The sequence below is a fragment of the Mustela putorius genome, unplaced genomic scaffold (assembly GCF_011764305.1).
Source record: "Mustela putorius furo isolate JIRA1106 unplaced genomic scaffold, ASM1176430v1.1 tig00000040_pilon_pilon_pilon, whole genome shotgun sequence".
In the NCBI taxonomy this organism is placed as follows: domain Eukaryota; kingdom Metazoa; phylum Chordata; class Mammalia; order Carnivora; family Mustelidae; genus Mustela; species Mustela putorius.
Window position 1 is genome coordinate 198,411 of NW_025421261.1, and position 144,179 is coordinate 342,589.

General features: G+C 39.4%; 1 protein-coding gene and 1 pseudogene across 6 annotated transcripts; both read left to right on the forward strand.

Moving 5' to 3' along the window:
* Positions 1–838: 838 nt before the first annotated feature.
* MRPL1 (mitochondrial ribosomal protein L1) lies at positions 839–111,625 on the forward strand. 6 transcript variants are annotated; one of them, XM_004776288.3, is made up of 9 exons: positions 840–984; positions 24,955–25,066; positions 36,256–36,514; positions 39,826–39,909; positions 41,253–41,324; positions 45,100–45,211; positions 61,985–62,091; positions 95,795–95,876; positions 111,434–111,625. In XM_004776288.3, the coding sequence occupies exons 1-9, from the start codon at positions 945–947 to the stop codon at positions 111,565–111,567; spliced, it is 1,002 nt and encodes a 333-aa protein (XP_004776345.1). In that variant the 5' UTR covers positions 840–944; the 3' UTR covers positions 111,568–111,625. The 6 variants fall into 6 exon arrangements, with proteins under 6 accessions (XP_044918749.1, XP_004776345.1, XP_044920174.1 ...); XM_045062814.1 differs by lacking the exons at positions 95,795–95,876; positions 111,434–111,625 and adding an exon at positions 86,279–86,560 and having other exon boundaries at positions 839–984; XM_045064239.1 differs by lacking the exon at positions 95,795–95,876.
* On the forward strand, positions 36,529–39,819 carry LOC106004088 (annotated as a pseudogene).
* Positions 111,626–144,179: the final 32,554 nt, after the last annotated feature.

Genomic DNA, 144,179 nt, shown 5'->3' on the forward strand with positions numbered 1-144,179 from the left:
CCGTGTGTCTCTCTGTGTGTTTGTCTGGAGCGCGCGGCCGCGGGCTGACAGGAGGAGTGTGTGGAGCGCGGCCGCGGGCCGACAGGAGGCGTGTGTGGAGCGCGGCCGCGGGCCGACAGGAGGCGTGTGTGTGGAGCGCGGCCGCGGGCCGACAGGAGGCGTGTGTGGAGCGCGGCCGCGGGCCGACAGGAGGCGTGTGTGGAGCGCGGCCGCGGGCCGACAGGAGGCGTGTGTGGAGCGCGGCCGCGGGCCGACAGGAGGCGTGTGTGGAGCGCGCGGCCGCGGGCCGACAGGAGGCGTGTGTGGAGCGCGGCCGCGGGCCGACAGGAGGACGTGTGTGGAGCGCGGCCGCGGGCCGACAGGAGACGTGTGTGGAGCGCGGCCGCGGGCCGACAGGAGACGTGTGTGGAACGCGGCCGCGGGCCGACAGGAGGCGTGTGTGGAGCGCGGCCGCGGGCTGACAGGAGGCGTGTGTGGAGCGCGGCGCCTCGCGCGGTCCCGCAAACTCCGGCGACTCACGAGGCTGGGAACCGGACGACTGAAGTCGGTGATGCTCTCCGGCTTTGGTTTCTCGCGCCTCCCCGGGCTCTCTCGGTGCCGTAACCGCACCGGCCTGAGCGCGGCCGAGGGCGCGGGAAAGAAGTAAACGGCACCGCCCGGGACCGCATCTCCCCGAAGCGCGGGTTCCTCCGAGGCTGCGTTGAGCGAGCCGGCCCGGAACCGCGGAGCGCAGGTCCCAGCACGGAAGACGGACGGGAGCACCGCCACGGGGCCCCGGCGTCCGCCGCCGCGCGGTTCCGGGCCGGCTCGCACGCCCGCCTCTGTCCCCGCCCCTTTTCCTCTTGCTCTTTCTAATCCTTCCCCCTCGGCCAATTCCGGGGAGGAACCCTTTTTAGATCCTTCCACGTGGAAGCGTAGGACGAATTTCGTCCACACCATCCGGAATGGCCAACATGGCGGCCGCCGTGAGAGGCCTCGGTAGAGGTAAAGCGGGGCGTCGTCCGGGCTTAGGCGGGACCGCAGCTCCGGTACGGGGGCCGCGGCGGTCAGCCGACGCTCCGAGCACGGTCTGCACTGGGGGCTCGAAACGCTTCTCAGGGCTCTGGGTTCTCCAGACAGTTGTTACTTAAAAGCGGTCCCACGGATCCTTCACTTCTTCTGGCGCTGCCCTTCGGGGGAGTCGGGGAGGCGTGAGCCCGGCCAGCCCCGGCCACGCTCGGGGACGCGGCGAGGACGCGGCTGGGTCCCCAGCGGGGCGGGGACCGCGCTCCGTGCGCAGGAGGAGCTGCGCTCGGCGATCCGCGTCCGTCAGTCCAGCCTGTTCCAGGGGGTTCGCGCCGTGGGAGCACGTCGGGGCCGCACTCGGGTTCTTTTTTCCTTTTAAATAGTAGTTCTCATGAACACAGAACGTATTGTCAGCCCGGGGCGCGGGTCTGTGCATCGCCGGGTTTGCACACTCACCGTCGCACACGACCCCCACGTCCGTGTCCACGACCCCCGCCCCCGGCCTCCCTCCGTCGGTTTTGTGACGTGAGGAGCCGCTTACGGTCGTCCCCTCCCGCTCCCCGGTGTTTCCTTCCAAGCCATTCGGATTCTCAGAAGGCGCGGCCGTGGTCGGCTTCGCCGCCGCATTGACGGTGCGGGGACGCGGTGCGGGGACACGGTGCGGGGGCGCGGTGCGGGGACACGGTGCGGGGACACGATGCGGGCTTAGGCGGGACCGCAGCTCCGGTACGGGGACGCGGTGCGGGGACACGATGCGGGGGCGCGGTTCGGGGACGCGGTGCGGGGACACGATGCGGGGGCGCGGTTCGGGGACGCGGTGCGGGGACACGATGCGGGGGCGCGGTGCGGGGACACGATGCGGGGGCGCGGTTCGGGGACGCGGTGCGGGGGCGCTTTCCCGGCGTGGCCGACCCGGCGGGCAGGACGGCGGCGCTGCCGCGGTTGCGGGCAGTTTTCCCCGCGCCCCCTGAGCCGCTGGTCGTATTTGGGAGACGGGACCCGTACGGCGGCTTCGCTGGGCGGCCCGTCGGGCGGGGGCGCAGCCGGCGTCACGCCTGTTGGCGCAGGAACGAGTGACCCGCGGAGACCGCAGGAGCCTCGGGGCCGGTCAGGGCGGGCCGCACGCAAGCCGCGCTCCAGGCCAGGGACGGATCGATCGATCGAGTGATGTTTATTTTCTCTCTGCGCTTCTCGCGGGAGCGCCTGCTGCGAAGACGGAGTTCTCCGTGTGGCGAGTCGTTTACGACCCGGTGACACCGGCACGTGGGCCTTTACCCGAGAGACCCGGGCGGCGCTCTCTCTCCCTGGGCGAGAAGGCGCGTCTGTAGTCGGAGAAACCGGACGCGACCGCAGACGAGCGTTCTCTCCGTGCCCCGTTTCCTCGTGCTTTCCGGGATTCCTCTCGCTCCCGATGCCGCGGTCGCTCCCGATCCCGCCGCGTCGCTCCCGATCCCGCCGCGTCGCTCCCGATCCCGCGATCCCGGCGCGTCGCTCCCGATCCCGCGTCGCTCCCGATCCCGCGTCGCTCCCGATGCCGGCGCGTCTCCCCACTTTGCCGGTTCCCCCTCCTCCGCCAGCCCCGCACCTCGCTGTGCCTCTGGGGCCGGGTCCTGTCTCGCGTCGCTGTGTCCCTGCTGTAGAAATCCGCTCCGCTGACGTCGCCCTGGTCTTCGGGCTCGGCTGTCTGCGTCTCCGATTTACTGTTAGAGTTCCGACCTCTTTTGAACTCTGGACTCTTGGGCTCGTGTGCGGATTCTCGATCCGCACTTCGCACGGGTCTAAACTCGCACTCCCGCAGCGTGCTCGTCCCCCGCGCATTGCATGGGAACTTCTTCCTTGGTCTGGGCCCAAACCTCCAACACCCTCCACTCCCCTCCTTTCCCCACACTTCCCATTAGTTAGTTGACAGATCCCATTGGTTTTACCCTTGGAATAAATCCAGACTCTAACTTCTCGCCACACTACAGCAGCTGCCTTGTATGCCGTTACTCTTACCTGGATTTCAGTCTCTGCTCCACAAGTAAAGTCGGTCCTTCAGGAACCCAAGTCATGTTACTCTTACGCTTGAAGCTCTGCGAGGCCTCCCCATGTTGCTTAGTCCTTAAAAATGGCCCATGGTTGTGCTGTCTTTATTGCTACCTACTGTTGAGCGCTTCAGATGTGGTTGGTCTGAACAGAATGTGTGAAAGACACATTAGATTTTTAAGGACTTAGTACCCAAAAAAGTAAAATACCTGAATTTTTTATATTGGTAACATGTTGAAATGATAATATTTTGGGATATTAGCTGTAATATGTGTTAATTTTAATTAATTTCACTGGTTTCTTTTTTACCTTTTTTAAATGTGGCTCTTAGAAAATTTAAAATTATATATGTGGTTTATGTTCTACTTCCATTGGACAGCACTGGCCTAGGGTCTTCATATCATCTTGTGCCTGCCTTGGCCCCTGCCCGCCCTTACCCAGTTGACCTCCCTGACCTCGTTTCTGGCTACCCTCCCCGCGCTCTGTGCGCTCTAGCCGCACTGCTTCCTTGTTCCCTGATCAACACCAGGAACATGTCTGCCTTGGGAAGACTTTCGCCAGATGGGATGAGCATTCAAGACCCTTTTTCTAGGTCTTTGTGTGACTGATTTTCTCATTTCTTTCAAGTCTTTGCTCAGGTGTCACTTTTTGATGAAGCCTACCTTAACAATCTTACTTAAAAGTGCAGCCCACTTTCCCCTTGACTCTCCATTTTAACCACTGGGTCCCCCCCATCACTACCATTTTGTGTTTATTAGTGTTGTCTCCCTTCACTGGGACGTAAGCTCCACAGGGACAGGGATTTTTGTCTGTTTGTTCACTAAATGTTTAAAGTGGTGCTAGCACGTTTCGTTGGCATATTGTGCAGAAGAATGAATAAATCCGGGGATCCACATCGCAATGCCACCCCTCTGCCGTGTGTTGTAACTAAGAATACTTAAAGTAATTCGAATGCAGTTTTTGCTTTCATTTGTTCAAACTTCCTTCCTCCATTCAGTGATGGCGAGTAAGCTGTACATGTCCCCTCCCCGTGATGCTTATCTTTTATGAGGCGCAGGCATGAACTGGTTAATTATTTTCTTTAATTACAATTGTTCGAAGTGATGTGAGGGACAAGGACAGGGCGCTGTAGGAGTGTTTGTGAGAGACCTAGTCTGTCCTGAGTCTTCAGGGAAAACTTCTGAAGAAGTAGTTTAACAGAGTCCCTGAAAGATCATTGGCTAATTAGGAATCAGCTACGGAAGGGGGAGTAGAAGGTGACGGCGAGAATGTTACAGATGGAGGCAAGATTATATCCGAAATACCAAAGTGGTCAAAAATTACAGCGTGTCGGGGCGCCTGGGGGGCTCAGTGGGTTAGAGCCGCTGCCTTCGGCTCAGGTCATGATCTCAGGGTCCTGGGATCGAGCCCCGCATCGGGCTCTCTGCTTGGCAGGGAGCCTGCTTCCCCCTCTCTCTCTCTGCCTGCCTCTCTGCCTACTTGTGATCTCTGTCTGTCAAATAAATAAATACAGTCTTAAAAACAAATTACAGTGTGTTTCAGAAACTGAAAGGATGGGGCGCCTGGGTGACCCACTCAGTTAAGTGTCTCCCTTTGGCTCAGGTGATGATCCCAGAGTCCTGGAATTGAGCCCCGCCTGGGCTCCCTGCTCAGCCCAGAGCCTGCCTCTCCCTCTGCCCACCCCCCCCCCCGTCACGTGTCTGTGCGTGCACGCTCGCGCGTGTGCTCATGCACACACACGTTCTCTCTTTGTCTCGGTGTCTGAAATAAAATCTTAGGGGAAAAAAAAAAGCTGAAGGGTGGCCAGTGTATTTGAAGTACAGCAAGCCTGAGAAAGAGTCGTGTTAGATCCAGTTCACTATACGTTAGAAGTACCTCATGGAGGACCTTGTTAGGAAGTTCTTCAAAGAACACGGGGAAGCCATCCAGGTGTTTTAAGGATGTGATGGTATTTTCATTTTTAAATGACCCCTCTTACTAGTAGGTAGAAAAGAAGTGGAGTAGACCAAGAGTGGAATATCGAAGGGTCTGGAATCTGTTGCCGTAATCCTTGTGGTAGGTGAGGATGGCCTGGACTGTGACGGGTGTATGGGAAGGAAAGGACTAGATGGTAAGACCTCCGAGGGAAACTGAGGATTGTGGAGCTCTAATCTTTCAGTATCAGATACAGGAAACAGCGAGGAAAGGAGATGGAGTCATGCCCATCTCACTGCCAAGCGGTTGGGGTGGGGCTGGGAGTGACTTTTGAGAACCAGTACAGATGCGGGAAGGTTCCTTAGTCGTTGAGATAATTCTCTTCTCTCTGACGTAGCGAGTGAGGTTGTCTGCAAAAAGTGAAGGGAGAAGTGTGTTAAAGGAGTGTGATAATGCAGGTAGACAAAGTGACTGCAGAGGGATTGAAATACAGATACGGTCTGTCTGTGCTATTTGAATATAGTTGACCCATGAACAGTGTAGGGATTAGGGGTGCGCCCCCCAACCCCAGGCAGTTGAAAATCTGCATAATAATTTTTTTTTGTTTCTTTCTTTATTGAGTCTAACCCCCAGCCAGGGAACAAGGACAGACCATGATGACTGTCACACACCCTCCCTCCCCACTCTCTGCCTTAATTTTGACTCCTCCAAAACAGAACTACCAATAGCCTAATGTTGATGGAGGCCTTGCTGATAACAGTTGATAAACACTTATTTTGTATGTTCTGTGTATTATATACTGTATTCTTACAATAAAGTAAGATAGAGAAAAATGTTATTAAGAAAATCATAAGGCAGAGAAAATACATTTACAATACTGAACTTTTATTGAAAAAAATCTCTGTATAACTGGACCCACACAGTTCAAACCCATGTTGTGCAAGGGTCAGCTATATTGGTATTTTTGTAATTTGGTTTTTATTAGTGTGTCACAGTTTCATAGCTTTCTCTTGAAAAGTATAATTTCTGGTTGTCATGATTTGGGATTTTAAATAATAGTGGTTGATTGTTGGGACGCTTGGATGGCTCAGTGAGTTAAAACCTCTGCCTTCGGCTCGGGTCCTGGGATCGAGTCCCAGGTTGGGCTCTCTGCTCAGCAGGGAGCCTGTTTCCTTCTCTCTCTCTGCCTGCCTCTCTGCCTAGTTGTGATCTCTGTCTGTCAAATAAATAAATAAATAAATAAATAATCTAAAAAAAAAAGTGGTTGATTGTTTTATAATAGTTTGCAGTTGATGTATTCAATAAAATTATTATTTGAGGATCTTACCAAGGTTGTAGGGTTCTTGTTTAGTACAACTAGAACTATTGTTTATTGTTTGGAAGTGTTTGCCAAATCTTGAAACGTTAATTGCTGTTTCTTCATTTACTGTGTGTGATTTTTTTGAAGGTAGCTGGCTTCTTTGAAAACATGGAGGGTGTCCTCTTAAATTTTTGCATACAAGCACAGCCCACTGGATTTGAGGTTTTTGAGGGCGCCCTCTTCTTCATTAGCTGTTAAAGCCCCGTGTGGTTATTGTACCATAAAGAATTCCCGACATTAAACACGTCTCTTACACTGCCCCAAATGTTATTCCTGAATTCATAGAATTCAGTTGTGATGTTTATCTTGTGCTTCAACTTTCTCTTGGTATATGAAGGATGAAGTTACGTTGTTAGGCATGTGGCTTTGATGGTGTTTGAACTGATGGTAAGTAGGAGTAGCTAAGGGAAGATACGGAGATGGTGCATCCCAGTCAAATGTAACTTTAAATGCAGTGGCACAGAGGCAGGGGTTAACTTGAGGGATTCAAGGGTCAGAAAGTAGGATCCTAGTGAACAAGTAGGAAAGTGTTGTTGAGTGATAGGCAGGGCCCCCCGCAGAGAAACCTGGTGGACCTCAGTAAGGAATTTGTACCATTCTGCATGCACAGTGCTATGCATTTGGAAACTTCACTAATGAAATGGATTCACTTGATGTGTAGACGAGTATTAGAATTCCCATATTATGGGTTGTTGCATGGTTTTATACAATGAATGGATTTTAAGATTAGATTTTAAGTCATTTTATGTGAAATTCTAGTTGTAGAGTACTAAAAAAATTGAGTTGAAGTCTGTTCAACAGAAAAGACAATATAGAGGGCCAAAAATGTGGACACTTACTCTAATGTATAAGAAAAATGCAAAATAAGACAGTTCTCCATACTGTCTTTCATTTACTAGATTGGCAAAGACCAAAATGTTTGGTAACTTACTGTGTTGGCATAAATGTGTGGAAATAAGCTACCTTTTCATTGCCAGTTGAAATGTGTATGGCACTGTCATAGAAAGCAGTATTTATCAAAATTACAAATGTTCATGTCTTTTGACTCAGCAAGTTTACTTGAAATTTATTTTGTAAATACATTTGTACATGTACAAAATGAGGTTTACACCAGGTTATTTAACACAGCACTGTTTATAATAGCAAAATATAAGTGACCTAATGGTTGGTCAGTGATTAGGTAAATTAAATAACCACACAGTGGAATACTTTGCAGCTGTAAGAAGGTAAATCTTTATGAACTGGTAGGAAATTATCACTGTAATATATATATATATACAAACTTATGAATGAAAGGCCTACATGAAATTATGTATGTACATCTCATGTAAATATGTGTATTTATATCTGTGTGTGTGTGTGAGAAAATGGACCCAACTACCTTTAAGTGAGAAAGCAAGGTGTATAGAATAGTGAGTAGAATGTTCTACCATTTTATTAAAGAGGAGGGAAAAAATATATCTACAAAGATGCACAAGAAATTGCTAACATGGGTTGGGGGCTGTGGGGGGCTAGTGGTGGGAGGAAGACTTTATTTTTGAAGATTTTATTTATCTATTTGTCAGAGAGAGAGAGAGAGAGCGCGCGCACACGCAGGGGAGCGGCAGGCAGAGGGAGAAGCAGGCTTCCTGCTGAGCAAGGAGCCAGATGCTCCATCAGGACCTGAGATGAAGGCCGACGCGCAGCTGGCTGAGCCACCCAGGCATCCCAAAGGCTTTATTTTAGTGTTTTCTTTTGCGATTCTTTAAATAAAGACACATTCTTTGTATTTCTGCATGCAAAAGAATATAATATATAGAAATTGTGAAATTCTGAATACTCACTATTCATCTTAAAGAAATAGAACATTATCAATTCTTCAGATGCCCAAGTGCCTTTTTCTCTGTGTGCTTCTTCCCCAGTCGTAAGCTCCCTGAATTTGTTTTATCCCTCCCTTGTTTTCTAAATAGTTGTAAAGTACACACATGCATACAAATATATATATATCCATAAATACAAAATTGATTAGTTGTGCATGTTTTTGAACTTTAAATAATACCAAATGAATTCTTCTGCCACTTACTTTTTTTTGATCAAAATTATGTTTGTGAAATTCATTCATATAACACATAGTTGAGTCATTTTTTTACACTTCTCTAGTTTTCCATTATAGGAATTACCACAGTTTATCCATTCTACTGTAGGTAACTGCTTGGGTTCTTTTCTGCAGTTTTGCCATTACAAAGATGTTATGGTGGTGGTGATGATGATGATTTATTTTAATTCCAGTACAGGTGACATATAGTGTTATGTTACTGTTTCAGGTGTATAATGTAGTAATCCAGCAATTCTGTATATTACTCAGTGGTTGTGGTGATAAGTGTACTCCTAATCCCCATCACCTATTTTAGCCAGCTCGCCACCTACGTCCCCTCTGGTAACCATCTGTTTGTTCTCTATAGTTAAGAGTCTGGTTTTGTTTTGTTTTTTTTTAATCTCTTTTTTCCTTTGTTCATTTGTTTTGTTTCTTAAGTTCTATATGGGTGACAACCTATGGTATTTGTCTTTCTCTGGCTGACTTATTTCACTTGTCATTACAATTTTTAGATCCATCCATGTTGTTGCAAATGTCAAGATTTCATTCTTTTTTATAGCTGAATAATATTTCATTGTATGTACACACACACATCCCAGATCTTTTTTATCCATTGATTGTTTGATGGACACTTGGGCTACTTCCAGAATTTGGCTCTTGTAAATAATGCTGCAGTAAAGATAGCGATGCATGTATCTTTTTGAATTAGTGTTTTCATACTCTATGTGAAAATACCCAGTAGTAAAATTAGTGGATTATATGATAATTCTATTTTTAAGTTTGTTTCTATTTTTAATGTTTTGAGGCACCTCCACATGGTCTTCCACAGCGCTGCACCAGTTTACAATCACTAGTAGCGCTTGAGGTTTCCTTTGTCTTTATATCCTTGCCAACACTTCTTTCTTGTGTTACGGATTTTAGCTATTCCGACAGGTGTGAGGTGTTATTTCATTATCGTTTCAGTTTGCTTTTTGCTGATGATGAGTGACATTGAGCATCTCTTCTTGTGTCTGTTGGACATTTGTATGTCTTTTTTGGAGAAATGTCTGTTCATGTCTTCTACCAATTTTTTTTTTCCATTTTATTTTATTTCTTTCCAGTGTTCCAAAATTCAATGTTTATGCACCTCACCCAGTGCTCATAATACCCACCATCAAGCTCACCCAACTCCCCATCCCACACCCTCCAAAACCATCAGTTTGTTTCTCAGAGTCCACAGTCTCTCATGGTTCGTCTCCCCCTCCGATTTCTCCCAACTCACTTTTCCTCTCTATCCCCCGGTGTCCTCCATGTTATTCCTTGTGCTCCACAAGTAAGTGAAACCATATGATACTTGACTCTATCTGCTTGACTGATTTCACTCAGCATCATCTCTTCCAGTCCCGTCCATGTTGCTACAAAAGATGGGTATTCATCCTTTCTGATGGAGGCATCATACTCCATAGTGTGTATGGACCACATCTTCCTTATCCATCCGTCCATTGAAGGGCATCTGGGTTCTTTCCAGTTTGGTGACCGTGGCCATTGCTGCTGTGAACATTAGTTCTACCCATTTTTTAATTGATGTATTATTATTATGTTTGTGTGTGTGTGTGTGTGTGTGTTGTTGTGTAAGTTCTTTATATATTTTGGATACTAACTCTTTACTGGATATGTCATTTGAAAATATCTGCTCCCATTCAGTAGGTCATCTTTTAGTTTTGTTGTTTCCTTCGCTGTGCAGAAGGGTTTTATTTTGATGTAGTCTCTATCTCTATAGTTTATTTTTGCTTTTGTGTCCCTTGCCTAAGGCAATATATCTCAAAAAGTATTGCTACAGCTGATGTCAAAGAAACTACTGCCTGTTCTCTCTGCTAAGATTTTTATAGTTTCTGGTCTCACATTTAGTGGGTTTGTTTTTGTGTTTTTTTTTTTTTTAAGATGTATTTATTTATTTTGGAGAGAGAATGCAAGCAGGGAGAGAGGCAGTGGGAGCAGGAGAGGAGAGAGACTCTCAGGGGGACTGCCCTCTCAGTGTGGAGCCTGACTTGGGGCTTAATCCCATGACCGTGAGATCATGACCTGAGCTGAAACCCAGAGTTGGATGCTCAACCAATTGAGCCACCCAGATACTCCTCACATTGAGGTTTTTACTCATTTTGAATTTATTTTTGTGTAGGGTGTAAGGTAGTGGTCCAGTTTCATTCTTTTGCATGTAGCTGTCCAGTTTTCCCAGCATCATAATTTTGAAGAGATTGTCTTTTTCCCATTGCATATTCTTACCTCCTTTGTCAAAGATTAATTGACCATATAATTATGGGTTTATTTCTGGGCTTTCTGTTCTGTTCCATAGAGCTATGTGTCTGTTTTTGTGCCAGTATCGTATTATTTTGATTGCCGCAGATTTATAGTAGATCTTGAAATGTGACATTGTGATACTGCCAGTTTTGTTTTTCTTTTTCAAGATTGCTTTGGCTATTCAGGGCCTTCTGTGGTTCCAAACAAATTTCAGGATTATCTGTTCTAATTATGTGAAAAATGCTGTTGATATTTTGATAGGGATTGCATTAAATCTGTTGATTGCTTTGGGTAGTATGGACATTTTAACAATATTTGTTCTTCCAACACATGAGTATAGAGTATCTTTCCATTTGTTTGTGTCATCCTCAACTTCTTTCTTTAGATTTTTATAGTTTTCAGAGTACATGTCTTTCACCTCCTAGGTCAAGTTTATTCCTTCATATTTTATTATTTTTGGTGCAATTGTAAATGGGATTTTTAAAAATTTTCTCTTTCTGCTATGTCATTATTAATATGAAGAAATGCAGTGGATTCCTGTGTATTGATTTTGTGTCCTGCAACCTTACTGAATTCATTTATCTATTATAGTAGTTTTTTATTGGAGCCTTTCCTGATTTTTTTTTAATATAGTATCATGTTATTTGCAAATAATGAAAGTATGACTTCTTCCTTACAGATGTGGATCCTTTTATTTCTTTTCGCTGTCTGATTGCTGTGACCAGGACTTCTAGGACTATGTTGCATAGAAATCATGAGAGTGAACATCCTTGTCTTTTTCCTGACCTTAGGGGAAAAGCTCTATTTTTCCTCATTGAGGATGATGTTCGCTGTGTGTTTTTCATATATGGCATTTATTATGTTGAGGTATGTTCTCTCTGAATCTACTTTGTTGAGGGTTTTTATCTTGAAGGGATGTTATACTTTGTCAAATCTTTTTTTTGCATCTTTTGCAATGATACTGTGTTTTTCATTCTTTCTTATTGATGTGATTATCACATTGATTGATTTGAGAATATTGAACCACCTTGCATCACAGGAATAAATCCCTCTTGATCATGGTAAATGAGTTTTTAAATTTATTATTGAATTGATTTTACTAATATTTTGTTGAGGATTTTTGCATCTGTGTTCAGAGATACTGACCTTTAGTTCTTTTCTTTGTAGTGTCTTTATCTTGGCCTCATAAAATGAATTTAGAAGCTTTCCTTCTTTCTCTCTCTCTTTTTCTTTGGAATAGTTTGAGAAGAATACATAACTTATTTATTTATTTATTTTTGTTCTAAAGATCTTATTTATTTATTTAATTGACAGAGAGACAGCAAGAGAGGGAACACAAGCAGGGGAAGTGGGAGAGGGAAAACCAGACTTTCCGCCAACAGGGAGCCTGACGTGGGGTTTCATTCAAGGACCTGGGGATCAAGACCTGAGCCAAAGGCAGATACTTAACGACTGAGCCTCCCAGGTGCCCTGGTAACTCTTCTTTAAATGTTTGGTAGAATTTATCTGTGAAGCCATCTGGTCCTGGACTTTTGTTTGTTGGTTAGACTTTTGATTACTGATTCATTTTCATTGCAGGTGATTGATTCGTTCGTTTTCTATTTCTTTCTTTTGTTTTATATTTCTTTCTGCAGTTTTAGTAGATTATATGTTTCTAGGAATTTACCCATTTCTTCAGGTTGTCCAATTTGTTGGCATAATTTTTCATAATATTCTCTTATAATGCTTTGTATTTCTGGGCTATCAGTTGTTTTCTCCTCTTCCATTTCTGATTTTTTTTAAATTTGAGTCCTTTCTCTGTCTTTCTCTGCCTCTCTGTCTTGTCTCTCTGTCTTTATATGAGTCTGGCTCATGGTTTATTAATTTCATCGATCTCTTCAAAGAACCGGTTCTTGGTTTCATTGATCTGTTCTACAGTTTGTTTGTCTTTAGTTTCATTTATTTCTGCCTTAGTTTTTATTATTTCCTTCCTTCTACTGGTTTGGGGTTTTGTTTGTTCTCTTTCTAGCTCCTTTAGGTGTAAGGTTAGGTTGTTCATTTGAGGTTTTCCTTGCTGGTTTGAGGTAGGTCTGTATTGCTGGAACTTTCCTCTTAGAACAGCTTTTGCTGCCTCCCAAAGATTTTGACCACTGTGTTTTCATTTTCATTTGTCTGCATGTATTCTTTGATTCCGAACTCTTTGATTTCTTGGTGACCCATTCACTGTTTAGTAGCATGTTATTTAACCTTCATGTGTTTGTGTTTTTTCCAGATTTTTTCTTGTCGTTGATTTCTTCTAGTTTTGTAGTGTCGTGGTCAGAAAAGATGCATGGGATGACTTTGATCTTCTTGAATTTGTTGAGACTTGTTTTGTGACGTAATATGTGATTTATTCTGAAGGATGTTTCCTATGCAGTTGAGAAGAACGTGTATTCTTCTGTTTGGGGATGGAATGTTCAGAATACATCTATTAGGTAGATCTTGCCCAGTGTGTCATTCGAAACTACTGTTTCCCTGTTGATTTTCTGTTTGTATGATCTATCCATTAATTGAAGTGGGGTGCTAAAGTCTCTTACTATTATTGTATTACTATTGATTACTTCCTTTGTTATCAGCTGCTTTATGTATTGGGTCCCCCATTTTGGGTGCATAAATATCTATAATTATTATATCTTCTTGTTTTGTTTTTCCTTTTATGATTATATAGTGTCCTTCTTTTTCTCTTGTTACAGTCTTTGTTTTAAAGTCTATTTTGTCCATTATAAATATTGCTTCCGTGGCTTTCTTTTCACTTCCAGTTGCATGATAAATGCTTGTCCATCCCTTCACTTTCAATCTGCATATGTCTTTTTTTTTTTTTTTTAAAGTAAACTCTATCCCAGTGTGGGGTTTGAGATCAACCCTGAGATCAAGAGTCTCATACTTTACTGACTGAGCCAGGCAGGCATCTCAGTCTGCATGTGTCTTTTGGTCTGAAATGAGTCTTTTACAGGCAGCATATAGATGGATGTTGCTTTTTTTTTTTTTTAAAGTTTTTATCTATTTACCTGACAGAGATCACAAGTAGGCCGAGAGACCCACAGAGAGAGAGGAAGGGAAGCAGGCTCCCTGCTGAGCAGAGAGCCCGATGTGGGGCTCGATCCCAAGACCCTGAGATCATGACGTGAGCTGAAAGCAGAGGCTTTAACCCACGGAGCCACCCAGGTGCCCCTGGATGTTGCTTTTCTGTCCATTTCTTTTGCTCTTTTTTTTTAAATTTTTTATTTTTTATAAACATATATTTTTATCCCCAGGGGTACAGGTCTGTGAATCACCAGGTTTACACACTTCACAGCACTCACCAAAGCACATACCGTCCCCAATGTCCATAACCCCACCCCCTTCTCCCAACCCCCCTCCCCCCAGCAACCCTCAGTTTGTTTTGTGAGATTAAGAGTCACTTATGGTTTGTCTCCCTCCCAATTCCATCTTGTTTCATTGATTCTTCTACCCACTTAAGCCCCCATGTTGCATCACCACTTCCTCATATCAGGGAGATCATATGATAGTTGTCTTTCTCTGCTTGACGTATTTCGCTAAGCATGATACGCTCTAGTTCCATCCACGTTGTCGCAAATAGCAAGATTTCATTTCTTTTGATGGCTGCATAGTATTCCATTGTGTATATATACCACATCTTCTTGATCCATTCATCTGTTGATGGACATCTAGGTTCTTTCCATAGTTTGGCTATTGTGGACATTGCTGCTATAAACATTCGGGTGCACGTGCCCCTTTGGATCACTACGTTTGTATCTTTAGGGTAAATACCCAGTAGTGCAATCGCTGGGTCATAGGGCAGTTCTATTTTCAACATTTTGAGGAACCTCCATGCTGTTTTCCAGAGTGGCTGCACCAGCTTGCATTCCCACCAACAGTGTAGGAGGGTTCCCCTTTCTCCGCATCCTCGCCAGCATCTGTCATTTCCTGACTTGTTTGTTTTAGCCATTCTGACTGGTGTGAGGTGATATCTCATTGTGGTTTTGATTTGTATTTCCCTGATGCCGAGTGATATGGAGCACTTTTTCATGTGTCTGTTGGCCATCTGGATGTCTTCTTTGCAGAAATGTCTGTTCATGTCCTCTGCCCATTTCTTGATTGGATTATTTGTTCTTTGGGTGTTGAGTTTGCTAAGTTCTTTATAGATTCTGGACACTAGTCCTTTATCTGATATGTCGTTTGCAAATATCTTCTCCCATTCTGTCAGTTGTCTTTTGATTTTGTGAACTGTTTCCTTTGCTGTGCAAAAGCTTTTGATCTTGATGAAATCCCAATAGTTCATTTTTGCCCTTGCTTCCCTTGCCTTTTGCGTTGTTCCTAGGAAGATGTTGCTGCGGCTGAGGTCAAAGAGGTTGCTGCCTGCGTTCTCCTCAAGGATTTTAATGGATTCCTTTCGCACATTGAGGACCTTCATCCATTTTGAATCTATTTTCGTGTGTGGTGTAAGGAAATGGTCCAGTTTCATTTTTCTGCATGTGGCTGTCCAATTTTCCCAGCACCATTTATTGAAGAGGCTGTCTTTTTTCCATTGGACATTCTTTCCTACTTTATGATTAGTTGACCATAGAGTTGAGGGTCTATTTCTGGGCTCTCTATTCTGTTCCATTGATCCATGTGTCTGTTTTTGTGCCAGTACCATGCTGTCTTGATGATGACAGCTTTGTAATAGAGCTTGAAGTCCGGGATTGTGATGCCAACAACGTTGGCTTTCTTTTTCAATATCCCTTTGGCTATTCGAGGTCTTTTCTGGTTCCATATAAATTTTAGAATTATTTGTTCCATTTCTTTGTAAAAGGTGGATGGTACTTTGATAGGAATTGAATTAAATGTGTAGATTGCTTTAGGTAGCATAGACATTTTCACAATATTTATTCTTCCAATCCAGGAGCATGGAATGTTTTCCCATTTCTTTGTGTCTTCCTCAATTTCTTTCATGAGTACTTTATAGTTTTCTGAGTATAGATTCTGTGCCTCTTTGGTTAGGTTTATTCCTAGGTATCTTACGGTTTTGGGTGCAATTGTAAATGGGATGGACTCCTTAATTTCTATGTCTTCTGTCTTGTTGTTGGTGTATAGAAATGCAACTGATTTCTGTGCATTGATTTTATATCCTGACACTTTACTGAATTCCTGTACAAGCTCTGGCTGTTTTGGAGTGGAGTCTTTTGGGTTTTCCACATATGGTATCATATCATCTGCGAAGAGTGATAATTTGACTTCTTCTTTGCCGATTTGGATGCCTTTAATTTCCTTTTGTTGTCTGATTGCTTTGGCTAGGACCTCTAGTACTATGTTGAATAGCAGTGGTGATAATGGACATCCCTGCCATGTTCCTGACCTTAGCGGAAAAGCTTTCCGTTTTTCTGCTTTGAGTTGATATTTGCGGTGGGTTTTTCATAGATGTCTTTGATAATATTGAGGTATGTGCCCTCTATTCCTACACTTTGAAGAGTTTTGATCAGGAAGGGATGCTGTACTTTGTCAAATGCTTTTTCAGCATCTATTGAGAGTATCATATGGTTCTTGTTCTTTCTTTTATTGATGTGTTGTATCACATTGACTGATTTGCGGATGTTGAGCCAACCTTGCAGCCCTTCAATAAATCCCACTTGGTCGTGGTGAATAATCCTTTTAATGTAATGTTGAATCCTATTGGCTAGTATTTTGGTGAGAATTTTCGCATCTGTGTTCATCAAAGATATTGGTCTATAGCTCTCTTTTTTGATGGGATCCTTGTCTGGTTTTGGGATCAGGTGATGCTGGCCTCATAAAATGAGTTTGGAAGTTTTCCTCCCATTCTATTTTTTGGAACGGTTTCAGGAGAATAGGAATTAGTTCTTTAAATGTTTGGTAGAATCCTCCTGGGAAGCCGTCTGGCCCTGGGCTTTTGTTTGTTTGGAGATTTTTAATGACTGTTTCAATCTCCTTACTGGTTATGGATCTGTTCAGGCTTTCTATATCTTCCGGTTCAGTTGTGGTAGTTTATATGTTTCTAGGAATGCATCCATTTCTTCCAGATTGTCAAATTTGTTGGCGTAGAGTTGCTCATAGTATGTTCTTATAATAGTTTGTATTTCTTTGGTGTTAGTTGTGATCTCTACGCTTTCATTCATGATTTTATTTACTTGGGTCCTTTCTCTTTTCTTTTTGATAAGTCGGGCCAGGGGTTTATCAATTTTATTAATTCTTTCAAAGAACCAGCTCCTAATTTCGTTGATTTGTTCTATTGTTTTTTTGGTTTCTATTTCATTGATTTCTGCTCTGATCTTTATGATTTCTCTTCTCCTGCTGGGCTTAGAGTTTCTTTCTTGTTCTTTCTCCAGCTCCTTTAGGTGTAGGGTTAGGTTGTGTACCTGAGACCTTTCTTGTTTCTTGAGAAAGGCTTGTGCCGCTATATATTTTCCTCTCAGGACTGCCTTTGTTGTGTCCCACAGATTTTGAACCGTTGTATTTTCATTATCATTGTTTCCATGAATTTTTTCAATTCTTCTTTAATTTCCCGGTTGACCCATTCATTCTTTAGAAGGATGTTGTTTAGTCTCCATGTATTTGGGTTCTTTCCAAACTTCCTTTTGTGGTTGAGTTCTAGCTTTAGAGCACTGTGTCTGAAAATATGCAGGGAATGATCCCAATCTTTTGATACCGGTTGAGTCCTGATTTAGGACCGAGGGTGTGATCTATTCTGGAGAATGTTCCATGTGCACTAGAGAAGAATGTGTATTCGGCTGCTTTGGGATGAAATGTTCTGAATATATCTGTGATGTCCATCTGGTCCAGTGTATCGTTTAGGGCCTTTATTTCCTTGCTGATCTTTTGCTTGGATGATCTGTCCATTTCAGTGAGGGGAGTGTTAAAGTCCCCTACTATTATTGTATTATTGTTGATGTGTTTCTTTGATTTTGTTATTAATTGGTTTATATAGTTGGCTGCTCCCACGTTGAGGGCATAGATATTTAAAATTGTTAGATCTTCTTGTTGGACAGACCCTTTGAGTATGATATAGTGTCCTTCCTCATCTGTTATTATAGTCTTTGGCTTAAAATCTAATTGTTCTGATATAAGGATTGTGACTCCTGCTTTCTTCTGATGTCCATTAGCATGGTAAATTCTTTTCCACCCCCTCACTTTAAATCTGGAGGTGTCTTCAGGCTTAAAATGAGTTTCTTGGAGGCAACATATAGATGGGGTTTTTTTTTTATCCATTCTGATACCCTATGTCTTTTGATTGGGGCATTTAGCCCATTAACATTCAGGGTAACTATTGAGAGATATGAATTTAGTGCCATTGTATTGCCTGTAAGGTTACTGTTACTGTATATGATATCTGTTCCTTTCTGATCTACTACTTTGAGGCTCTCTCTTTGCTTAGAGGACCTCTTTCAATATTTCCTGTAGAGCTGGTTTGGTGTTTTCAAATTCTTTCAGTTTTTGTTTGCCCTGGAAGCTTTTAATCTCTCCTTGTATTTTCAATGATAGCCTAGCTGGATATAGTATTCTTAGCTGCATGTTCTTCTCGTTTAGTGCTCTGAAAATATCATGCCAGCTCTTTCTGGCCTGCCAGGTCTCTGTGGATAAGTCAGCTGCCAATCTAATATTTTTACCATTGTATGTTACAGACTTCTTTTCCCGGGCTGCTTTCAGGATTTTCTCTTTGTCACTGAGACTTGTAAATTTTACTATTCGTTGACGGGGTGTGGGCCTATTCTTATTGATTTTGAGGGTCGTTCTCTGAACCTCCTGAATTTTGATGCTCGTTCCCTTTGCCATATTGGGGAAATTCTCCCCAATAATTCTCTCCAGTATACCTTCTGCTCCCCTCTCTCTTTCTTCTTCTTCTGGAATCCCAATTATTCTAATGTTGTTTCGTCTTATGGTGTCACTTATCTCTCGAATTCTCCCCTCGTGGTCCAGTAGCTGTTTGTCCCTCTTTTGCTCAGCTTCTTTATTCTCTGTCATTTGGTCTTCTATATCACTAATTCTTTCTTCTGCCTCATTTATCCTAGCAGTGAGAGCCTCCATTTTTGATTGCACCTCATTAATAGCTTTTTTGATTTCAACTTGGTTAGATTTTAGTTCTTTTATTTCTCCAGAAAGGGCTTTTATCTCTCCAGAGAGCACTTCTCTAATATCTTCTATGCCTTTTTCAAGCCTGGCTAGAACCTTGAGAATCATCATTCTGAACTCTACATCTGTCATATTACCAATGTCTGTATTGATTAGGTCCCTAGCCTTCGGTACTGTCTCTTGTTCTTTTTTTTGTGGTGAATTTTTCCTTCTTGTCATTTTGTCCAGATAAGAGTATATGAAGGAGCAAGTAATATACTAAAAGGGTGGCAACAACCCCAGGAAATTATGCTTTAACCACATCAGAAGAGATTCCCAAATCGTGAGCGGGGAGAAAGGGGATAAAAAGAGGTTCAAAAAGGAAGAAAGAAAAAAAAAAGAAGAAAAAGAAAAGAAAAGAATTAAAAAGAAAATGAATAAAGAAAAATATAAAAAAGAAAAAATATATATATTAGATAAACTAGTTAAACGTTAAAAAAGGGTAAAAGTTTAAAAATTTACCAGAATGCGAGAAAAAAAAATGAAAAAGAAAAAAATTAAATTAACTGCAAGACTAAAAAAATCACAGGGAGAAAGCCATGAGTTCCGTGTTTTGCTTTCTCCTCCTCTGGAGTTCTGCTGCTCTCCTTGGTATTGAAACCGCACTCCTTGGTAGGTGAACTTGGTCTTGGTTGGATTTCTTGTTGATCTTATGGGGGAGGGGCCTGGTGTAGTGATTCTCAAGTGTCTTTGCCCCAGGCGGAATTGCTCCGCCCTTACCGGGGTCTGGGCTGAGTAATCCGCGGGGGTTTGCTTTCAGGAGCTTTTGTTCCCTGAGCGCTTTCCGTAGAGTTCCGGAGGACGGGAATACAAATGGCGGCCTCCTGGTCTCCGGCCGGAGGAGCCGAGAGCCCGGGGCCCCACTCCTCAGTGCGCCCTCAGAGAACAGCGCCCAGTCACTCCCGTCTGCCTGACCTCCGGCCGCGCTCCGAGCTCACCGAGCCTGCGACCGGTTCAAGGTCACCCCGAGCTGCAAGCTTACTGTCGGCTCTGTCTCTGTAGCCGGCTTTCCCGTTCCAATACCCGCAAGCTCTGCGACACTCAGACACCCCGATCCTTCTGTGACCCTGCGGGACCTGAGGCCACGCTGACCCCGCATGGGCTTCTCCCTGGTTTAGCCTCTGGAGCGATGTCCCTCAGAGGAACAGACTTTTAAAAGTCCCGATTTTGTGCGCGATTGCTCTGCCGCTTGCCGGGAGCCGGCCCCTCCCCCCGGGGTCTATCTTCCGGTCGCTTTGGATTCACTTCTCCGCTGGTCCTACCTTTCAGAAAGTGGTTGTTTTTATGTTTCTAGCGTTGCTGTTCTTCTTCTCTTCGATCTGCTGATGGATTTTCAGGTGTTTGCAATCTTTAGATAAGCTATCTAGCTGATCTCCTGCTAGCTGAAGTAGTCTCAGCCTGCTACTTCTCCGCTGTCTTGACTCCTCTCCCACTCTTTGTCTTTTGACTAGAGTATGTAGTACATTTATTCAAAGTAATTATTGATAGGTTTATACTTATTGCCATTCGTCACTTGTTGTATGGCTGTTTTGGGGATTTTCTGTTTCTTCTCTTCCTCTTACGGTTTGTTGGTTTTCTTTAGTGATATACTTGGATTCCTTTTTCTTTTTCCTTTTGCATAGCTGTAACCGGTTTTTGATTTGTGGTTACATTGGGTTTGTATATGACATCTTTGCATATAACAGCCCAAATTAAGTTGATGGTTGCTTAACTTTGAATTCGTTCTTTGCCCTTCTCCTCCCATGTTATAGGTGTGCATTGTCACACTTCACATATTTTGTGAATCCCTTGACTGATTTTTATAGATTATTTATTTTCGCAGCTTTTGTGCTTCCTACTTTTATGGTCTTTTGCTTTCACACAGAGTCCCCATTAACATTCCTGTTGGGCTGGTTTAGTGGTCATGACTTCGTTTAACTTTTGTTTGCCTGGAAAACTGTCTCTCCCTCTATTTTGAATGATTGCTTTGCTGGATATAGTCTTCTTGGCTGCAGGTTTTTTCTTTCAGCTCTTTGAGTATATTCTGACCTGCAAAGTTTGTGCAGAAAAATCTGCTGAAAGCCTCACCTTATGTGTAACTTTTCTGTTGCTTCTTTTAAAACTTTTTCTTAATAACTACTTTTTGGTTGGCGTGTGTTTTGGTGTGACCTCCCTTAGTTTGATTTTGTTGGAGAATCTGTGTACATCCTGGATCTGGGTTTCTGTGGGGTTTTTTTGGTTTTTGTTTTTTTCCCCCTAGATTTAGAAATTTTGGGCTCTTATTTTTTCAAGTAAATTTTCTAACCCCTTTTCTTTCTCTTTTTCTTCTGGGATCTCTGTAATGTGAATGTTATTATGCTTGATGGTATTTTGAGTTCCCTAAGTCTATATTCATATTTATTATTTTTTTTTCTTTCTCTTATTTAGCTTGATTGGTTTCCATTATTCTTTCCTGCAGGTCACGACTATGTATTCCATCTAGTGTGTTTTCTATTTCAGTTTGAGTTCTTCATCTTTGATTGGCTTTATTTTATGCTTTCCATCCTTTCGTTAAGAGCCTTACTCAGATTTTCTAGTCTTTTCTTAAGTCCAGTGAGTTATCTTTATGACCATTACTTTACATTTTCTACCAGTTTTATTTATCTACCAGTATTTCTGCCAGTATTAGTTATCTCCATTTTATTTAGTTCTTTTGCTATGATTTTGTCCTTTTCTTTCATTTGGGACATATTTATCTCTTTGCTCATTTTGTCTCTCTGTGTCTGTTTTCTTCTGTTAGACAAGTCAACTATGTCTTTTGATATGAAAGTGGTGGCCTTAATGAAGAGCCAGTCCTGTCGTGTGCTGCAGTGCTATGTCCCCTGTTCATCAGAACTTGGCACTTCAGGCGTGTCTCCTCTGAGTGTTGCATGTGCCCTGCTTTTGTGGCTGAGCCACGTTTGCCTTCATTCCAGTCATCTGCAATGGCTCTCTTTGCCTGTTGTGGGCAGGGTTGGGTCTCTTTGTTGTTATTGGGCCAGTCTGGGGACACTTTGGGCTTAAGTTGAGCCAGACCAGATATTTGCTAGAGATGCAGTAGCACCTAACTGTAGCTGAGTGTGGGGGCAGGGTGCTTGGTGCCAGCAAGGTCCAAGTTGAGAGGACTGGACCTCCAGCACCAGAGACTGAGGAAGGTTGTGTTGGAAGGGTCAGATCTGCAGAAGTGCTCTGGGTCGGGATGCGTAGTGTTAGCCAGATTTGTGTGGGTCTGTAGCGGGAGGAGACCTGGATCAGAGGCGTGGATGGAGGGGGCGTGTCAGCAGGAGAACAGGGGCGGGGTGCACGGTTAGCCGGTTAGGTAGCAAGAGTTGGTGCTGCTTGGGTTCCCAAAGGTGTTGGTGTGTTTATACTGCGGGTGAGGCATGCAAATGGTGCCTGCCAATAATTTTGTTCCTGGAGAAGTCTCCCAAAGATCCCCACCTCTCCAGCATATGGTCTGAGATTTATTTATTCAAACAAACCACCCTCTCGTACACCCCAGGCATTTTTCAAACTGCTGCTTCTGTGCTGTATCTGCATGGAGGCTGTTTGTTTTGCTGTCTCTTTAATCAGGAGGATTCAGTTTCTCTTGCCCTTCTGATTCTCTCCTATCTCTCCCTCCTGTCTCTCCCATGAGCCTGCTAATTTTATTTATTTATTTGACAGAGAGAGATCACAAGTAGGCAGAGAAGGCAGGCAGAGAGAGAGAGAGAGAGAGGAGGAAGCAGGCTCCTTGCTGAGCAGAGAGCCCGATGCGGGACTCGATTCCAGGACCCCGAGATCATGACCTGAGCTGAAGGCAGAGGCTTAACCCACTGAGCCACCCAGGTGCCCTGAGCCTGCTGATTTTTAAAGTTCCAGGTGCTAAGGCTTGCTGATTGTAAGAACTCCTGAAATTCAGCTCCCCTGGTTTTCTTTTCTTTTCTTTCTTTTTTTTTTTTAAGATTTTATTTATTTATTTGACAGAGATTACTAGTAGGCAGAGAGGCAAGCAGAGAGAGAGAGGGGGAAGCAGGCTCCCTGCTGAGCAGAGAGCCCGATGTGGGGCTCGATCCCAGGACCCTGGGATCATGACCTGAGCTGAAGGCAGAGGCTTTAACCCACTGAGCCACCCAGGCGCCCCTCTCCTGGTTTTCAAAGCCGAATGTTATGGGGATTGGTCTTCCCTGTGTGGGCTCCCTGGTGTGAGGGTCTGTTTCTCTCCACTTTCTGTGCCCATGGTGCCCGTCCCTTCTCTGGACAGTCCTGCAGATCCATTTAGCTCCCAGTCCTTCGTACCGTAAGTGGCTTTTTCTCTACATTTGGTTGTGGAGTCTGTTCTGCCAGACTTTGGGTCATTTTCTGGTTTATTTATATTGAATTGGCTGTTACCTAGTTGTGTTTCTGGGATGAGGTGAGCTTATGGTCCTCTTACTTTGCCATCTTCCCCAGAATTCTCCTGATGCTATGATGTTGTTATTTTTGTGCATGTCTCTTAGTACACATGTGCAGGAGTTTCTCTAGGGCATATTCCCAGAAGTGGAATTACTGCATCATTGATATGTTTATGCCCAGCTCATTGAATTATGCCATATTTTTTTTCCAAAGTGGTATTCCAATTCATACTCTTATTTACTATGTATAAAATTTACCCTTAAATTTTCAGCAATCCCAGACTTTTTCTAAAAAGTTGCCAATCCAATGTGTATAAAACATTGCTACTTAAATGATTGGATCTAGAAACTGTTACCTTCCACAATTTAATCAAAGCACTGCTTGCTTTACTGAAGAAGTCTTGTGAAAAAATATTGTCAGCTGTAGTGAATAATATACTTAGTGATGTGGTTGATTTACATACTGGGGTAATTTTAATTTACAGGCCAACAGACTACTCTTTAAATAGCACTGTGGAATGATACTTTATTGTGGTTTAATATTTACCTGATTACTAATAAGATTGTGCATTTTCCCATACATTCATGTATCATTTGTATTTTCTTTTAAATTAGAAGCTTGTTCATCTCTTTTGTTTATTTTTTGGATTTATCTTTCATACTCTGGATAATCATCCTTTGTTATATAGGTTGCTATTCTGTTCTCCCAGTTTTTTGCTTGTCTTTCACTTTCTTTAATAGATGTTCTTCACACTAATAAGTTACTTTTTGGCTAATGCTTTTGGGTTTTGTTTGTGAAATTGTTCCCTCCTAAACAGTCATTTTCTGTTCTGAAAGCCTTTAGTTTTGCCATTCAAATGTAAATTTTTAGTCCACCTAGATTTGAGTGTGTGGTGGGAGAGGGATCTAAACATGCTCTTTTCCCTATGGATAATCCCTTTCCTTAACACCACTTAATTGAATTATTTGCACAGTGATTTGTAATAACATTTGTCACATTTCAGATATCCACATGTGTATGGGTTTGTTGCTGGGCTGCTTCTGTTTTATTACTTTGTCTTTCCATACTTGTGCCAATAGTCAAGTGTCTTAATTACCATAGCTTCAAAACAAGTTGCTATCTGGTAAAGCAGTTCCCTCCACTTTGCTGTTCTTCAGGAGTACCTGAGGCTGCTCTTGAATAAAATGTAAATTATTAAAAAGGAATTCAGGTTACATATATGTATTTCATAATAGTAGAGCTAACATAACTCTGTTGAACCTGAACCTGGATTAAGGTAAAAATAAGTGAGAACACGGGTGCCTGATAGACTCATTTGGTAGAGCATGTGACTTTCGACCTTGGGGTTGTAAATTTAAGCCCCACTTTGGGTGTAGAGATTACTTAAAAATAAAATCTAAAAGAAAATAAATGAAGACAGGATTTTTCAGTTAGTTGTTTAATTGGCTTTAGTTTCAAGAATTGCACTTTCTACTCTTACACTTTTTTGTTTTTAAGATTTATTTATTTATTTGAGAGAGAGGGAACATAAGTGGGAGGGGCAGAGCATGAGGGAGAGTGTCCCTAGCCGACCCCACACTGAGCGCGGAGACGGATGCTGCACTTGATCCCCTGACCTGAGATCATGGTCTGAGCTGAAACCAAGAGTTGGATGCTTAACTGACGGGGCCACCCAGGCACCGCTGCTGTTATTCGTTTTAAAGAATGGTTGAGAGTGACTGTTTTTGTTTTGGAAAACATTCATTAAGGATGTAAAATTATGGATGTAATGGTTAATATTAATATTTTACTTTTTTTTTCTTTCAAGTCTTGATACATCATCAAAAGCATAGTCTTTTCAAGATGGCTTATCAGACAGCTCTTTATCCTTGTTCTGTATGTGTTCATGGGCCCACCAGACATTTTGCTGCTGCTACAAAGTAAGTATTTTTTTTTAATTAATTTTCTTTGCTTTCATTTAAAGTTTTGATGAAAAAACATTATGCTTTGTCTCTTAAAGATGTACATGGACATACAGTTGTACAAGTTTATTATCTCTGCTTTTTGGACACTTTGCAGTTGGTAAGGAAAATATGACTTACTATAGTAATACTTAACATTTATTGAACACTGACATTCAATGACTAGTTTAGTCTCTCCACGGATATTTTATGTGGAAGCTGTTGTTTTGATGTTCTTTATTTGAGTTGAAAAGCATGACATTGAAACATTAACTTGCCTAGGTACACAGGATAGTAAGTGTTGTAGCGAGGGCTTTGTGACATAATAAGAAGTATTTGTACTGGTCTCTGCTTCCAGTTCCTAATAGAGAGCTCCTAAAACTCCTATAATCTTCTGAGGATAGGGATGCTAGGAGCATCGGTTATTCTAATATTTGGTCTTTGACCCAGTTCCTGATACAGAGTTCCTAAAACGCTTGTAATTTTCTGGGTAACAGGACCATCTTTTGTTTTAATAAGAAACTCTTGGTGGGCTTCTAGAGGGAGGCTGGTCACCAGAAAGACCAAGCCATGATTAGGAGCTTTCAGCCCCACCCGTCATCCAGAGAAGAGAGAGGAGCTAGAGATTGAGTTCACAGTTGATCATGCCTTCATAACATTCCCTGTCCTGTGAGGTTCTAAAAATTTCTGGATTGGTGAACATATATGTGTGCCCAAAGTATGGTACACCCAGACCCAACGGGGACAGAAACTCTTGTACTCCAGACTCTTCTGGACCTTGCCCTATGTACCTATTCATCTGTATCCTTTATCGTATCTTTTATTATATAGTGAACTGGTAAATGTTAAGTAGGTGTTTCTCTGAGTTCTGAGTTATGCTGGCAAGTTACGAAGTCTGTGGAGGGGGTCACAGGACCCCTTGATTTGCAGCTACTGGGCCAGAAATACCAGAGGCCTTGAATTGCAGTTGGCATCCAAAGTGGGGGCAGTCTTAGGAACTCAGTCCTTGATTTGTGGGATCTGATGCTACATCCAGGTAGAGAGTATCAGAACTGTCTTCATTTGTTGGATACTCAGCTTAAATCAGGTAATTGGTTGGTATGGGAAAAAAACCCACACATTTAATGTCAGAACTGTTGTTTCTTATTTAACTCTCTATGTTGTTCTACATCTTGCTTCCTTGCTTTTTACTTAATATATCTTGGGAGATTGTTTCAGAGGGAGCTCTCTAGTTGTTTTTCTTTAATTGAGATATAATTGATATATATTAGTGTCAGATGTACAATCTAAAAATTCAGTATTTTTATGTTTTGGAAATGCTTACTATGGTAAGTCTGGTTAATATCTATCACTGTATAGAGCTACAGTTTGTTTTCTTGTGATGAGAACTTTTGAATACTTAACTTTTCAGTAATTTTCAGAGAGGCAATACAGTAATATTAATTGTAGTCACTATGCTGTACATCACGTCCCAGGGTTAGTTTCATAACTGGAATTTTGTGCTTTTGACCACTTTCACCCATTTCACCCATCCCCACCTCTGCCTCTGGTAACCACCAGTCTGTCCCTCTATCTGAATTCTCTCTCTTTCTTTTTTTTTTTTTTTAAATATTTCATGTATTAGTGAGATTGTACGGCATTTGTTATTCTCTGACTTATTTCACTGAGCATAGTGCCTTTAAGGTCCATCCATGCTGTCTCAAATGGCAAGATTTTGTTCTTTTTTTATGACTGAATACTGTTTCATTGTATAAATGTACCATATTTTCTTTATCCATTGATTTGTTGATGGACACTTAGGTTTTTTCCATGTTTCGGTATTGTAAATAATGCTCCAACGAGCACGCACATAATATTTCATTGTGCGGCTGTACCGTCACTCATTAAACCGCTTCCCTGTTTCCTCCCACGGCCCATGTTCATCTTTTCAGTCTTTTGCTATAACATATGAAGAGTCATGTACATAGATCTTGTCAAATATTAGAATGTATTTGCAGTATAAACTCTTAGAAATAGAATTTTTGAATCAAAAGATGTGTGCATTTGTAGTTTTGATTGGTAATAGGTAATAGTAAATTACCTTTATAGAGACCTTGCCAATTTATGTCCTTATCAGTGAATTGTATTAGAATCTATACTTTTCCATGTACAGTATAGTTAAAGTTTTTGAACTTTGCCAGTTTGACAGGTAATAAATGGTATCGTCAAGTTTTAGTTTATATTTTTTGTTATTATTGAGGTTGTATATCTCTTCATGTATTTAAGAGCCATGTAATTTTGTTAACTGCCAGTTTTTCTCTCTATATTATTTCAGCTTTAGTATATGTATTGCTGAAGTGAGCACTGTTTATTGTGAATTTTTGTTCATGTACTATTCCAGTTCTTTGTTGTTGATTAGTAAGAGTGCTTTATATATAGTAAATAAGCATATATCTGCATTATAACTTTATATTTTAACTGTTATGGTGGAGAAATGGGCCAAGTTCTGTGGGATCACAGATGAAATGTAAATTAATTCTGCCTGAAAGAGGATATGATAAGAAGTATTTGAGCTGGGTCCTAAAAGATGGAATTTTTCAGGGGGATTGAGCGAAAAGTATTTGAGTAATACAGAAGCATGAGAGTGAATGATACGGACGAAATACAGTCCGCTGTGGCTTGAATCTAGAAGGAAGAGGGAGGTGCAGAAATGTAAATAGAAAGGAACCTTCCTTTGAGTGTTGTAGTATCTGGATTCTTTTTATTGATTGATTGATTGATTTTTTAAGATTATATTTGTTTGTTTGTTAGAGATCACAAGTAGGCAGAGAGGCAGGCACAGAGAGAGGAGGAACCAGGCTCCCTGCTGAGCAGAGAGCCCGACGTGGGGCTTGATCCCAGGACCCTGAGATCGTGACCTGGAGAGGCTTAACCCACTGAGCCATCCAGGTGTCCCTGGATTTTTTTTGTTTTTGAGAAGTTGGAGGAGTATTGGTTGTACCAGTTTACATTCCCATTCCCATCCAACAATGAAACTTTGGATATCATCAGTCTTTATTTGTTTCTTCATCCTATTTCTAATTTATATCTTTTGCCTATTTTTCTGTTGGAATATTTATCTTTTTTCCTAACTTTGTTTTTTAAAGATTTTATTTATTCATTTGACAGACAGAGATCACAGGCAGGCAGAGAGGCAGGCAGAGAGAGAGGAGGAAGCAGGCTCCCTGCTGAGCAGAGAGCCCAGTGCGGGGCTCTATCCCGGGACCCTGGGATCATGACCTGAGCTGAAGGCAGAGGCTTTAACCCACTGAGCCACCCAGGCGCCCCTTTTTTCCTTATTTTTGTAAATATTTTTAGGGATATTCATTACTTTGAGAACATTTTATCTTTAAATGTTTCTTTTATTGAATAGAAATTTTTCACTTTATGTCTTACCCATGTTCTGTTCCAGTGCAACTTTAAAAGCAACTTCAGGGACGCCTGGGTAGCTCAGCTGGTTGAGCAGCTGCCTTCGGCTCAGGCCATGATCCCAGCGTCCTGGGATCGAGTCCCACATGGGGCTCCTTGCTCAGCAGGGAGCCTGCTTCTCCCTCTGCCTCTGCCTGCTGTTCTGTCTGCCTGTGATTGCTCTCTTCCCTCTCTCTCTCTGATAAATAAATAAAATCTTTTAAAAAAAATAATAAAAAAAAAAAAAAAAAAGCAACTTCACTTACCTAAAAAGGATAGTATAAGAAATTTGCATACTTAAAAAAACCTGAAAAGTCATTTTACAATTTTTTTTTCATGTCTGACAATGAGAGTTATTCAGTAGCTTGATGAGAATGATAGTATTCATAATTTTAGTTGTGGTTTCAAAGATTATTTATTTATTTATTAGCAAGAGACAGTGTCCAAGCGTGCATGCATGCTGGGGGAAGGGACAGAGGGACAGGGGAGAGAGAATCCCAAGCAGACTCTGCTGAGTGTAGAGCCTAGATCAAGTAGGGACTTGATCTCGTGATTCAGAGATCACAACAGGACCTGAAACCAAGAGTCGGATGCTTAACCAACTGTGCCACCCAGGTGCCCCTGTAGTTTTAATTTTTTAATGTACTGACTTTATAATATACTAAAAAATACTTTTTATATGGCAATTTTTTTTTTTAATCAGGATCTGAGACAGGGTAGAGAGGCTTGTTCTTTTTTTCTTTCTTTTTTTTTTTTCTTTAAAGATTTCATTTGACACAGAGAGAGAGAGAGAGAGAGACAGTGAGAGCAGGAACTCAAGCAGGAGGAGTGGGAGAGGGAGAAGCAGGCTTCTTGCTGAGCAGAGAGCCCAATGTGGGGCCTGATCCCAGGACCCCGGGATCACAACCTGAGCCAAAGGCAGACACTTACTGACTGAGCCACCCAGGCGCCCTGAGAGAGGCTTGTTCCTGCTTCTCTCTTCTCTCTGTCCATGTGTGTGCACATACTCATGGTTTGCCAGTGGCTGATACGGATTAAAAAAAGTCCACGTTAGTCATCTCTGACTTTGGTTCTGTTTCTCTGTTAATAACAGGTTGACGTATCTCAGAATTTTGTATTGACTGCCAGACGTTTTGTGTAGAACAGTTGAGACCAAAGTACCTAGTATTTATGCCCGGGAATGCACATGCCTATTGTCACAGTGTTGAATCAGTGCAGTCAGAAGTTGAACTGGGTTTTGTTGTTGCTATGGTTACCACCAGCTTCAAATTTCTGCACTTTACCTTGTGCGTAGGATGGGGGCTGGGTTGGCTGGAAGGTTTTTCTCAGCGTTCCTGTTTTATGTTGTTTTCTGCCTTGCCCTTGCAGCTGTGCCTCGGGGCTGTGTGTGTGTGTGTGTGTGTGTCTATACTCTTTCTCCTTCCCTAGTGTGGATTGTTGTTGCTTATTAGTGCTTGCTAGTCTGGAGATGGGTGCAGGAGAGATTCTCTGTTTTCCAAACCAGCTTTATCTTAAGTGGGCCCAGTGTGGCTGGGCCTTTGGGATGGGGTTTTCTCAGTCTTTCTGGCCCTTCGCCCTGGGGTGTTTGTCTGCTGCTGGTCTGTGCCAGGCCCTTCCCCAGCTTTACTGTCCTGGTGGAGGACTGGTCTGTTTCCTGACCTGCCCTAAGGGTAGAAGTTTTGGTGTTTTTTCCTTCTTTCTTTTCCCTGTACCTGTGGGTGTTTACTTGTGCCCTACATGGTTTCAGGATTGCACGCCTTTTGGCAGCAGTGGCTGATCTCTGTGCCTGGACTCTTGAGGGAGGCTTTCCAGTCTCTTGGCTGCTCCAGTTTTTCCCAGGAGCATTGTGGGAGGTCTGTGGAAAGGGCCTGCAAACTGCGTGTGAACTCCTGTTGTGTGCCGATGTCCCAGGACTTTCTGGTAGCTCCAACATTCTTACCTCCTTCCTCTTACGCTCTGCTACAGGTGAGAGTGTGCTGAGTGTGCACGTGGAGTGGGAGGAGGGAGTGCGGGCTGATTCTTCTTGGATTTAATGCTACTTGGTTGCCCTGTGATCTCAGCTTTGTGATGCAGTCAAGAAAAGTTGTGATTTTACTGACTCTCTAGCTGTTAATACTCTTTCCAGTTTTTATTTTTTTTTAAATTTTCATTTATTTGTATTATTGACTGGGTTTTACTCTTTTTGGCTTTCACATTGTAAGCATAAGCAGAACTTACGCATTTAGTTTCATGAATAAACCAGGGTCAGAGATATTAGTGACTTTATTTATAGGATTATATTGAGAAGTGAGATGTCCAGATGTTTGTATTCTATCAATGATTGCATGCCCTAGGCATTTTCTCTTTAGTTCTCTTTGGTTCAGTTTAGTTTGACAGAAGTTGTGAATCACCATGCCCCTTCCACTTCTATCCCCCAGTTCCTCAATGTAAAGGGTTTTTCAGCCTTGAAGGGGCTTGGATCTCTGGGGTCACAAATCTTCAAAGGTTTTGAAGTGAACTGTATTATAGCACTGATTTGTTTGTTTGTTTGTTTTATTTGAGTATGACATGGAATTATTTTTCCTTTCATGCTTTTGGGGTTAAGGGATAGATGAGACAGGGGAACATCTGCGAACAAACAGGGAAGATTATTACCTGGATATAATCTCTTATCACTCATTTAATCTATGTGGTCTGGGCACCCAGGTAACTGCAGCTAAATTCTCTTTGATTCAGACTGCCAGCTATTTTCCCCTCACCTTGGCAAAAACCTTTTTAGTATGATTTATTTTTATTCCCCAAGAATCATACTATTTAAGCGCTCCTGATAAGGCCTTACATAATTGCATGAAAAACCGACATCTTCTGGGTATGATTCTAATGAATAAAGATAGACATTTTTGGGGGGGCGCCTGGGTGGCTCAGTGGGTTAAGCCTCTGCCTTCGGCTCAGGTCATGATCCCAGGGTCGTGGGATCGAGCCCCACATCTGGCTCTCTGCTCCGCGGGGAGCCTGCTTCCTCCTCTCTCTCTGCCTATTTGTGATCTCTGTCAAATAAATAAATAAAATACTATTTAAAAAAAGAAAAGATAGACATTTTTTGAGAGTCATGGAAAACTGCTAGTGGGTCTATATAATTAATTATTGACAGATTTTGTTCAATTGTGTGGTTTTAAAAAAAATATTTATTTATTTACCTGACAGAGATCACAAGTAGGCAGAGAGGCAGGCAGAGAGAGAGGGGGGGGGAAGCAGGCTCCCCGCTGAGCAGGGAGCCCCATGTGGGGCTCGATCCCAGGACCCCGAGATCATGACCTGAGCTAAAGGCAGAGGCTTAACCCACTGAGCCACCCACGTGCTCCAGAAAGTGTTTTAAGAGTCCTATTTGATCTCTGTTATAATGATATTATGCTTTTTTCCCCTTTAACTAAAACAGTGTTTTTTTGTAACTTAAAAATATTTTTACTAAATCACTTCAGATACTTGACAAAACAAGGACCAAAGTATAAATAAATAAATTGCTGTATACTCAACTCACTCTATGTATTACACTTCTGTTGGGTGTTTCATATACGAATTAATTTAAAAAACATATTTTAGTTCCTGAGAATTTGATATTAATTGCAATTTAAATGAACAGGTTTGGCCAAGATTAAAAATTTTGTGGTAAAATCAGCATTTATGGAAAGTAAGTCTGTAGGTTATAGCTAGGACACTTACTTGTTTTGTTTATGTTACATGGAAGTATTTTCCCAAGACATGCCCTTTAGACTCCTTCTTTTATTGGCCTCCCCATTCTTTCACTAAATATAAAATAACACTGTGATTTCTCCAGTCTGAAAGATGCAGAGTTTTGTGGAGTACTTCCAAAGTAGTTATTGAGGCATGTTGCATCCATCCACTTGGACACCTGCTTAGACTTGTCATCAGTCCAGAAGGACACCTGCGCCCCATTAAAAATGAGCATTGTCATTATGTGCTGTTCTGTTGAACTGCTTATTAGCTGGAAGGATGCTGGTAGTTGTGGGAATAAGGATTCAGTGAGGACTGAAAAGTGAGAATGGAATTATACATTGGGTTGGATTTAGAGTTTCTTTTTTAAAGATTTATTTTACTGTCATCTATTTTTTTTTAAGATTTTTAAAATTTATTTATTTGACAGAGATCACAAGTAGGCAGAGAGGCAGGCAGAGGTGTGGGGAAGGCGGGCTCCCTGCCGAGTGGAGAGCCCAATGCGGGGCTGGATCCCAGGACCCTGACTGAGATCATGACCTGAGCCGAAGGCAGAGACTTAATCCACTGAGCCGCCTAGGTGCCCCACTGTCATCTATTTCTTTCATATAAATTTTATAGGACCTTTATTAGTTTTCTGTTAACGTATTACCACAAACTTTGTGCTTTAAAACATCAAACATTTTTTATCCTGTAGTTCTGTAGGTCAAATCTCTCATGGATCTCACTGGGGTAAAATCAAGGTGTCAGCAGGGCTTCCTTCCTCTCTAGAAGCTCCAGGGGAAAATCTGTTTCTTCTCCATTCCTACTTTTGAGAGGCTACCCACCTTCCTGGGCTTGTGGCCCCCTTCCTCCATCTTCAAAGCTAGGAATGGCAGATTCCGTTTCACACTCAAATTTCTTCTGTCTTTTCCCATCTCTTTCAGATGGAGGTGGGAAGTAGTCTGCTTTCAAGGACTTGTGTGATTAGATGGGCCGCCTGGATTCTGCATCTCAAAGTCTTTGGCCCTAAGCACATCTGCAAAGCCTTTTTGCCAAGTAGATATAACATCCTTGGAAAGCCATTATTTTATGTACAGCAGGATTCAAACCTTTTTCTAGAAATACTACTTAACTGATTTAAAACTCTCTGGATAAAAGATTATAGGTGTGATTTGAAATAGTGTTGAGAAAATATATCATCTCTAGCTCTTTTTTTTTCCGGTCTTCTTAGGTTGAAATTCTTATCTGCTCTTTTATCTTACCTGTTGAATGGATTTCCTAGATATTTAGTAAACACCTTGTTAGCCTTTGATATATATGGACCACTCAAGAACTCTTATCAAGAACTCTTATCTTTGCCAGCATCTGTGGGTCCGCTGATCTAAGCTCGGTTAGGGTGGGTGTCTAGTAGGACTTGGGCTGGGCTTGCTGCACATCTCTGAGTCTGGAATCACTTGTGAATTGTCCTGTCTAGCCTGGGGCTCTGTGGGGGCAACTCTGTTTCAGTATCTGTTTTTCTCCTGCCTAGGGGTGGCACAAGCATGTTCTTTTGGAAATGGCAGAAATACAAGCATGCAAGTGGAAGCATGAAGCTTCTTATCTGCCTAAGCTTAGGGCAGGGGAACTGTCACTTTTGCTTTATTATATTGGCCAAACTAGTCACATGGCCAGTGTGCTAAAAATACGCTCTACCCCTTTAAATGGGAGGAGCTGCAAAGTCACTCAGCAGAGGCCTTGAATGAAGAGAGGGGGTAAAGATTGGCCCCACACTCCTATGCCCCTCACTGAACTCATCTCTGAACACCTCCCTCACAAGAAACCCGTTTTTGCTTCTTTATTTTTGGTCTCAATGATACTACGCTATATCTGGTCACCCAAGCCAGAAACACAGGATGTGTAGTATAAAAATAGTCTTTTTTCATCTTCATTTTTCTGCACTATTTATGAATATCTAATGCCTCATCTTCTCCAGCCTGTTACCATCACTGTTCTGGAGAATGTCCTGTCTCCTGGAGAAGAAAGGGCGGGGTTGGTCTTCACTCGTCTCCAGTCCAGCTTCCCTCTCCTCTGTCCCTTAACTGTGGCTGGAATACTCTCCGGGAAATACAGGTGTCACCCCTGTTTCGTGGCTTCTCACTGCCTCTAGGGGAAGGCCTTTTATGATGTAGGTTCTCCAGCCCCATCTTCTGATGTTTCTTGCCCTCTGTTTTGCCCTGTAGTTCAGGAGTCAGCAAAGTACGTCCAGTGGGCCAGAAAATCTGTTCTACCATTTATTTTTGTATAGTTCATGAACATGGTTCTTATATTTTTAAGTGATTGGACAAAAAGAGAAAAAACAATATTTTGTGACATGAAAATTATGAAACTTAAGCCATTTGTTCATAAATACAGTTTTTTATGATGAAAAAACTATTGTAAATAAAGTTTTATTGGAACATGGCTGCACTCATTCATTTTCTAATGTCTGGCTGCTTTCACATTACAGTGGCATAATTGAAATACTAAGAGACTATAAAATATTTGCTGACTGGTCCCTTAGAGAAAAGTTTGCTCCTGTCAGCTCTCATCAGTTAGCGTTTATAATAGCTCTCCTTATCTACTTATATTCTGTTTCATGACTCAGTACTTTTTTTTTTTAAGATTATTATTTATTTATTTGACAGAGATCACAAGTAGGCAGAGAGGCAGGCAGAGAGAGAGGGGGAAGCAGGCTCCCTGCTGAGCAGAGAGCCCGATGCGGGACTCTATCCCAGGACCCTGAGATCATGACCTGAGCCGAAGGCAGAGCCTTAACCCACTGAGCCACCCAGGCGCCCCATGACTCAGTACTTTTATTATGTTGTTTCTTTGCCTGGCTAGCTCTCCTTTTTAAGATAATAGCTTTGTTGAGATACACTATACATACCATACAACTCACCCATTTAAAGTGTACAATTCAGTGGTTTTTAGTATATTCACACTTTTGCCACCATCACGGTGTCATTTTTAGAATATTTTTGTTAACTTCCCCTAAAACCTCATGCCCATTGGTAGTTATACCCCGTTTTTCTACCTTCCTCTTCCAGCCTTAGACAGTCACTAAATCTACTTTCAGTTTCTGCGGGTTTGCCCATTCTTGATGTCTCATACAAATGGAAGCATACAATATGTGGTCTTTTGTGACTGGCTTCTTTCACTGGCATAATGTTTTCAAGCTTTACACTTATTGTAGCTTATATCAGTGCTTCATTCCTTTTCACTGCTGATTAGGATTTAAGGTGTGGATATATCACATTTTTGTATCTGTTCATCTGGGTTATTGGACATTTGGTTGTTTTCAGTTTTTGACTATTATGAGTAATGCTGCACAATGAACATTTGTGTACATGTTTTCACTGGTCATATGTTTTTGTCTCGCTTGGGTATGTACTTGGGCTAACTATTCCTTATCCTTCAAAAATTGATATTAGAAGGTCATCTCCTCCAGAATACTTCCCTAACTTCCTAGACTGGATTTTTCTACAGCTCCGATGACATTCTGTCAAAGTACTTACCCATTGTATTGAAATCTGTTTGCATCTCTGTCTCCTCTGTTTCTCTAAATTTTTGGAAAGCAGCATCAATGTGTTATGCAACTTTGCATCAACTGCAAACAGTATAAAAGTTCACTTAATAGTTGTTCAACTAGAAACATTGTAAAGCAGTCTGTGGTTTTGAATTAAAATAAACTTAAAAAAATAAACCTTATCTTTTATTTTTTCTGCTTTATATACAGTGTCTCTTTATTTTTTATTTTTGTAAAGATTTTATTTATTTATTTGAGAGAGACCAAGATAGCGACAGAGATAGCCAGAGAGAGCATGAGTGGGGAGGAGAGGGAGAAGCAGGCCCCCAGCTGAGCAGGGAACCTGGTGCAGGGCCTGATCCCAGGACCCTGAGATCATGACCTGAGCCGAAAGGAGATGCCTAACTGACTGAGTCACCCAGGCACCCCTATATTGTCTTTAAAAAAATTTTTTTCTTAGAATATGTATTGAGATAACTGATCTTGAATTTGTCTTTTCTTTAAGGCCTGCAAAGAAAACGAAAAAAGGTGTGAAAGGCAAGGCATCAGATGAGAAAAAAGATGAGATTGAAAAAATAAAGTCATACTCCTTTATGGAAGGTGAACCTGAGGATGATGTCTACTTAAAGCGCTTGTATCCAAGGCAGATATATGAGGTGGAGAAAGCTATTCAGTTACTTAAGAAATTTCAAATTCTGGACTTTACTAATCCAAAACAAGGTGTTTATCTTGATTTGACACTGGATATGGCACTGGAGAAGAAGGTATGTAGAATCAACTAAAATAAATTTATTTGTGAGGAGGGGCTGTATGAATTGCTGTTTCCTAATTTTTTAAAGTTTCTTGTTTCCTATAATAATTTTTGGGAAATCTTACACTCTTTCTAGACTATGGGATGAAAAATTTTGTTTTTATTTTCCAAATATAAAATTATGTTCAACATATTCTGCAGTCAATGAACACTTATCTCCTACTCACCTGAAAATCACTGGTATAAATTCAGCAAAAGTCGTGTTAAAATTATTTGAGGTATTACTGTAACTTTGAAAAATGACTTAAGGTGCCTGGGTGTCTTGTTCCTTTTCTGTAAATGAGGGTTTGAAATCAAGAGTATGTTCCTTAGAGTCCTGCGTTGAGACTAAGTTTGCATGAGGAGGGTACCAAGCCCCTCACTCTTGCTTCCACCAAAATTTTTCTGCTTTATTTGTTTATATGCAGTTCCTTGGATGACTTTTGTTTATAAAACTGTAAAAGTAGTAAAAATACTGAATTAGAGTTGAGGTCTATTACAACTCTAAATTTTGTCTCATTTAAGAGATCTCATTTTCGTGGAAATGGTATTTCAGTTTTTATTCTGAGGATGTCTTTTTTTGGTCAAACTAGATGGTAGAGATTTTTGAATACAATTTAACAGCCTCAGCAGCAACACTAGTTGGACATTTGGGAGGAGGTGGTGTAGTGTAGTGCTTACGAGTGTGGCCTCTGGAGTCAGATTACAGTACAGGCCAGAATCCCGGTGTCACTACTTCCTTGTTCTTTGACTTTGGGTTTCTGGTTTAACCTTTTCAGATCTGTTTTTTCCACCTCTTTATAAAGGGAGATAAAATGCTTAGTTCAGTTTTGAGGCTCTCCCGATGGGGACGCTACCAGAACAGAAAGACCTTCCACTGTGGGTGGAAACTCCCAAAGACTTGAAAGATTCTGAGGTGTTGCAGGTCCAGACGCAGCTCTCAGAAGCTCTGTTTGGCCCACGTGGATTGAATCCCGTACATCAAGCAAGTGAGCAAAGTTGTGCTCGAGCTACAGATTCTGGAACCCTCGTACCTCATGGAGGTCGTGGTTTATGACTCTTACCCGTGCAAGTTTAGGGCCAGGTGCATGCTCCAGTCCATGGCCGCATGGCGCCGTCAGCAGCAGGAACGAGGGATGCTCAAACTTGAGGATGCTGTGAAAGCCCTAGAGCTGGGTCCTTGGATGAAGTGAGGCCAGGTTGTAACCAGCTCACCTGCAATCAGGTTTAAAGAGAAAACTGTGTCTACAGCGGGACACAGCTGGCGTGGATGAGATCTGGTTGGGCTTCGTCCCAGCCTGGCAAGGAAAAGCCAGCTGATGTTTGGGTCTCTGCCTTTGTCTCCGAGTCCTGATGTGGTTTTCCCTGCCAGCTTTGCTAATTAGAGAATAACATTATTAAAAAATGCTCAGTTCATTTCGTTTTTAAGAGGATTAAATGAGATAGTGCATGTAAAGGACTCGGTAAGTGTTTAATAATCACAACCAGCATTTACAGGAAACTTTCTGTGTACCAGCCACAATGCTAAGTGCTTTGCATGCATTTTCTCATTTAATCCTATAATAACCTCAAAAGAGGAAGCTGAGACAGAGAAACTGAAGTAACTTGTTCAAGATCACAAAATAAGAGGTGGAGTTAGGTTTTGAATCAAGGTCTATCTTATTTCTTAAGTTCTTAGTTCTTAGAAGCAGTTTATACAATTCATGCTGTAATTTTATTTTGTAGCACAGTGTTACTGTTAGTTCTTTTATTTTAAAAATGTTGTAAGTACCCAAGATGATCACTTTCTCAGTTAACCATTGATATACTGTTGACCCCTGAATAACAGGTTTGAACTGTGAGGATCCACTTACATTTTGATAAAGACAGTACACTACTGTAAATATGTTTTCCTTATTTTCTTCATAACATTTTCTTTTCTCTAGCCTTTGTTAAAAGAATATAGTATCTAATACATAAAGCATACTAACTATGTGTTGGTTGACTGTTTATGTTATCCATAAATAAGGCTTTTGGTCAGTAATAGACTATTAGTAGTTAAGTTTTGGGGGAGTCAAAAGTTATATGCAGCTTTTCCACTGTGCTGGGGGTAGTGCCCCAACACCTGAGTTCTTTGGCTGTTAACTGTGGCTCATAATGAAGAGTTGTAGGACCACAAGCTTCATTTCATAAGTGAAAGCCGCTTGTAAACTATTAACATTGAAAGGATACTGTTGTCTTCCTAAGACATTTTTTGTTTTTGTTAGAGTGCTTATACAGCAAGCCAGTATTCCCCCAGGGGATGCTTTAATTGTGATTGCTTGCTAGTGAAAAATTTGCTGAAACTAGTTGTGACATGTTAATGGCAAAGGAATGCCAGTCAATAAAATTGAGTTGCATGTCTGATGTCAAGTGTGCTTAAGAGTTTGTTCCTTTTTGTCTGAAAATAAATCCTCAGGAGGTTATCTCTACTCAAAATAAAGTTTTGCTAAAAATATAACCTTTCAATCTGTTTAATTAGGGAACAACCCTGCTTCCTCTTTTTCTAGACCTTAAAATTTGCACCGAAACTGTGGGCCTAGACTTCCCATGTGAAGTCTCTCTAAGTGAATGAACCACAGTGCTCGACAGTTCCTTGACTAGAAAACTGAACAAAGACGTTCTCAGGCCCTGTAGCATCTCCGCCAATATTTGGGTGTCTAAATGCATGCCATATATATTTTGGATTTTCCAACTGACTTCCTCGGTATCTCTGAAAGTGGTGGGCAATCCATGTTGTTTCAAAATAGACCCACTCAGAAGAGCCTTTCAGGCTTGGCGTTCTGTCTTGGGTTCAGGGTTAATAGAGACCTACTGAGCATACTAGCTGGATATTTTCTGTCATCCATCATGCACAGCTGTACTCATATCCTCCTTGATGGTCTCCAAAAAAATGACATGTTCTTTTGAATTTAATTCAAGGTAGTGAATATTGATTGATGTCTACCATGTAGAAAGCATTATCCTGGGTGCTGGGGAAGATACGGGTGTGCGAACACATCACTTACTGTATGACAGATTGTGTTGAATGGTGTAGACATAGAAGCCAAGTGCTGTGGCACTGTGGAGGTGGGGAGAGAGATGCAGATTTTCAATATACAAAAGAAATATAGTCTCTTAGCTTTAAATTGTAATCAGTGAATAGTTCTAGACTAGAGGACATATGGTAGAATTAAAACATTGAAAACAAAGCATATCAGTTTTGTTTTTTATAGAGGTGAGGTATATAGAAAAGATGAATGAATTCTTCCATTGTTGTGTATTTAGAAAAAAGTGGAGCCGTTTGCCAGTGTTCTTCGTTTTCCATACCCATTCATTTCAGAAATCAATAAAGTTGCTGTATTTACAGGGGTGAGTAACCTTTGTCAACTTTTCGTATCATTTTTTTTTTTACATATCGTGTAGACTATTCATGTAGTCTTACTTTTTCCATTTGAAGCAGTTAGATGACTTACTTGAGTTATGTCATTTGAGAAAGTGTTAAACCAGAATATTAATTTCATCATTATTAGTCTGCTACATTATGTTTCTCATAAGAAACTGAAAAAAAAAAAAAAAGAATTTGTCCTGCTGGCTTTTGCTTCCTACTGAAAATATTCTCAAACAAAAACAATGAAATTTTATTTTTTAAGATTTTTATTTATTTATTTGACAGAGAGAGGAAGAGCGTGCATGTACCCACGCAGACACACAAGCAGGGGGAGCGGTGGCAGCCGGAGAGGGAGAAGCAGGCTCCCCACTGAGCAGGGAACCCCCATGTGGGGCTTGATCCCAGGACCCTGAGATCATGACCTGAGTTGAAGATAGAGGCTTAAACCACTGAGCCACTCAGGTGCCCAGTAAAATTATTTTAAAGCAATGGGCCCAGTTAGTGCTGTGAAGACCTAGAGACCACACTTAAAAACACCTGGTCTGGAAACCAGAAAAGTTGAGGCTGTAACAAATAGAGTCATATGGCTCTTTATTAGTCTTTTTGTATTACACACATTTGTAATGTATTTCTGAATTTGTTTTGTAGAACATTTTGAATTTTCTGTATCTGCTTCGCTTTCAAGGAAGAGATGATTTACTTTTTTTCCCCCAGACAAATGGAGAATATAGCTGTGGGAAACCTACAAAACTTGAGTGACTTAAGGGAGTGATAACATTTTCACAGTAAAACCAAATGGCATAAAAGGAACATGGAAAATAACTAATACTGTATATTTTTCTTTCGAATTTTCAGACAACTGGCTAAATTTTTTTAAAGTTTTTAATTTTAGTTAGTTACCATACAGTATTATATTAGTTTCAGGTGTACAATATAGTTTTGATTCTATAATTTCTTAAGTAACTTTCCTCTTTGGTTTGATAAGATGTCTTCATTTAAGGTAGCAAAACTAAATAATCTTTAATCGTTTACTTTTGGAAGATGATGTATTGAAGGCATTGAAGAGTTTGATTGAGCCATGTCTTAGGTTCCTAATATGTCATTTCACACGTATTTCCTCATGTGTTATTCAAGAAATGCCTTAGTCACCTACAAGTAAACTTGTTCAGGAGACAGTATCTCTGAGAATGAGAAATGATGACTTTTCACTTAAAAGTAAAAACCACAATTTTTACTTTGAACTGTGATATTATTTCTTACAAAATACTTGAAATCAGACTGAATTTGTTTAAAGATTGATGTTCAAACTATTGTATTTTTGTAGAATGCATCTGAGATTAAAATAGCAGAAGAACATGGAGCTGCATTTGCAGGAGGAGTTAATCTGATTCAGAAGGTACGGTGTTGTCTTCATGTTCAGTAGTTACAGAAAGTGCTGTCTTTGCCATCCATTGATTTAGTTCATGTGGAACCTAACTGCTATGCCTATATTTTTTGACAGATGGTTGTAAAGTTCTGGAAAACAGGGAAAAAATTTCCTACTCTTTTGAGTCTCAAAATCAAGCTAAGAAAAAAACTAACCAGTCTGATATTAATTATGCTTGATTTATTTCATGTTTTTTTTTAACCCCTTGCTTCTTATGTTTGTGAGAGTCTTTGTGGGTAGACTGGAAGGGGCAATATGACTCTTTATGGTTTTGAATACGAGATTTAAGATGAAGTTTAAAAGGTCGAACTCATGAATGTCACTGTTCATGTTTTGAAGATCAAATATTTGTTTTGCTTTGGAGTGAAAAACGTGATTAACTTTACAGATCACAAAGGATAGTATCTGACCTCTGTAGTAATACAATACTTCTGATTACTCTTAACTTTTACTCACCAGCGACTTCAGAGTTGCATAGGCTTAGCACGAGGCAGTGAGTGGTTATGGAAATTGTGTTGAGAAAGTAACAAAGCATTTGTGGAGCTGGTTTGCAACCAGAATGATGTTTTTTTGTTTTGTTTTGTTTTTTAAGCGGTGAGAAGAAGAGGCATGGCTGTTGAGTTTTGAACATTATTTTTAAAAATACAAGAGATTTTCCTTAATAGTGTCTAAAATCTTCTAAATTTAATTGAAGGTTATAGAAAATGGGGCACCTGGGTGGCTCAGCCAGTTAAGCGTCTCGGCTCAGGTCATGATCTCAGGGTCCTGGGATGGAGTCCTGGATCAAGCTCCCTGCTCAGCAGGGAGTGTGCTTGGGGTCCCCCCCACCCCCCGCCATGCTCTCTGTCTTTCTCTTTCTCTCTCTGTTTTCAAATACATAGATAAACTCTTAAAGGAAAAAAAAAAAGAAAAAAGTTATAGAAAACCTTTTTGTTTTTAGAACAGGAGAAAGTGATTTGAAAATTTCTCTTTGTTTTGTATCCAGATTTTGATTTGGGGAAAGTTTGAACTAGGCTCTTTCTTTGGGATGGACAAGAGTGCTTGTGGTTTGTTTTTTCCCACCCCAGTACTCCTCTAAATGTGGTGGGGATTCTGGATTTTAAAGGAGAGTCTCCAAAATGGCTCTTGGGAGTAGCACTAATGGAAAATACAAAGAGATTATGCTTTCACTGAGACTGGGTCAAAGTCAGAGGGTGGTACCATGTATCATAAACTTTAATAAAATTATTAAAATTCATTTAATTTTTAAAAAATAAGCAATACCACAGATTCTTTGGAATTAGAGAAAATAGAGCTTAGTTTCCGGAGCCCAGAGAACTACCTCGTCTGAACTAAGTTAGTGTACCGCCTTCCGTCTGTTTTTTTTTTTTTTCCTGAAAGCATAAGAGTGTCTTGTAGAACTGTCAAAACAACAATAGAGTTTAAATGAAGTTAAATGTGAAGCAAGAAATTACTTCTCAAGAAAAAAATGATAAGGGAGCAGGATGTGTTCTGTAGAATTAAGTTTATTAAATAAAACACATTTGAAAAAGTAACCCAAATAAGAAAACCAAGCACATTTTGAAGTTATTTGGTAAATAGAATGTTACAGGTACAGAATATCTCTTTAAGGGTACCAGTGGTGATTGATTACTAGAGAGAAAATGCCAGCTGTATAAGGCATCACTAGCATAATCTTTCAAAAGAGCTCATCCATGTTATTTTTTTATTTTTATTTTTTAGAGGTTTTTTTTTTTTTTAACTGGATAGAGAGAGACAGAGAGTGTTCATGTGAACAGGGGGAGGGACAGAGGGAGAGGGAGAATCCTCAAACAGAGTCTGCCCTGAGCTCAAGACCTGAGCCAGAACCAAGAGTCAGCTGCCCAACTGACTGAGCCATCCAGTGCCCTTCAACCATGTTATTTTTAGAAGCTATTCAGATTATGAGATAAATTCAAGACAGTTTTGGTAAATAGCATCATGGCTGTAATTTTTTTTTAACATATTTCTGTATTTTTTAGTTAAGTTAAATGCTGTTTTACTTAACACTTACAAAATGTAAATGTAGGATAAATTTACTGAACTAATAGTCATTTCCTAAGAAAGGTCTTTAATAAATTCATTTTGTTTCATAACTTCATTTTTACTTGTCTCTAAAGCATGGTTTTCATTTATATCATTTTATATTCTTCCAAGAGGTGATCTTAAGGTTAACTGTAACATAACTTTTTTTTTTTTAAGATTTATTTATTTATTTACTTGACAGACAGAGATCACGAGGAGGCAGAGAGGCAGGCAGAGAGAGAGGGGGAAGCAGGCTCCCTGCCAAGCAGAGAGCCCGATGCGGGGCTCGATCCCAGGATCCTGAGATCATGACCTGAGCCAAAGGCAGAGGCTTAACCCACAGAGCCACCCAGGCGCCCCAACTATAACATAACTTTTAAACATAATTTTAAATTTAAAGGAGCATGTCATAAAATCCGTATTGAAAGGTCTTAGAGTAGACATTTCACATGTAATTCTTTGATGTTTCAAAATTGCCTCTGTTTTCATATTTCTATGAATAAGACCCCTGGGTTCTGGAACCACATTGCATGTGTTTGAAATTTGTGTCTGCTCTTTATTAGTGCACAGACTGACTAATCTGCCCTCAGCCCTCAGTTTCCTATATGGTCAATATTGGTACTGGCCTCATAGCGTTATTGTAAGAACTGGCTCATTTGACATGTTAGCAGATGCTTTGTACATGTGGTAAGTGCTCATCTAATGCAAGTTGTTATTGTTAAGGGGACCATAGTAAGTTATTCAGGGAGTAAAGAATTTGGAAAAATAAGAATAATAACAGGAAGGTAAAATTCCAGAATCAGTGCTTAATTTTGCCATGGTACAAGATTTTAGGGTTCACTGTGTAAGGCCAAACCACGTCTTTGAATGACATATTATGATAATACTGTGTGCAAAAAGAAACACTGGTGAAATACTTGTTGTCCAGGCAGTGTTTTTCTAAAAACTTGCTTTTTTGTAATCAACTAAATGTTTTTGTAATCATTTTGTGAGCAACTACATGTTTAAAAGGAATATACTATAGTAGTCTAATAATTATTTCGGATGTTTGCCTTACTTAATTAAAACTGTCTTTTAAAAATTGAATATTATTCCTTTTGCTATTAAAGTGGAATTAGAGTGTGGATAAATAAATTATAAAAGAATTTGTCTTTGACCATCCCACGCCTCTTTTATTTTTAGTTATTGGAGGCAAATAGAATTTTAGTTTCAGTTCTTTGTGAAAATAATTATAGATTAGTTCTCTTGATGCTCTGAATTTAGGAAAGCAGTGCAGTTGCTAGTGATTTGAGTGTTATTAATTTTACATATGATATATTGCAAAATTTTCAGCCTTGTCTCTTCAGTTTTAATAGACAGATAAATTCAACTTCGTAGGAGTATATGGGCCATGTGCACATCAGTGCTGTCTTCTAGTTTATTACGCTTTTGCCTAACATAACCCCACAGAAGAATTAAACCCAGTAACTGGTTTTGTTTTGTTTAAAAGGATGTGGCTATTTTTAAAAGAGAACATCAGAAAATGTTTTGGTTCTAATGGTTTTCATAATTGGTAAATGTGTTTGTAGGATGTTTGAAGGAAAGAATTGTGCTTAATGTCTCTTTTCTAAATTATAAGGGAAATTACTACATTATACTTAATTTTCAGAAGGATAAACCTTTTCATATAATCTAAGGTTTAATCTTTTCTCCCAATTTTCAGATTTTGGATGATGAAATTCAATCAGACTTTTATGTAGCTGTTCCAGAAATAATGCCCGAGCTTAACCCATTAAAGAAAAAGCTGAAAAAAAGATTTCCAAAACTAACTCGAAGTAAGGGAGAATTCTTTTTATTATTTTAATATGCTGTCAACAACTTTCTGATATGTATGTTTAGTTTTAAAACAAAACTGCTAATGTAAAGGTAGAGTAAATATATTCTGGTATTTGAATTTTGTGTTCTGTGAAGAACGTGTGGATTTGATTTTTTTTCCCCTTTGGCATAAATATTGGTAATCTAATCATTTGAAGACCTAGTTACTTTATAATACCAGTTCTTTAAATTTAGGCCATACTTAGGTTTGAAATTAATGATACTTACTACTCCTTAGGTATGTTACCATACTATTTTATACTTCTTTATTAATATGATGCTTATTTATGCCAGCATTCAACATATGTATATTTATATATTATAATACACATGTATATGCATATATATACATACATATATAAATGCTTACTGTGTACATGGCTCTGTAGATACTTCCCTTAAAGAACTTTCCCATTATGGATATTTCCCCCTTACAAAATCTGGTAGGAAGTAATGTTGCTACATAAATAGCCGTAGTGTAAAGTAGTATATGATAAATTCACAGGATGCCAAGGGTGTTTGGTAGAGGAGGAATTTACACATTGTTGGGGAAATCAGAGAAGGCATGCTGAAGGAGAAAACATTTAAACTATAACTTGAGGGGCACCTGGCTGGCTCAGTTGGTGGAGGATATGACTCTTGACCTCAGTCTTGTGAGTTCAAGCCCTATGATGGGTATAGAGATTACGTAAAAATAAAAATAAAATCTTTGAAATAAGTCAAGCAGAGAGAGTCAGTTAGCATATGGTTTCACTTACTTGTGGAGCATAAGGAATAACACGGAGGACATGGGGAGAAGGAGAGGAGAAGGGAATTGGGGGAAATTGGAGGGGGAGATGAACCATGAGAGACTGTGGACTCTGGGAATCAAACTGAGGGTTTTGAAGGGGCAGGGGGTGGGAGGTTGAGTGAGCCAGTGGTGGGTATTAGAGAGGGCATGGATTGCATGGAGCACTGGGTGTGGTGCATAAATGATGAATTCTGGTATGCTGAAAAGAAATTAAAAAAATAAAAAATTAAAAAATTAAATAAAATCTTAAAAAACGAAATTAAGCTGTAACTTAAAAAGGGCAACTGCCTGGCTCAGTTGGTAGAGCATGTGACTCTCGATCTCAGAGTTCTGAATTGAAACCCCACGTTGGTGTGGAGACTCCTTAAAAAATAAATAAACATAAAAACTGTACCTTGAATAATTGGATGGGTGGATTAAGGGTGATATTATTTTAAATAGAAGGAATTTATTAATGGTATACATTGAAATAAGTCAGATATTATAGGCTATATACAAAAAATTAACAGTTACTTCTCTTTGGCTTGTAATGAATGGTTACTCCTATGCTGAATCAAAGCAAATAATGGTAATCACATTGGAAGATTGATACCATATTGAGAAGGATCTTTTTTTTTTTTTGAAGATTTTATTTATTTATTTGACAGAGAGCTAGAGATCACAAGTAGGCAGAGAGGCAGGCAGAGGGAGACAGAGAGGCAGGCTCCCCGCTCAGTGGGAAGCCTGATGTGGGGCTCGATCCCAAGACCTTGGGATCATGACCTGAGCCGAAGGCAGCCACTTAACTGACTGAGCCACCCAGGCACCCCGAGAAGGATCTTGAATAAGATCCTAAGAAGCTTGGACTTCTATTCCCCTTTTAAAAACTCTTAGAAGTTTTAAAAATGGGGAGTTCCTGGGGCGCCTGGGTGGCTCAGTGGGTTAAGCCTCTGCCTTCAGCTCAGGTCATGATCTCAGAGTCCTGAGATCAAGTCCCACATTGGGCTCTCTGCTCAGCGGGGAGCCTGCTTCCCCCTCTCTCTCTGCCTGCCTGTCTGCCTGCTTCTGATCTCCCTCTTTCTCTCTGTCAAATAAATAAATAAAATCTTAAAAAAAAAAAAAATGGGGCGTTCCTTAGAGCTTTAATCCAGAGAGAATTTGTAAGATGTATTGGCCTGAATCAAAACTTGAAGTTGGAAGAACAGTTTAAGTGCAATTGCCAGGACTAGTAAAGGTAATATTTAAACTGAAGTCCTCATAATGAGACTGTAGTAAGGAGATATATGTCAAAGACACTGGATCTTTGTGCTCGCAATTGGGAATGGAGAGGCTGTGGGGAGGAGAGGGGGAGTCATAGGATGCTGAGATTTTGAAGCCTAGGGATCTCCTAAAAAGTTGATATTAATGGAAATGGAATAGATTTGGAAGGAAAGAGAAGTTCATTTGCTGACATAGTTTGTTTTGGGCATGCTGGATTTGGGGGAAATTTTATAGTATAAACAGAGCAAGTATTTCAAAAATGTTTTAGTAGATTCATGTTTACATTTTAATTCAAGTTGAACTAATTCATCATATTTTATGGCCATATTACTTAACCTGAATTATAGATTGTGTTCTGTACTTTAAGCAAATTCAAAGGTCCTCTCCGATTCTTTTATTGTTGTAGAATTTTGTTTGTTTATATTTGGTAACCTGCATTAAAGAACACATCCTTGTAGGTGTCTGACTGTGGTTTGGTGCTTTCTATTAGGGATATCCATTATGAGGGTATTTGTTTTCGTGGAATCAAACTTACATTCTTTCCCAAGTAAAACCTGAAACTGAACATTATTTTAAAATTTAAACCAGAATTACAGTTGAGTTTGATGAAAGTATTTCTCATAATTTTTTTGTTTCCAGTTAAATTCAAGTTCACCAAAACCAGATAATACTAAATATAGTCAATTAAAAGTGAAACTGAATACCAGGTATCAGTATCCAGTCATCTTCTTGGTTTGCATGGTGATGTGATTTTTCACAGAAGTTAACTTTGTCACCTTTGCTACTTTTTCATTCTCTAAGTAATCCTTTTGGTCTCTATTTTCTTTGTTCGTTAACCTTGAATTTTTAAATTACCATTTTCATCATAGAACTTGAGACTATTGTTTTTTCACTGGGAAGGTTTTCAAATTATTTATTTCAAATAAGAAAAGTGACCCTTTAAAATGTTTATTTTTTTAAATTGACTTTATTTTGTACTTTCATAACGAGTCGTAGCTTCTGTATACCATGGTCAAGTTTCTTAGGTATGTAGTGTCTGCACACCCACCCCCGCCACCCCGAATCCATTCGCTTTAACAAAGCATCTTGAAGAGGTAGACCTTTCTCCACCTCGAACATGGTCTTTTCACCATCACCCCTTTCCTGCCCCAGGATCTGTTTAACAGTATCCGCAAAACATTTGTGTTCTTTAAACACGAAGACAAACGATTAACCTGTCAAAAATGTTAAAACAGAACACACCAGATGTGCGTTAGAACAAATGAGGCTTGTATTACGCATTTTCAGAGCTTATTCCGAGTTTTGTTCAGGAACATTTGATTCCCCTTATATCCAACAAAAGACTTTAGGGTAAAATAGAAACTACGTTTTGAGCAAATGGATGAAATTAAAAAACAAACAAACGGGCCCCTGCAGCTGAGCTCATTAGTTTCCCATTTTGTCTTATATTTTGTTTTACTAATGGGAGTGGGTGTAACTGTCTTGGCTGGATTGAGTGTGCACATTTTGCAGCATGTTTAATGCTGCATATTTATTCACTTTATTTTAATTGCTTACGTAACTGTAGGCAAGTTCCCTATTTTTCAAATGCACATTTGGCTGCTTTTCCTAGTATTATTTCTTTTTTATTTATTAAAAAAAAAAAAGGCATTTCTTAGAAGAAAATGGGCTTCATTTTGCTTGTCAACTAGCTTTTTTTCTTCCAATGTAAGTGCCCCCTGAAATTCCTTCATCTCTAATATAGATATGTTTTATTGATAAATTAGATTTTAAGTTGCTAATCTGTCTTTTAGCACTTATTAAACAAAAAAATATGAGTATGAAGAATATCTTGACTTAAGGGAATTCATTTTATATTACACATATTAACCCGTGGGTGGGTATTATGGCATATACGGAGAAAGTTAAATTCTTTTAAACCATGCTAAGTTATTGGCAGGTTGATAGAAAAGGGACGTGATTAGGAAATTAGACTCTAACGTGTATTCCCTTTTTTTTTTTAAAGATTTTATTTATTTATTTGACAGAGATCACAAGATCACAAGTAGACAGAGAGGCAGGCAGAGAGAGAGAGGGAAGCAGGCTCCCTGCTGAGCAGAGAGCCCGATGCGGGACTCGATCCCAGGACCCTGAGATCATGACCTGAGCCGAAGGCAGCGGCTTAACCCACTGAGCCACCCAGGCGCCCCACTAACGTGTATTCCTTTTAACGTGTAGAATTGAGCATCAGTGCTGCAGTTGGAGTATTGTCGAAAGGGTGTGGTCGCGGCCTGAGTATTCCTATCTGCTGAGTAGGACACCCTTTCCGTGTGGAAGTTGGTGTTGTATCATATTTGAGACTAGTGGATGTGAACTTATTGAAACCTAATGTGAAACAGCTTTAATTCATAGATTGACGTGGCGTATGTAAGAGGATTGCTTGCATTATTGAGATAATTAGAACTCTTTGGTTATATGAAGAAAAATACTAAGACATAGGGAATTTTTACACAGTAATGAATTTGAAATTTTCCCAAGTCTCCTCCCTCATGTATTAGTTTTCAAGCTGTGTATGAAAGATTCCAATGATTATTATGAATATTTCTAGTTACTAAAGATGAGTTATTGATGTATTACAGCTGGTTCTGTTACTCTTCCCTCATTTCCTTCACTCCGGCTACGGCGGCCTCCGTGCTCTTCCGCACACACACTAGGTGTTCTCCCTTCTCGCATCTTCGGACTCATTGTCCCGTCTGTCTGTGATGCTCTTTGATTGTTGGCTTGGTTCACTTCCTCATTCAGACATCACCCAAATAGAGAGGCTTCCATATCAGCTGTTACTCCCCATGCCCCTTATCACTGTATTTTTCATTATTGTGGTTTTTAATATTTTTTAGGACTTAACACTCTTAACATCTTACTCTGGCTACCACCATGTTGTTCTCAGTATTTATAGGTCATTTTTGCCTTTTTGTTTGTTCATTTGTTTTGTTTTTTAGATTACATATGTAAGTGAAATCATATAGTATTTTCCTCTCTCTACCTGACTTACTTCACTTCGCATAGTACCCCCAGGTCCATCCATGTTGTCACAATGGTGAGGTCTCATACTTGTTTATGGCTGAGGAGCATTCCATTTACTACACACACCACACCTTTTTCTATCCATTCATCTATTGATGGACACTTGGGTTGCTTCTGTATCTTGGTGTTGCAGATAATGCTGCAGTAAACATAGGGGTGCCTGTATATATATTTTTGAATAGTGTGTTCATTTTCTTTGGGTAGATACCCAGCTGGGGAATTACTGGATTGTATGTATTTCTGTCTTTAAGGTTTTGAGGAACCTCCATACTGTCGTACACACTGGCTGCACCATTCATGTTCCTGCCGACAGTGCACAAGGGTTCCTTTCTCACCACATCCTCACCTGTGCTGCTTACTTCCCGTGTTTTTCGTACTAGCCGTTCTGGCCAGGTGTGAAGTGATGTCTCTTTGTGGTTTTGATCTTCATTTTCCTATGATTAGTGATGTTGAACATCTTTTCATGTGTCTTTCGGCCCTCTGCATGTCTTTTTTGTAAAAATGTCTCAGATCCTCTGCCCATTTTTAATTGGATTGTTTTTCTGGTGTTGAGTTGTGTAAGGTCTTTATATAGTTACATAGCTGTTAACCTGCTATCTGATCTATCAGGTATGTTGCGTGTGTGTGTGTGTGTGTGTGTGTGTGTGTGTGATATATTGACATACCTTCTCCCACTCAGTAGGTTGCCTTTTCGTTTTGTTACTGATTTCCTTCACTATGCAAAAGCTTTTTATTTATTTTTGTGTGTGTGTAGTCCCGTTAGATTAATTGTGCTTTTGTTTCCCTTGCCTGAGGAGACATATCTAGAAAAATGTTGCTGAGATTGATGTCAGACATTATTGCCTTTGTTTTTTCTAGGAGTTTTATGGTTTTAGGTCCCACATTTAGGTCTTTAACACATTTTGAGTTTATTTTTGTGTATGGTGTAAGAGTGGTCCAGTTTCATTCCTTTGCATGTAGCTGTCCCACTTTTCCCAGTACTATTTATTGAAGACACTGTCTTTTCGCCCATTGTATACCTTGCCCCTTTGTCGAAGATTAATTTACCATGTAAATGTAGGTTTATTTCTGGGCTCTCTGTCCTGTTCCATTGGCCCATGTATCTGTTTTTGTGCCAGTACCGTACTTTTCTGATTACTACAACTTGGTAGTGGATCTTGAAATCTGGGATTGTGGTATCTCCAGTTGTGTTCCTTTTTTTCAAGATTGCTTTGGGTATTCAGGGTCTTTTGTGGTTCCATACAGATTTTAGGATTATTTGTTCTAGTTCTGTGAAAAATGTTGTTGGTATTGATAGGTATTCTATTGAATCTGTAAATTGCTTTGGGTAGTATGGACATTTTAACATACTGCTTAATTTTAACATAATATTCCTTCAGTTCGTGAGCATGGAATATCTTTCCATTTGTTTCTGTCATCTTCAGTTTCTTTCATCCATGTTCTGTAGTTTTCAGTCTTTCACCTCCTTGGTCAAATTTATTCCTAGGTATTTTATTCTCTTTTAGTGCAATTGTAAATGGGATTATTAATTTCTCTTTTTGCTATTCATTTTTAGTGTATAGAAATGCAGATTTCTGTATATTAATTTTGTATTCTGTAAGCCTACTGAATTGTTTTTTTTTTTTTTTTTTAGATTTTATTTATTTGGGGCACCTGGGTGGCTCAGTGGTTTAAGGCTCTGCCTTCAGCTCAGGTCGTGATCCTCAGGGTCCTGGGATCAAGCCCTGCATTGAGCTCTTTGCTTAGCAGGAAGCCTGCTTCCCCCCCCCCAACCCCCCACCACCTCTCTCTGCCTGCCTCTCTGCCTACTTGTGATCTCTATCAAATAAATGAATAAAATCTTTTAAAAATAAATAAATAAATAAGGTCTGTCTTTAAAAAAAAAAGATTTTATTTATTTATTAGAGAGAGAGCTAGCATGAGCAGGGGCAAAGGGAGAGGGAGAAGCAGACTTTTTTTTTAAAGATTTTATTTATTTATTTGACAGACAGAGATCAAAGTAGGCAGAGAGGCAGGCAGAGAGAGAGGGGGGGAAGCAGGCTCCCCGCTGAGCAGAGCACCTGATGTGGGGCTCAGTCGCAAGACCCCGAGATCATGAACTGAGCCGAAGGCAGAAGCTTTAACCCACTGAGCCACCCAGGCACCCCGAGAAGCAGACTTCTCACTGAGTGTAGAGCCAATGTGGGGCTTGATCCCAGGACTCTGAAATCATGACCTGAGCCAAAGACAGACAATCAACTGAGGCACCCAGACAACCCTTATTACTTTTAATATTTCTTAGTGGTTTTTAGGGTTTTCTTTCTTTTTTTTTTTTTTAAGATTTTATTTATTTATTTGATAGACAGAGATTGCAAGTGGGCAGAGAGGCAGGAAGAGACAGAGGAGGAAGCAGGATCCCTGCCGAGCAGAGAGCCCGATATGGGGCTCGATCCCAGGACCCTGAGATCACTACCCGAGCCGAAGGCAGAGGCCTTAACCCACTGAGCCACTCAGGCGCCCCTAGGGTTTTCTTTATAGCATTATATTATCAGCATATAGTAACAGTTTTCTTTTTTCTTACCAGTTTGGATGCCTTTTATTTATTTTTTTCTTGTCTAATTGCTGTGGCTAAGACTTCTAGTAGGTGTTGAATGAAAGTGGCAAGAGTGGACATCTTTATCTTACTCCTGATTTTTGAGGAAAAACTTCAGTTTGTTAACCTTTGAGTATAGTGTTAACTGTAGATTTGTCACATTCTGCCTTTATTAGATTGAGGTATGTTCCTTCTATATCGATGTTGAGAGTTTTTATCATGAGTGGATGTTGAAATTTGTCACTGTTTTTTCTGTATCTACTGAGATAAAGCGATGATTTTTGTCTTTCATTTTATATCTTTTTTGTTGTGAATGTGTACTTGGTTCTTCTCACTGAAGTATGAGCATTTTTTATTTTTGTTCACTACTCTGTAGAGTAATAATGTGGCACACAGTGGGACTCAACAAATACTTTTCAATGGCTCCTAACTGCATAAAGGAAAACAAAAAAACAAAAAAATATTTTGTACTATGAATGCACATTTAATGCGACATTCAGTTGATAAAAGATACAGCATTGAATTAATCAACTGAGGAACGAATTACCTATAATTTATAGATTTTTCTGGATTAGAGTAATTGTATGTACAGTTATTGAGTAACTACTACATCCCAAGCCTTGAGTGTGCTGAGTATGAACAAGACAGACAAGGTCCTGTGACAGAACTATCACTTTTGTTTTTTGCAACAGGAAAACTGGTTTAATTTAATATTTAATCATGCTTAGATTCTCTAGTTAAACAAAACAACAAAAAACAAAACACATACCCCCAAAACCTTTCTTTGACTTAGCTATCCTTTCTAGCTACGATCTTATCTTTTCTGTTGTTTCATACGAAGTTTTTTTAAACAGGTGGTCTTCCCGGGTTGGGTGTCCCCACTGCCTTACCAAGTGTTAGTCTGTCGTCCATCCTTCCCTCTCACAATTCCGCTGAACTTGCGCTCAGTAGTAATCATCAGTTCTCTTTTGCCACATTCAAAGATCTCTTCTTAGAAGGTTTTTTTTGTTTCTTGAGACTTCTTTTATACTATACAATCTTTATTCACCTCCTTCCTACTGTTCCTACTTTGCATCCCTGTCTTGTTTTATTCTACTTGCTTCTTTCCTATAATGTTTTTGGGTAAAGAAGAAAAGAGAATGTTAGGGCGAATTGCCTGGTCATACAGTTTAGTACTGCTTATGTTCATTGTGGAAACTGGTAGAATTGGAGGGAAAGAAAGGGAAAGGAAGAAGGAACAAGGAGAGAAGTTACAAAGTACAGAGTACTGAGAGAAGCACAGAGAAGAGAGAAGGCGAAGAATGGAGCAATTACCTGGCAGGACGGGCTCGCAGAGGCCTAGAAATAGCAATGAGGATTTAACATTGGGCTATATTGAAAAGCAGAATAGAACAGTAGTTAATATAAACCTCTCTCAGTCTTGGATTTATCACTTACTATGACCTTGAACCAGCTTTTTAACATTTTTATGCCTCTGTTTATTCATCTACAAAATGGGTCTCATGATAACATCTCTGTCTAGTGTTTTTGTTATAGTGTATGTAAGAGCTTAGCGTGGGCTGGGTGATAAGAACAGATCAGAGATGCACTGCGCTGTTACTGACTCCCTGCAGTTCCTGAGGAAGCCGCTTGTTCTCTGCAGTTGGTTTAGGAGGAGGCATTCTTTTTCACGCCTTCATAGATCGTTTCTACTTTCACCAGTCATTTACTGAATAAGCACATAGGTAACAGCTGAGTACCTGTTGTGTGCCAGGTAGTGCACGTAGTATTGAGGATTGAAAGAGAAAAAGGTAGTTCCCGTCTTTTAGGAGATAAACTTTGAGAGGCCAGAGAGGCAAGAATAAACTGCTGCACTAAAACGCGGAAAGTGTACTCGTGTACAGCGTACAACGTGCCGAGAGGAATGGAGGACTACTTTGTAGAATCTGATTATAGGAAAGAAATAGCAGTGAAGAGGTTAAGCATGAGTAGGTATTTTCTTCTGACATGCATGGGGAGAACATTCCAGATAGAGGAAATGGCCTATACTATGAACAAAAGTATGAGAAACCCAGTTGTATTCAGGAAATTATAAATACCTTTCTGTCATTTGGCACGTAACGTTTTATCAGATAGCGGTGGTCAGCGGGGTTAGACAGTGATAGGCAGTGGGCCAGATCACCGAGGGCTTTGTGTGACGTACTGTGGAGATTAGATTTGATCCTTTATGCAGTTAGGAGCCATTGAAAAATGGTGCTCAGAAGAATGATGTAAGATTTGCATATTAGAATGACTGTGTGGGAGCTGTGTAAGTGACAGTGTGCTGATAGGGAAATGATGAGACTCTAATAGAGACCAGTAGGAGGCTAATGTGGTAGTCTAAGTATAAGATGAATAAGGACAGAATTTGAGCAGTGGCAGTAAAAGCGGAGAGGAGGAGAGCTGTTGTGGCATAGCGAGGAGGCTGAAGGAGCAGGAGTTAGGGATTAGATGTGGGGTTAAGGGCGAGGGAGGAATCTAGAATGAGTCCTTGATTTCTGTTGTTAATAACCCGGTGTATACGATGAATATATGGGAAGTGAAATAGGTTTGGGCAGGATCGTAATATCGGGTGGTGGAGGGAAGATGGACTTAGGCTGGCACAAATTTATCCTGTTTTCCGGGAAGTCAGTGTGAAGATGAAGTAGGTTGCGATAAGTAAGCACGCGCACGGTGATCTCCGGAGTGAGTGAGAAACCTACACGAAGAGGCGCAGGTTAAAACTAAGTAGAGGAATAAAAAATGAAAAAGATAAACTAAAATATTTTTTTCTGAAAGAAAAGAAGGCAGTAGAGGAGAACAGAGCATAGGAGATCAGCAAATGGAAGACACATCAAGTGAAGACCTAAATCCAGCCATATCATTAGTCTTGTTAATTGGAAATGGAATGAATAAACATTCCACCCAAAAGGCAGGGATTATAAAACAAAGGAAAAAACAATTCAGTTATATGGTGTTTACAGGAGACACTTTATATGCAAGTACACGAATAGGTTGAAAGTTAAATGATAGCTAAAGATACACCAACAAGGTGCTCCTGGGTGGCTCAATTGGTTAAGCATCTGCCTTCAGCTGAGATCATGATCCCAGGTCCTGGGATCCAGCTCCACATCGGCCTTTCTGCTCAGCAGGGAGCCTGCTTCTCCCTCTCCCTCTGCCTGCTGTTTCTCCTACTTGTACTCTTTCTGTCTCTCTCTGTCAGATAAATAAATAAATAAAGTCTTAAAAAAAATATACAGTAAGGATTAGTGACTTGGATTGACTATATTAATACCAGACAAAATAGACTTTTGAGACAAGGACTGTTATGCCAATGAAATGGGCAAATTCCTTGTAAGACACAGATCACCGCAGTGTCTAGGAGAGTAGAAAATCTCCATGGATCTATATCAGCTGAAGAAATTGAATTAGTAATTTACAGCTTCCCACAGTGAAAAGTTCAGGGCCACATGATTTCTTACTGGTGAATTCTATCCGACATTTAAGGCAAAAAAAATACCAATCTATCGCAACCTCTTTTAGAAAATAATGGTGAAGAAACACTTACCAATTCATTTTATGAGCTCAGCATATCATAGGTAGATATCAGAGGTAGACAGGGATATCCTAAGCAAAGAAAACAACAGATCAATATCCCTCATGAACATAGAAGCACAAATTCCTTTTTTTTAATATTTTTAAAATTTATTTATTTGACAGACAGAGATCACAAATAGGCAGAGAGGCAGGCACAGAGAGGAGGAAGCAGGGCCACTGAGCAGAGAACCCCATGTGGGGCTCGATCCCAGGACCCTGGGACCATGACCTGAGCCGAAGGCAGAGGCTTCAACCCACTGAGCCACCCTGGCGCCCCAGAAGCACAAATTCTTAACAAAATATTAGCAAATTGAATCTGGCAGTATGTTTTTATGTATATATGTAGGAATGTATATAAAGATTAGTAAACATTAACGCAGGAGGTTTATTCTAGGATTGCAAAGTTAGTTTAACATCTGAACATCAATATCATATATCATGTTAGTAGAATAAAGGAAAAAGATCTTAAGATCATCTCCCTAGATCCAGGGAGAACATTTAACAAAATCTCACAGCCATGCTAAGAACTCAGAATACTAGAAACAGAAGTGAACTTCTTCACCTTGACAAAGCACATCTATGAAAAATAAATAGCTCATATCATTCTTAGTGATGAGACCATTAAGACTGAATGCTTTCGGGGGCACCTGGGTTGCTCAGTAGGTTAAAGCCTCTGCCTTTGGCTCAGGTCATGATTCCAGGATCCTGGGATGGAGCCCCACATCCGGCTCCCTGCTTGGTGAGGAGCCTGCTTTCTCCTCTCTCTCTGCCTGCCTCTCTGCCTACTTGGGATCTCTGTCAGTCAAATAAATTAAAAAAATCTTAAAAAAAAAAAAAAAAAGACTGAATGCTTTCTACCTAAAATCAGGAACAAGGTAAAGGTTTGTGCTCTCCCCACTTATGTTCAACATTGTACCGAAGGCCAGTGAAAGAAAGGGCGTACATATGGGAAAGGAAGAAATAAAACTGTCTTTATGCCCAGAAGTTAGGATTCTAAATGAGTGAATTCTAATAAGTGAATTTAGTGAGGTTACAGTATTTAAGATCAATACACAAAATCAACTGTTTTTCTATACCAGCAATAGCCAATCAAAATGAAACTTATAAAACAGTTCCATTAATAAGAGAATAAAAAAGTCAAAGGAATAGTGAGTCAAAATAAGGAATAAATTTTAACAAAATATGCAGGACCTACTTACAGAAAACTGCTAAATATTGCTGAAAGTATCAGGAATACCTAAATCATACTGAAGTAAATCAAGGGACATGGCATTGCTGTGGATTTGAAGGCGATATTGTTGAGCGGGATTTTTTCCTACATTTTATAGTAGATTTAGTGCATTTCTAGATTTAGTGTAGTCCCAGTCAAGCTCCCAGAAAGCTTAAAAAAAAATTTTTTTTTGGAAATTGACAAACTTATTCTAGTATGTAGTGGAAATATAAAGGCCCTGGAATAAAAAATGTTTTTAAAAAGGAAGAACAGAATTGGAGGTCCTGCACGACCTGACTTCTGGGCCGTAGTAATCAGGGCGGTGTGGTGTGGTGTAAAGATGGATGTGTATAGATCAAACATTGAAAGTTAACGAACAGACCCACGCCTAAGGAACAAACGATTTTTGACAAAGCTGCCAAGGTTGTATGGGGAAAGAATAGTTTTCAGTGACTGTTTCTTAAATAACTCGATATCCCTTTCCTCACATCAAACACAGAAATTAATTAAAAATGGATCACAGATCTAATTATAAGGGCTAAAGCCATGAAATTCTAGAAGAAAATTACAGCTCTGGATTAGGCAAAGATTTCTTAGGACACAAAAGCGTGAGCCATAGAAGAAAAAATTGCTACAATGGACTATCAAAATTAAGAACATGGCTCATGGGAAGACGCCATTAAGAAGATGAAAAGACAGTCCACCGTTTGTGGGAAAATATTTGCTGCATATTTATCTGACAAAGGACTATTTCTAGAATGTACAAAGAACTTTTAAGACTCAGTAAGAAGACTGCTTTTAAAAAGGGGCAAAAGAACTGAATAGGCAGTTTACAAAAGAAGCTGTATAAGTGGCCATTAAGCACTAGAAATGATGCTCAACATCTTGCTCCTAAGATAAATGCAAATGAACATTGACACACTTTGGTTATGGGACAAAGAGGTAGAAAAAGGAATATGTAAGGTCAAAAAAAGAAAATTTTATTTGTTTTGGGATAGAATTGGCCTGAAAACTCAAATATGCATCATTACCCCCAGTCTATCACTTTTTTCTGGTTTCTTATTCTAACTGTACACATGCTGTATATATTTTTTCAATACCGCATCAGAACCTTCTCTTCAGTATGTTTTAATGCAAAACTGTTTCCATTTTCTTCCTAAGCCCTGGTCTTTCACACTCATAATTTCACTATAAAATCAGACTCAAAATTAGGACATTTATTCATTCTTTCAGCAAACATTTGTCCTTTTATACTCCTTATTAATTATCTACCTGCATCTAGACAGAGATACCAAGTAGGTGATTGGAAGAGAGAGGCTGTGGCTGGAGATACAAATTTGGCAGTTATTGGTAGATAAATGGTTTTTAAAGCCACGTATCCTGATGAGATTGCTGAGGTGTGATTGAATAGAAGGAGAAGTCAAGTGACTGAGGCCTAAGGTAGTGAAGTCCTTGTAAGTCGCCCGCCGGCTCAGCCAACAGAGTGGAACCGGCAGTGAGAAGAGTGTTTCCGAGGACACGTCAGGCTGTTGAAGGAAAAGGAGGGATACACTCTGAACTGCTATTGATAGGTCAACTCAGAGGAACACTGAGAGATGATTATTGGATTTATCATTGTGAATGTCATTGGTGACCTTGAAAATACCATTTTCAGTGGATGATAACCTGATTGAAATAGATTTAAGAGGAAATGGAAGGAGAAGAAGTAGAAATAGACAGCTGTTTGAAAACTTAAACGCCCTTCAGGGAAGTCTTGGTCACTGGAAGACAGTATGAAGTTGCAGACTTAGTTTATTTTAAGATGGGAGATTTCATAGCAGGTTTGCAGGCTGATGACGATGATTTAGAAAAGCATGTCTAAGGAAGTTGGTGGGACAGTAGAGAGAGGGAGTGGTGGGATCCAGTGCACGAATGGAGAGGGTTGGCCATTGTGAAGAGCATGACTCTCAATTCGCAGTGACAGAAAGGAAGGCATTGTGGTTATAGATTTAGGTTAGTTAACATCATTCTTGAGCTGTCACTACGTAGAAGGTACTATTCTTTTTTTTTTTTTTTTTCATATTCTATTTTTATTGAAGAGCACTGTTAGGCAGACTCTTAATTTAAAAAAAAAAATTTTTTTTAAATTTACTTTCAGCGTAATAGTATTCATTGTTTTTGCACCACACCCAGTGCTCCATGCAATCCGTGCCCTCCATAATACCCACCACCTGGTTCCCCCAACCTCCCCCCCCGCCCCTTCAAAACCCTCAGATTGTTTTTCAGAGTCCACAGTCTCTCATGATTCACCTCCCCTTCCAGTTTCCCTCAACTCCCTTCTCCTCTCTAACTCCCCTTGTCCTCCATGCTATTTGTTATGCTCCACAAATAAGTGAAACCATATGATAATTGACTCTCTCTGCTTGACTTATTTCACTAGAAGGTACTATTCTTAAGAAACAAGTGTAAGTAGTGATAATAAATTATTTAACCAGGTTCCTATTTTTTTGTACACCACTATTAGCATTTACTGTTTTTATTAAGCTTTTTTTCATACTGTTTAGTATAGTTACATCAGAATGTGATACTTAAAAAAAGTAGTATTTTTTAGTAGTTGTTCTATTTGCAAGTCCCTTTTCTCTCCATCAGTTACAGTTAGATTTTTAAGTTCCTCGTGGATAATTGCTTTCATTGTACTGAAGTGCTTCTGAGCCATACTGAACAACTCCCCAGGTGATCCTTGGAAGTAATGTATGCTGAAGATACACTGTACTTTTTTTTTTTTAATTTATTTATTTGACAGACAGAGATCACAAGTAGGCAGAGAGGCAGGCCGGGGGTGGGGGAGCAGGCTCCCTGCTGAGCAGATCATGGGATCATGACCTGAGCTGAAGGCAGAGGCTTTAACCCACTGAGCCACCCAGGCGCCCCAATATTCTGTACTTTATATAATGAGATCCTCATGTTGACTTATCATGGGAAGAGTTACTAGAGACATATAAGTGATGTGTCTATAGTAGCACATCCCTTATTGTATTTCTTACTCTTCAAATAATTAAATAATTCATATTTCCTATGTACAGAATTGAAAAATTTTCAAGTTAAGGTATGGTGTCATGAAATATTAAAAACTTGTGTTTTTGTGTATTAACTTTTAGTTAAATATTAATGACTGAAAGTTGGAAGGTACAGTTTATTTTTCAAGCCTTCTGTGTGATTCTTTGAAAATTCTTCATTTTTACCTTGATTTCCTTTTTTTTCTTTCTGTATTCAGTTGTACTTTTTTCTTCCATAATGGAGGACAAAGTGACAATAGAATCCAATAAGTTCAGTTTCAATTCCTTTTTTTTTTTTTTTTAAAGATTTTATTTATTTATTTGACAGAGACAGTGAGAGAGGGAACACAAGCAGGGGGAGTGGGAGAGGGAGAAGCAGGCTTCCCACCGAGCAGGAAGTCCCATGCTGGGCTCAGTCCCTGGGATCATGACCTGAGCTGAAGGCAGATATTACCACATTTAGTGTCATAAAACAGTACACATTTGGGGTGCCTTGGTGGCTCAGTGAGTTAAAGCCTCTGCCTTCAGGTCTGGTCATGATCTCAGGGTCCTGGGATCGAGCCCCACATCGGGCTCTCTGCTCAGTGTGGAGCCTGCTTCCTCCTCTCTCTCTGCCTGCCTCTCTGCCTACTTGGGATCTCTGTCAAATAAATTTAAAAAAAACCAAGAAAACAAAAAGCCGCACACATTTACTATCTCATGGTGTGTTAGGAGTGTGTGTACACCTAAGCTGGGTCCTCTGCTTCAGCGTCTCATGAAGCTTCAATCAAGGTATCAGTCAGGCCTGTGGTTTCATCTGACACTTGACTGAGGGAGGATCCACTTCTGGACTCACATGGCTTTGGGCCGGGATTCAGCTCCTTGCAGGCTGCTAGGTTGAGGGCATCAGTTTCTTGTCTTGGGACCCTTTTCCTATGTCAGCTTTAAACATTGCAGCTGCTTCTTCAAAACCAGTAAAGCAGAGAGTCTCCTCCAGGGTCAGCATTAACAGTTTTATGTAATGTAATCATGTGTATCTGAGCATTCTGTCTCTTGCTTAGAAGCAAGTTGTAGCTGCCATTCACACTCACGGGGAGGGGTCATGGAAGGGCGTGCAACACTCTAAATTAGTCTGTCTGCCACGACTTGTTTACTATATCTTAATATAGGATGAATATTTCTCTTATTCTGTCATTTTTGTTACTTGTTTATATGTAGTATTAACTTTGGATTTTTAATTTTTCTTACCAGATTCCATTGGCCGTGACATCCCCAAAATGCTTGAATTATTTAAAATGGGACATGAAATTAAGGTAGATGAAGAAAGGGAAAACTTTCTTGAGACCAAAATAGCAACAGTAAGTTACAATGGAAATTATTAAATAGCCGTCTTTGTTTTGCTTGAGTGACTGATAATTTATAATAGAACATGCCTCTCCTTTGAACTTGTTCTTGGCACCAGCATCAGGAGTAGCACTAGGTATGCAGACAGATAATTTTTTTATTCTGTAGATTAAACTCGTAAATTTTAGTGGTATTTGAGAATTTTTTCATGTGCCCCTCAATGATATAATATTTTTGCTTTATTTGATTATTGCATGTATGTATTTTTTGCTCTCTAATATTCTAAGTTTATTGAGAATAGGGTTAGATCTAATATTCTAGGTTTATTGAGAATTGGGTTATATCTTATGGAACATTGCATAAGGCTAAGCCCATAGTAGGTATTTAATACTGCCATCATGGAATTGAGTAATTTGCTTTATTTTTATGAATTGTTTTGATTATCCTTCCTTGTGTTTTAAAAACTGTCTACTTAGAGAATATGCTGGAAATCAACTTTCAAAGCTATTTTTTGGACTCTGATGTACATAGGTCAGGTTTATAGGACTTTGTTTTTAGATATACAGTTATTTGCTAAAATCTTCTTTATGCTAAGGGATCTCTAAAGTACTTTTTCCTGTTCAGTAACTATAGAATAATAGTGATATTGATAATAAGATTTAAGCAGTGCCAGGAAGTGCCACGCACTCTTCTTAACACTCTTCATTTCATATATTTTCTCTCTTAATCTTCAGCACTGTGAGAGGACAAATTATCATCCCCATTTTATGGATGAAGGCCAAAGAAGTTAAATAATTTTTCCAAGGTCTCACAGCTGGTGTGAGGCAGAATAGGTATTTGAGTGTTGGCAGTCTTCAAGACTCCAGGCTCTTCGCCCAAAACCATCTTGCCGCAGGCCTGGAATTATTTGAGTAGCTGTTACTTCTCTTCCCTTCCTGCTCTTTAGAGGGATTCTGCGTTTTAGCCAACAGCTGGTAGTCCAAGCTAATTGAACTGCCCACTATAGACTATCAGAAGTAGAGAAAAGCACTCAGCTAGTTTTATGGAAGGAAAGCTTGCTTTAGAAAGAGGGCAAAACAGTTTAATGCAGTCAGAGGTTGGGAAAGCCCCGTCTGCTGTCATTACTTCAGACCTCAGCACCAGTTGCATAGCATTGTGGTCTGCTAAAATCTGATGTTGCACTTTCCTTATTTCCAGAAGGCTCTTGGCAGTGCTCCTTGTTTGTTAGGGATGATAATATTGTAATGTGAAAAGCAAATGAATAAAATGGGAATTTTTAGAAAATATTCTAGAGGTGTAGAGACTTCGTTCTCTACAGAACTAAGAATACCTGTTCTACTACTTATGGGATAGCAGACTTAAAACAAGTTTCTTAAAATGTTGTGTCTTGAATTCCTGAGCTATAGAATTTATATACTAAAGAGAGGGGAGGGGGTAGTGGCAGAGGGAAAGAATCTTTATGCAGATTCCCCACTGAGCGCACAGTCTGACACAGGGCTTGGTCCCATAGCCCATGACATTATGACCTGAGCCAAAACCAAAGTAGGGTGCTCAGCTGACTGAGCCAGCCATGTGCCCTGTTGGTGCTGTTTTGATTAGACTTTGGAGACTTTGGGGGACTATAGGACATCTTTATAAGACTGTTTTTTTCCAGGTGGATCTTTGCTTTTTGTTAAGTAACGTTTTCAGTATATTCAGTAGTTAATAGTTTATGTAGATCCTGACTCAGTGTATAAGAAACTGGCATCTCATTTATTCTTCTCAACAAACACCATACTGCTTAAGTGATTACAGGAGCTCCAGGTCAGACTACTTGTATCATTTAGAGGTAGAATTTTTCTTTTTTTTTTTTTTTTTTTTAAAGATTTTATTTATTTATTTTACAGAGAGAAATCACAAGTAGATGGAGAGGCAGGCAGAGAAAGAGAGAGAGAGGGAAGCAGGCTCCCTGCTGAGCAGAGAGCCCGATGCGGGGCTCGATCCCAGGACCCTGAGATCATGACCTGAGCCGAAGGCAGCGGCATAACCCACTGAGCCACCCAGGCGCCCCGAGGTAGAATTTTTCTTAATGAAAAATAAATTAATTTCCGTGTTTAAAGAGAATCTTTGTGTTTTAAATTTTTTTATTTTTTGAGAATCTTTTTTAATACTACTTAAATATTATAGTATTATGTAGTATAACAGATTAAGAGAGTGGATTTTACATTTATACTGTCTGGATTCAAATCCTAGTTCCAGATTGGAATTGTGTTCCATCGCTCTCTGGGCCCCATTCCCCATTTTCCCTAAAGGCAAAATGACGTTAATGGTGATGCATACATCTTAGGCTAGGAAGGAATAGTTGAACTAATGACTCTAAAGCAGACTTCTACTTCTGGCCAGCATGAAGTAACAGGGACCTGATTACTTTTTCACCTGGGATAGTCAGCATTACCTCGATACCAAAACCAGGCAAAAAATATAGTCCGCTATCATTCATGAAAAATAGATGTAGGGGCTCCTGGGTGGCTCAGTGGGTTAAGCCTCTGCCTTTGGCTCAGGTCATGATCTCAGGGTCCTGGGCTCGAGCCCAGCATCGGGCTCTCTGCTCAGCGGGGAGCCTGCTTCCTTCCCCCTCCTCTCTCTCTGCCTGCCTCTCTTCTTACTTGAGATCTCTCTCTGTCAAATAAATAAATAAAAATTTTGGGGAAAAAATAGTTGTTAAAATTATAAACTAAATTTTAGCTAATAGAATCCAGCAATATATATATAAAAAAGGATAACATGTCATCACCAAGTAGGGTTTATCCTAGGAATACTAGTTCATTTAACATTAAGTGATCAATCATTAAAATTCACCATATTAACAAATTATAAATAAAAGCCATCTGATCATCTCAGTAGATAGAGAAAGCATTTGAGAGAATCGAACCTTCATTTCTGATCAGAAAGTCTCAGCACACTAGGAACAGAAGTTAATGCCCTCAACCTGACAGAAGGCGTCTAAGAAAAACCAACAACTAACATTATACTTGGAGGCGAAAAACAATACTTTTCTTCTAAGAACAGGAGCAAGTTAATGATGTTCACTTTTACCACTTCTGTTCAGCACCGATCTAGGGATTTTAGGCAGTGCGGTCAGGTGGGCACTTGAGTTGTTTCCATTTTTTTGCTATTACAAGTAAATTACAAGCAAATACTGTTACAAGTAAAGAAAAATTATAGTAATATCAAAAAATAGGAAATACTTAGAGATAAATCTGACAAAAGATGTGCAAGATCCATACATGAAGATTTCAAGACATAGCTGAGGGAAATTAAGATCTAATAAATAATGAGGTGTACCATGTTTATGGGTCAGTGAATCCGGTGTAAGTAGTGAGGTGTACCATGTTTACGGTCAGTGAATCTGGTATTGTTAAGATGTCAGTTGTCCCCAGAGTCATGTGTAGATGCAGTACATTCTTGATCAAAATTCCATTTAGCCTTTTTCTTTTGGTAGAAACTGGCAAGCTGATTCTAGGATTCACATGGAAATACAAAGGATCTAGAATAACTAAAACAACTTCGACAAATAGCAAAGTTAGAGATCTACCTGATTTCAAGATTTATAAAGCCAGTGGTATTTAAGGCACTGTGGTATTGACATCAAAAAAGATGAAATGATAGTGGAAGAGAATAGAGTCCCCAAAACCCAATGGGGTTTGTTTGTTTGTTTGTTTGTTTGTTTTAGACAGCTGACTTAAAACATGTTGCAAAGTCATTTTTAATGGAGAAACATTAATCTTTTCGAGAAATAGTACTGGAACAATTGAATATCTGCATACAGTAAAATGAACTTTGACCCATGACATATCATATATAATTAGCTCAAAATGTATCAAAGACCTAAACATAATGCCTAAAATTATAAAACCTGTGGAAGAAATAAAACCTGTGAGTTAGAGAGTGATTTTTTTTTTTTAGATGTGAAATGAAAAGCATAGCATAATCCACAAAAGAAGAAATTAGTAAATTGCACTGTATAAAAATAAAAAGCATTTGCTCTTTAAAAGATGTTATTAAGAGAAGATAAATCACAGGCTGGGATAAAATATTTACAAATCATCTAACTGATAAATCCATAATGTATGAAGAGCTCTTAAACTTCAATAATAATAAAAAAAACCCAGTTTTAAAAATGAGCAAAAGATTTGAACATACCTGATCAAAGTGTGACAAACACATGGCAGACAAACAGATGACCAACACATTGAAAGATGCTCAGCATTATTAGTTGTTAACAGAAATACAGACGAAAACCACTGTGAGCTATCACTGTACATCTGTGGGAATAATTAAAATTAGAAAAACGGACCATAGCAAATATTGATAAGGATATGGAGAGATTGGAACACTTACGCTATTGTGGCAGTGTAAAATGATACAACCTCTTTGGCACATTTTGGCAGCTTAAGAAAGTTAACATCCAGGGGTGCCTGGGTGGCTCAGTTTGTTGGGTGGTCAACCCTGGATTTTGGTTCAGGTAATGATCTCAGGGTCCTGGGATCGAGCCCTGCACAAAGCAGGGAGGCTGCTTCAGGACTCTCCCTCTCCCTCTCCTCCTCCCCCACTTGCCTGCTCATTGTCTGTCTCTAAAATAAAGAAATATATCTTTAAAAAGAAAACAAATTTAACATCCACCTGCTAGATGATCCACATTTCACTTTTAGATATTTATCCGGAAGAAATGAAACCATGCCCATACAAAGACTTAGGAACAAATGCTTATGACAGATTTATTTGTAATAGTTAAAAATTGGAAACATTCCACATGTCCATTGACAGGTGAATGTGTAAATAATCTTTATTTCATCTATATAATAGAATATTCTTTAGTAATAAAAAAAATTGATATGTGCTTCAACATGGATGAACTTAAAAATGATTATACTGAGTCATGGGGCGCCTGGGTGGCTCAGTGGGTTAAAGACTCTGCCTTCGGCTCAGGTCATGATCTCAGGGTCCTGGGATCGAGCCCCGCATCGGGCTTTCTGCTCAGCGGGGAGCCTGCTTCCTCCTCTCTCTCTGCCTGCCTCTCTGCCTGCTTGTGATCTGTCAAATAAATAAATAAAATTCTTTAAAAAACAAAAAACTGATCTCCCTCTTCCCATATATTTAAAAAAAAAAATGATTATACTGAGTGAAAGCCAGAGGAGTACATATTGTATGATTCTGTTTATATAAGATTCTGGCAAACGCAAGTTTATATAGTGTACTGATGGATAATGTGATAGCAAACAGACCCGTCATTGTTGGGGGGGGGGGATTACCAACGGGCACACAGAGTTTGGGGGATGACTGATATGTGTATTATTTTGACTCGTGAGGTTTTTGTGAGTATATGCATATGTCAAAACTTAATAAACTGACAGTTTAAGAATGTGCAACATATCCTGTGGAATATTATTCGGCAAAAAAAGAAATGAACTGTGGATACCTGCTCTACTGTGGATGATTCACAAAAGCTTTATGCTCAGTGAAAATCAGACATAGAAGCCACATACTATGTGATACCATTTATATGAAAAGGCAAAACTATAAAGCAAAAAGTAGCTGTGTGTTTGCCTTGGGCAGGATGGAAGCAGTAAGTTTAGGCATTAAGAGTAAATGCATGAGGGATCATCTTGGGGTGATGAAGATGTTTTAAAACTGACTTATGGTTATTGTTGCACAATCTGACAAGCTTACTAAAAAAATCAAGAAACATAAATTAGAAAATGGTAAGTAATATGATATGCAAAATATACCTCAATCAAGTTAAAAATGTTCAGTGTATCGAGTATATCTCAATATAGTTATTTAAAAAGGAATAAAAATGTTTTTACAATTGTATTAATACAAGTACTTGAATTTTATTTATAATTATCAGAGATAAAAAAGATTTTGTTTTTAAAGATTTTATTTATTTGACAGAGAGAGAGATCACAAATAGGCAGAGAGAGAGAGAGAGGAGGAAGCAGGCTCCTTGCGGAGCAGAGAGCCCGACATGGGGCACAATCCCAGGACCCTGGGATCTCGACCCGAGCCGAAGGCAGAGTCTTTAACCCACTGAGCCACCCAGGTGCCCTGATAAAAACGATTTTAAAGCAAAGTAATATATCTTTTTCAAAAGTTTGAGATTTCTGAGGGATGTTATTCTTTTTTTAAGATATATTTATTTATTTGAAATAAATAAATAATATTTATTTATTTGTAAAAGAGAACACAAGTGGGGGGGGGCCGTGCAGAGGGAGAGAGAATTCCCAGGCAGACTCCCCACTTGGGGGTCCATCCCAGAACCCCGAGATCATGATCTGAGCTGAAATCCCAGAGTTGTTTTCCCAACCGACTGAGTTGCCCAGGCGTCCTGAGTGATATTATTCTTACTATACAGTTGGAAATATTGAGGTATTGTTTTTTATTCATTTATTTTTGCCACCTGTGTGATAATGAGGACTGAATTTAGAAGGAATATGCAGATAAAGGAGCACTGACAGCAGCACATGCCTATTCGGGGTCCTCATTGTGGTGTATAGAAGGAAGGAAGGTATCTAGGTCAGGGGTAAAAAACCATAGCCAATGGGCCAAATCCTACTGCGGACAGTTTCTGTACCGCCTGTGAGCTAAAAATGCGCTTTACAACTTTAAGGGGTTGTAAAAAATAAAACAAAGAATTTGCTGCAGAGATTATTTGTAGCCTGCAAAACCTGAAATATTTCTATTCTGGCTCTTTAGAGAAAAGGTTTGCTGATTCCTGATCTAAAAAGATGTTTTTTGGAAGAGTGAAATGTATTAATTTTGTGTTTGTGTTTGCCTATAGAAGAGAGATTTGTCTTACTTCAGTTAAATCATTTTGACACCACTTGTTAGGATTCTCAGAACTGCCACATGGCTTTAAATCCAGTTCTGGTATTGATGTAATAGGAAATTGATCTTGATTAGTTTCAGCTGGCTTTCCTTCTGTATCAAAGTGATAAGCATAATCATTTGAATGATCTTCCTTAATTATCTGACTTGAAGGTTAGTATCTTGGGTATTACAACTCAACTTCTAATGCCCTTGTATCTCAAACCTGTACAAACACTCTTATAGCCAGCCAGTATCTTAACATTTGTCAACAGTGTTACTTATAGGTAAATTGGGTTTTTTTGCTAATCTTTCCTACTATTTGTGCTATAATCTCACATTCATGAGATTGGTTATGACTGCATGCTGTCAGATCAAATGCTCATATCAGTGAAAATGAAATTTTTAGAGAAAATGTATTTTTATATATTTCTTTCATTTGTGGCTGAATATTTATTTTCTTTCAAGTTTTTTTTTAGTTATTTAAAAATTTTTTAAATTTTTTTATCTTTCAAGTTTTTAGTCATGAAAATTCCATTTAAATTATATGTTGAATATTATGCAAGCACAACAGGTTTTCATTGGAATATTTTATTTTTCAGTCAACTGACTATCAACTAGTCACCATTTTTTTTTCCCAGCATGAATGATGTGTTAGTTGGGATAAAAGTAAGTTCCTAAGTGACCAAATTTAAGAGCAAGATTTTATTTATTTTTTTCTTTTCTAAAGATTTTATTTATTTGACAGAGCATACGCAGGGGGAATGGCAGGCAGAGGCAGAGGCAGAGGTAGAAGGACAAGCAGGCCTCCCACTGAGCAGGGAGCCTGAAGCCAGGCTCAGTCCCAGGACCCTCGGATCATGAACCAAACTGAAGGTAGATGCCTAACTGACTGAGCCACCCAGGTGCTCCAAGGGAAAGATTTTAAAGCATAAACTAAAAATAAAGATTCACAGGGGAGAAACATAGTTAACTGTACCCTAATTTCTTTTAAAATTATGGTTCTTTCCATAAAAAAGATGAAACTAAGGTAGATTCTCTAAAAATGTTGAGACATAATTATGTACCTGGCTAGTATGGCTAGTATATATATATATATATATATATTTCAAATAGTAGTTCAATTTCAGATAGTAATTAGATAATTTTTAAAGGATTTATCTGAGTTTGTAATATAGAAAACTCTACTAGAGACGGAAAATTATGACCAGATAACTTGACATTTTAAAATTATCAAATTAACATATGCACTTGGTTAAATTAGAGCAGTTTACAAAAAAGACACACTAAAGCCCCCCCTCTGCAGTGTTTTCTCCTAGAACTTTTATTGATAGTTTTTTGTTGGGGTGCCTGGCTGGCTCAGTCAGAAGAGACCTGCTTCTTGACCCAGGGTCATGAGTTCAAGCCCCATGTTGGGTGTAGAGATTACTAAAAATAAATACACTTTCTAAAATGGATTTTTAAAAATTAATTTATTATTTTAGAGAGAGAGTGTGAGCATGGGAAGGGGAAGAGGGAGAGGCAGAGATAATTTCTAGTAGACACCCTACTGAGTGTGGAGCCCAACATGGGACTCGATCTCAGTGAGATCATGACCTGAGCTGAATCGAGAGCTGGAGGCCCAACTGACTGAGCTACTGAGGTGCCCCTAAAGTAAATACACTTAAAAAAATAGGGTTTTGTCCTTCTAGAAATGTTAAGGTGTAACATAAACACCTTTATAGGGTGCTTGGTTAAGTGTCAGCATGGGTCGTGGTCCCAGGGTCATGGGATTGAGCCCCTTCTTGGACTCCCTGCTTGGTGGGAGGCCTGCTTCTCCCTCTCCCTCTACCCCTGCTTGTGTTCCCTCTCTCACTGTCTTTCTTCCTGTCAAATAAATTGATAAGATCTTAAAAAAAAAAACCCCACCCTTATAAAAATTCACTCATACACAAGATAGGCCACACATACTGTTCCATACCTTTCTTTTCCACTTAAAATGGCTTGGATGTCTTCAGAGATGCAAAGAGATCTGTTCTGATGTGATCTGTTCTTTTCAATGGTTGCATATTCCCTTGTGAACATGTACAAATATTCATTTCTGGTTGATGGACATTTAGATCATGTCCAGTGTTTTGCTATTACAAATAATATTTTAATGACATTCTTAAAAATACATATTGCGAGTTTTTTCCAAGTATACCCAGCAGGCGAATTTCAAGAAATAGAATGTATATTGAAAATGTTATTGTAAGTATCGTTAAATTGCTCTCTAAAATGTTCGCATTACCTTGTAATTCATCCAGTAGTGTTATAGTGCCTCACGTACTCAGCAGAATTGGATGTTACCAAATGTAATCATTTTGTCAGTTTGTTAGGTGATATATTATTGGTGTATGTGTGAGTGAGGGTCTACTTTCAAAAGTAAGGTAAACATTACCATTGTTTTCTCCTTTGGTTAGAGTCTTCCATTCTACCTAAGATTCTGAGTTTCCTCATCTGTTCCTCCCTGCCATTCCTACTCCTGTTTCCTTACCTTTCTGGGCCTGCTCTGATTCTCCATTACGCTCTCTTTTTTCCTTTGTGAGAAGGCCTGTGACTCCTTTTACGGTGGACCCTGTCTGACTCACCTCTATTATGACTTGCTCTTTTTACCAGTGCCTAGTAAATGAAATTGACAAGAGCTACGGTCACTGAAGGTGCTTGTACGATTGAAGTGTTTATAAACACTGAGATTGCCTGGCATCTAATTACTAAAAATAAGGCCTTTTCTACCTAGTGTTTGGGACTGATTTTTCTGACCTATAGTGTATTAGAGATTTTCACTGCATCCTATATGAAAAATATCTTCATTTATTGATATTTTTAAACTTTATTTTTTGAATAGGAAAGATTATTAGTTCATTTATAACCCAACCAAAAAGAAAAAAAGAAAAAGAAAAACAATAAACCAAGTTAACGTGTTTTGTTTTTGTTTTTTAAAAATTTTATTTATTTGAGAGAGAGAGAGAGAGAACATGTGCAGGGGGAGGCGCAGAGGGAGAGCGAGGAGAACAAGCAGATTCCCTAATGAGCAGAGAGCCCATCCCAGGACCCTGAGATTATGACCTGAGCTGAACTCAGCCATCTGAGCCACCAGGGTGCCCCCAATTTAACATGTTTTATTTAATAATATTAAGTACTGACTCTGTCAGACATAGAGTGATACAAAAAAGAATAAGACCTTTTTTAAGAAAGACACATCTAATAGATAAATGTGGAAATAATTATATAATAAAGTGTCATAAGTGTAATAATAGATACATATAAAATATGAGGAAGCTGCACAAAAGAAGCAGTGATTGAGGTAATCATGGCATAGAGTAGATCAAGGATCTTCTGTGAGGAGTCTGAAACATATACCAGGTATAGTAAGGGTCATGATTCGTATTTTAAAATAGTGCACAACATGATGTGTGGACGCCTGCACATCTGCACTGGTTTAGCTGTTTCAAAGGGACCAAACAGCAGTAACGTAACCACAGTAGAAAGTTACTTTTCTCCCAAGTTGAGCTGGTGGGCAGTTTAGGGCTGTTATGTCCCAGAGTCATCCAGGGATCACACACTTTTTTCCCCCATCTCTTAGGGTCTTTTACTCTGTGTGGTTGAATCTGACTGATAGCATGTCTGATTTGTAGCCTATGTGAAGAAGTCAGGACGCAGGTGGAGAGCAAGCAGCTTTCTTTCAAGCATGTGAACCACTGACCGCATCAATTCTGCCCCATACCAGGGTTCAGAGCTTATGCACATGGCCTAGCTCCTGAGTGGCCATGTGCCCAGAAAAATGTCATTTAAAAGAAGACTGGTTGGATTTAAGAGACAGTTAAGGCTTTGTCACAGCTGAGGAGCCAAGAAACCTAAAAGAATAAGAAAATAAAAGGAATTTTTTTCATTTTGTTTATTACTCTATCCCCAATTCTTAGCCTAGAATAGTACCTGGCAAATAGTAGGTGCTCAATAAGTAATTCTTGATGAATGAATATACAAATATACGAATAATAAAAGCTACTGCCAGTTGAAGGTCAGTTAGATATAAAGACATTGTTGGGGCGTCTGGGTGGCTCAGTAGGTTGAAGCCTCTGCCTTCGGCTCAGGTCACGATATCAGGGTCCTGGATCGAGCCCCGCATCGGGCTCTCTGCTCAGCAGGGAGCCTGCTTCCTCCTCTCTCTCTCTGCCTGTCTCTCTGCCTACTTGTGATCTCTGTCTGTCAAATAAATAAATCTTAAAAAAAAAAAAAAAGAAAGGTATTCTCAATGTATATATAGTGAATCAATGTCTTGTTTTATAAAAATTTGATTGATACCCAGCTTTTCGAACAGTCCTAATGGAGTAATATTGAAAGTGAAAATTTTAATTTCTGGAATTTCTCAGGATGAGAGAATTAAGAATCCTGTCCTTTATTTATAGAAACACTTAGCCAGGTGTATATTTTGACATTACACAAGAAAATTAAACTGTGTCAAGGTATTATAGCATAAACCTGCCAGAATAAAGACTTTGAAGTAATTTTCAAAGGGTGCCTATTAGTATTTTATAACATACCACAAATCCATTTTATGTTAGCTGTGAGGCTTTCAGAATATGCCTTGTTTTTTCCCTCACTGATAGATTCCTTGTGTGATTTAAGATACTTGGCTTCCAGCCTTTTTTTTTTTTTGGATTTCTAAGTGTAATTAAAGGACAGCTGCATTATTGATTGGCTTTCTTATTATTTTCCTTTATTATAAGGTAAGAGTTCTTTCTAATTTTCTATTAATGTGGAATTTCCCATTTTACATAGAGACACATAATACTTTTATATTTGTAAAATACGCAAGCGTTATGTCTTTGTTTCCTTTCACGTTGGCTAATGTTGACCGCCTCACATATTTCAAAGACAGGTGTGGTGATGTCGTAGCTGCTGAGAATGATGGTAGAGATTAAGGGACAACTTTTTATTAGGAAAAAATTACTAGAGCTATAAAATACGGCACATTAAGACTTGTAGTAGGAAGCAGGTATCTGGAACGGAGGACATGCACTGTAGTTTAAAGGAAAATTTGCAGTGTGCTTACTTGGTGTATTTAACCTATCACAGTATTTAATACCATAATAAATTATATTGCTCTCATAGCCCATTATATATACTCCTAAAAGAGCCTATAAAATCAACCCCATGTCTCTGTATATATGTTTTAAACTAGCAACTAAGCTAACTTTTTTTTTTAACCTGGCCCCCTCAACTAAGCTAACTTTTTATGTCGAATCCAGTTAATTAGAATCTCATATATATGGAAGTACTCACTGTAGTTTCCATGGGTTTTAGGCTTTGATTTTGAAATCAGTTCTAATTGAAAAATCTTTTGTGATTAACATAGTTGGATAAAGTTTGAGGGTAAAAACAGATTTGCTTTGTGATACATACTCACTCTTTCAAACGGTGCAGTGTACTGTGAGTCTGCTTAGTTTCAGACAAATTTTTTTTTTTTGTAGTCTTGTTTCCTTTATTAAGTGTTTTGCTGTCAGCACAGCAACTTGCTAGAATTTTCCACGCTTTATGGAAAATGTTTGGCCTTTGAAAGAATGGTTCGTGAAGACCTGCTATCCTTCCAGTCAGCTTTTTCTGTTTTAATTTTTCACTTTGAAGGAATTCTTTTCAAGTATACATGTACATAAAGTGAGGGTTTTTAAAAATGACTTTCCATTATATTTTCTGAAAAAACATAAAATCAGGGATCTTGATGTTTTATCTTCCCTTTCTCCTAGGACAGTGGGGGTCCTGGGTTCATAGCACTTTAGAAAAGAACATCTGAAGGGCAATTAAACTGTATTCATTATGTTTCCTGTAAGAAAGTAAAGAAATTTAATACTACACATTTTCTTGGAATTTATTGCTTTATAAATTCTTACCTCTACTTAAGCTCCTATTTGTAAATGTCCTCAATGTCTGCATATTTTTCTTCAGTTTTTTATTTTGAAAGTTTTAAATGAATGGAAAAGTTGAAAGAATAGTAGAATGAACACCTACCTGTATACTGTACGCTCATCACCTAGATTCACTAATTTTTCCACATCTGCTTAGAAAAACTAGTAAAAGCGGTTTGCTTAGAGAAAGTAATAGATATTTTTTATTTTCTGAAACAGAGAAAATTAAGTTGCAGACATCTTAACATTTCACCCTTAAATATTTTCTCACTCGGAGCCCAAGTATAGAACATTCCCCTATGTATGCTTTTCAAAGTAGTTTAGTGTGGCTTTTAGAATTTGTTTATTGGTACCTTTTTCTATTTATAGTTTATTGATTTGCTCTTCTTTTTATCCTGTTACTCTGAGATTTTTGCTATTGTTGGTTTTCTAGTTTTCTAAGTTTTATATCAGATTTGTAAGTTTTCTTTTTTATTTGTTTTAGGTTTTAATTTAAATTCTAGTTGGTTAACCTTGAGGATAATTGGTTTCAGGAGTAGAATTTAGTGATTCATCACTTACACAGAACACCCAGGGCTCATCCCAACAAGGGCCCTCCATGAAAATGGAGATTAAGTGAATCTATATGTGCTGAATGCTGAGAAATCCTTCCTCTATCCCCTGCCCTCACCGACCCCCCCCCCCCCAGTCACTTGGCTTTCAGAACTCTGGCAGGGGGCCTAGATGAGGCTTGGTTCAGTAATTGTAATGGTGATGATGATGATCATAATCTTAGTAATAATAGCAGCAGCAATAGTAGTAAGGTTTGTTTTCAGGTTCCCCTTTCCCTTCTTCTTCCCCCTTTTCCCTTAACTTTTTTTTTCTTTTAATAGCTCTTTGAAGTTCTTCTTTTTGATTTTCTTCCTCCCTCTCCTTTTTGCTTTTCTTTTTTATTTTGTTAGTTCTTTTCTGCTCATCCCTTCCTCTTTGGCTGTCCACCTACATATTGGAAAGATGAAAACAGAATTAAGTTTATGGGAAAATTAGCATGAATTAGTGAGAAATGAATACCACAGAAAGTTTTTCAGGGGCATTCAGGCTAATTAACTTTGATTACATAGGGCGTCTAATCACAAAATTGTGACCTGGTAGATGCTAACTGAGTTAATAATGCTCTGTCATTAACGAATCACAAACATTTATTTAAAAATGTTTTTAATATAAAAGTTTGTTCTCTAAAGATATTAAAATGTTTTCCTATAACATTCATTTGTTACATTATAAACTTTAAAAAAAAATTTGATTGTGAATTATTACTAATTCTAAATTAGTGGCCTCAGTAAACTTATTGTGAAACATTGATTCATCCTTTGAGTGAATGGAGTCTACTCTTCCTATTTATTTTCTTATATTACATGGGCTTATATTACAGGACAAGTTCCTATTACCATACTATAAAACCAAGTAAATTAAAGAGAGTATTCTAAAACAACTACATACTTTAAATTTGTTCTGTTTCACTTTAGAAACCATTTCTGTTCTTTTAATTTATTAATATGTACCCCTTCAAATAACAATGTTTGTATCCTTTGGATAATTAGAATATAAAATCTGGAATGATTTGGACTGAGGAAGACTTGTAAAAGCTTCACTAAATAGGATTAAATTTTGAATATCTTTAAAATATACATTATGTAATAGACTGGCTTTGACTTGACCAGTTATCATAGCATTAAAGAAAAACAGCTATAGTCCTTTTACAGTCGTATAAATAACCAGATTTTGAAGACTTGCAAATGATAAAAGTATCCACAAATAAAACCTATGCTCATTTTCTAAAAGGGAAAAAACAGGGTAAGACAGCTTGGATTTATGTTTATACCAAATCATGCCAAGACCTGATTTAACTAGTGTTTCTTGTTCAGGTTTCAAAAATACTTGGATCTTTGACACACTTAATATAAAGGCAATGTCTTTGATGTGCTTTATTCTCCTTTTTAAAGTTGTAGACATGGTTCGTTCATAGATTTGTATCATTATGCTTTGCTTATGTAATAATGAATTGTTTTGTGGCAAGAATATTGTTTACCTGGCAGCTGATAAAAGCCGAAGTATATTTTAACAAAAATAAACAAGTTCAGGGTAAGGGAATATAAACATAGTAAAATCTCGTGTTGAAATCAGAGCTTCCAGTTGTAGTGAACATGTTACAGCAGGAAAAGTGAATGTGTTGAAGTTCGCTTAAACAAGATATGGATAATGTAGTATGTGGAAATTGAAGGCTTATTTTGTAGCAGCGAGGCCCATAAGCTGTAAAAGTGGCAAGCAAAGAATATTGCTTAAATCAGTCCGATGCAAGCCAGAGTTGGAGAAAAGGTGGTCGCTCATTGGCTTAGTTAGAGCTCTCTACCACTTCCCCTTCTCTCTTTTCTCCATTCCTTCCAGTTGGTAATTAACTTTTCACTTGTTGCATTATTTCGGGTATACTAGTGTTCTGTCTCATAGGTAAGGGAATTATAAAGACAAGAAAATAAACTGTAGAATGTCAAACTCAAATTCTGTACTTGTTCATTCTCATTAAAAAGAAGGAAGTGGATTGGTGGTAGATCTTAGATCTTCAAGAGTATGGGGCTAAGAAAGAGGAGAGAGAAACTAATATTTATCCAGCACGCAATATGTGGCAGCATCTAATCCTTCAAGTATGTTATATCCTTTGGATGGATATTCATCCCTTTTTTTTTTTTTTTTTTAAAAACCAGTAGTAGTATTAGGTCAAGAATCATTTATTATCATTCCCAATTTTCTTACCTATATTGTCATGAAATTAGAGAATTGGGAATTTCCCCTTCTACCAGATATAAATAGTAATGTCAGAAAAACTGTATCATTTAAAAAATGCTAAAAACAATCTGAGGGGTTTGAAGGGGCAGGGGGGGTGGGAGGTTGGGGGAACCAGGTGGTGGGTATTAGAGAGGGCACGGATTGCATGGAGCACTGGGTGTGGTGCAAAAATAATGAATACTGTTATGCTGAAAATAAATTTAATTTTTAAAAAATGCTAACTTCTCTCTTTAATTCATTGCATTAACTCAATAATGTAGTGATCATTGATTAGTAGAATAACATGATGAAAAATATGTGTTTCAAAACATGTAAAAGGCGGTCAACTGACTGGCTTTCCTTTGTTAATCCATTTGTTAATAAGTAGTTTTCAGTATACTGCACACACATCTTTCTTTTGTTAACTTATTTCGAAGACCAGTGATTAGTTTGCTGGCTTTCACTGCAGTCTGTCTTTATCCAAATGCTGGGAGAGGAAATTGAGTGGGTCTGAATGTGATTCCTTATGAGTTTCATCAGTGTTATTTTCAACCAGTAACATTCACTAGTGTAGTATATATAGTAAACAGTAAAACACCAATAAGATCCTATTATGAATTATTAAATACATTAAATAGAAACACAAAATTCAGCATTTTCCAAATAGCTTTAACGTAAGCAGTGATGAAAGCCGCTGTTACCTGAGAGCATCCTCCTTCCCCCATTTAGATCTTGATAAAGTTAGGCATTGGTTTTTGTTTTTTTTTTTTTTTCAGATTTTATTTATTTATTTATTTGAGACAGAGAGAAAGCACAAATGGGGCAAGGAGGGGCTGAGGGAGAAGGACAAGCAGACTCCTCATTGAGCAGGGAGCCTGAGGAGGGCTTGATTCCAGGACCCTAAGATCATGACCTGAGCCAAAGGCAGTCGCTTAACTGACTGAACCACCCAGGTGCCCCCAAAGTTAGGAATTTGTTAAAGTGATGTAAAGCATAACTCATACCGCAACTTGTCTTTTGCATGCATTTTTATATATTTGGAGACAGATGATATATTCTAATACAGGAGTTGGCAAACAGTGGTTCTGCGAGTCTGTTTTTGTACCACTTGTGAGGTTAAAATAATCTTTTAAAGGGAAACAAATGGAATATGCAGCAAATGTCACATGTGGCCTTAAAAAGCCTAAAATATTTACCATCTGGTTCTTTGCAGAAAATGTTTGCCAACCCTGAAGTAGAAATACGTAACACCTAAGTCTGGAGATCTGGTTCCAGGTGATACGGTGTAATCACGAGCCAGCCGCTCTCACATTGAATGCAGCTGTTATAAAACCTGGACAGAAGGCGTGGAGTAGCTGTTCAAGACGCTGAACAGTAAATAGTGACAGACAAAGTAGGGAAGACCAGAATTTGAAGGACAGCCCTCACCTCTGCTGCTGAGTTTGTCATTTTTCTCTTGTGTCATTATGAACTGGACTCACCGTAACCCAAAACGGGGCGCGGCGTCAGCGCAGGTGGAGCTGCAGTTGGAGAAACCCTTCCCTTCAGGCCGGGGACGTAGACATCGTGAATCCTAGTGCAAACAGTTGGTGCTGGGAAGGGCACAGGTATCTAACATTTGGGAAGAGGGAACCTTCCTTTCGGACTGGAGGCTCTGTGCTTACAGGAGGGGGAGGCACACTGTCTTAGCTTCTTTTCTCTGTCTTGTCATTTGGCCCCACTGCAGGAACAGTTACAGAGAATAAGTGGCAAAATGGGGCAAATACATTTTGTTTTTCTGGCTGAGGTCCCAGAGGGGAGCCTTAGGGAACCAGAAAGTACTGGGAAGATCGAGAAGAGGGGAGAGCCTGGGAAAGGGACCTCATAAAAATCATTTATGAGCTACGAGAGATGAAATGAAAGGAGATAACAGAGGAAAGAAAGAACTTACAGATAGATCATAGGAATTCTCCAATCTGAAAAACAAAGACAAAAGATTGGAAAAAAAGAGAAAGCCTTAGGGTCCTATGGGCTAATAACAAAGATCTAACTTTTGTGATATTGGTGTCCCAGAAGGAGAGGAAGCCCAGGACAGGGCTTGAACTCACGTGACCCTAAAATCAAGACCTGAGCTGAGACCAAGAGTCAGATGCTTAACGGACTGAGCCACTAGATGCCCCTAGAGTTGAAACATTTAAAGTGAAATAAAAACTTACATAAATATCTGAACACATATTTATAGGAACTGTATTGAAAATCACCAAAAGCTGGAAAAAACTCAGTTGTCCTATATATGAATGGATTAAAAACCACATCTGGTATATCATATGATGCAATACTGTTCAGTGATTAAAAAGGGTGTGAACTGTTGATAGAACTTAAGTGAATCTCAAAAGGTTACATTCTATAACCCAGGTGAAAGTGGTCTCAAAAGGTTAGACACAGGCAACAAGAGATAAATGGGACTTCATCAAAATTTAAAACTTTTGTGCATCTAAGATCACTATCAGCAGAATGAAAAGGCAACCAGCTGAATGGCAGAAAATATACGCAGATCACGCATATGGCACGAGACGTGTATGTAGAATATGTAGAATATGTGAAGAACTCCTGTACAGTGGTCCCCCCCACACCCTGATCTGTGGTTTCACTTTCCGCAGTTTCAGTTCCCCACAGTCAACAGCAGTCTGGAAGTAGGGGGTCCTCTTGACGCATTGTCAGGAGGTCAGGCACGGTCTAATGCTATGTCGCAGCGCCTGTGTCACTCGCCTCACTTAATCTCACCATGTTGGCATTTTTGAAAAAAAAAAAAAATTTGTTTGAGAGAGAAAGAGACAGCATGCAGTGGGGAGCAGCAGAGGGAAAAGGAAAGAGAGAATCTCAAGCAAACTCCCCGCCGAGTGTGAAGCTTGGTGCGGGTTTGATCTCTCAACCCTGAGTTCATGATCTGAGCCAAAATCAAGAGTTGGACACTTGACTGACTGAGCCACCCAGGTGGCCCACCATTAGGCATTTTATCATCTCCCGTCAGCACAAGAAGGGTGAGCATAGTGTAGTAAGATATTTTGAGAAAAAGACCACATTCACTTAACTTTTATTATAGTATATTATCATGTTATATTCTTTTTTATTATTCATTTTTTATTGTGCCTAATTTATAAGTTAAACTCTACCATAGATATGTATATGTAGGAGAAAACATATTATAGAGGTTTGGTACTCTGCAGTTTCAGGCATCCACTGGGGCTTTTAGAACATATCCTGCATTGATGGGGGGGCCACTGTTACTCAGTAATAACATGATAAATAATTCAAAAAATAAGCCAGAGATCTCAATGCACATTTCTCAAATAAAATAGACAAATGGCCAATAAAGACATGAAAAGAAGCCGAGCATCATTAGCCAACAGGAAAATGCAAATTAAAACCAAAATGAGATACTGCTTTACACTTAATGGGATGGGTATTATAAAAACAACAACAACGACAACCAAAAAAGCCCCGAAATCCAGAAACAAATGTTGGCGAGGGTACAGAGAAATTGGAACCCCTGTATGTTGGTGGTGGGATGTCAAATGGTACCATTGCTGTGGGAAGTACATAATAATTCCTTTAAAAATTAAACCTGGAATTACCATAGATTCTAGTTAGAGATAATATACTCCAAAGAATTAAAAGCAGGAACTCAGACAGGTGTGTGTACAGCTGAGTTCATAGCATTACTCAAATAGCCAAAAAGTGGAAGCACCCCAAGTGTCCATGACAGATGAGTGGATAAGCAAAATGTATATTCACGTGTACTTTGGAGATATTTTAGGTTCAGTTCTAGACTACTGCAATAAAGTAAATATTGTAGTCAAGTGAATCAAATGAATTTTTTGGTTTTCTACTGCATATATATGTTATATATGTTTATACTATGCTGTAGTCTGTTAAAGTGTGAAATAGCATTGTGTCTAAAAGAACAATTTACATACCTTAATTAAAAATTACTTTATTGCTAAGAAATCCTAACCATCCTCCAAGCTTTCAGTGAGTTGTGATCTTTTTGCTGATGGAGGGTCTAGCCTGAATGTTGGTGGCTGCTGACTGATCAGGGCAGTGGTTGCTAAATGCGAGGTGGTGTTGAATCAGTCAACAGTGAAGTTTACTGTATCGATCGACTCTCTAACGGTGAAAAAGTTTGAAATATTGTGAGAATTACCAAAATATCCCAAAGATATGAATTGAGCAAATGCTATTGGGAAAATGTACCAGTAGACTTGTTCAACACAAAGTTGCCACAAACCTTCAATTCGTGAAAAACACAAATTATCTGAAGTATAGTAAAGTGAAGGTCAGGAAAACAAGGTATACCTGTATGTGCAATGGAATTTTATTTAGTCTTAAAAAGGAAGGAAATTCTGATGCATGCTTTTTATATAACATGTATGAACCTTGAAGACATTATGCTAAGTGAAGTACACCAGTTGACAAAGGCTAAATACTATGATTCCACTTGTTTGCGGTGCCTAAAGCAGGCATATTCATAGGGACAGGCCGTAGAATGGTGGTTGCCAGGGCCCGGGGCAGGGGAGAATGGAGAGTTAGTGTTCAGTGGGTTTGGTTTTAGATGAGGGAGATGGAAAAAGTTCTGAGATGGTTGGTGTTGAGAGTTGCACAACCATGAGAATGTGCTTAATGCCAGCCACGTACTTCAAAACAGTTAAGATGGTAAATTTTTGCTATGTATATTTTACCTACCACACTTCTAAAAGATTACAAAGGAAAGAAAACAAAGCTTCTGTACTGTTACTCCATTTGTATGACGTCTTTGGGAAGACAACACTGTGGTGACAGCAAGGGTTAGGAGTGGCTAAGAGAGATCAGATGAAGTTTTTTTGGTTGTTTATCATGTATTTGGTGGTGGTTCCTCAAATATATGTGTGAGTTAAAATTTATGGAACTGTACACTTAAAAAAGGCCAGTGTAACTGCCTTTGAATCTTGAAAATGTAGTTAAAAATATCTAAGCTGTAACAGCATAATTAGCCTGTTGCAGCTGTGGTGGTGGTGACGGTGGGGGTTTTGCTGTCCCGCTATCACTATGAATGAGTCTCATTTCAAAAAAAACATGAGGTAAAGTGTGCCTTATGATTTGTAGCATCATAAAGGACTGGTTTTGTAATTTTAAATGCTAAACTGAAACTAATTTTTTATTAACAAGTATATAGTAAAATATTTGAAAAACATTAAATAGTATAAGAATATAAAATTCAAAGATTGCCTTTGGTAACATTTTAATACTTTTCATTACTGCTCTGTCTCTATGCTTGTATTTTTTGTTTATGTAGTTGCTATCATACTATATATTGACTTTTGTGTTCTCTTTTTTCCTTGAATATTGTTTCTTGAATACTAAAATTCTTAAAAGATACAATTTTAATAGCTATATCATAATGTCATGTAGATATATCATAATTTATTCAACCTTATTCCTTTTTTTGGGCATTGAGACTGTTTCTGGTATTTCTCATTTTATATATCATTCCTGTGAACATAAGTTCATGTCTTTCATATGTGCAGAAATACAGTTCTGAGTATAAGTGTGTAGCTCTTTATTGGAAGGTCTGAATTTCGTGGGATACAAGCATGGAATACTTTCCTCCGTTCTCTGATTCTAGCTGAGCCATATGTACGATTTCCTTTCTCTGTTCCCTTCTCTGGCATGTTAGATAGATCTCATAATTCCAGTAACGGACAGTAATTAGAAGTGCGTCTGGTCCAGTTCAGGACTCTGATCTCCAGGCACAGATTTCCCTTGCTCAGTTTGGAACCGGGCTTGTATGGCTCAAATGGTCTGAAGTGAGGAGGGCTTTGTTAAGTTCTCACTCCTACTTCTTCCCACTCTAGACATGAAGAGTCCTGCAGTGACGTGATTCAGTTCTGAAATACCTTGCCCCAGTGGCCTAGGCAGGCTTGATTTTTCTGGGGGAGAGGCCTGATGAAGGGAATAGGGAGAAATGGCACATGCCTCTGCTTGCCTACCTAGATTTCTTTCTCTCTTTCTTTCTTTCTTTTTTTTAAAAGATTTTTATTTATTTATTTATTTGACAGACAGATCACAAGTAGGCAGAGAGGCAGGCAGAGAGAGAGAGAGGAGGAAGCAGGCTCCCCGCTGAGCAGAGAACCCGATGCGGGACTCCATCCCTGGACCCTGAGATCATGACCTGAGCCAAACAAAGGCAGAGGCTTTAACCCACTGAGCCACCTATACACCCTTCTACCTATATTTCTTACCCCATGTTGATTATTGCTACTTCTCTGGCCAGCCCTTATTGGCTTGATGTCCTTCATAGCACGTGTTCAGCCAGCTAGTTTCCCCTCCTGAAAGGTGACCCTGTCTTTACAGAGTCGTTTCTTGGAGACTTGCCTCCTCACTTGGCTTGCTTCTACTCAGCTGGATGTTGATTATAATAGGATCTTTTTGGCACCTTTAATTGTATAGGGTGCTACATGCCTTTTTTGCTGTCAGATTTAGGACCTAATCATCATTCCTGAAGAAGCTTCCAGAAAAGCCTCATACAGCATCTTCCAAACACATATCTAGGCTTAGGACAGCTGTTGCTGAGCATTTTTCCTACTATACTTAACCTGGCAAAACATTTTTTTGTTTCTTCTTCATAGTAGATAGCTACATAGTAGAAGTCTCTCAGCACCCAACAAAGCTTTCTATTAACAAAACAAAAATCTTTTTTATCTAGCAAAAATTAATAGCTGCTTTAGTCCATTCATTTCCTCAGACATCCTTCAGTCTGTCTTCACACCAGAGGTCTGTAAGCCGGCCTGTGAGCTCTTTCTGGCTCTTCACCTGTTTCTTTAAGCAAGTTTCACTGGAACACAGTTGCAAGTCATTCATTCATGTATTGTGTATGGCTTCTTCCTTGCTAAAAGGGCAGAACTGAGTAGTTGCAATGTAGACTGTTTGGCCTGCACAGCTCAAAATATTTTCTGTCTGACCATTTATAGAGGAAGTTTGCTAACTCCTGTTTTACACCCTTCCTGTAGAATTCTTTTTTGTTGTTGTTTTAAGAATAAAATGTATATATTATTTATTTACACTGAAAAATTCTGACCATTAATGAGTAAACGGTATAGAGACATTGCAAGATCGTGGAAATATCTTGCTCAACAGACATTCCTCTAGTTTTTAACATTTATTGAGGATTCTTGCCCAAATCTGCCCATATCCTGATGGTTACGAACTTTACAACTCCACTACTCCTTCTAATACATTTTGGAGGGGGGAAATCTCATAATTCAAAAATCCACAACAATAAAACAATGTTGAAAACTGCAATAAAAACACAAATGAAAACAACCATCTTTTCTAAGAACCACAGGACTATAAATTCAGGAAGGACATAAAATTTTTAAATGACTCAAATTTATCAAATTATATGCATTAAATGTACAGTTTTTAAGTATTTCAATCCTGTCTCATTAGAGTGGTTTAAAAAAAATCATGCCAAAGAAATCATGATTTTTGGCTTAATCCCAAGTCACGAATATTAATAATTTGCCCACAGTGCATGTGGCGTCCTAGATACAATAGGTGATTTTATGAACACATTTGAGATCCAGTACATTATGGATTTATGACTCAGAAGTTCCCTTAAATATTTTTCAGTGGTAGAAACATACAAAGTAGTTACATGGGGAAATAATGCGCGCAAAATGTTCTGTGCTTTTATCTCAGAGACACACCGTAGAGGTCTCAGGTTATTAAGACAACATCAAAAAATGTTTTGCGTAGTTAAGAGTCTGTTTTGGGGATTGGGAAAGAAGAATAGCTTTCCCTTTGGTTTAAAATACTCAACAGTTCAAGTCATGAGCCCGAGAAGGGCGCGGCCTCGGGGGCAGGTGAGTCTGGGAGAAGAGAATGCCCGCAGACGCACACCTGTTCTCCCGACGCCGCCCCCGGCCGGGGATGCTCGGGCTCCACGTGACAAGAACTGTACGGTCACTTCTATGTCAGACGGCTCGACGTTTCCGAGTATGAATGACTTTTTCATCTTAGTAACTTTGAGACACTTTCCCGGTGTGCAGCGTAGGAGTCCCCGCATCCCAGCCCGCAGTGCCGCAGGCCGCGGTGGGGCGGAGGGTGACCTCTGCAGCTCCGGCCCGTGCGCCCCGGAAGCAGGACGGTGGAGGGTGGGAGCAGCGGCCGTCGCTCTGTCTGCGGCGCGTGCAGCCGAGCGCAGGCCCCTCCCTACCGTCGACGGCAATCGCAGCGGCGGCGCGTGCAGCCGAGCGCAGGCCCCTCCCTACCGTCGACGGCAATCGCAGTGGCGGCGCGTGCAGCCGAGCGCAGGCCCCTCCCTACCGTCGACGGCAATCGCAGCGGCGGCGCGTGCAGCCGAGCGCAGGCCCCTCCCTACCGTCGACGGCAATCGCAGCTGTACCCCTTTTCCTGGTACTGTGAGTTCCTTGGAGGCTTTTCATGAATGCGTTATTCCTCCGATCACATTGGGGCACAGCATATCGCCCTCCAGGTGCGGGGGTGGGAAATTGCAGGCTGGGAGCAAGAGCAGGGCATACCCTCCCCCGTTTGTCAGGCACCCGGACTTCTTCTGCATGAAATTGCAGGTGAACCCAACCTTCTGTGCCTGCAGGCCGACTTCGCCCATGGACCACCCGCCCCCCGACACCGTGGGCCTCGGGTGGCCGTTCCGCTGTCTCCGTCTTCCCGCCTGGCTGCAGGGGGACCCAGAGGCACACGGCGTCTGGGGCCCAAGTTGTCACGAGTACAGGAGCCGCTCCCTCCCGGGGAGCGTCAGACCCACCCTCGGGGGTACAGTACTTCAGGAGGGGTAGGTTCCATTAGACGATACTCTTTTCCCAGAACTTTCCAGAGACATTTCCCCCAGATCCATCTTTGATATTTGCGACTGAGAATCTTGGTCTCCTCTGTGGTGATAGGAACGTTCTTCCCTTGGTCGGCATAAGCGTATTTGCAGATTTCCCTTAAATCCGTCTAGTTTCTGGCCTTTGGTGCTCAGCTTTAGGGGTTGGCACTAGGCCCACAGGATGTGAAGCACGTTGGGTGATGCCAGTTTAGAAGGTAATGGAGGAATTGGGATTTTCTTCCAAAGCCTTACTTTTCCATTGTCTTGTGCCTTCTCTTCTGAGCAAGAAACTTTGTCTTCTTTCGTAGGTTCTTTTCATTTGGTCCCGCTCGCGGAGGTCCTTTGCAACTTCGGTTCACCGGAAGCCTGTGTTTCTCTCTGGCTTCTTCTGATACCGGTTAGGATGGGCCAGCCAGAGAGTCTGCCCTCGACTTTGTGGGGTTCTCCTTTTTGCCTTGTGCTTTCTCCACATCCAAAGAGAAGTCAAGGGTGACAAAAAGAAAACTCTTACTTCCCCTGTAAAATTCTTTCTAAAACCTAGATCAGATACACCAATTGTCCACCAAGAAACATTAGTTTTTCACTGCTTGCAGTTCTAAATAAAATCTTCAGTTTTACATTCAAATCTTTCTGTAGTCTCCAATCACTATGTCGAGTTCAAATTCTGTATTTCTTGTTATTTTCAGTGATGCAGGCTGAAGGTTGGCAGCTTACAGGCTGAATTTGGTTCCCCGTACTTACTGGGCCCAGGTAATGGCTTTGTTTTGTTTTCTTGAGTGAGCATTTACAAACTAGATGATATCACAAAGAAATTCAGATTTCTAGTTCTTGACATGTCAAGAGTTCTGTTAATACTGGCCCCACAGCCCTCAGTGCAACAGTCCGTTAGTGCCGAGTAGCTTCCTGCCTCCTCTGTACGGAGTGGTACCGTCCAGCTCTGCCCCGCCCGTGTCACACAGGTGTGGTGGGTATATGTACTCAGACCTAGCGCTCCCCATTCCTACACATTACCTCCTCTGGCCACTGTGAGCATTTGAGTTGGCAATGCTGGGGCTAGATACAGCGAGCCACCTGATGGTCACCTGTTCTGCCCTGTTATGACGTCGCCTCCTGCTGCTCCTTCCTCCTAGAAGATCACCATTGTCCTGCAGAACTCTTCATCCTTTAAGACTCAGCAAATCGTTACGACTCGTGTGTCCCCTTCTTTGGGTAGCCTTCTCTGTCAAAGTCAGTCACTTCTACCTCTGTGCCTTTGTGCTCTGTTGTTCATGTCAGTTAGAGTGGCACCTATGATGTTGTATTTTAGCTACCAGATTGTAAATTCCTTGAACGCAAGGTTTGTATCTTGTTCATCTTTCGTTAGTAGTTCCCAGCGTGATGATGGATATAGCGGGAACCAAGAGGGGGTTGCTGAATTGTATGGTGATACCAGCTAAAAACTTGGAAGGCAGTAAAGGATTCACTTGGCAGAGAGGAAGATTCATAATTTTCCGACTTAAATGCATCTTCTTTTCCATGAAGCGTTTTACTTGGGTTCCTCTTTTTCTGCCCCGTGTTTGTAACAAATTCATTTGTGTTTTCCTGGCAACTGATACTTCGTTTTTCATAAATACGGGTTACCAATACTTAAAAACTGTGTCCAGGGTCACAAGCTAATAAGTAGTGTAAGTGGGCTTCAGGTGCAAATTTCTCTGCCTTTAGAGCTGATGCAGACAGCTGCTAAGCTGCTGCTTACCAGGGGTGTGTGCACTTGGATAAGTTACAGAGTTTTCCGAGTCTCCATTGTGGTAGTTCCTATCTCAGAGGATTCTTGGGAGAAATGAATGAGAATATTTACATAATGCTTAGAATAGAGCTTGGTGCAGAGTATTTACTCAATAAATAGAGCCACTCAATCAATTATTCTTATTATTACTTTCCTTAATTTTGTATAGGAAACCACAGATTATCTTCCTTTTCTTGGTTGTGACTGTTAGAGGAGTCGTGGTGATTAAGACTATTGGCCCATCTACAGAAACTGTATGCCATACCATCCTTTATTTACTCTTAGAATGTTGCATTTGTGGGGCACCTGGGTGGCTCAGTCATTGGGTGTCTGCCTTTGCCTGAGATCATGATCCTGGGGTCCTGGGATCAAGACCCACATTGGGCCCCCCACTCAGCGGGAAGCCTGCTTCTCCCTCTCCTACTCCCCCTGCTTGTGTTCCCTCTCTTGCTGTCTCTTTCTCTGTCAGATTAATAAATAAAATCTTTTAAAAAATAAAGGACAAAAAGGACATTGCATTTGGAAGAGATTTTGGAGACGATGTTCTAACAGGTGCTTGCCACAGGAGCATCCTCTCTCCGGTTTCCAGTCAGAGATGCTCATGCATCGATGGGCTGTCAGAGCATTTACGGAGACGGCAGCTGGCCACTTTAGGAGGATCTTGTGATTGTTAAAAAATCATGTGTACATACTTCACTTGTTGTCATTTGTTTTTTAGTTTTAGTCCCCTGTAAAAGGTAAAAAATTAAGTCAAATCCTTTTCCTACACTGTAGTCCTTAGTCCAAAATATTTTGACTTACCTTTGTCTAGCAGTTCTCAAAGTACGACTAGGGATCCATTTTAAATGGCACACTTTCCTCAGAAGCCTTTCTCTTCTCTTGCCCTTTCTTTAAACAGAGAATCCATTGAAGACCCTGAAAGCATAGGCTAATTCTTTTGTGTGCCTTCTGCAGTTTTCTGGAGTGAGTTTTGATAACCCAAAAAATGTTTAAGAATCATTGCCTTGGCCGGGGGGTGGGGGGGAGCTAGAATGGTGATGTAGTAGGAGGACCCTAGGCCTGCCTTGTCTCTCAAATACAGCTCGATAACCATCGTATCATTCTGAATACTCCAGAAATCAGCATGAGGACTGATAGAACAAACCGCATAGCTAGAGGGAGAGGAGAGGTCACTTCTGGGAACGTAGAAAGTGCTGAGATATGGTTTGAGGGAGACACAGATTGCGGTGCTGGGGAGGGAACGGAGCCCTGGTTGCAGAGAAGGGCTAGCAGCGCGGAGGCACAAGCACAAGCAGAACACCTTCCCAAAGCTGTTGGCTGGGGACAAGGAGAGGGGCTGAATTTTGTGGGGTTTTACAACCAGCGGGGCTTCAAGACTGGAGTTCCAGAGGTTCCCCTGCTGGGTTATGATAGAGACCTGAGGACACTGTCCCACTTCGGGAGCTGTAGCAGGCAAACAGCTCTGGTGCTGACTCTCTGAGAATCACTATCTGAGAATTAGGCTATGTGAGAATTGCCTAAGGGCTGTGGGAAGAGACTTCGCACTTCTGGGGGAGCTTCCTTGAGAGGGGAGGCATTGCTGCTTCATGGACAGAAGAACTGCTGAGTGCCACTTCCCTACACCCTGCCCCTCTGCAGAGCTGCAGGGACCCCTGCCGAGAGCAGCTAACTGGTACACCCGGTTTAGCCTGCCTGCCCCAAATCCTGTGCCCTGCAGTCTGGTGCCACTGTCCTTCTGGACAAACCTGCATCTGTCCCAGCACAGTGAGACCCTTTCCCAGAAGACCGGTGCAGGTCCCTGTCACACCAGTCTTTGAAGTTTGGAATTTTAAAAGTCATCAGGCCTTATTAGATTAGAGCTCAAGATGTGCTGTGCTGCTCCAGGCAGGCAAACGATCCAGAGACAGGCACTGTGAAATCAGTGACGAAAAATGCCTGTGACCCATGAGGGGCAGTTCACTCCTCCAGAAATGCTTCCCTGAGAGTAGCAAGCACAGACTCCTCTCTCGAGGGACAAAGCCAGGCTGGTACTACTTCCCTCCCCTTCCTCTTGGCACAGACCAACTTCGGTAAACAACACAGCACCGGCACCGGCTGCCTTACCTGTGCCCCTCCTTCCCCCCACCAGACTCTGCTGGAGCTACTTTCCTAGGGCAAGACCAGCACAGTGGGCCCTTCCCCCCAGAAGACCAGCACAAACCCCCACATGTACCATGTCTGCTGACTATAGAGTGCTGCAAAGCTTCAGTTCTAGTGGAAATCATATTAGGTCTCTTTTAGAAAGTTGACCAGAGCATACTTCTTTGAAACTTGCCATACTCTGATCAAGGTCCAAACACTTCCCACTATAGGCAGGGAGAAGTTCTGCAGAGGACCGACCTGAGGGACAGAGCAGCAATAACACAGCAGCAGGGTGCACGCAGCACACAGCAGAGACACTTCCTGAAGAGCCAGGCCCTGAATAGTAAATTACCTCTTCTTCATAAAGCCATTACTCTCAGGTTCAGGAAACATAACAGGCTTTCCTAACACCCAGAAGACAAAAACTTAGACAAGATGCCAAGACAGAGGAATTCGTCTCAAAAGAAAGAACAAGAAAAAGACATGGCCAGGGATCTAATGTCTCCTGAGGCGAGGGAAACAGAAGCAAACATAAACTGTTGAGCCTTTGTCAAGATAAAAAGCTTCTGCACAGTGAGGGAGCAGCAAAACTAAATGCAGCCTTCAGAATGGGAGAAGATATTTGCAAGTGACATACCTGATAATGCTTAATATCCAAAATGTATAAAGTACTTACAAAACTCAATACCCAAAAAACAAATACTCCAGTTAAAAAAATGGGCAGATGGGATGCCCGGGTGGCTCAGTTGGTTGAGCAGCTGCCTTCGGCTCAGGTCATGATCCCAGCGTCCTGGGATCGAGTCCCACATCGGGCTCCTTGCTCCACAGGGAGCCTGCTTCTCCCTCTCCCTCTGCCTGCCTGTGCTCTCGATATCTCTCTGATGAATAAATAAATAAAAATCTTTTTTAAAAAATGGGCAGAAGACATGAATAGACATTTTTCCAAAGAAGACATCCACATGGCCAACGTGCATATGTAAAGATACCCAGCACCCTCATCATCAGGGAAGTACAAATCAAAACCATAGTATTACCTCACGCTTGTCAGAATGGCTAAAATTAACACAGGAAACAATAGATGTTGGTGAGGAAGTGGAGAAAGGGGAACCCTCTTCTCACTGTTGGGGGGAATGCAAGTTGGTGCAGCTACTCTGGAAAACAGTGTAGAGGTTCCTCAGAAAGTTAGAAATAGAGCTACCCTGCCATCCAGCATTGCAGAACAAGGTATTTACCTAAAGGATAACAGAAATACTGATTTAAAGAGATACATGCATCCCAATGTTTATAGCAGCATTATCAACAATAGCCAAATTACGGAGAGGGGCCAAATGTTCATTCGCTGATGAATGAATAAAGGAAATATGGTAAATGTATACAATGGAATATTACTCAGCCATAAAAAAAGAATGGAATCTTGCCATTTGCAAGGTGGAGCTAGAGAACAGTATTATGTTAAGTCAGAGACAAATACTGTATGATTTCACTCATGTGGAATTTAAGAAACAAACAGGTGAACATAGTAAAAAAAGAGGCAAACCAGAAACAGACTCTTAAAAAAAAAAAAAAAAAGATTTACTCATTTTGGAGAGAGACACAAGTGGGAGGAGTAAAGAGAGGAGGAGAGAAAATCTCAAGTAGACTCTACACTGAGCTTGGAGCCCAACTCGGGGTGTAGTCTCCACAACACCAGCATCACGACATGAGGTGAAACCAAGAGTTAGATGCTTAGCAAACTGCCACCCAGATGCCCCTGCAGACTCTTAACTATAGAGAACAAATTAAGGGTTGCGTAGAGGTGGGTAGGGGAATGGGTTAAATGAGTGATGGGTATTAAGGAGGGCACTTGCTGAGATGAGCCCTGGCTATTGTATGTAAATAACGAATCACTGAGTTCTACACCTGAAACTGGTATTACACTGTATGTTAACTAACTGGAATTTAAATAAAATCTTGGGGAAAAGGAATCATTGCGTTAGACATGCATGGCTGCAATTTTCTTTGCACTCATCTGCATCTCAAAGGGCTGAAAAAATGGTCAGGAACCGCTAATTTTTAGTTTCCTCATCATTGTAAAAACTGAAGACAAAGGTTAGGAATTGCATGGAAAGAGGAAAATCTGAGAGTTACAGCAAAGAGAGACATAGAGCTCACCTGGATCCACTGAGCCTCCACCCAAACATCCTTGGTAAGTCTTCCATCTCATCAGCTTAGGGATTTCTTTCTTTCTTTCTTTTTTTTTTTTTTTTAATTTAATTTAATTTAGCCAGCATATAGTACATCATTAGTTTCAGATGTGGTCTTCAATAATTCATCAGTTGCATATAACACTCAGTGCTTATCACAACATATACCCTCCCCAATGTCCATCACCCAATGCCCCAGCCTCCCCTTCCACCTCCCCTCCAGCAGCCCTCAGTTTGTTCTCCAGCAGCCCTCAGTTTGTTTCCTGCAGTCAAGAGTCTCTCATGGTTTTCTGCCTCTCTGATTTTTTTCCCATTGTTTTCCCTCCCTTCCCCTATGATCCTCTGCTCTATTTTTTATGTTCTATGTATGAGTGAAACTATATTTTGTTTTTCTCTGATTGACTTATTTCACTTAGTATAATACCTTCCGGTTCCATCCACGTTGATGTAAATGGTAAGTATTCATTTAGGAAATTATTTCTGACGTTATAAGGGATGTTACGCAGAAGGTAGGATTCAGTAAGGTAGTCTTTTCTTGAAACCGTTGCTGCTACAGAATGAGGAGTAACTACCTTGTCTTGGGGTGGGCAGTCACTTTAGCTAAACATAAATAGTATTGTAACTGTTGGGTTCAAAGGCACATGTATGCACATGTGCAAATACAGTGCTGGCTGTAGCTCAGGCTCCACCAGGCCCAGTTTTGTTTAGTTTTTTTTTCTTTCTTTCCTAGTATACCAAGTCTTATGCTCTGATACTGAGAATAATATCCTCTCAAAATGGCCCATCCTTACCTCCGTAAGGCTACAAAATATCATTGCATGAGCGCACCGTGGAAGTGCCGAGTAACTGAGATGTAGGTAGAGAAGCTTGCAAATGTTGGTTTCCTGAGTTATTGTCAGCCCAAATACATTTTCTATGCAAGGTTTGAGAAAATTTGGGGTGCCTGCGTGGCTCAGCCTCTTCTTTCGGCTCAGGTCATGGTCTCAGGGTCCTGGGATTGAGCCCCACATTGGGCTCTCTGCTCATCAGAGAGCTTGCTTCCCCCTCTCTCTCTGCCTGTCTCTCTGCCTACTTGTGATCTCTGTCTGTCAAATAAATAAGAAAGAAAATCTTTTAAAAAAAAGTGCATGCATACTTTTTTACCATAATTAGCATCAACAGTTAATTAAATAATCATAATTACTGTATAAACCATGAAATATATAGATTTTTCATAATTTTGTATAGTATCTTAAGTTAAAATGAAGTATGGTTATAAATATTTTAAAATTGAACAGAGGACACAGTACTAAAGATTAGTGGTTCTGGAATTTGGACAAAAATGTAAACTATGTTTAAAAACATTTTTACAGGGGAGCCTGGGTGGCTCAGTGGGTTAAAGCCTCTGCCTTCGGCTCAGGTCATGATCTCAGGGTCCTGGGATCGAGCCCCGCATCGGGCTCTCTGCTCAGAGGGGAGCCTGCTTCCTCCTCTCTCTCTGCCTGCCTTTCTGCCTACTTGTGATCTCTGTCTGTCAAATAAATAAAATCTTTAAAAAAAATTTTTTTACGTATTTTAAAACTTAGTGAAGTCCTTGAAGTCATCCTAATAATGAAAGTCGTAGAGGAATTATTTGTTTTGTATTTCTCAAGCATATGTTGCATGTGTTCAGCATCTTAACTAACTGTAGGCAGTATAAGTCCACAAAAGTATAGTTGAGTTTAGTATATTATTTAATATTTTATAGTATAACAGTGTAGAGCATAATTTAATAGTAAATAGTAAAAGCATGTATCAGGCATCTGCTCTTTCTTGTATCTATTACTTTCCCAAATTTAAGGTAGCTTTAGGTCTTTAACAAAGGGTGAAGGAACTTAACAGAGCTGTGGTACCGGCTTCGGTTGATAATAGGACCATTTGATTAAGGTGGACAGTTGAGAGAGGAACGAAGGGAGACACAACCCTGAGTTTTTGTTTCATTTTGTTTTGTTTTTTAACATAGCATATGTAAGGTGCCTTTTCTGCTAGTGAACTACTTGATTAAAGCCTGTAAGTTCTGTGGACTTAAGAAGGTGAATTAATAAGCATTGCTTGATTTTTTTTTCCCCCCTCTCAGAATTCCCACTTACATATTGGCTTAAGTGAAAATTCTCCAATAATGTCCAGACCTTCTCATTTAGGGTTTGGTATTATATCTTGTCCAAGTGAGTGTCAAATAAATGTTGTCTGGTGATAATGAGAGTAATTTTTTTCATGAAGATTTCTCTCCATGCTGACGCAGCACGTTTCTCATAAGGGATCTCAGAATCACTGGAGAATAGAAATCTTGCTTGAATTTCCAACTATTACCACGATTCATTTAGCAAAGTATAAAATCCTTTAAACATTGGGATGGAATGTAGCTGATTTTAACTATTTTAGAAGAGTAACATGGTACACATAAGGGCTTTTCCATAGTTGTGAGCTAGCTTTTAGAATTTTACGTATAGGGCTTGTTCACTGTATATTTACTTACTACTGTTTTCATTGAAGAGCAGGATATTTGTTATTTCATAGAGCGTTAGCATAGCGTCCTGGAAATGCCCCTGTAGCAGGGGTGTGTTGTGTGAATGTGTGTGGTTAAGTGGTTTTATTTTGTACTCCTGAGAGCATGAATTTCTGGACATTTTCATAGTCTCCTTCAAAAGTAAATCAACAACAGGGGTGCCTGAGGGGCTCAGTGGGCTGAGCGTCTGACTTCCACTCAGGTCAGGTCATGACCTCCGGGCCCCACACGGGGCTCTGTTCTCCGTGCGGAGCCTGCTTGTCCCTCTCCCCCAACATTCCCTGTTCATGCTCTTTCTCTCTCCCTCAAATAAATAAAATCTTAAAGAAAAAAGAAAAGAAAGTGTATCAGCAAAAAACTTCAAGAGGAAATATTCCTGAATCCTTGGGTGTAGGTAAAGATAAGGGGATGGTATATTCTGCCTCAGGTTGTACTTTGGGGAAAATACTTGGAAATCAGGAATCTCAAGTAGAGCAGCTTGAAAAGACTTGACTGTGATATGTTTCATCGGGTAATTAAGTCTTGACATGTAACCACCTGTGAGTGTAGCATTCTAAAGGAAGAGAGATGGAAGTTTTTTCTTTTCAGTAGGTCGCTTAACAGATGAAAATAATTACTGATACAGTTACCAAAAGTTGTATTATCATCTCATTTTCACATTATTAATGTTGTGTATCCTTTTCTTTCAGCTGGATATGCCAAGTGACCAGATAGCTGCAAATCTCCAAGCAGTTATCAGTGAAGTCTGTAAGCACAGACCAGTCAATTTGGGTAAGCGATTTGCTACGGTATACCCCCCTAGAGTTCGGGGATTCTTTAAAAAATGTAAAATATTAAGAAAACAAGAGCAAGTACAATGTACAATAGCAGCAATATTTTCAGGGGTTAAATAAATAAAATTTATCCAGAGGATTCCTAATCCTAATCGAGAGGATTCCTGATGACCTTATTAACCAGTTGTAGTTGTTTGGAGAGGAGACCTCTTTAACATTAATAAGGAAATCCTGAAATCTTTGTAAATTCCATTATTTCTACCATTCAGTATTAACTTTGAAAGAAAATTGTAACTGATTGCCTTAAACTTGCAATAGTGTTGAATAGAAACTAAAAGCATTTATGAAATATTTTGGAGCTAGATTTGTCTCTGGCTTTAGCAATTGTCTTTCTTAATGTTACTTATTTTTTCAGAAGAACAAAGTTTTTCATCATGTCATAAGACTCACTTCTTGTAAACTGGTAATTCCTGCACAGCCGTGAAACTTGATGGGGATGTGGAGGCTGTTTCATAGGATGGAAGCACAGAGCCAGACCCTTACTGTCGCATTATGTGCCCCGCATATCCTCTCCTCAGACAGGCTTCACTGCTGGCGGGCTGCGGCCCAGAAAGGGTTCATTATACTCAGTAGACTCTTCGTCTCTAGTCTTGCCACGATAGGACTCTGTCAGGCTTAGTCTTATAACCAAGTGTATAATCAAAACACAATCTTAAGCTATTTTTTACCTTCTTTGGAAGTTAACACACTGGTGAATAAAGACCTCACTTGTTAATTCTGCTGCCATAGATACGGCCGTAGTACTTAGTGATTGTGCGTGTACGCATTCTTACGTGCCACGGGGCATTTTGCTTTCAGTATAGGATCTTCTGAGACTGGCAGGAGTGAAATGATGAACAGCAAATCTCTAAAAGCAGTGTGTGCTCTTTTTGCCATTTTTAAAGTTGTGTATTAATATAATTAATATACAAGATCCTTTTAGTTCCAAGGGTACAACATAATAATTCAACATTTGTATACATTACAAATTGATCACCACCGTAAGTCTAGTTACCATCTGTCCACATACAAAGGTAACACAGTAATGCTGACTTTATTTCCTGTGCTGTGCATCACATCCCCTTGGCTGATTGATTTCATAACTGAATGTTTGCTCCTCTTGATTCCCTTTACCCGTTTTGTCCCCTCCCCCAGCTTCCTTCTCCTCTGGCACCCACCAGTCTGTTCTCCGTATCTGGGAGACGGGGTTTGGTTTCATTAGTTTGTTGTGTATTTTAGATTTTACTTATCCATGAAGTCATTGATATTTACCTTTCTCTGTCTGCCTCATTTCACTTAGCAAAGTCTCCTCGAGGTCCATTAATGCCACAAATAGTTAGATTTCATTCTTTAATATGCCTGAGTAATATTTCATTGTGTGTGTGTGTGTGTGTGTGTGTGTGTGCATGTGTGCGCGCACGTGCACCATATCTTCTTTGTTCCGTCACGTATAGATGGACGCTTAGGTTGTCTCCTGATCTTGACTATTGCAAATATGCTGCAAGGAACGTAGGGCTGCATATATCTTTTCAAACTAGTGTGTTCATTTTCTTCTGATACATACCCATAAGTGGAATTGCTGGGCCATATGGTCATTCTTTTGGTGGTTTTTTGAGGAATCCTCATACTCTTTTCCAATGTCTGCCCTAATTTACATTCCCACTAACAATGCATGAGGGTTCTCTTTTTCTCCACATCCTTGCCAACATGTTATTTTTGATAACAGCCACTCTGACAGGTGTGAGGTGATAGCTCATTGTAGTTTGGATTTGCATTTTCCTGGTGATGAGTGATGGTGAGCTTTTCATGTGCCTGTTGTCCTCCTGTGTGTTTGGGAAATTGTCTGTTTAGATTCTCTGCCCAATTTATTTATTTATTTATTTATTTTTTAATTGTCCTTCTCAGTCTTTTTGTTTTGATCTGTTTGCCTCACTTTCTTTCCTTTTTTTTTTTCTTTCTTTCTTTTCAGTGTAACAGAATTCATTGTTTATGCACCACACCCAGTGCTCCAGGCAATCCATGCCCTCTCTAATACCCACCACCTGACTCCCCCAACCTCCTATCCACCCCCCCCAGCCCCTTCAAAACCCTCAGATTGTTTTTCAGAGTCCATAGTCTCTCATCGTTTCCCTCCCCTTCCAATTTCCCTCAACTCCCTTCTCCTCTCCATCTCCCCTTGTCCTCCATGCTATTTGTTATGCTCCACAAATAAGTGAAACCATATGATAACTGACTCTCTCTGCTTGACTTATTTCACTCAGCATAATCTCTTCCAGTCCCGTCCATGTTGATACAAAAGTTGGGTATTCATCCTTTCTGATGGAGGCATCATACTCCATAGTGTATATGGACCACATCTTCCTTATCCATTCGTCCGTTGAAGGGCATCTTGGTTCTTTCCACAGTTTGGCGACTGTGGCCATTGCTGCTATGAACATTGGGGTACAGATGGTCCTTCTTTTCACTACATCTGTATCTTTGGGGTAAATACCCAGGAGTGCAATGTCAGGGTCATAGGGAAGCTCTATTTTTAATTTCTTAAGGAATCTCCACACTGTTTTCCAAAGTGTCTGCACCAACTTGCATTCCCACCAACAGTGTAAGAGGGTTCCCCTTTCTCCACATCCTCTCCAACACATGTTGTTTCCTGTCTTGCTAATTTTGGCCATTCTAACCGGTGTAAGGTGGTATCTCCATATGGTTTTGATTTGAATCTCCGTGATGGCTAATGATGATGACCATTTTTTCATGTGTCTGTTAGACATTTGTGTGTCTTCTTTGGAGAAGTGTGTGTTTATGTCTTCTGCCCATTTTTTGATTATCTGTTTTGTGTGGTTGAGTTTGAGCAGTTCTGTATAGATCTTGGATATCAGCCCCTTGTCTGTAGTGTCATTTGTGAATATCTTCTCGCGTTCTGTGGGTTGCCTCTTTGTTTTGTTGACTGTTTCCTTTGCTGTGCAGAAGCTTTTGATCTTGATAAAGTTCCAGAAGTTCATTTTCACTTTGGTTTCCTTTGCCTTTGGAGACATGTTTTGAAAGAAGTTGCTGTGGCCGATGTCAAAGGGATTACTGCCTGTGTTCTCTTCTGGGATTTTGATAGATTCCTGCTTCACGTTGAGGTCTTTCATCCATTTGAGTTTATTTTTGTGTATGGTATGAGAAAATGGTCGAGTTTCATTCTTCTACACATAGCTGTCCAATTTTCCCAGCACCATCTATTGAAGAGACTGTTTTTTTTCCACTGGATATTTTTTCCTGCTTTGTTGAAGATTATTTGATCATAGAGTTGAGGGTCCAAATCTGGACTCTCCACTCTGTTCCACTGGTCTGTGTGTCTGTTTTTGTGCCAGTACTGTGCTGTCTTGGTGATCACAGCTTTGTAGTAAAGCTTGAAACCAGGAACGTGATGCCCCCAGCTTTGTTTCTCTTTTTCAGCAGTTCCTTAGCAATTTGGAGTCTTTTCTGGTTCCATACAAATTTTAGGACTGTTTGTTCCAGCACTTTGAAGAATGCTGGTGGAATTTTGATCAGGAGGCAATGAAAGTATAGGTTGCTCTAGGCAGTATAGACATTTTAACAATGTTTATTCTTCCAATACACAAGCGTGGAATGCTTTTCTATCTTTTCGTGTCTTCTTCAGTTTCTTTCATGAGTGTTCTGTAGTTCCTTGAGTACAGATCTTTTACCTTTTTGGTTAGATTTATTCCAAGGTACCTTATAGTTCTTGGTGCCATAGTAAATGGAATCGATTTTCTAATTTCCCTTTCTATATTTTCATTGTTAGTGTATAAGAAAGCAACTGATTCCCATACATTGATTTTGTATCCTGCCACATTACTGAATTGCTACATGAGTTCTAGTAGTTCGGTTGTGGGGTCTTTTGGGTTTTCCATATAAAGTATCTTCTCATCTGCGAAGAGTGAGTTTGATTTCTTATTTGCCAGTTTGAGTACCTTTTATTGCTTTTTGTTGTCTGATTGCTGTTGCTAGGACTTCTAGTACTATGTTGAACAACAGTGGCGAGAGTGGGCATCCTTGTTGCGTTCCTGATCTCAAAGGGAAGGCTCTCAGTTTTTCCCCATTGAGAATCATATTCTCTGTGGGGTTTTCATAGATAGATTTTATGAAGTTGAGGAATGTTCTGTCTCTCCCTACAGTTTGAAGAGTTTTAATCAGAAACGGATGCTGTATTTTGTCAAATGCTTTTCTGCATCAATTGAGAGGACCATGTGGTTCTTCTCTCTTCTCTTATTGATTTGTTCTAGCACACTGATTGACTTGCTAATTTTGAACCACCCTTGCATCCCAGGGATAAATCCCACCTGGTCGTGGTGGATAATCTTTAATGTACTGTTGGATCCTATTAGCTAGCATCTTGTTGAGAATCTTGGCATCCATATTCATCAGGGACATTGGTCTGAAATTCTCCTTTTTGATGGGGTCTTTGCCTGGTTTGGGGAACAAGGTAATGCTGGCTTAATAGAAAGAGTCTGGAAGTTTTCCCTCTTTTTCTATTTCTTGAAAGAGCTTCAGAAGAATAGGTATTATTTCTTCTTTGAATTTTTGTTATAATTCCCCAGGGAATCTGTCAGGTCCTGGGCTCTTGTTTTTTGGGAGGTTTTTGATCACTGCTTCAATCTCATTAGTAGATATTGGTCTATTCAAGTTGTCAGTTTCCTCCTGTTTCAATCTTAGAAGTTTATAGGTTTCCAGGAATGTATCCATTTCTTTTAGGTTGTTTAACTTATTGGCATATAAGTGTTGATAATACTTTGTGATGATTGTTTCTGTTTCCTTGGTGTTAGTCATGATCTCTCGCCTTTCATGCATAATTTTATTAAGTTTGGTCCTCTCTGTTTTCTTTCAGAGAACCAGCTTTTAGTTTCGTTGATGTGTTCTACTGTATCTCTGATCTACTGTATCTCATTGACCTCTGCTCTAATCATATTTCCCTTATTGTGCATGGGGTTGGCTTAATTTGTTGTTGATTTTCCAGTTCTTTAAGGTGTAAAGAGAGTTAGTGTATTCGGAATTTTTCAGGTTTTTTTAGTGAGCCTTGGATGGCTATATTTCCCCCTTAGGACTGCCTTTGCCATTGGTCCAGGTTTTGGACCAATGTGTCTTCATTCTCATTGGTTTCCTTGAATTGTTTAAGTTCCTCTTTGATTTCCTGGTTGATCCAAACATTTTTGAGCAGGATGGTCTTTAACTTTCAAGTGTTTGAATTCCTTCCAAACTTTTTCTTGTGATTGAGTTTCAGTTTCAAAGCATTGTGGTCTGAGAATATGCAGGGAATAATCTCAGTCTTTTAGTATTGGTTGAGCCCTGATATGTGACCCAGTATGTGGTGTATTCTGGAGAGAGTTCCATGTGCACTCAAGAAGGATGAGTATTCTGTTGTTTTAGGGTGGAATGTTCTACATAGATCTATGAGGTTCATCCGGTTCAATGTGTTGATCAAACCTCTTGTTTCTTTGTTGATTTTCTGCTTAGATGATCTGTTTGCTGTTGAGAGTGGCGTGTTAAGATCCCCTAAAATTAATGTGTTCACATCAATATGACTATTTTCTTTAACAGTTGGCTTATGTAGTTGGCTGCTCCTATGTTGGGGGCATAAATATTTACAGTTGTTAGCTCTTGTTGGATAGACCCTTTAAGAATGATGTGTAGTGGGGCGCCTGGGTGGCTCAGTGGGTTAAGCCGCTGCCTTCGGCTCGGGTCATGATCTCAGGGTCCTGGGATCGAGTCCCACATCGGGCTCTCTGCTCAGCAGGGAGCCTGCTTCTTCCTCTCTCTCTGCCTGCCTCTGCCTACTTGTGATCTCTGTCTGTCAAATAAATAAATAAATAAATCTTTTAAAAAAAAAAAAAAAGGAATGATGTGTAGTGTCCTTCTGTATCTCTGACTACAGTCTTTAGTTTAAAATCTAATTTATCTCCCAGCTTTCTTTTGAGGTCCATTGGCATGAAAGATGGTTCTCTATCCCTTCACTTTCTGGGTATATCTTTAGGTTCAAAATGTATCTCTTGTAAACAACATATGGACGGGTCCTGTTGTTTTTTCCAGTCTGCAACCCTGTGCCTTTTTATGGGAGCACTTAGGCTGTTCACATTGAGAGTAATTATTGAAAGATAAGTTTTTATTGACATCATATTGCCTGTGAAGTCCTTGTTTCTATACATTGTCTCTGTATATTTCTGTTCTGTATCACTCTTGGATTCTTTCTTTTATAGATCCCCTTAGTTTTTCTTGTAGTGCTGGCGTGGTGGTCACATAGTCTTTTAGACCTTGCTGGTCTTGGAAGCTCTTTATCTCTCCATTCATTCTGAATGTCAGCCTTGCTGGATAAAGTATACTTGGCTGCATATTCTTCTCATTTAATGCCCTGAGTATGTCTTGCCAGTCCTTTCTGGTTAGCCAGGTTTCTGTGGACAGGTCTGATGTTATTCTGATGCTCCTTCCTCTGTACGTAAGGAATCTCTTTCCCCTATCTGCTGTTAAGATATCCTGTCTGAATTTATGATTCGTGAATCTCACAATTATGTCCTTGAGGTCTTTCTAGACTTGTTGATCTTTGGGAGGGTCCTCTCTGCCTCTAGGACATGTACACTTGTTCCATTTCCCAGATTAGGGAAATTTTCATCCAGTATTTGTTAAATTATATCTTCTAGTCTTCTCTCTTTCTCCATCCCCCTCAGGGATCCCAGTAATTCTGGCATTGGAATGTTTCATTGCATCATTTATTTCCTTAATTCTCTTTTCATGGCTTCTATGTTGTTTGTTCAAGGCCTCCTCCTGGTCCTGCTTTTCTATCATTTTGTCTTCTAGATTACTAATTCAGCCTTCTGCTTCGGTTACTCTCGCTGTTAGAGTATTTAGATTAGAGTGGATCTTCTTGATAACATTTTTACCTTCTGCTAGATGGCTCTCACTTCCACTTTTAGAGATTCTACGTTGCCACTAATGGTCTTCTCCAACCTAGCCATTGCCTGAACAATTTTTACCCTAAATTCCATTACCAACATATGGCTTATGTCCATATCCAATAATTCTGTGGCAGAAGTCACAGTCTCTGAATTTTTCCTCTTTTGGGTGTTCTTCCTCCTAGTCATTTTGGTGAGAGGTGGTTGAGGGGATATAGAGCTGAATATACTGAACATGATCCAGTCAAGATGCCCCTTGGAAAGTTTTGGAGCAATTGGAAGTTACCACCAATAAGAAAGAAAAATGATAAAAAGAGAAAAAAGACAGGAAAAAAAAACAGCCAAAATGAGTCCCCAAAGTAAGATTTATAATATACATAAACTGAAAATGAACAAACAGAAAGACTAACAAAAGTAAAAGACAAGAAAGAAAAAAAAGAAAAACTCATCCAAAATGAACCCCAAGAATAAGATTTATATGGTAGTAAAACAGAAACACATATACAGAAAGAATAAGATAACCGAGGGACGCCTGGGTGGCTCAGTTGGTTGAGCGGCTGCCTTCGGCTCAAGTCATGATCCCAGTGTCCTGGGATCGAGTCCCACATCGGGCTCCTTGCTCGGCAGGGAGCCTGCTTCTCCCTCTGCCTGCCATTCTGTCTGCCTGTGCTCGCTCTCTCTCCCTCTCTCTCTGACAAATAAATAAATAAAATCTTAAAAAAAAAAAAAAGGAATAAGATAACAGAAAAATAAGATGGGAAAGTGGTTATAAACCCTTGATATGGGCAAGGAAGGTTATTTCAGTATTTCCTGGGGGTATCTTTTTATCTTTGTTAAAGGACTCAACTTTCCAGAGATACAGGGAAATTAAAACTGGCTTATGTACAGGAGTAGTATTGAATAAGAAAAAAAGGATTACCTTGAAGCTTACTATATCTATATATATTAAAAAAAAAAGAAAATGAAACCCAGGTATATGTATAAAAAAGTTCAAGTTCAAAAGTTGTTATGTAATATGTTGTATTTAATATCTAGTTGTAATGGTAAGTAGGTTAAAAAAATAAAAGAAGAATTGTGAGAACTAATTGTAAAAAGTTGTATCTATGAAATATACACGTTTTAGGGCAATACTGGGAGCTTAATATATTGTTTTCCCCTATGTTGGGGTTTTACAGTTTCAGGGGACCCTGTGGTGGTTGTCCTCTCGTTCTTTTGGCTTGTCGTCTGGGGGCAGGGCCTGTGTGTTATTTTTCAGTCAGTCTTGCTTGGTCTGAGTCACCCTGCCTTCTATCAAGGGTCTGGGCTCTGTGGAAACCTGTTTTTCAGGTTTTTGTACTCTGGAGGTTTTTGGTTTGGGGCAGCTTTTTGCAGCTTTTCAGAGGGCTAGTGCAAAAAGTAAACTGTCTGTACTCAGTCCTTGGCCTCAGAGAGAAACCTCAGTCTGATCCCCCCTGGATGGTGCAGAACACACAGTCTCCCCCTCTGCAATCTCCGCTGAACACCGTAACCTTCCACAGCTGATGCAGACTCCAAGCCACTGTCTAATGGTTGCCTGATGTCCCCACTTGTCTCTGCACCCCTCGTGCCTCTAAAACCGCAAGTATATTGGTCTGGGGGTGCCCGATCCTGGCGGCTGTCAGTACTGCTGTCTGGGGTCCACCTGGCAGCAGTGCAGGTTGCAGAAGCCTACGGGTTCAAAGACTGCCTGCTGGCGCCCACACCAGGCTCTCTGGGGCAGGCGTGGGTGCGAGCCCTGAGGCTATGACCGTCCTGGGACCACGTGGGCTTAGGACCGTGCCCGTGGCCATCTGATCCCACCCGTTGCACCTGAAGACCTTTTGTTCTCTTTGAGCACTTTTCATTAGACTCCAGGTTGATGCTGGTCCCCAAGCATGGGACATTTTCTTATTGGGGTATTACTTTCCAGTGAGTCGCTTGTGGTGGCTCCCTCATGCTTCTGTTTATCCTCTGATATCAGTCCAATAGTTGCGCTCTGCTTTACCTCTCCACTGGTGTCCTCCACCTCCGTAGAGATCCGGAAGTATGTAATCTTCATCTCAGGCTGATTTCACGGGTGTTCAGAGTGTTCTGGTAGACATTTAGCTCGCCTCAGGGGACTGATTGGAACAGGGTCTCCTGCTTCTTCACCATCTTGCTCCTTCCCTGTCCCCTGCCACTTTACTGAATTTGTTTATTGGTTCTAATTGGTTTTTGGTGTAGTCATCTTTTTTTTTTTTTTATCTATAATACCATGTCTGCTGCGAACGGACAATTTTACGTCTTCCTTTCCTCCATGTTGTTGCCTAAGTGCTGTGACTAGGAATTCCAATGCTGTGTTGGCTAATAGTGGGGAGAGTGGGCATCCTTGTCTCTGTTCCTGATCTTAAAGGTAAGCTTCTAGCTTTTCATCATTTAGTATGATATTAATTGTGGGTTTGTATATGACCTTTAGTATGTTAAGGTGTATATGTTCTCTCTTTACCTGCTTTGTAGATAGTTTTTATTGTAAATGGATACGACTTTTGTTAGATGGTTTTTCTACATGTATTGAGGTGATCATATGATTTTTATTTTACATTTTGTTAATCTGTATCCCATTGATGTATGCATGTTGAGCCATCCTTTCGTCCCTGGAATAAATCCCACTTAATCATGGGTTATGATTCTTGAATTTGGTTTGCTAATACATTGTGGAAGATTTATGCATATATGTTCATCAGGGTTATTGACCTGTAATTTTCTTTTTTTGTGATGGTGTTGTTTAATTTTGGTGTCAGGGTAATAATACTGGCCTTATAAAATGAGTTTGGATGCATTCTGTCCTCTTCGGGTTTTTGGAAGAGTTAAAGGAAGTTAGGTACTAAATCTTCCTTAAATGTCTGTCAGAAATCACCAGTCAAGCCATTTGGTTTTGGCTTTTTGTTTGTTAGGAGGTTTTTGATTACTGAGTCAGTTCAATCTCTTTTCTATTATCAGTTTGTTCAGATTTTTTTGTTCTTCCTGATTCAGTCTTCGAAGTTTGTTTGTTTCTAAGTATTTGATAGGTTTTGCTAGCTTATCCGGTTTGCTGACATATACCTGTTCATAGTAGTCTTAGGATTTTGTATTTCTGTGGTATCAGTTATAATTTTCTTTCATTTATGACTTTTTCTTGTTGAGTCTAATTAATGATTTGTCAATTTTGCTTATCTTTTCAAAGAACCAGCTCTTAGTATCATTCATTTTTTTTTTTTAAAGATTTTATTTATTTGTTTGACAGAGATCACAAGTAGGCAGAGAGGCAGGCAGAGAGAGAGAGGAGGAAGCAGGTTACCCGCTGAGCAGAGAGCCCGATGCGGGACTCGATCCCAGGACCCTGGGATCATGACCTGAGCCACAGGTAGAAGTTTAACCCACTGAGCCACCCAGGTTCCCTCATTTATTTTTTTCTATTGTCCTTTTAGGTCTATTTCATTTCTTTATCTTTTTTCTATTATTTTCCACTCTAATATTTATTTATTTAAAGATTTTATTTGTTTACTTGACAGAGAGATCACAAGTAGGCAGAGCAACAGTCAGAGAGAGAGGGGGAAGCAGGCTTCTCGCTGAGCAGAGAGCACAATGTGGGGCTCAATCCCAGGACCCTGAAATCATGACCTGAGCCGAAGGCAGAGAGAGGCTTAACCCACTAACTCACCTGGGCGCCCCAACTCTGATATTTATTATTTCTTTTCTTGTACTAACTTTGTGTTTAATTTGTTCCTCGTTTTGTAGTTCCTTTAGGTTTAAAGTTAAGCTGTTTGAGATTTTTCTTGTGTTTTGAAGTAGGCCTGTGTTGCTATAAACTTCTCTCTTCCAACCACTTCTAATGCATCCCATAGATTTTTGTATGTTGTATTTCTGTTTTCACATGTCTCTAGGTATTTTTAAATTTTTCCTTTTATTTCTTTGATGACCCATTGTTGTAGCATGTTATTTAATCTGCACGTTTTTGTGTTTTTCCCATTCTTTTTCTTGTAATTGACTTCTAGTTTCCATATTATTGTGGTCAGAAAAGATTCTTGATATGATTTCAGTCTTAAATTTATTGAGAGTTGTTTTGTGGCCTAACCCATGATCTATCTGTCTTGGAGAATGTTCCATGTGCACTTGACAAGAATGTGTGTTCTGTTTTTTTTTGTTTGTTTGTTTGTTTGTTTGTTTTTAAAGATTATTATGTATTTATTTGACAGAGATCACAAGTAGGCAGAGAGGCAGGCAGAGAGACAGGGGGAAGCAGGCTCCCTGCTGAGCAGAGAGCCCGATATGGGGCTCGGTCCCAGGATCCTGGGATCATGACCGGAGCCGAAGGCAGAGGCTTTAACCCACTGAGCCACCCAGGTGCCCCAAATGTGTGTTCTGTTTTGAATGGAATGTTCTGTGTAAATCTATTAAGTCCATTTGGTCTAATGTGTTGTTTACGGGTGATGTTTCCTTATAGATTATCTGTTTAGGTGATCATTGATGTTTAAGTGGAGTGTTAAAATCCCCTACTATTGCTGTCAATCTTTTCCTCAAGATTATTAATATTTGTTTTATATATTTTGGTCCTCCTATGTTGGGTGCATAGATATTTATAATAGTATATCTTCTTGCCAGGTTGACCCTTTTATCATCTATGTAATGACCTTCTTTGTCTTTTATTACATTCTGTTTTAAAATCTGTTTTGCTGGGGTGCCTGGGTGGCTCAAATGGTTACAGGTCTGCCTTTGGCTCAGGTCATGATCTCTAGGGCCTGGGATCTAGCCCCACGTACAGCTTCCAGCTCAACAGGGAGTCTGTTTCTCCTTCTACCTCTCCCCCTGCTTGTGCTTTCTCTCTCTCTCTGGCTCAAATGAGTAAACAAAATCTTCAAAAAAAAAAAAAATAGAATCTGTTTTGTTGGGTAAATTGAGCTAAACCAGCTTCTTGTTTGTTTCCATTTACATGGAATATCTTTTTCCGTCCCTTTACTCTCAGTCCTTACTTCTTTTTTTGTTTGTTTTCTTTTTAGATTTTATTTCAAAAGCTCCACTTTTGTGCTGAGTCTCTTATAGGCAGGGTGTAGATGAGTCTTGTTTTTGGGTTTTGTGTGTGTTCTTTTTTTAAGATTTTATTTGTTAGAGAGAGAGAACACGCAAGCGAGCACAAGCAGGGGGGGTGGCAGGCAGAGGGAGCAGCAGGCTCCCTGCTAATAAGCAAGGAGCCCAATGCGGGACTCCATCCCAGCTCCCTGGGATTGTGACCTAAGCCAAAGGGAGATGCTTAACCAACTGAGCCACCCGGGTGTCCCTTGTTTTTGTTTATAAATCCATTCAGCTACTCTCTGTCTTTAATTAAAGGATTTAGTCCATTTACATTTAAAGTAATTATTGATAGGTGTGTACTTATTGCCATTTGGTTAACTGTTTTCTGGGTGGTTTTATTGTTCTTCTCTGTTTCTTTCTTCTCCTTTTCTATTTCCTCCTGGTTTGTTAATTTCCTTTAATGTTATGTTTAGATTCCTTTCTCATTTTCTTTTTATATTTGTGACAAGTTTTTCTCTTTGTGGTTACCAGGAGGTTCACATATACCATTCTATGTGTATAGCAGTCTGTTTTCAGTTGGTAGCAACTTAATTAAAACTCATTCCAGAATTCTGCATTTTTAGTTCACCTTCTGTATTTTATGGTTTTTATGTCATATTTTATACTTTTTCATTTTATGTATCCCTTAACTAATTATTATAGCTTTAGTTAGTTTTACCACTTTCTCTTTTGACTTTTCTGCTAGCTGTATAAGTAAGTAAATGTACTACCTTTACAATATATTTTCCAGTGAGATTTTTACTTTAGTATATTTTCTTGTCATTATTAATAGTCTTTCATTTCAGCTTAAAGAAGTTCCTTTGACATTTTTTTAAAGACTTTATTTATTTATTTGTTTTATTTATTTATTTGACAGAGAGAGAGAGATCACAAGTAGGCAGAGAGGCAGACAGAGAGAGAGGAGGAAGCAGGCTCCCTGCTGAGCAGAGAGCCTGGTGTGGGGCTCTATCCCAGCACCCTGAGATCATGACCTGAGCCAAAGGCAGAGGCTTAACTCATTGAGCCACCCAGGTGCCCCCATCTTTTGACATTTCTTATAAGGTTGGTTAGTGATCATGAGCTCCTTTAGCTTTTACTTATCTGAAAAACTGTCTCTCCTTCTATTTTGAATGATAAGCTTCTTGGTGGATTATTCTTGGTTATAAGTTTTTTCCTTTAAGAACTTTGAATATGGGGACACGTGGCTCAGTGGGGTAAAGCCTCTGCCTTCTGCTCAGGTCATGATCCCAGGGTCCTGGGATCGAGCCCCACATCGGGCTCTCTGCTTGGCCGGGAGCCTGCTTCCCTCTCTCTCTCTGCCTGCCTCTCTGTCTGCCTGTGATCTCCGTCTGTCAAATAAAAAATTTTAAAAAAAGAACTTTGAATATGTCTTGCTGGTCAATTTGGCCTTCAGTGTTTCTTCTGAAAAATTTGCTGATAACTCTATGAGGTCCTTTGTATGTGTCAAGTTGTTTTTTTCCTGCTGCTTTTAAGAACTCTCTCTTTAACTTTTGACATTTTAATGATAACATGTCTTGGCGTGACTCTCTTTGGTTTCATCTCTTCGGAACTTTCTGACCTTCTTGGATCTGGATGTTGATTTCCTTCCTGAAGTTAGGTTTTTCAATTATTACTTCTTTGTATAAGTTTTCTGCCCCTTTCTTTTCCTTCTGGGACCCCTATAATGAGAATGTTATTCTGCTTGATGTTGTCCTCTGTGTTCCTTAAGCTATTTTTACTATTTAAAATTCTTTTTCCTTTTTGTTCCCTTGTCTGGGTGAGTCCTCTCCTGTGTCTGCCAGGTTAGTGCTCTGTTCTTCATCCAGTCTACTGTTGAACCCCTCGTGTGTAGGCAGTTCAGTAATTTTATTCTTCAGCTCGTGATTTTTGTTTGGTACTTTCATGTATTTTCTCTCTCTTTGTTGAAGTTCTCCTTGTGTTCGTTCATTCTTCTCCCTAGTAAGCATCTTTATGACCATTATTACTTTGATCTCTTCATCAGGTCGATTACTGATCTCCATTTCGTTAAAGTCTTTTTCGGAGGTGTTGCCTTGTTCTTTTGTATTGAAATAACTCCCTCTCCCAGTCTTGAGGAAGTGGCCCTGTGTACAAGATTTTCTGTGGGGCTTAGAAGTACAAGGGAGCCATGTGCTCAAGGGGCATCCCCTGTGTGGACTTCACACACCTGTCGGCTGTGTGTGGGTTGGGGTGAAATGGGTGTGGGGTGCTTGTCTGTCTGTAGGCAGTGGAGGAAGGAATGAAGGAGCCGGGGTGGGGTCTCACCTGACTGGCTGTGCAACAGGTTGCATTTTTGGGTGTGGCTGCTCATCTGGTTGGTTGTGGTTTGGCTGCAGCACGGTGAGGTAGTAGCGCATGGGGCTCTGCCCCCCCAGCTGTGCTGTGGCTGGGGAATGGGGGCGCAGAGCATGCCCAATGGCATTAGGTTAGAGTGGGGTCGCCAGCATGGCTCCCACCAGCACAGACATGAGCAAGGTTAAATGAGATTGCAAAAATGGCAGCTGCCTGCACTTTCATCCCCAGAGAGTCTCAGCAGGTTCCTGCTTTTCAGGTTGCTTTAGGATTAATAAGGGAGTTTCCTTCACATACAGTCCAGAGGCTTTTCAGACGGCTTCTTTTTTGCACGAGGTTGTGGAGTGAGTTTGTATGTGAACCTAAAGTCCATTCTCTGTTCTTTCCAGTTCTATGATTCTGGATGCACCCTGTTGGTTTTCAAAGCCATAATTTTGGGAGCTCATCTCTCTGGTACAGGACACAGTGGTTGGGGTGCCTGGTGTGGAAGACAAAACCCTTGGTCAGCAGGGAAAAGTTCTGTATTTTTGAGATCCCTCCTGATTGTTGGTAACCTTGCCTGGGATGGGGCTTTTGCATAGAGTGTGATCTCTGACTTTTCTGCCTCTCTCAGTGCAGCCCTTTTATCTTCTGTTATGGATATGCTGCTCCTGTAGTCCTCAGGACTTCTTTGAGGAATGTATTCATATGTAGTTGTAGATTTGCTGTGTCTGTGAGAAGAGGTGAGTTAAGGATCTTCTTATGCTGCCATCCTCAATTATCCGTCTTTTTTTGGGCGTTTTAAATGAAGTCCCTTAATTGTTCTTATGAAAAGCCTTTTAATTTTTAGGGAATTTTTACTAAATGTTCAGTAACACAGAGTAGCATCGGTGCTGTTTCAAATCAATATTTAGAATATTGCCATCAAATGTAAATATCACCACCTGCTCCCTTCACTTTCAGCTTTGCAGTAAGATAAATTCTAGGTGGTCATCTTCTGGAAGAGAGAAATTAATTATTACAGAATGTGTAGCTTCAAGGATAGTATGCTAGAGTACACTTAGTCTTCTACTGTAGACACGAGATGATATTCCTTGTAATTAAAAATATTACTTTAGTAATATCAGTACTTTTCAAGGGGAAAATACAATGTAAGTTTTATAAGGTTTGTTGTATGCTCTATTTTTTTCTATTCTATTTATGGAATAAAATAAAAGTTGATTCTTGTCCTTGTTTCCAGGACCTTTCGTGGTACGAGCTTTCCTTCGTAGTTCAACAAGTGAAGGTTTGTTACTAAAGATCAAGCCATTGTTGCCTAAAGAAGTAGAAACCGAAGAAAGTAACGAGAAGATGCCCAAAAATATTCTATTATGAAATTATTTTCAGTGGATTAAGAAGCAACAGAGAAAATTATAAAACTATATAATTTCTACATTTGGTGTCTTGTTATTTCTTCATCATTGTACTTGACAGTGAATTTTAACACTTGGAAAATCTTACAGCAGTTTCTTTCTTTCTTTTTTTTTTTTTTTTTTAAAGATCCTATGTATTTATTTGAGAGAGAGAGAGAGCATGAGCAAGGTGAGGGGCACATTCACCACTGAGCAGGGATCCTGATGTGGGCTTGATCCTGGGCCTCCAAGATCATGAACTGAGCCAAAGGCAGACGCTTAACTGACTGAGCCATCCAGGCATCCCACAATACTTTCAAAAATAAGAAAATAAAATTTTCTCTGTCTAAACCTATATTTTAAATCTTCCTAAATTGTCTTCCTTAGAATTCAGATTCTGCATGCTGGTAATTATAGCAGCAATTTCTAGCTTAATAACTTTCCCTTGGGAGCCATACTATTCTGAGAGAAAAGTAATATTCTTAATTTTCATGAGACAGAGAATGACAGAGTCATGAGCTATATCACAAATATGACTATTTTCTACAGAAAAAGTGTGGCATATGTTTATTCTAAAAATTCTAAATGTCATTTGTGGTAGCATGAGTAGAAAATGAGCTAGACATTAAAACGTGGGAGGGAAATCTTTTTTTCTTTTAGGAATTAATTTATAATATTTGTGGGTTTTTTTTATAATAACAGTAGTATATAACTTAATGTTACCTTGCAAAATACATACAATGAATCATGTTTTCACATACTTAACCTCATTTGAGCTTAAATTCCTTTAATCGCAACTAGTAGGTTTGGTTAATGTTTGTTGAATGAACATCCCATGATGTAGATAGAAAAACTTAATTTAATGGGAAGAGTTAGGCTAGGAAGTTGAGTGCCTTTCATCTAGAGTCAGTTTGCAAACTGTTGTTGGTCTTTAAGTATATACTGGTAGGTGACAAAATGGAAAACACAAGGATAATTTTGGCGTGCAGTTGCCCACTGTCCTTTGTTTGGGATGATGTCCTTTACTCAGAGACTATCTTTTGTTTGCAGATGTTCGCATGCTGCTTTCCGTGAAGTGATAGTGTTGAAGAGTTCTTTACTCTGTAAAGAGTATTTTGGCAATTCCCAAACTGTTTCTGAAACACAGGTAGTTGGAGAAGTCCCAATGACCGTGAGCAACCATGGCACCTCATTAAGCTTTTTTCCACAGGAAAATTAAAATTTGAGGGCTGTTTATCAAAAAAAGCTTTTTTTAAAAAAAGATTTTATTTATTTATTTGAGTGAGAGAGAGAGAGCACATGCGGGCAGAGGGATGAGCAGACTCCCTGTGGAGCAGGCAGCCTGACGCAGGGCTTGATCCAGGACCAAGCGGTCATGACCTGAGCCAAGGGCAGATGCTTAACTGGCTGAACCCTGCAGGCACCCCACCAAAACCAACTTTAACTTTAACTCCAAAACAGTAGTAGTATTTTTTGTTGAGTGCCTGCTGCTGTCTTGTGTTTTACCTGTATCCTCTGCGCAGCTCGGTGAGGGACGGCTGCTCCTCCCGCCTGCTGGGTAAGGAATTGGAGACATGTGTGAGCTCCCTAAAGTAAGACTCAAACCTAGATCTGTCTGATTCTAAAGTCTGTTCTCTGAACCACATAACAGGGTGTTTGATCTCCTTTTTACATATTCTAAGAAAAATCAAACTGTTTAGCTGAACAGTTTAAAATTGTAAAAACACTGGATAATTATACTTCAGTGTCTTCGTATCTCTGGCTACAGAGTTATGGCAAAGCTGTGTAAACAAAGTAGAAATTAGAGTGTTAGAAGGAGCTCTATGAGAAAAGAGTAGTAGGATGGGGAGAGAAAAAGGTACTTGTTTCCCCCAGTTACTGTTTTTTGAAAGCTTACTGATTAATCACTATTTGAAGATCCTAATTTAGAATAGATGTTCTATTACTATATTTATAGATCTTCTGATTAGTAGATTAAGCGTACTCCTATGATGGAAAGTTTTAAAAACTAATAAATATAAAAAAATAAATCTATTCATAATCCTACTACTCAGAGATAACCAGCATTAATATTTTGGTGCTCTTCATTGTCTTTTTCAATCAACAGAGACAGAGAGAGAACATGCACATACGATGCTATAAAATAAGCATTTTTCCATATTATTTAAAATCTCATGCGGAAAGCATCATTTTAATGGTTGAGCAATATTCCATCCTATTGATGCTGTAATTTATGGAATCATTTCTTCATTGTTGGACATTTAACTTGCTTTCAGATCCCCCTCCTCTGTTATTTACAGTGCTTTGGAGAAAATCATGGAGTATAATTTGTTTTCCTCTCTATTCCTAGCAGTGATATTCCTGGGTTAAAAGGTATGATATGGCTAGAAGTCTTAATTATGTCTTAGAAAAGTGCCTTTGTGATCAGAACAAGGAAGTACGGTTGGAAAAGTTGCTCTGGGCAAGAACATTCCAGGGTTTTATTAACTGGCCTGTGAATAAATTATTCCCTACCCTTCCATTAAGCATTTTTCCTTAACTAGAACTAATGTTGAGTTGGGTGTTTATAATGGTTTATTTCTGGAAAAAAATAGAACCGTGCTAGATTACCCTTAATGTAAATATCTTTCTCTTTTGTATTATCATTTTATATTCTTCTTAGAGAACAGAAAATTAAATCTTCTATTTAAAGAGATTAAAAACTTAAAAATTGGGGTGCCTGGGTGGTTCATTGGGTTAAAGCCTCTGCCTTCAGCTCAGGTCATGATCCCAGGGTCCTGGGGTCAAGCCCCACATTGGGCTCTCTGCTTGGCAGGGAGCCTGCTACCTCCTCTCTCTCTGCCTGCCTCTTGTGATCTCTCTCTGTCAAATAAATAAATAAAATCTTAAAAAAAAAAACTTAAAAATTTTATACTAAGTACCAGGGATATCCAAACTTTAGCCTGCATCCAAGGATATCACCTGGTAGGCTCACAGTCACAAATTTCTGGGTTCTGCTTAGCAGTCGTTGGTAGCCCTTGAAAATTTTCATTTCTAACAAATTCCCAGGTGTGGTACTGCCGTTTCATGGGACACCCCTGCTACTTACCAATGGCTCTGTTAATCCTGGCTAGATTAAAAAACAAACAAACAAAAAACAACTCTGGCTGTGGTACCAGCAACAGTTTATTTAAAAATTCTAGGGGCACCTGGCTGGCTCAGTAGAGCACACAACTCTTAATTTCAGTGTTGTGAGTTCAAGCCCCTTGTTGGGCATGGAGCCTACTTTAAAAAAAAAAAAAAAAAAAAAAAAAAGAAAGAAAAATTTCCACAGGTAATTCTAATGCACCAGGACTGAGATTCACTGGTATATACAATTAGGTTATAAAGAAAAGTAAAATTTGCAATTAAAATAACAAGTATCTCTTAAAACTGGGATAGTAAAAAGATAATGTACCAAATTTAAGAACCAGGATTAATTATAGGTTTCTGGTCTATCTCTATGTGTAAATAATTTAAATTCTGGGTTCTCTGTGAAAAAAAAAAAACAGTTCAAAATCTGGAATCTTCTGTAAAATAAGGACACCATAAAATGATCACCACTATACTTTCTGACAAAATTTTATGATATACTTTTTGCAGGTGGCATTTCATGTCGCTAGAAGTTATGTAATATAACACTAATTAATATTACTAATATAGACATACATGTGAACTTAAGTTTAATGGTACGATTACGAATTGGCTAGTGAAGGACCAGATGCTTGGTGGGAGTTGGGGGCATTTATTCCTCTAGTGATTGTTTTTCTGTAGCAAGCAGTTAATCACAGTGTCCAGGAGGTGGCGATCATAACCTATCATACAACTTTAAATAGCCTTGAGCTTATTGGTAAATACTTGTTTTTTCATTGGACTATAAAGATAAAAAAGCAAAATTACTGTATAGACCACTTGGACCTTTGTTTTATAATAGGTCTTTTTTATTTATTCATTTTATTCTGTTTTGGACATACCGTGGAGTTTGCTTTAGTTGTCGTATGTAGTGCGTTTTGTTTTAACTTTTATCATAGAATTTTTCAAACATACAGTAAATTTTTAAATTTTTTTTTAATTTTTAATTTTTTAATTTATTTGACAGAGATCACCAGTAAGCAGAGAGGCAAGCAGAGGTGGGGGGGGAGCAGGCTCCCCACTGAGCAGGGAGCCCCACTCAGGGCTCGATTCCAGCACCCTGGCATCATGACCTGAGCCGAAGGCATTGGCTTTAACCCACTGAGCCACCCAGAGGCACCTCGAACATAGAGTAAATTAAAAAAAATAAGGAACACCTGTTCAGCTTATCACTCCGCTTCAGCAATTATCAGCGTTACCCGCAGTCGTGCTAGTTACATCTATCCGGTTCATCTATCCACCAGCCCCCAGTTTGTCCTTACACCTGCTGGAGTAATTAAAAGGAAGTCCCATATATCCAGAGTCAGACGCCTTATCCATTAGGCTTCATGGTTCTCTGAAAAATCTCATCTATTGTATCTCTTAACCTATAGCGTTTTAAGAATAATCAAGCTATAATTACAAGAATATTTTAGGTCCTAGAACCCATTGTTTTGGTGTTCTACTGTGGCCATTGAGGGCTTTAGTTTTTATTATATTTTTCATGTAATACTGGGCAGATACCTATATTTTTCATGTATTAATGGGCAAGTATCTATTTCTATTGCTTTGAGAACTTAGTGCACAGTGACAGTTATAAGAGGCTGTGTATAACAATACTTAAAAAAATAAGGAATTTGGTATCTTAAAAATTTTTATTTTTGAATCAACATATAAAATTAGAAACGTAACTGTTAATAAGGAATAGGTTGAAATAATATTTTTATCTGAATGTTTCCAGAGGAACAAAAAGTTTTACCATATTGTTTTATTTTAAAAAATAGAAGCATATTAAATAAATTTGGCAAAGTAGAGAAAGGAAGAACACTGAAAAACTTAAAGACAACGACCCCAAATCCCATAAATAGCTACATAACACTTTGTTGTACTTCCCTTTATTCCCTTTTCTCTTTGTGGAGGTCTCCTTTTCCCCTGAAATAGTGTGTCTGTGGCCATGTTGGGTTCAGAGCAGAAGGGAGACGTCTTGGCTCTGGTGGTTTCCCACATCACCAGCTCTTTAGTCACTTCCTTTTGAAAAAAGGCAATCAAAAACCATCGCTAAATATTTGCTGAATGAAAGGTCTAAAGCTTTCTGTATCTAATCATACGTTACATAAATTTTATATTATTGTTTCCTAAATAGGTAATTGCTTTCACGAAAACTTAATGTATACATTTTTTTAAGTAGAAAAAAACCAGTGTTTCTCAAAGGGCTATAAGTATATACCATTTAGTGGTACAAGACATGAATTTCAGTGGCAAGTGAACCACATTTGAAATTAATAGTTAAGTATATCTTTAATGTATCGTAGAAAAATACAGTATATAAAGACCATGATTTCATGGGTTTCATGACATAGGATGACATTACAGAAGGTGATTATTTGTAAAGTCCATTTAAAAACATTAAGAAATTATATAAATATATAAACTGCTTTCTGAAGTGGCTCTCCTATTTTATATTCCCTTCAACAGGGTTTGAAGGTTCTGGTTTCTCCACATCCTTGTCAACATTTGGGATTGTCTGACTTATTTATTATAGCCATTTCTGTGACTATGTAGTAGTCATACATATTTTAATTGAGAAAATGTGTTTTTTTTGCTGAGAAAGTATTTAGATATAAATGATAGTAGTTTTTAAATACATACCATTGTAAGATGGAGCTTGGATACTGTGAAGCTCTAGAAGTAGAGCTAGAACTAATGTAGACTTTATAAAGAACCAAATTCTGGCACAGTTAAGCAACACGTTAGTGCTGTGGACTCCTACAAAGGAGTGGTGACCTTCTTACTGAGGATGTTTACATGCAGCCCTATCAGCATTCTCCCGTCAGTGGAAATCGACTGACTGACTCGACCGGAGAAGGAGTGCATCGTAAGGACTTGGGATGATTGGCAGAATCTAAGGAAAAGCGACGGTATCGGGAAAGGACGGGATAGGAAGCAGCTCATGGAATCCAAGAAGCAGGAGCCAGTAGGCCGTTTCCTCAGAGAGCTACTGAATGAGCACTATTTTCTGACCTTATGTCATTGCACTCCAGACTTAAGTTTTCAAGGCAGACAGTCTGCGTGGCCTGGTTTAGTTTACACAGCCCTCCTTGGTCAGGATGAGACAGAATTGATCATCTCACTCAAAGGACATGCAATAAAGCAAAAAAAGTTCCCAGAAAATCATTGAAGTGCTTTTACCAAAAGAAGAAGCCGCTGTGTGCTGGGCAGGAAAACCAGTAGGCGCCCACCACATTAGGTCACGACAGCTTGGATAAGTATTTAGGAAGAATTAGAAGCCCTGGTCCAAGGGATAACAAATTTCTAAGGCCCATTCATTCCTCGAATTTTTATTAAAGGTCTCCTATGATTTCTGTGAAATCAGTAACTTCTATGTGCTCAATATTTGTGATTCAAAAGTATTTTTATACACATAGCAAATATTCTTTGAATGCAGAAAAAAATGTTGCCCATCTGTTTTTTGGAGGGGAGAAATGTCCATTTTATTTTGCTAAATATAAGCACATGAACAGATTTCCATGGTAGAAAGTTTCAGTTGGACCAAAACTTGTGTGAATCCCCTGCCCAACCTCCGGTGGCTCCGTGTGAATCTTCTCTACTTAGATACAGATTCTGTTCCCACATCTGGACAGTCAGTTGCCTGTTGGCATATGGTTAGAAGATGTTTTATGATTAACTTTTGACTCAACAATATCTGGAATATTATTCCACAATTACTATATTTTAAGTTTTTATGTTGCTCCATAATAGGAAGGTACCCTGGTACCTACATATTACCAGATGGATGTTACCAGTTCCTATTGCTAGACATTTAGGCTTTTCCCCCACTATATCATTTCGATGAACATAATTGTTACGTGTGTTTGTAAATATGGGCAAGTAGTTCTCTAAGGTAGATCGCTAAAATAATACAGTGGTTAAGATCACAGACCCTGGAGTCAAACTGTAAGGATTCAGGTTCCAGCTCTGCTATGTACTTGTGCATTGTTCTTACTGCCCAGTAATTTTAAGGCAAGCTTCATCGACTTAAAGCCTAAATTCAGAAATATGAACACTTTGATGAATTTTCCCAAAGTGAGTATGTACCTAGGGCACAGACTAGAAATAGACACCAGGAACCCTTTCATCCTTCCTCAGAAAGTACTTCTATTCAAAGTGAGCAATATCATGACCTCTAAGACCATATATTTGTTTTATTACTTTTTAAACTTTATGTAAATGGAATAATAATTATGAGTATTTTGGGGGGAGGTCTGAGTTAATTCACTCAATAGCATGTGTATGAAATTCATCATATTGTTGTGTGTAGCTGTAATTTTACATGCTAATTGCTATAGAGTATTCCATTGTGTGGATGTATCACAGGTTTTCCATTCTACTGGTGGTGAACATGTGGATTGTTTACAGTTTGGGTTATTACAAATAGTGCTAATATGAACATTCTTGTACATTCTGGTGAGGTTTTGAGGGTTACAAATAATGCTGCTTATTAATAATCTTGTCCATTTCTTTTGGTGAACATACATGTGCATTTCTGTTGGATATATATGTAAGAAGTGCATTTACTGGATCATAAGTTATGTATATGCTCAATTATAGTCAATAATGCTCAACAGTTTTTCAAAGTAGTTGTGACAATATACACTCCCAGGAACATGTGAGACTTACACCTGCTCCATATCCTTGCCAATAATTGCCAAAATCTTTTTCATTTTAACCATTTTGCTGAATGGAGATTGTCAGTAATACTTGAAGAATTTTAAAATTTTGTTAGTAGAGGAAACAATTTAGGATATCACTCTCCACAGATTAAAGTTGTATATGGTAATCTAGAGTTTTCTGGAATTGATAAAATAATTTTTTCTTAGAAAATTAAAAGGTGGTGGAAATCAATTGTTTTCTGATTCCAGCAAGTTACTGGCTTCCTGGGAATGGATTAATTTTGTTTGGATTATTCCATGTAATGAAGGTTTCTCTGTCAGACTCTAGAACCTGGGTTTGAACATTACCCCCATTTTAAAGCTGAATCCCAAAATTCAATAAAATTAGTCCTCTAAAGTTTTGAAAGTATTGTTTCTGGTACATTATGCAATTTCAAATATTACTACTCAACCTAGGATTAGGACTGCAAATTCATGGCTTACATTCTATCATCCCCCATCTCTGACCAGGCAAATTGCAACAGATGGTGTGAATCACAGAATTCATTCCTACTGACTTATACATGGTTTCAGATTTTTTTTTTTCCCTCAATCCAGTGCTCTACTGTTGTTTGCAAGTGTGGTGTCACATTAAGACACTTTTTTTCATCCTATACCTCAAATTATAAGGTAATTTGCTGAGTCTTAAAGCTTCCTAAAATGTTGCCATGTTTGTCAGCCCTGTATTAGGCCAAAAGAAATGAGACTCATTCTTAGAAAGCTGTAATTTAAATCTATTACTTAATCATAGTGACTGAGGAGCTGGCTTACTTTTAGTTTAGTATTGTTTCATTTTTAAATTTCCTTTTTTCCTTTCTATTTAATATTTAATATTTTTTTTTTCCATTTGGACTAGCAAAAATTCTGAAAGGGTTGCTACAGCTTCATAGGTCAAATTAAGTTTTGCTAGGAGACACTGAAATCAGATATCCCATATCTGTGGCATCTTCAGTTTGTGGGGGCACAGCACCCAGACATATAGGTGCTCTGTAGAGAAGCTCTAGGAATCTGCAGGGGTGTCAAAAGGGCTTTCGTTGTTTGCTAAAGAGCACATGCATAGAATGAAGTGCCATAATGTCTGACAAAAAGCTGTTACTGGGAACTGTAAATTGTACAATTCCCAGAGCTTACCCATGGTGGGGGAGAGATTTGAGGTTTTGCCACCAGAGTAGCAAGACGTCATTGAAAATCTTGGGTGTGGGGCGCCTGGGTGGCTCAGTTGTTAAGCTTCTGCCTTCAGCTCAGATCATGATCCCAGGGTTCTGGGATCGAGCCCCACATCAGGCTCCCTGCTCTTCGGGAAACCTGCCTTTCCCTCTGCCCCAGGATCACACTGATTAGTGGGCAACTGCCTGCCAAATTCAACATTTCAAATGAATAAAACAAAATCTAAAATCTTAAGAACATAGGATTTATGGTGTCTAATACCCAATAACAATCATGACATGCAAATAAACAGGAAAATGCAAAGAAGAAAATCAAAAGAAACTGATCTGAAATGAGATTGATGTAGTAGCAGATAACACTGAACTTTAACTATTATACATATATACATATATGTATGTTATGGAAAACATGAACATAATGAGAGAGGTGGAAGATATTGAAAAGGGAACTTCAGAGCTCAAAATTCAGTATCTGAGTGGGAAATTCACCTCTGGATTATCAGCTGCTTAGGCACTGCAGAAGAAAAGAATAGTGAACTTGAAGATATTGCAATAGAAACTATTCAGATTGAACTACAGAAAAAAAAAAAAAGTAGTAATAAAAAGAACACATTCTCAGTGACCTGAAAAATAGTCCAAGTGATCTAATGTATGTGTAATTGGAATTCCTGAAAAGATCAGGGAAAGGAGAAAGAGAAAAGAGTTGAAGGAAAAGTGGATTAATTTTTTTCAGACAAGATGAGAACGGATTTCTAAAACTAAGAAACTCAACAAATTCCATACAGGATAATGGAAAGGAAAACTATTATAAGTCATATCATATTCCAATTGTGGGGAACCACTGATAAAGTGAAGCTCTGAAAAGCAGCCAGAGGGAAAAAAGAAATATTAAATACTGGGGTACCAAGATAAAATCACTACTGATTTTTTGTCAGAAATAAGGCAAAACAAGGAATGGAATGATAACTTTAATATACTCTTAAAAAGTTAACCTAGGGTTCTATGTCAAGTGAAAATATCCTTTAAAAATGAGAACAACATGAAGACATTTTGGGGCAGACAAAAGCGAAGAGTTTTTCCAGGAAACCCGAATTACAAGAGATGTTAAAAGAAGTTCTTCTACAGGAAGAAAAATGATACCAGATATAAACCTCATTCCGTACAAGTGAACGAAGAATGCCGGAAGTGGTAAATATGGGGGAAAATATGAGATTTTTTCCAGTTTTAAAAAGATTTTATTTATTTACTTAGAGAGCACAAGGGTCAGGAGCAGGGGAAGAAGCAGACTTCTCACCCAGCAGGGACCCCAATGTGGGGCTCCATCCTGGGACTCTAGGATCATTACCTGAGCCGAAGACAAGATGCTTAACCAACTGAGCCTTCCAGGTGCCTCTGGATTTTTTTTTTTTTCATTTTTATCTCATTTAAAAAAATTACCTTTTAAAAGCAAATGTAGTCACAGTTTATGGTGGGATTTAGAGTTTGAAGTAAAATATATGAAAGTGGTAGCATAAAGATTGACAGATCTCACTTCAGCTGGGTATAATTTTCTGTATTCATCTGGTGTTTTTTAGTGCATGAAATCACACATTAAATCAAAATTTAAGTTATATTAAATTTTTCTTTACTGCATTAGAACAAATTTGCGAACTGATTGCACAGTTCACTGAGTATGACAGAAGTTTATACTCATGTGACTATGATGAAAATCAAGATGCAGATCATTTCCATGACCTCAAAGAGTTTACTTAGTACACTTTGTACTAATTTCTGCCTTAGGCTCAAGCAATATTAGATTTGCATTCTGTCACTAGTTTTTCTTGCTCTACATTTTCATATAACTGGATCATGTGATGGGATACTTGTATTTTATGTTTGGTTTCTTTTCCTTAGAATAATGTTTTGAAATTCATCTGTGTTGCTGTGTATATCGAATACATTGTCCTTTTTTTATTGCTGAAATATATTCCCTCATATAGATATGCCAAGTGTATTTATCCATTCAACAGAGGGGTATTTGTGTTGTTTCCAGTTTGGGGCTATTATGAATAAGACTTCTGTGAATATTCATGTACAAGTTTTTTTGTGGACATTTGCTTTCATTTCCCTCGGTTGAATAATGGAAGTGCTAGGTCATATGGTAACTGACAACTTTCTTAAGAAACAACCGTATAGGTCTACAAAGTGGTTGTACCATCTTATACTCCCACCAGCGATGTCTAAAAGTTGAAATTACTTCATATCCTCAGTTGGGTTTTTCATCTGTTTAATTTTAGCTATTCTGGTGGGTGTGTAGTGGTATCATTGTGATTTCAATTTGCATTTCTCTGGTGACTAATGATGTTGAGCTTCTTTTCATGTGCTAATTAGATGTTCTCATATCTTCTTTTGTAATTAGAACAAGGTGTCTGTTCAAATGTTTTGCTCTTTAAAAAATAGGTTGTTTTATTATTCAGTTATGAGAGTACTTTATATAATCTGGTTTCAAGTCCCTTGTAATATATATGTTGCAGATATTTTCTTCAAGTTGTAGACTGACTTTTCATTTTCTTAGTTATGTCAAAGAGTGGACTTTACAAGCTTCCTATCTGTTTTATTAATATTTCTTGAATGATCAATGCTTTCTATGTCCTAAGGTATCTTCTCCCTTCCCAAAGTTGCAAAAGTTTTCTTCTATATTTTGCTGTATTACATTTCTTCTATAAGGTTTATAAGTTTTAATCTTCATTTTTAGGTTTCTGATTTATTTCAGACAGATTTTTTTTTTTGCCTGGTATGATTGAAGTGGATTTTTTTCCATGTAAATCTAATTTTTCTCACACCATTTGTTGAAAAGACCATCTGTTCTCCCATCTTTGGCACCTTGGTCAAAATTAATTAATCGTGTACGTATAGGTGTATTTTTGAACTCTCCATTTTGTTCCATAGACCTATTTATCTGTCTATATACTAATACTGCACTGTCTTGATAACTATAATTTATGGTAAGTCTTTTTTTTTAAGATTTTTATTTATTTATTTGACAGAGATTACAAGTAGGCAGAGAGGCAGGCAGAGAGGAAGGGAAGCAGGCTCCCTGCCGAGCAGAGAGCCCGATGCGGGGCTTGATCCCAGGACACTGGGATCATGGACTTGAGCCGAAGGCAGAGGCTTTAACCCACTGAGCCACCCAGGCGCCCCTATGGTAAGTCTTAATGTCAGATAATGTAAGCACTCCAACTTTATTTTTAAAATTTGTTCTGGCTGTTTTAGGCCATTCATATTCCTATGTAAATTTTAGAATCAGCTTGTCAGTTTCTACAAAATGGGCTGTTGTATTTTGATTGAAGATTTCATTGAATCTGCATTTTAATTTAGAGAGAACTGGTACGTTAACAATATCATCTTCTAATCCATGATAGGTATCTATCTCAGTTCATTTAAATTTTCTTTAATGGCTCTCAGCAAGAGAAAGGTTGAGGAAGTTCTTTTTTATTTCTAGTTTGCTAAGAATTTTTTGTTATTGTTGTTCATGGTAAGTGTTAAATTTTATCAAGTGCTTTTCCACACTTGTATAGAGAACCATATGGATTTTCTTTTTTAGTTAACATGGTGAATTACATTGGTTGTTTTAAAATGTTAGACCAGCTTTCTGCTTCTGAGATAAATCCCACTTGGTCCTGCTGCATTTTCTTTTTTATAGGTTGCAATTTAGATTTGATAAGATTTAAAAAAATTGTTTTTAATTTATTTGACAGACAGAGATCACAAGTAGGCAGAGAAGCAGGTAGAGAGAGAGAGAGGAGGAAGAGGAGGAAGCAGGCTTCCTGCTGAGCAGAGAGCCCGATGAGGGGCTCGATCCCAGGACACTGGGATCATGACCTTAGCTGAAGGCAGAGGCTTAACCCACTGATCCACCCAGGTGCCCCTAGATTTGATAAGATTTTATTAGAAACTTTTCCAGCAAGATTCAGGAGAGATATTGGTCTTAATTTTTTATTTTTTTAGTAATAGCTTTACTTTTAGCATCAGGATAATGCTGGATTCAAAATGAATTGGGAAGTACTCCTATTTTCTGAAACTTTCAGTAAGATACTATTATGTCTTCCTCAAATATTGGATAAATGTTAACCAGTGACTCCATCTGGAAGGGTATTTTTTGTGGGAATATTTTAAATGACTAATTTATTCAAATGATGCAGGGCTAATTAGGGTTTTTTAAAAAATGTTTTCTTGTGTCAGTTTTGGTTTTGTCTATTTCTTCTAAATTATCAAATTTGTTGCAATAAGTGTCTTTAAAGTGTATCTTTATTATCTTTTAGTATTGATGTATCTATGGTGATGGCCCTCTTTTCTATACTTGAGTAATTTGTGTCTTCTTTTTTTTGGTCCTTCTAAGCTGGAAGTTTATTATTTTATCGATCTTTTTAAAAAAACAGCTTTAGATTAATTGATTTTTCTCTTGTTTATGCAGTTCATATTTAATTGAAAATATTATAGAAGATTTATTAAAATATAGGTGACATACCATGCAATGCACCCATTTAAAGTGTACAGTTTTTTAAAAAATATATTCAGAGTTGTGCAATCATTACTATCATCCGTTTGAAAAAAAATCTATAACCCCCAAAGGCAATTTCCTATCCATTCATTCCTTGTTTTCCTAACATAAATTCCCCAGCCCTAGGTAACCACTAAATATTCTATTTTTAAAAATTTGCCTATTCTTGACATTTCATGTAAATGGAATCATATATGGTTTTTTGTGACTGTCTTTTTCATTTAGCATGTTTTTAAGGTTTATGCTATAGCATGTATGAGTACTTCATTTATTATTGTTGAGTAATATTCCATTGTATGGCTACATCACAGTTTGTCCATTCTTCTGCTAATGGACATTTGGATTATTTCCATCATTTGGCTATTATGAACAATAGTACTTTAAACATTTGCATACAGGTTTTTATATGGACATATTTTTAAATTAAATTTAATTAACGTATAGTGTATTACTAGTTTCAGAGGTATAATTTAGTGACTCATCGGTTGCATACAACACCCAGTCCCATCACATCAAGTGCCCTCCTTAATGCCCATCACCCAGTTACCCGGTCTCCCCACCCACCTCCCCTCCAGCGGCCCTCAGTTTGTTTCCTGTAGTTGAGTCTCTTATGTTTGGACATATGTTACAATTTCTCCTGAATATTTACCTAGCAGTGGGATTGCTGGATCAAATGGTTACTCTGTTTTGTCTGTGGAGGGTATACCAGACTGTTTTCCAAAGTGGCTGGATCATCTAATACTACTGGCGATGTGTGAGGACTCCCAATTTCTCCACATTCTCACCAACATTTGTTATTATCTGGATTTTTTAAAAATGTAGCTGTTTTAGTGGGTGTGAACTGGTATCTCACTGTGGTTTTGATTTGCATTTCTTTTTTTTCTTTAAGATTTTATTTATTTATTTGACAGACAGAGATCACAGGTAGGCAGAGAGGCAGGCAGAGAGAAAGGGGGAAGCAGGCTCTCCACTGAGCAGAGCCCGATGCGGGAGCTCAGTCCCAGGACCCTGGGATCGTGATCTGAGTGGAAAGCAGAGGCTTTAACCCCACCAAGCCACCCAGGCGCCCCTTGATTTACATTTCTTCTGAGATGATGACTTGAGCTAAAATTAAGAGTCAGACATTTAACCAACTGAGCCACCCAGGCAACCCAGACATGTGGGACATAAAATTGAGTTATAATCGACATATAACATTATATTAGTTTTAGGTGTACAGTATAATGATTTATGTATTATGAAATGATTACCACAATAAGTTTAGATAACATTCACTACTACACATAATTCATTTTTTTTTCTTATAATGGGAACTTCTTAGCAACTTTCAAATATATAATATAATAATGTTAACTGTAGTCACCATGCTGTATATTACATCCCCAGAACTTATTCATCTTATAACTGGAAGTTTGTATTTTTTACTATCTTCACCCATTTCAGCCACCCCACCTCTGGTAAGCACTGATCTGTTCTTATTTTTCTTTCTTTCTTTTTTTTTTTAAGATTTTATTTATTTATTTGACAGACAGAGATCACAAATAGGCAGAGCGGCAGGCAGAGAGAGAGGGGGAAGCAGGCTCCCCAACCAAGCAGGGAGCCCGATGTGGGGCTCGATTCCAGGACCCTGGAATCATGATCGAGCCAAAGGCAGAGGCTTTAACCCACTGAGCCACCCAGGCGCCCCTGGTCTGTTCTTATTATGCATTTCTATATGGTCAGTAGTAATGTCTACTCTGTCATTCCTGCTTTTGTTGATTTGAGTCTTCTCTTTGCTTGTATAATCTAGTTTAAATTTAGTTTGTCAGTTTTATTGATTTTTTTCAAACCAAGACTTTAAACCAAGTCTTGGTTTTATTAGTTGTCCTTATTGTTTTTTATTTTCTAGTGATTTATTACCACTTTAATCTATTATGTCTTTCTTTCTTTCTTTCTTTTTAAGGTTTTACTTTTATTATTTATTTGACACAGAGATAGAGACGGCAAGAGAGGGAACACAAGCAGGGGGAGTGGGAGAGGGAGAAGCAGGCTTCCCGAGGGGTAAGGAGCCTGATTCGGGACTTGATCCCAGGACCCTGGGATCATGACCTGAGCTGAAAGTAGATGCTGAGCCACTGAGCCACCCAAGTGCCCTAAGATGACCTTCTTTCTGCGTGCTTTAGATTTAATTTACTCCTCTTATTCTATTGTCTTAGGGTAGAAGGTTAGGTTGTTGATTTGATGTCTTTTTTCTTCTTTAATGAAGTCACTTAAACCTGTACGTTTTTCCTTAAGTACTGCTCAAGCTGTGTCCCATAAGTTTTAGTTGATTGTATTTTTATTTTCACTCATCTCAAAGTATTTTCCAATTTCCCTTGTGCTTTCTTCTTTGACTCCTTGACTCATCGGCTATGTGCGTTTGAGAAGAATGTAGATTCTGCTATTTTGGGGTAGGGTGTTCCATAAATGTCCGTTAGTGCTAGCTGGTTTAAAGTCGTTCAAGTGTGCTACCTCTTTATCAGGCAGTACCTTTTCCTCTGCTTCTCCTCCCCCTTGCCTTCCTTCCTCTCCTTTCCTTGCTTTCCTAACCCCGATTTCCCCTCGGCCCTTTGTGTTTTATTGTGGTACTTTGCATAGCACTGTGATTTTTAGGAATATTTGTGCTGAGTTATAGAAGAAATGACTGCTTAAGATGGGGGTGCATTTTATTTTATGTAAGTTATTCCTCAAAGCTGATTTAAATAGAAATTAATAATTCTGGGACAAAGTTACTTAAGGTGGTAAATTATAATTTCTTAGAGTAACAAACTATTTTATTTAACAGAAAGCTTCTGAAAACTTACCCCTTACAAGAGATTTAAAAAAAAAAAATCTATCACACCTTTTCTAATGAGTAGTTAAGTCCATTTTTCTACCTCCACTAGCCTTGTCATATAAATCCATTTTTCCCACAAAGGCTTAATTATTCTATTCTCTTAGATTGTTTAGTAAAATGATTCTGCCTTTAGTATTTTTTTTTAAGGTTTCAAAAAGTTACTGAAAACCAGCAATATCTGACCTTACAACTTGAATTGTCAGACGTGTCAGGCTAAGAGCATATTTACCAACAGTTGCTCTTTAATCTGAAATACAATGTTCCCTTTCTTTATGGTCATTTAAAAATAAAAGGTTGATGTCAACTCTTGCTCTTCTCCCAATATTGCCTACAAGGAAGAAAGCAATTTTGCATTGATTGAAAGCCTACATTAACCAGTAAAAGCAGCTGGACTTATCAAATCATCTCAGTGGATTCATTGGTAACTCAAAGGTATAATCAACCAGAGCCTTTGTTATATGTCTTGAGTTCGAGAGAAATCCTTTTTCAATGAGAAAGCTAATCACTTAACAAATATGTGTTCCCAGGGGAAAATAATGTTTGAGTAGAACAACGATAACCCACAATATTTTAAAAGAATAAAATTCAGAACAATGGAATCCTTTGACTGACTGACTTAACTGAAAGTAAGTCATGGTGTAAGTTTGTTCTTAGGATAGTATATCATTTTGAGGGCATATTTTGAGACTTAGAGCCAAGTTTTAATATTGAGGGCAGCAAATATCTTTGAGCATCTGGTTGTGAGAACTAAAATGACAGGAGTGAGTGAATGATGCTGTTGTTGCTTCTCCAAATTTTTATTTTAATAGATCTGTCTTGGATTGTTAATTCTCAATGATAATAAGTTTCTCCTAATTTGGTGATAGCTAGAAATAGTGGTATGTATAAAAATGAATGAACATTCTCTTAAAATACACGTCTTGCCAAAATGAGCTGAGCTGCTTGCTTGCTTGCTTGCTTTATTTATTTATTTATTTCTTTATTTATTTATTTATTTATCAGAGTGAGCACAGGCAGACAGAGTGGCAGGCAGAGGCAGAGGGAGAAGCAGGCTCCTGCTGAGCAAGGAGCCCGATGTGGGACTCTATCCCAGGACCCTGGGATCATGACCTGAGCCGAAGGCAGCAGCTTAACCAACTGAGCCACCCAGGTGTCCTTGAACTACTTTTGTTCGTAAATTTTAGCTTAAACTTTTAGTCTAGATGTAAATTAGGAAACCCTCTTATTCTCTCATCAGATGCTCTTCATTCTTTATAGCTCCTATTAAAATTCATTTTTTATGTTCGTCTGTTTAATGCCATGTCCCATGTTGGACTCTCATGTATATATTTCTTACCATGCTATATCCTGTACCTAGAACCTTTCTTGGCATATATTTGCACTCTAAAAAAATTGCTGAATGACCAGATAAATAAAATGCCTAGACCTCGAAAATCAGCCTTAACTACATTCTGACTTAGGAAATAACTTGAACAATTACCCTCTTTCTGCCTTTTTTGCCTTCCACAGTTTAGTGAATAATAATGATATCTTACATATAATACATTACATCTCTATAGTAGAACATCTTTATAGCATTTACTGAGTGTTCACTGTGGGCCAGGTACCCCTCTAGATATGACAGATACATCATTGAACAACCACAACAAGAAAAACAAAAACAAAAAACAAAAAACTGTGCATTCATTGAGCTTACATTTCTAGTAAAATCTCTTGTTTTGTTTTGGTCCTCACAACAAACATATGTATTATGGCTTAATATATTTAGTATGTACAGTGAGTAGGACTGATATTAATTTACTAATGCAGAAATAGAGAGTCGGTAAAATTTTCACTTAAGATCAATCAGCTAGTAAGTCCAAGCACTAGATAATGGCCTGTGTTTTTCTTTCTCCCCATTTCTTATCCACTGTGTAGGATTTTTTTTTTTTTAAGATTTTATTTATTTGAGAGAGAGAGCATGAGAGGGAGAAGTTCAGAGGGAGAAGCACTCTCTGCAGAGCAGGGAGCCCGATGTGGGACTCGATCCTGGGACTCCAGGATCATTATCTGAGCTGAACGCAGTTGCTTAACAAACTGAGCCATCCAGGTGCCCCCTGTGTAGGAATTTTTTGAGGAAAAGTAAGATCCAATTTATTCAACATCTGTAAAATATACTGCAGAAACACAAAGTGATGGCATGGTTCAGATTTTTTAATATTAAGCTATAATTGACGTACGTTTTATTAGTTCCAGATGTACAATACAGTGATTCAATATTTGTATATATTGTGAAATGATCACCATCACATTAACCTCCAATCATAATTCAGCTTTTAAAGTGGTTTTTAAAACTATAGCATTTTAAGATATCTTAAATCCAAAGAAAATTTAAAATTTAAGCTTGAATTCTTTTGTTTAGATATGGCCTGTTATTTGTGGGATGCCTGATTCTTATACCTAAACCAGCGACTAGTTAGAGCTGTTTATTGATTTTTTGTGTGTGTTTGATTTATTTTCTTAAGTTACTTATTTATTTATTCATGAGCAACTGAGAGCCAGAGAGGCAGAGGCAGAGAGAGAAGCAGGTTCCCCCGGAGCAGGGAGCCCAATGAGGGACTTGATCCCAGGACTCTGGGATCATGACCTCCGCCAAAGACAGATGCTTAACTGACTGAGCCACCCAGGAGCCTGGAGCTTTTTATTGTCAAGTGTTCTAATGCTGTACATTAGCATGGGAATCTAGGCCGTGCCCATAGTGGATGACATATTAGTTGCTAAGCAGCCGAAATTATTGTGCCGTCTGCTGCCCCTTACAAGGTGTGTTATCACCCAACTCATTTTCTGAACCCACACACCAAATGCACCGTAATAGAAATTATAGTGGTTTGTACATTTTTTGACCTAATACGCAGTTTATGAGGAAAAAAACCCAAATTTTGCCTCCTGTTAACTCTAGTGGATACCTTAGAAGGTTTTCTTTTGTCCTTTAAACTTTGTTTTCATGAGGTGATCTTTTATTAGATCATCAGATATCCCATATTCAGACTTAAACAAGAATTTTGCTTTGTTACGAGTTTACAAGTTCTTTAGCATTGAGAATAAACTATAGAGAATCTGGTATTTTATTTTGAGTACTTTGAATTCTAGATAGCATTAAAATGTCCCCCCCCCCACCACCAAATTTGCTGAGGCTTACACAGAGGAACCTACATTGGGAAACATATCTGTTTGACAGAAATTCCAAAGTGGTTTTTTTTTTTTTTTGTAAATCTGCCCTAAATGTCATACTTTTGATATACTTTTATTTGATCTTTTATCCTACTGAAGGGTTACATTACTATAGAAAAACACTTCTCAAATTGTATTTTTTTCAAAGATGTTAATAAGTGTTATTGGAGAGAAGGAAGTTTTCTGTAATCTTATGTGATGAAAATCTATGGAAAAAATCTTGTATGATGAAAATGCTAAAGAGGTTTCTTTACTACCTGACTTCTCAGAATCGTTAATAGATTAATATGTTAGTGTGTATTATATAAGCCCTAGTAGGTGGTATTTTTCACATTTTACCACAGAATTTTTTTCTTTGTTCTTTTTTAAAGATCTTTATTTGAGAGAGAGGGAGACGCTAGCATGTGAGCATGGTGGTGGCGAGAGGGGCGGGGGGAAGGGAGATACAGAGCCCCCCCCCACTGAGCATGGAATTGGATGTGGGGCTTGATTGCAGGACCCTGAGATCATCACCTGAGCTGAAGGAAGATGCTTAACCGACTGAGCCACCAGGCACCCCCAGAATTTTTTTCTTAGGACTGTCTTGTGAGACTAATGTTATTCAAAACACAATCTTGGAGTATATATTAGTATTTGCATATAGCCTATGAAGACTGTAATTTTTTAAAAATTTTATTTATTTATTTGACACAGAGAGAGAGAGAAATCACAAGTATGCAGAGAGGCAAGCAGAGAGAGAGGAGAAGCAGGCTCCCAGATGGGCAGAGAGCCTGATGCAGGGCTCCATCCCAGGACCCTGAGATTATGACCTGAGCCGAAGGCAGAATCTTAACCCGCTGAGCCACCCAGGTGTCCTGAAGTCTGTATTTGCAACAGGTCACTCCTCAGGCCCCGTGTCTCTGGGCACTCTCAGTTGTACCCATGGCCTTAAATGTCACTTGTAGACTGATGTTGCCCATATATGTAAATTGACCACCTCTGTCTCCTGAGCTCCACATGCACATGTGCATCTGCCTCCCTAACTTTTCCAACTGGGTGTAAGGATTTAAAATTCTGTTATCCAGAAGCGAACTCAGTATCTTCCTCTTAAATCTGCTCCTCCTGCTCCTCTCCTATCTTACTAAAGGTCACTAATACCCACTCGGTTGCCCAAGCCATGTACCTCCAGTCTTTTCATTTCTCTTTTCTCACCCAGCAGCAGCGCGACCCAATTACCCCAATTCTGTAGATCTCTTAAGTAAGGCCACTTCCCTCAAATTGCGTGTAACTTAAGCCTTTATCATCTTATCCAGATTGCCGAAGTAGCCCTTTAACTCAGCACTGTTCAGTAAGATGCAATATAATCCAAGCCACAAACCCAAATCACATAGGAAATTTCAAAATTTCTGATAGCCACATTACAAAATATAAGGCAAAATAAGTGAAATTAGTTTTGGTAATATATTGTTATTTAGCCCAATGGGTCAAGAATACTATAATTTTGACATATAATCAGTATAATATATGCATAAATTATTGATATTTTATGTCATTACTTTTGTACTAAGTCTTTGAAATCCAGCCTGTATCTCATACTTCTGGCTGCCTCAGTTCGTGCTAGTCACGTTTGGAAACTCAGCAGTTACATGTGGCTGGTGGCTACAACGGACAGCTCAGCTCTTTATTTTCCTTTCTGTAGACTCTGCCCTTCTTGCGCATTCTCCCCAAGGCAGACAGTATGGGGTGCCTGGTTGTATCACCCCATTGTTTGAGATCCTTGGTTGGTTGCACCTTGCCTCGCCCTTCAAGACCCACGTTAATAAGGTATACTTACCTCCAGCCTCATTTCATTTAACCCTACTCTGAATTCCATGCGTCCTGATTTATTTGAGGTTATTTCCCAAAGATGTCATGCATTCTCTCCTCTAGCCTTTGTGTATGTTGTGACTTCCACTTGGAAAAATTCTTCCCTACCACTTTGCCAGGTAAATTCCTGTTCAGGTCTCAGCCTAGATTTCATTTCTTCCGGGAAATCTTCCCTAAAATGCCAAGTCCAAATTAGGTGCCACTCCTGTGAATTCTCATTGTACATTTACATGTGTAATATTAGTACTTACTGAACTGTATTTTATATATAGTTAAACGATGTATTTTTATCATTTATTAATAACTTATCTCTCATAACTAGAACTACAAAGGTAGGAGTTGTGTCTGTTCTTAATTCTGTGATTTAACTAATTAGACTAAAAGCTCCTTGAAGAGCAAGCACATGGTATGTGCTCAGTATATTATTTTTAAGAGAAAGAATGGAAAAAATTATGTGACAGCCAAAGACCTCTGGCCTACCTTCTCTGATGCCATGATTAGCTCCTAATTCCCCACAAGCAGAAGGATATTCATCCTTTCTTTAAATTTAAGATTTTATGGACATTCCAGTTAGTTAACATTTAGTGTATTGGTTTCAGGTGTACAAGATAGTGACTCAACACTTTCATACAACACCCAGTGCCCATCACAGCAAGGGCACTTCTTAATCCCGGACGCCTATTTTACCCACCCCTCCAACACCGGCCTTCCTGGGAACCATCAGTTTGTTCTCTGTAGTCAGAAGTCTGGGGACACCTGGGTGGCTCAGTCGGTTAAGTGTCTGCCTTCTGCTCAGCTCGTGTTCCCAGCCTCCTGGGATCCAGCCCCGCTTCAGGCTCCCTGCGCAGCAGGAGCAGCGTTTGCCATTGCAAGTGGCAGGATTTCACTCTTTCTTATGGCTCGGTAATATTCCATTTTATGTAATAACCACATCTTCTTTATCCATTCATCAGTCAGTGGACACTTTGGTGTTTCTATAATTTGGCTATTGTAAATAATAAATAAATAATGCTACTGTAAACTGGGGTGCATGTATCCCTCTGAATTAGTGTTTTTGTATCCTTTGGGTAAATACCCAGTGGTGTAATTGCTGGATCATAGGGTAGTTCTATTTTTAATTTTTGAAGAACCTCCATACTGCTTTCCAGAGTGGCTGCATGAGAGTAACTTTTTTCTCCACATCCTTGCCAACACTTGTTATTTCTTGTGTTTTTTATTTTAGTCATTCTGACAGGTGGGAGGTGATACCTCATTGTGGTTTCGATTTGCATTTCCCTGATGTTAAATTATGTTGAGGATCTTTTCATGTATCTGTTGGCCATCTGTATGTCATCTTTGGAGAAATGTCTATTCATGTCTTCTGCCCATTTTTTAACTGAGTATTTGTTTTTTGGGTCTTGAATTGTATAAGTTCTTTATATATTTTGGGTATTAACCCTTTATCAGATATATAATTTTCAAGGATCTTCTCCCATTCCTTAAGTTGCCTTTTAGTTTTGTTGATTTTTTTACTTTGCTGTGCAGAAGCTTTTTTTTTTTTTTTTTTTTTTTTTTTTTTTGGTGAAATCCCAATAGTTTATTTTTGCTTTTGTTTCCTGTGAATCAGGAGACCTATCTAGAAAAAAGCTGCACAGCTGATATCAGAGAAGTTACTGCCTGTATATTCTTCTAGGATTTTTATGAATTCAGGTCTCATGTTTATGTCTTTAATCCATTTCAAATTTATTTTTGTATGGTGTAAGAAAGTGGTTCAGTTTCATTCTTTTGCATGTTGCTGTCTGGTTTTCCCAACATCTTTTGTTAAAGAGACTGTCTTTTTCCCACTGGATATTCTTTCCTGCTTTGTGGAAGATTAATTGACCCTATACTTTTGGGTTCATTTCTGAGTTTTCTATTCTGTTCCATTGATTTATGTGTCTATTGTTGTGCTGGTACCATACTGTTATGATTAATCTACAGCTTTGTAATATAACTTGAAATCCAGAATTGTGATGCCTCCAGCTTTGCTTTTCTTTTCCAAGGTTGTTTTGGCTATTCACAGTCTATTGTGGTTCCATATACATTTTAGGATTATTTGTAGTAGTTCTGTGAAAAATGCTATAGGTGTTTTGATAGGGATTTCATTTAATGTGTAGATTGCTTTGGATAGTATAGACGTTTTAACAATATTTGTTTTTCCAGTCCATGAGCACAGAATATTTTTCCATTTTTGTGTGTGCCATTTTCAGTTTCTTTCATCAATGTTTAATAGTTTTCAGAGTACAGGTCTTTTACCACTTTGATTAGGTCTATTCCTAGGTATCTTATTGGTTTAGGTGCAATTGTAAATGGGATTGTAAATGGGACTCCTTAATTATTCTCTCTGCTGCTTTATTATTGGTGTATAGAAATGCAACGGATTTCTGTACATTGATTTTGATTCCTGTGACTTCACTGAATTTATCATTTTTTGATGGAGGCTTTCAGGTTTTTTAGATGGAATATCATGTCATCTGCAAATAGTGAAAGTTCGACTTCTTCCTCGCCCATTTGGATGGCTTTTGCGTTTTTGTTGTCTGATCGCTAAATAAAGTGGTGAGAGTAGACATCCCTGTCTTCTTGATCATAGAGGAAAAGTTTTCAGTTTTTCCCCATTGAAGATGATACTAGCTGTGGGTTTTTTGAATATGGCCTTTATTGTGTTGAGGTATGTTCCCTCTAAACCCACTTTGCTAAGGTGTTTTGTTTTGTTTTTATCACGAGTGGATGTTGTACTTTGTCAAATGCTTTTTGTGCATCTGTTGAAAGGATCATATGGTTCTTTTGTGATGTATCACAATGATTGATTTGAGAATATTGAACTACTCTTGCATCCCAGGAAAAAATCCCACTTGATCATGGGTAATGATTTTTAAAATGTATTGTTGGATTTGGTTTTCTGATATTTAATTGAATCATTTTGCATCCATGGTCATCAGGGATATTGGCCTATTCTCTTTTATAGTATAGACTTTTTTTTAAAAAAAAGATTTTATTTATTTGTTTATCAGAGAGAAAGAGCGAGCATAAGCAGGGAGAGCGTCAGGCAGAGCAGGCAGAAAGAGAAGCAGGCTCCCAGCTATGCAAGGAACTTGATGCAGGACTTGATCCCAGGACCCTGAGATCATGACCTGAGCTGAAGGCAGACACTCACCCAGCTGAGCCCCCCAGGTGTCCCTACAGTATAGTCTTTAACTGATTTTGGTATCAGAGTAATGCTGGCCTCAGAATGAATCTGAAAATTTTCATTCCTTTTCTGTTTTTTTGGAATTCTTTGAGAAGAATAGGTATTAACTGTTTTTTAAATGTTTGGTAGAATTCCCCTGTGATGCCCTCTGGCTCTGGACTTTTATTTGTTGGGAGATTTTTGATTTCTGATTCAATTTCTTTGCTGGATATGGGTCTGTTCAAGGTTTCTGTTTTGTCCTGTTTCAGTTTTGATAGTTTATATTTTTCTGGGAATTTATCTGTTTCTTCCAGGTTGTCCAATTTGTTGGCATATAATTTTTCATAATATTCTTTTATAATTGTTGGTATTTCTATGGTGTTGGTTGTTATTTCTTCTCTCTCATCTGTGCTTTTATTTATTGAGGCCCTTTCTCTCTCTCTCTTAAGTTTGGCTAGAGATTTATTAATTTTATTAATTTTTTCAAAGAACCAGTTCCTGGTTTCATTAATCTGTTTTTTTTTTTTTTTTTTTTTGGTCTCTGTATTATTTACTTCTGTTCTAACCTTTATTATTATTTCCTTCCTTCTGCTGGCTTTAGACTTTGTTTATTGTTCTTTTTCTAGTTTCTTAAGTTATAACATTAGGTTGTTTATTTGAGATTTTTCTTGTTTCTTGAGGTAATCCTGTATCGTTATACACTTCCCTCTCTTAGGACATATTTTGTGCATCCCAAAGATTTTGGACTGTTGTGTTTTCATTTTCATTTGTTTCCATGTAAGTTTTTATTTCTACTTTGATTTCTTGGTGGACCCATTCATTGTTCAGTAGCTTGTTGTTTAACCTCCATGTATTTATGGTCTTTCCAAATGTTTTCCTATGCTTGACTTCTAGTTTCATAGTGTTATGGTCAGAAAAAGTGCATGATATCACTTAAATCTTTTTATATTTGTTTTTTTAGGATGGAATGTTCTGGACCAGATGGACTTAACGGATCTATTCATTTTGCAAATACTGTTTTCTCTGCTGTCAAGGACTGGGCTAGGTATTTCCTGGCATAGTAGGAAATAGCATGCCTTATAAATCAACAGTAATACATATTCCCTTTACGTTATGTGATACTATGATAGCCGTAAATTAGCATGCATCAAACAATTATCCTGAGTTAAAATTCTATGATTACAGGAAACAGATCCATTTCTGATTAACATAACAAACACAAGGGACTTACTGGAAAGATACTGGAGGTAGGCCACAAAACAGAAGGAAGAACCGAGCAACCAAACTTTCAGAAGGTTTGGAAAAGACAGAAGCAAGATAGCTCCAGATTTCTAGCCTTAGGAGCTCACAGGTATGGTTATCAATTATGTTTCCATCAGATTACTTAGATAGGTTCTAGGTGTATTCGCTCAGGAGTCAGATTCTTAGGAGAAAAAAAAAAAAAAACTGGGCCACAATTTAAAAAAAGAAAAAGAAAACAAAAACTGGTCTAGGATCACATATCTACCTCTCTGGTCAAGATCAAGGAGTAGTCCTGGAGGAAGGTGAGGTATTAGGAAAGTATCCTAGGAATGTAGGAAGACAAAAAGAATATATCTTCTATAGTAATGAAAATATCTCTCAGGGACTAAGTATCATGGAATAGGCATCTAACAGGCTAGTCAACTTCTTGATAATTATTATTTTAGCTATCTGTTTATCAGGTAGACGAGCCTATAATCCAAGTAAGATTTCAGTCTCTGTATCTGATTCATTCATTTGTAATTTATATTCATTTATTCAACCATAGAGGATATATTCTGCCAGATACTGCTAAGTGACAGGATTATAAAGATGAATTAAACATTGTCCCTGCCTTCAGAGAACTTGATCTTATATGAATATTGTCATGGTTGGATTGTATGGAGAAATTGGAGTAAGCTTCATGGAAGAGTTTATGCAGGCTGAAACTACCCACTGGACAAACAGTGGGAAAGAGTCTAGAAATCCAACAGAGGGAATAACAGATGAACAGTAAACAAGACAGAAGAGAGATTTATATGTTTAAGAACTACATGTAATTTAGAATTTCAATAAATTAATGTGTCTTTATGTATGTGTGTTGGGAGGGTTGGGGCAGAAAAAGTGTTTAGTGATAAGACGGGACTGGTAAGCAGAACCCAGATTGTGAAGAGCTTTGTATAACAGGTTAGGGGATTTACATTTCATCTTCATACAGTGGGAATGCATGAGGAGTTTGGAGCAAGGAACTGTGATGATCAGATTTCCATATAAAATGAGTATCTGGTGGCTCTACACCGACAGATTGAATGGAAGAGAAATTAAAGTCAAAGGAACTTCCTAAATATTATATTGTAAAGTCAAGGAGAAGAGTGATAAGGCTTGAACATGAGCAATGACATTTGGGAAAGGCGAGAAGGAGGCAAGTAAAGAACATATTCAGGTTGGTTCAGGTGATGTTGTAGAAGACATTGTGAACTGGTTTGTTTTTTTTAATTGGTCTAGTACCCAAAGACTGAATTCAAATAATAAGGGAGCTCATTGGCTTACATACCTGGGCGGTTCAGAGGAGAACAGGTGTTAGTTTCAATAGTGTCCTCTAAAAAGTTTGTTTTCACCTTGCAATTCTGCATGCTGTCGTGTCGGATTATTTCCAGCCTGGTTTCCGTCCTGGTGACAAAATGACTGCAGCAGTGACTCAAAATACCACAAGATCCAGAAAGAGAAAGAATGTGGGTGGCCTTTTAGAGGTTTTCTTAGAAGAAAGAGAAAACCAAGTTATCTTCCCATTCCTGACCTAATTGTTGTGCTCAGGAGACTTCAAATTTGCCTAAATTTATTGATCTGAATAATCACTTTAGCAAGGAGTAAGAGTCAAACTTTGGGAATAAGATCAACTTCCCACAAGCATAGGACTCTAAGGAATGGGTTAGATCCCAAAGTGAAAGCTTAGACAGGAGAAGGTGAGGGCTGGGTAAGTCAATTCAGGGGACTGTTTACTATGGGGTATGTACTCTTTCCAGAATATTGATGGGGAGAGGAAGAAATATAGAGAGAGAGATGCAGGCTTGAAGGAAATGATTTTTTTCTTTCTACTTTGCCTTCCTTACTTGAACCTCTACCACCCTTACCTCCTCCCTCCCTTCCTCTTCCTTCTTTCCGAGATAATTAAGCATATTTATAAGCTTGTACATTAATTTGCATCTCATTGGTCAACCCTGTGCCACAGGGCTATACTAGCTCCAAGGGATGCTGGGAATAGTACATAGTGGCTGTGTGATGGCAGGCAGCAAGGGAGAGAGAAAGCGGAAGCAGCCGGTGAGCTAGCTCAGCATCAGGGTTTGCTGTACTGGTTCTTTTGAAGTTGTCCCCAACTTCCATGATTTGGGGACTGTGTTTTTTTATTGTGTTTGAGATATTAAAATTAGGTGACAATGCTCTAGGTCTGTTACAAAGTCAGAGCTCAACAATGTAGGGGAAAGGAAATGCGTTCCCTTCCCTTCTTTTTTCTTTTAAAGATTTTATTTATTCATTTGACAGAGATCACAAGTAAGCAGAGAGGCAGGCAGAGAGAGAGAGAGGCAAGCAGGTTCCCCACTGAGCGGAGAGCCCGATGTGGGGTTCGATCCCAGGACCCTGAGATCATGACCTGAGCCGAAGGCAGAGGCTTTAACCCACTGAGCCATCCAGGTGCCCCCAGATTTTACTTTACAAGATAATGCTGAGGCAGGAATTTTGTCTTCTTGGATGGTCCTCCAGCCAGCAGAAAATGAATGGCTCCATGGGATAGATATGAACACTTGAGGCATAGAGCATTAAGTCTTAGCAATCAATATGTGACACAGTAACTCTTTGATCCGGCACAATAAGAAGTGTCAGCTTGTAGATGATGCTCTTATACCAGTATTATGACAGCTGATTCAGATGGCTATGTGCTCCAAATTGCTGAGCCATTTCTTCAACCAGAAATAGCATCAGAAGTGAAGATGAATCAAAATTGATCAATAATGTAAAACAGATGATCCAGCCAGAGCAGACTGCCTTCTCACTGGCAGGCGTGCCGCTCTGCCTGTGGGTCAGCTTTACAAGACAGCCTTTGGACGGCAGCCCTCTAGTGAGGTGTGATGCAAAAGCATCTGTGGATCCCGCCAGGATCTATTGACGTACCCTGATTCATTTTTCATCAGTCACTTCCTGATAATAGAAACAAAGTCAGAACGATTGAATGCCTTGAAGGGGTCAGTGTTTGTGGCTCTGGAAATGCACACGGCTTTGCTTCCTCATTTCTCTCTCATCAGTGGATTTGCTTCAGCAATTATCCAGCAGCAGGGAGATCATTACTGCATGAAAATATTCCGTGACTGTGACATTCATTCAATTACCTTAGCTAAGCATGGACCCTGGACCTCCTGAATCCCTCTAAAAATGGAGGCGCCTGTGTGGCTCAGTCATTAAGCCTCTGCCTTCAGCTCAGGTCATGATCCCAGGGACCTGGGATCGAGCCCTGCATTGGGTTCTCTGCTCAGCAGGGACCCTGCTTCCCCCCTCCCTCTGCCTCTGCTTGTGTCCCTCTCTCGCAGTGTCTCTGTCAAATAAATAAATAAAATTAAAAAAAAAAAGTAAGACAAGCAGCTTACATCTGAAGTGATTAGACGTCCCAAAATTTTGGAAGACTCATGCTTATTCGTATTCAGTGACAGCAGTACCTAGTTTTCCATTTTTCACGTAAAGTATCCTGGAAGTGTCTGAGGTGCCTGGGGGGCTCAGCTGGTTACGCTTCTGACCTTCAGTTTAGCTGAGGTCACGATCTCAGGGTCCTGGGATGGAGCCCTGCATGGGGCTCCATGCTCCTTGGAGAGTCTGTTGAGAATTCTCTCTCTCTCTCTCTCTCTTCCCCTGTACTCTTTCCCACTCGGGTGCATGTGCGTGCTGTCTCTCTCAACTAAATAAATCTTTTTTAAAAAAGGGCCTGGAAGTATCCAAAACAATGAAATTTCCCTGAAAATTTCCACACGTTATTTGTGTTATTTTATATACTTCAGTATTATCTTCTGTCAAACCCTTTCATTAGGACTGTGGTGGAGCAGCAACACTGATGTTGGTCCTCACCTTTCTGACTCTCCTCAGGTCCAGGTGACAGGAGCGGATAAATGCGGAAGGCCCAGGGATCTCGAGGAAGAGAAAAGGGAGGAAGAAAAGGAAGCATCTAGACAACCCATCATCTCTAGAATATCACGGAAGTAGCTAGCGTTGACCGTTTCCCCAAGGCATTAGTAACTGGAAACAGCTCTGCCCATCTCAATCTGTCCTTGGACAGTATCTTGAGTGACATGATATTACCCTATTATGTGAACAAAGACACTGATTTTAATTACATGGAAATTGATGTTTACTGCGAGCTTTATATGAAGAGTAATTACTACATTGAAAAAGATCCAAAGAGTAGTTATTCATCTTTATGAGCTTTGATTTGTGTGTAAATGCATCTTATCTCTAGTCTTCAATAGTGAGAATGAATTTGTGCATTAGAGTCACATTTATATGTCATTTTTCCCCCAGATTCCTAGTGCATGTGTGGTTTTTGCCTATCCACAAAAGTTGACTTCAAGTCTTTGTTTAGCTTACTTCTGTCTCAGTATATTGCTGCTTAATTTTTCCCTAAGTATGCTTGGGCATACTATCAGAATTTTTGCTTCCATGACTAGAAACATTGCCTTTCTCAAGGTCAGAGATTTGTCTTAATCAATTTTGCAGATCTCCCAACAAAGCTCAAAGTTTGGCTTATAGGAAGCATTCAAATAAAAGTTGAAGGAAATAAATCTAGCTCAAATAGATGATTTGAGACAAATGAAATAATCTGCATTCCTTTATCTGAAAAAGAGATAGTTTGATTTATATCACCAGTGTATGTATATATTGAGGATCAATATATAAGGCTAGGAGATTAATTGCTCAGAAGATGATTATTGTAGAACATTCAAGGGAAAAAAATCACCGTCTGTTTCTGTGCTGTGATGTGTCTGCATAAAACCCTACTCTCCTTGTTTTGCTGAGGTTGCAAGTACCTGAGTGAGTTGCGGCTCCCGCCCTCCTCGATCTATGTGGTGTCAATGCTTTACACATTGCTCATTTCCACTGAACAGCCGCTCTTCGGATGGAGTGTAATTTCAGATTTTAATTAGGAATTAGAGCAAAGGTCAATTGGTGTCTCACAGTGTGGGCTGAAAGAGAGGAGTAGAAGATGATTACACTTTTGTCTGGTGCCCATTGCTCATTTTAAAGGAGAACTTGAAGCTAACAATGCTGTGAGGCCAGGTGTGTTTGCCCATCTGCCGTCCCTGACAGCTGAAGCTACTTCATCAACGTTGATCCACATGCTCTGGCAGGTGCGGGTCTTTCGAAAGAAGTTGAAATGATTAAACACTTTACTGGGCAGGGGTGGAGTTGGGGGGGCGGGTGTTCTGTTCTAGAACATACTCCCCAGCTTTATTTCCTGCCCATGGTCAGGGGATCCTGAGGGACTGGCCAGTCTTCGGTCTCTTTTCACTTCTATTGGAATTTGGGGTCTTCATTTAAAGACGAGTCTTCTCAGCCTGCCTTAAATATGCTTTTACCCTTTGACCCAGTACTTCCCTTTTAAGGAATTTAATAGAATGAAATTGTCAGAGACCCACTTAGTTGTTCATGTGTAGATCATTTTTTAACATGTTTATGATATCAAAAACCTGGAAATAATCAAAATGCTTAAGTAGGAGATTGATCAAATCATGATACAACTGCACAATGGAATTCAATGAAGCCACGAAAAATCATTTAGTTAAAAAGTTGGAAAATGCTCATTATATAACATGAACCTATAAGAAGCAGAATTCAAATATAGACGTCCATAGTTGTAATTTTGTGAAACTAACTATATATTTCCCAGTTAAGTCTCTCCTGAGGATCTCTGAGAGAAAGGTGACCACTCCATGCCAAGTCAAATACAGACGGGGATCAGTACTGCTTCCAGATGATGAATGGTTGACACTCAGTTGATGTTAAGGGCGATAGCCAGGTCTGGCTCTGTTGGCTGTGGTGAAGTAGACAAAAAGGGCAAAAGTTTGGGTCAGCTTGTAGAACAGCCCGTCTGGCTAAGGAGGCGTCTGGAAGCAGAGACGGAGCAACAGATCTTGGAAATGGTGAGGGAGAGGAAGTAAGCCCAGTAGGCAGAGAAAGAATAAGATTTCTTGCCAGAGCGGCAGAACAATCGTTGGGAAATTTAGGGCTGGGTGGTATTTAGAGATCCAGGCACAGCAGAGGGAGCCTTAAAAAGTTCAGTCTCCTTTGTCAGTCCTGGCTCAGAACCCTCCAGGAGCAACTCAGTTCATGCAGAGTAAAAACAATAGTTGTAAAGTCTAAATTTTCCAAGTGTGCCCTTGGAGACTGGTTTGAGATGTCATGTTGCCCTCTTCCCCAGGGTTCTTGGATTTTACAAGGGTAACAGATTCTAACAGACCCTCAAAGAGCCACACAACCAACTCTGGAAATTTGGAGTTTACAGCAGATTTAATCCACCAGAGGGCCTACAAGGGGGAAACCTTGGTAAGTAGATGCCAGCTGGACTCCAGGTGTGGGAGGCTGTGGGGAGTGCAGTGGGACTGAGGGTTTGGGCCTGGGGTAGAAAGTGTCATCGTGCCCTTGGGGTCATTGCCTTTGTGCAGAGATGGAGCCTCTGACTCGAACCAAGAGGGTCCCCAATGTGCTCAGCTACACCAATCAGGTTTAAGTAATAAGACCGTGTGTTTGAGACCTACCCAGCTGCATTTCATTCATTTGCATCTCCAAGATCTGAAATTACATCACAGTTATCCCTGCTATTAACTGGTTGGCTGAGTGGATGAGCCAGCCATCATCATGGAAGAGCAGGGCGAGGAGAGAGGGGCATGCAAAGGGGAAGACAAGAGGGAAAGGCAAATTTC

What these genes read in the sequence shown, in the direction of transcription:
- MRPL1 (XM_045062814.1), top strand. Translation starts at nt 945, where the DNA reads ATGGCCAACATGGCGGCCGCCGTGAGAGGCCTCGGTAGAG. An exon ending in CGTGAGAGGCCTCGGTAGAG is followed by an intron (nt 985 to 24,954) that starts GTAAAGCGGGGC and finishes TTTTCTTTCAAG; the next exon opens with TCTTGATACATCATCAAAAG. An exon ending in ATTTCCAAAACTAACTCGAA is followed by an intron (nt 45,212 to 61,984) that starts GTAAGGGAGAAT and finishes TTTTCTTACCAG; the next exon opens with ATTCCATTGGCCGTGACATC.